General features: G+C 34.7%; 1 protein-coding gene, 1 non-coding gene and 1 pseudogene across 2 annotated transcripts; 1 reads left to right on the top strand and 2 right to left on the bottom strand.

Annotated features, from left to right (window-relative positions):
* The first annotated feature begins 46,929 nt into the window (after window positions 1-46,929).
* On the top strand, window positions 46,930-57,256 carry LOC139865911 (caffeoylshikimate esterase-like). Its single transcript, XM_071854013.1, has 8 exons — window positions 46,930-47,107; window positions 47,224-47,256; window positions 47,365-47,491; window positions 47,780-47,926; window positions 54,640-54,770; window positions 56,343-56,480; window positions 56,581-56,679; window positions 56,820-57,256. The coding sequence occupies exons 1-8, from the start codon at window positions 47,105-47,107 to the stop codon at window positions 57,105-57,107; spliced, it is 966 nt and encodes a 321-aa protein (XP_071710114.1). The 5' UTR covers window positions 46,930-47,104; the 3' UTR covers window positions 57,108-57,256.
* A 1,542-nt stretch (window positions 57,257-58,798) lies between these two features.
* On the bottom strand, window positions 58,799-131,822 carry LOC139869218 (sulfate transporter 4.1, chloroplastic-like; annotated as a pseudogene).
* On the bottom strand, window positions 71,400-71,506 carry LOC139869850 (small nucleolar RNA R71). Its single transcript, XR_011766424.1, has one exon. It is a non-coding gene; the product is annotated as a small nucleolar RNA R71 (small nucleolar RNA).
* Window positions 131,823-144,179: the final 12,357 nt, after the last annotated feature.

Below are 144,179 nucleotides of genomic sequence, written 5' to 3'. Positions count from 1 at the left end.
GCAAATTATCCACTCAACCCACCTTATGAACCCACCAGTTCATACTGAGAATACCACCATATCTACAACCTTAGATTCTATAGCACTTGTGAATTCACCTCAAAAATTCACTAGGAAAAGTGTTGCACGTACTATTCCACCACCTCTGCTAGAGGTTGGTGAGAAGAGTGCTTTAACCCAGCCTGAACCTGGTAGGTTAGTTAGCTTGGATACCCACACTACAGTCGCTGAGAAAACCCACTCAGTTGACTTACATGAAGAAGTCCCAATTCTGGACTCAAATAAACAAATCCAACAACCTACTACAATGACCAAGCCAACTGCTACCCCAGACTTAAGTCTGCCACTACTCACTTCAAATATTCCATCCTTACACTTACTTGCACAGGCTGCCAATATCACACTTATGTCACAGGGTGAGATACAGGCCTCAAAATCTTCTATGTCTAAGGATCAGCTTTCTTTACAACAGGAGGGCTGTGAGGACATACCAACCCTACCCTTATCTTCTGGCACTACTTCTCAGACTGAGGCACCAGTCACCATGGTTGGCCTACATCAGGCTTTGACCAAGTTGACTAAGGAGTTTGATGACAAGCTCTCTGGTGTGCAGTCTAAGATTAATAATCTTAACTTTAATAATAATTTTGTCCCAAAAGATGAGCTGTTGGAGGTAAGGAGGTTGGTTGGGGATATGCAGGGGTTGTCTAGTGTAGATGGTTCAGGGTCTGTTGCAGAAATTAATCACAGGTTGGCTGAGCTGGAGAAGAGGATGGTTGGTATTGATGAACTGAGACAATGCTTTACTGGGTTTGCTTCTGATATTTGTTCCCTAAAAAATCAACAAACTGAAATCTGGAAGGTCATGTCTTCTCTGCCTTTAGATGATGTCAAAAAGGGAGAGAAAAGAAAGAGGTCAGATGATGCGGGTACAGGTACTGCAGATGCAGGTTTTGCAAGTGTTGAGGGGGAGCAATCAAAGAGAGCTTAACTTGAGGGAGAACATCAGGCTGAGGGGGAGAATATTGCTGATAGAGGTGTTGGTGATACTCAAATGGTGGTTGGTGTTGATACTTAGGTGGTTGTTCCTGGTGATACTCAAATACGTGGTGTTGGTGATGTTCAGGAGAATACTGTTATGGTTGCTGCTAGGCAAGGTGATCTAAGGGTCCAGATGAACAAAAGATTTAGGTTCAGAAGATATGAAGGTGATGTTGTCAAGGTTGAGGTTGATAAATCTGAATTTGAAGGTGTAACTCTACTGCTAACAATGACACACTTACCAGATAGGAGATTAAGAGTTAAAATAAATCAAATTGTTCGTTTGAGTTTTTGTGAGTGGAAAGGCATAGCTGTGTGTATCCAGGAGTATACAGATGATCAAGTTATTGTGCAAGAAGTGTTGAAGAGAGTTTATATGCTGGTACATTTAGTATTTGAAGAAGGGTTTATAAGTTTTAAGGATTATGAGGTATTTTGTGGAATATTTATGAAGGAGAGAAGAGCTAAGGGACATGTTGAAAGGTATGCTGTTCCTGAACATTTAGAGTTTGTTGATGATAAGTATGTTGAGTATTTGGATGCTTTGATGATCAAGACAAATGAAAATCAAAGGATGTTAATTATGTGTGATCAGTTTAAAGGGGCTAGTATTGATATGTTGATCAGTTTACTGTCCAGATGTAAAACACAGCAGACAACTCCTTTCAGGGTGCAGTTTTTAAAACACTTGCATAGCAAGCTGAGCATGTTGAAGAAAATTTCTCATATGAAGGGCAAGTGCAAGCTAATTGAAAGAGAGTATGCAAAGATGTTTGTTTAGGAGTACAGGTTGTTTTGACATCATCAGATAGGGGGAGATTGTTGGGAAAAATAGAAATAATAATCTGATGAGTCAAAAGTGTTTTGCAGATTTTAGAGTCTGAAGGTTTAGAGTCTGAAGTTGCAGACTCTGGAATTGCTGGAGTAAACGTTTGAAGATTTCTTGAAGCAAAAGCCATAGAATATTCTGGAGATATGCTTGTTATTTAAGAAGATTTGTTTTGAAGATTTGATTTTATCTCCAGAATTGACTTCCTAGTTAATAGCAAATTTGGTTTGTTTTTAAGTTTATCTTTTCCATATTTATAGCTAAGTAGTTTTGGAAACCAAATCTCCAGATTTGGTTTTTATCTGTATAAATAGGGACGTATGGTTCATTTGAAAGATGTACTTTTTCACGATTAATATCATTTGTCTTCTATTCTATAATCGCGTTCTCCCATTCTCTGTATTATTAATTCTTATTTATTGTTTGAGTGAGAGTCTGGTGTTCATAGATCAAATAGTGTGAACTAATACATATGTTTTACTTATTTGTTAATGTAATTATCATGTTAACTTTTATCATTTATATTATGACCTTACAATCGCAAATCTCTACACATAAACTAGTATTATTATACGAGTTAATGACTACGTTAAACACATTAAAAAACTATTAGAAAATTTGGTTAAATTAAGTGTGTTTAACCAATTTTGGACACAAATAAATATATAATAGAATATTATATATGAACGACTATTTAGTGGGTTTTGTAGTCCCTAACGAGGACTTTATAACGAACTAATACGTGTCCAAAACGGATAAATGGTTAATGAGATGTCGAGTTTCAAAGTTGTGTGTTTGACGCAAAAATATGAAAAAACTAAAGGGAATGCAACTTGTCCCACATAAGAGCGAAAATGAACTTATGAGTGGTATATAAGTTTTTATACTCCAACCAATGTCAAGTTGTTATGTTAGGGTTTACTCCAAGACCTATGTGCGCAGCGGGGGTGCAGAAAAGTGGATTTGGGCTTGGGATTTCTTTAATCTAATGTGTGCCCGCACGACCTGCGGACAAGAATGCAGCTCCAAAATTCAGGCAAGTGCGAGCCAAGTTTTGCAATCTGTTTTTTTGATCAAAAACGTGGTTTACCTTGTCAAACAAGAAAAACGATTTTCTTGCCCACCAAGATCAAACCATTTCCTATTTTGTTTGATTTTGTAAATCGTTTACGTTTTTAGTTGATTGCGTATGCACCATAAATACCAAGGCTTTGGTATTAGACAACACACACACACAAAAAACTCGTAACCCTCTCACCTCACCTACGAATTTGAGATACTCAAATTTGGTTTTCTTTTTCCAGCTTCTACTTCTCGGCACTATTTCGATCTCCCCGCTTACGGTCTCTCTTTTCAGGCAAGTGTTCAGGTCCGGCAGTTCGCTGCTTCGAACCGGTGTACCCTGGGAACAGACGTCGAATTTGTTTATGAGAATTGTATCAAACACAAGTCCGGTTCAACCCTTAAATACGATTTTATCATTTTACTCTTTACATAATATACTTGTTTATATCATTTATTATTTATATGAATATTATGTTATGTTCAATACTTCAATCTGTTACAATTTGTTTACATGTTCTACAAACACAAGCACAATATCATTGACTTTATAAGTTAAATTGCCGACATTTTAAGGCCCAAGCGTACATTCCACTCGCTTGGAAGTCTTCAACACCTTCACGTATAAACTCTCGTGTTGACCAATAACGCAATATCCACTTTGACCACTTGCGTTTTTCTTTTCCTTCCATTTATTCATTTACTAAACTTTTATATATTCTTTAGCAGGAAAAACGTGATTTTCAGTTACTTGATTGCCTTTCTTTTTGGGCATCGATTCATAGATCAACCATTTTTTTAATCATACACAAACAAACATGTTTCATGAAATTGTACAATAAAACACACTAAAACATATTTAATTGTGTACGACTAAAACTTAATTGTGTACGGAGTATCACCCTTTCTTTTTTGGTTGTAGCTTCTTAGTGTTGTATGGTTGCTTGAGTTTTTTATTTTTTTTTGTTTTCTTTTTCAGGTGTATGTCTGTTTAGAAGTTTTGCTTGTCTTGGTTAGTTTTATTCAGCTTTTCTCAGTCTAGTTAGGTCAGTTTGTAGTACTTTTGTACATTGTGATTCAGTTATAGTGCTCTTATTTTCTTTATTAGTTTAGTAGGTTGGTCGGAATTTTAGGTCCGTCTGTTTGACGATCTTATCCTTCATTGAAAGGCCCTTTAATTGTTCTTATGAAAATAATACTTTGTAGCATTTTTACTTTTTTTTTATGAGTTGAGGGCACATTTGAAGTCTTGTCATTAGAATTCTTTATGAGTTGAGTTATTAGATCAATCGCAATCAACGTACACTTTTAATGGTTAAACGATCATATCAACGTTACGTCTACATTAACATAAGTGAAAAAAGTGAACATTTGTCATACATGACATATTGACATACTTCATTTAAAGATTAAAACCCACTAAATTATTTATTTTAACTGAATGCACAAATGTTACTGCATGAATAAATAATATAGTGGATTTATGCTAGAAGGACTAAAAAGCACGCTATTACGGAATGTCTAAATGATCCAAAGCAGAGCTCCAATGATCGCATAAAAGCGGGTTTTTGAAACACTCGAAATTCGAGCTGCATCAAACCATAATGACCACTCTTCTCACGAACGTAAAAACGGGATATTCAAATCTACCCATCTTTGAACTTTACTCCATAAATCCAGTCTAAATACTATGTGACTGATATTTATATATGGAATACAAATAATTCAAAAATTAAATTAACGATAATTACATGTAACTATAAGTATTATATTGACATTTATGAGATGGTGATCTATTGCAAGTTGACTAATGATCTAAAGAGTAACGTTGTTCATAAATCGCCTATTAAAACAAGATGGATGCATGAATGATAAATTTGTGAAGTAGTTGATTTTTTCCCCGTTTTTAGTAAAATAAACAAAACTACAACCATGGTTACAGCTCGACTCTTTTAATACAATTTACAAATACAGCTTTAAGACGTCAAATATCAATGATACTAGTGAAATGGCCCGTGAAATCACGGGTTTGTTTAAACGGAACGGTTTAATATTATGTTTTAGGTTAAAGTCATTTAGTTTAATGACCCGTGAAACAATGAGTCCGACTAAGAAACTTGTCGATGTTTTTACAAATATATTGATGTACTTAACTTGGTCAGAATAAGTGAACTACCTTGATGTACTTAACTTTGTCATAAAAGCCTACATTACAACCTTTTATTGAGATATTTATTTCGCATACATATGTAACGTAATTAATCTCGCAAAAAGCACTCATATTTGAATAATAATAATAATATAATAACTATAACTATAATTATAATTTTATAATAAATAATAATAAAGTTTTTATAAAAATTGAGTATTTAAATTTTTAATAATAATTATTAGTACTAACAAATGCTTCTTGATAAATTTTTAAAAATAAAATTACAATTATTAGATAATTCTTATTTATGATATCAGTAAATAAATTTAATTAAATTGTAAAAATAATCCTATTTATGACATCACCTACATGCCCTCATAATTTTTATTTTTTCTTTTTGATTTTTTTATAAAAGAGAAAATGGTAATTATTACATCATCATTTTAGCATTTTAATAGAACTTATAGATTATTGTACTTCGAATTGTAATTGCTGTTATGTAGATCACATAATTGACGTTAATGTAAAACGATATCAACATTAATTATTGATCAAGAATCTTAATGTGTATGGGATCATCCGGACATTAATAACGGAGTAGGTCACTAAACGAGTCGAATATAGACACTGCTTTCTTCATATTCAGTTTTTTTTTCTTTCTATACCTTAATTGCACTTTTTAAAAACTTATAATATATGGGGCTTTGCCTCATTGGTACCCATGCTTCATGGGTTCGAGAGATACCCGGGTTCGAGTATTGGCATGGGGTTTTCTGTGGATTTTCATCCGCCTGCCCCGTATGGGAGGGTTTAAGGGTGGGGCCACGGTTTCCTCCTGGTGCGAATATGTGAGACTAACCACTAACATTGCCGTTCAAAAAAAAAAAATATTAATAAAACTCAAAAAAGAGGGAGAAAAGCTCTAGACTAGAGTTACAAATAAAAGGTGTTAAAGAAAGAAAAAAAATACCTAATCGTATACAACTTGAACGCAAGCTAACCAATACCGAGCTAGCGCACGCTTAACTTGTTCATGCTTACACATTTAAAGCATGAAAAATTGATAAAGACAACTTTAAGAATTATTTGTATTCATACCATACTAAATTCTTAAACCCGGGAATTTTGATTTAATTCATAAATATCATTGAAATACAACCAATTTATGCACGTTATTAATAGTTTGAACCGCGTACTCTTACTCGGTAGACTTATTTCCCTCTTCAGAGTTTACATAAATCATCTAATCTATTTTGTTATTGAGGTTTCAACCTATTGAGACCTCGAGCGAAGTTGGAGGACTTTTGTTTCTAGTTAATACTCGTCGGGTCTTTCTAAAATTTTGGTTTCAGCTTTCTCTATGTATTCGGTGTCGGGTATTTCTCTCCTAAAAAAGAGAACTAAAAAATATTCCATTCACTCAGTAAAACTTTCGATCGGCTTCGCGTAATTTCAATCAGTTATCGGTGGGGGTTCGGTCCGTTAGCTGGTATTTGTCATCACAACCTCTCTTTTCATAACGCTATGAATGCTTAACGCCACTTCTCTGATGTGACAACCCGGAAATTTCCGACCAAATTTAAACTTAATCTTTACACGTTTCCGACACAATAAGCAAAGCCTATTAAACTAAGTCTCAAAATGTTGGAACTGTATTCATGTATACAATTTGACCTTTGACTATTCCCGACGATTCACGAACAATTGGGTGTATATATATATATATATATATATATATATATATATATATATATATATATATATACAAATATAAATATAAGTATATATATATATATATATATATATATATATATATATATATATATTTATATAACAAATTAGAAATAATATATAATTAATTGCACGAGCTAAATTGTAAAATAATAAATGATATAATAATAATTAAGTTGTTATTAATCTATAAATATAACCTATGACTTTTGTACATATTTATTGTTAGGGTATGTTAAGAATATAAAAGTTATACTATTAACCTTACTTCCATTATAAATATTAATATTAATATCTGTATTATTAATATTATTAATTTTAAAATATTGTAATATTGTAATATAAGTAATTTGTAAATAATATATATGTATATAGAAATTTATAATATTTCATTCCATGTAAATAATTATGTGGTAATATTTGTAACGACCCTGGATTTTTCCAACGTTTAATTATTAATATTTATTATTAATACTTGTGATTTAATGAATGTATTGTTTATATACATTTACTTGTTACCGCGATTGACTATTAATTGCCCGACACGTCTTTGTGACACACGAACTTTACACAAATAATATTTCGGATATTATTTACATTCATGATTAAGTTTTATTAATCATTTTTAATTAACTAAGGTTACTAGTTAATTACTTGGGCTTTGTTGGATTTATTTGTTAATCACTTGAACTTGGGCTTTTATTAATGTTAATGGACTTAGAAGCCCACTCTACTTATCTTAATGGACTAATTAGCCCATCTTTCATGTAAGTATTACTTTAAGGCTTAACTAGTTTGATTAATACATATGGAATCTAGTTACTACATACTTGCACCTTGTTCCCATGCAAACACACCTTATTACCAATCTAGTTACTACATACTTGCACCTTGTTCCCATGCAAACACACCTTATTACCATCTTTTTGAGCCAAATACATGAAGACACTAGTGGACTGTAACATCCCGCCTTTTTCCATTTACTTTTCCGTTTAACTATTTAAGTTCCGTTATATGTTTATAACACATCCCGTTATATGCGTTGAATTATTTCGTTTAGGTAATTCCCGCACCCGGTTTAAAGTTGAGGGACCAAACTTGCCAAAGGTTGAAACATTTGACTAGGTCAAAGAGTCAACCCTTATTCTCATCCATTCTTTCATCTCTTTCATTTTTACTACTTCACCTTTTCTCTCAAAACCCTCAAACCTTCAATCATCATCCAAATTCGTTCAAGAAGGATTCGATCAAAACAAATTGCATATTTGAACTCCTCGTGATCTCCTCTTCGTTTCCATACCGATTTCATCAATTATGGGTAACTTTCTAAAATCACTAATTCTTGTGTTCTTGAGATTTTTAAGTTATAAGGTTGTTAATTAGTGTCTATGGCTCGAGTCTAGTTTGTTTATGTGATTTGTATGCTCGTTTTTGATATTTTGATGTAACTAGTTCATATTGAAAGATGACATGCTTAATCTTGAAATTTGAGTGTTCATATGTTGTTTGATGCTAAGAGCTCATGTTTTAATTGTGTTTCTAGTGTTACTAGCTTCATTATGATGTATAGTTTGATTAATGAAACCTCCTAAACTTGATTATGAAATTTGGTGAATTTAGGTTAAGGTTTCATGAACTTAAAATGGACTTTTAATGATTTGAATGACATGGAATGTTAGTTGTAAGTGTTAGGTTGTGTTGTATGCTTAATTACCTTCGAAACGGCATATTGTTCATGTAATTTGGTTACCGAATCATTAAATCGCATTTATGACTTGTATGCATTGAATGAGGAACATTGATGGCGGTTTTTGGTAGATGTAAGTGGAAATTTTGATTAATGAAAAGTGCTTAGTTATGTTCCTTGTCAAATTACCTTTCCGATGATATAAGATACATATCTTGATTGTTTGCGGGTCATGAAATGTGTTGGTTTGTGTTTTGGTTCGTGCACTTAGGAAATACAGCAAACAGGGCCTGGAAACCGACCGGGACGCCGTCTAGCTTCTCAGGACGCCGTCCCACCTTTTGAACCGGGACGCCGTCTAGCTTCTCAGGACGCCGTCCCACCCTTAAAACCTGGACGCCGTCCAGCTATATGGGACGCCGTCCCGTTTGCCTAAAACTGGCTGTTTGCTTGACCTTTTGACGAAAAATGTTTGGCATGTTCTAGACCTCCAATTTACATGTAACTTGTTTTAAAATGCTTATATATGAATAACTAGCATAGAAAATTTGTCCGAGACCCGACCCGAACGTGTTGACTTTTTGTTGACTTTGACCGACCAAAGTTTGACTTTTTGTCAAACTTAACCAAATGATTATGCAACCCTCCTAACTTGTTTATATACTTGTACCTTGCATGAAACTTGACAATTTGATTTCACATGCTACATAATCGAGTCGTAACGAGCCATAGGACTAATTGAACATCTTTGACCCTTCGTGACTATCGTTATTGATACAACCTATTTGTTTAGGTCAAGACTAGCATTGTTCTTTGCACACGTTACTTGTCGAAGTACTTTTTGGTTCGTGCATACAAGGTGAGATCATAGTCCCACTTTTACTCTTTTAAACTTACTTTTGGGATGAGAAAACATAAACGATTCTTTTGAACTAAGTGAACACAAGAACGGGAAAACAAACATTCTACATACGAGTTTAGAACGAAAATCCTCAATCCGATTATCATTAGTTACATCAGATGGTGTAAGCGAGAACTTATGTTATATGGCCATATGGGTTGACAACCCTCATCTTTGACGGTTCGCTACCGTCTACGGATGAAATATATTTTCGGGAAACAGTGTTGTTCTAGCACTAATTTATGAGGTATTCAACGGACGGAATGTTAAGCTTTGATAATTGGGTGCTCGTGAATATTAACTTTTAGAATGTACTATGACTTTATCAATATTGCAACTCTTGTGGTTCAGCTTGTTTTTACTCATTTACTTATTTAAACCTATGATTTCACCAACGTTTTCGTTGACAGATTCTCTATGTTTTTCTCAGGTCCTTGAACTTAGGTGATACATGCTTCCGCACATACTTTTTGATACTTGCATTGGATGTCGAGTATACTTGCATACGTGGAGCGTCTTTTTGGCTATTTTAAACTATGTTGCACGTGTTTCATATGAACAATAACTTTTGTTATGTACTTGTCTTGGGAATTACTTTTGTAAACATTGAAACATCCTTTATGAAATGTATGCGACATATTTTCGGTCAAACTTTGTTATAAATACTTATAACCATGTAATGGGACCATACGTAGACGACGCCGTCACTTGACGATTTGTCGGGGTCGCTATAAGTGGTATCAGAGCCTTGGTTGTAGGGATTTAGAGTTCATTGGTGTCAACCCCGAGTCATAGGGTACATTGGTGAGTCTAGACTACAACCGGCATATAGACTTGACATAGGAATTACCTGACTACTTGTGCATTTATACTCGAACTCTCTTACTCATATCTACTCTTATTCTATCTTACTCTTGCGTTGTATGATTTAATTGACACGCCACCTTGACTATATGTAGTAATGTCGAATGCACATATGAATTAGGGTAATATAATTTCCGGGATTTTATTACGGTGACTCATATGAACATACCGACATTATGACATAAAGAATTTAAGGCGGGTCAAGGATAATTTTCTCTCTATCTTTATTCCATATCACGGTTAGTATTATTTAGAATACTAACCAACGGTATTCTTTTGTTTTGAAGGAACAATGGCTCCTCGTCGTGTACGCCGCAATGAAACTCCCGAACAAGCTCTCGAACGGATGATAGCTACCGCCGTAGATGCGGCCATGGCCGGTCACTCGTCTAACAACAACAATAACACCAACCACAACAACAATAACCAAGGAGCCGGTAACTCTAGCGAAGGGTGCTCCTACAAAGTTTTCATGGGGTGCAAACCTCACACTTATGATGGAACCGGGGGACCGGTTGTGCTTACTCGTTGGTTTGAACAAACCGAGGCCGTCTTTAGCATAAGCGGTTGTCGGGATCAAGACAAGGTCAAATACTCCACCCACACTTTCTCCGGAATTGCTCTAACATGGTGGAACACCTATGTTCAATCGGTGGGTACCGATGAAGCTCATGCCCTCTCTTGGGCCGATCTAAAGGAAAAGATGATTGTTGAATATTTTCCGCGCGAAGAAACCCGAAAGCTTGAGGAAGAACTAAGAGCTTTGAAAGCGGTCGGAAACGATCTTAAAGCTTATAATCAACATTTCGCCGAACTATCCTTGATGTGTCCTAATCTTGTTAACCCCGAATCTCAAAGGATTGAGCTCTACATGCTCGGTCTTCCAAAAAGCATCAAACAAGGGGTGATGTCATCCAAACCCACTACTCATCAAGCCGCTATGAACATGGCTCGCCAACTAATTGAAACGGTTGACGAAGTCGTAGTGCCGGCTCCTAAGGTCGAGGACAAGTCGGGTGGCAACAAAAGGAAATGGGAAGCCACTCCATCAACCAACTACAACAACACCTTCACCAAAAAGCCCTTCAACAACGACGGCAAGAAGGGTTATGTCGAAAACTTACCTTTTTGCAACAAATGCCACAAGCATCATCACGGCGAATGTAACAAACTAGTTTGTCACCGTTGCCAAGGTGTTGGTCATAGGGCCAACAATTGCACAAGCGCCGCCCCCGTTGCTCGAAAGGGGCCCAATCCTCCAAAAACGGTCACTTGTTACGAATGTGGCCAAACGGGCCATTATAAGAACGAATGCCCGAAAAAGAAAGCCAACCCCAACAACCGAGGTCGAGCCTTTAACATCAACACCGAGGAAGCCCGAGATGACAACGAACTAGTCACGGGTACGTTTCTTCTCAACAACACTTATGTTACTTGCTTATTCGATTCGGGTGCCGATAAATGTTTTGTGTCTAAGACTTTGACTCCTACTCTTTGCACTCCACCACACCCTTTAGATACTACTTATTCCATCGAAGTGGCCGATGGAAAACTCTTAAGTGCCGACACATTTTACCGGGGGTGTACTTTGAACATTTTGGGTAAGGAATTTGAAATTGACTTGATACCCATGGAATTAGGGAGTTTTGATGTAATAATCGGTATGAATTGGATGGTCAAAAATAAATCTCACATTCTTTGCGATCTTCACGCAATCCGAATTCCTATCGAAAATGGTGAACCATTGATTGTCTATGGCGACAAAAATTGCACCGGACTCAATCTCGTTTCGTGCCTTAAAGTTCGAAAGCTACTTCGCAAGGGTTGTTTCGCGATTCTTGCTCACGTTAAGAAAGTCGAGGCCGACGAAAAGCGCATCGAAGATGTGCCAATTGTTAGTGACTTTTCCGATGTATTTCCCGACGAATTACCGGGTCTTCCACCTCATCGACCGGTTGAATTTCAAATCGATCTTATTCCAGGAGCCGCACCCGTAGCGCGTGCACCGTATAGACTCGCTCCATCCGAATTACAAGAATTACAAAGTCAAATTCAAGAGTTACTTGACCGTGGTTTCATTCAACCTAGCCACTCACCATGGGGCGCTCCGATTTTGTTCGTTAAGAAGAAAGACGGATCCCTACGAATGTGCATTGATTATCGTGAACTAAACAAATTGACGGTTAAAAACCGATATCCTCTTCCTCGCATCGATGACCTCTTTGATCAACTACAAGGGTCTTGTGTATATTCAAAAATCGATCTCCGTTCGGGTTATCATCAACTAAGGGTTAAGGGGGAAGATGTCTCCAAAACCGCTTTCCGGACTCATTACGGTAGTTATGAATTCCTTGTCATGCCTTTCGGTCTCACTAACGCACCGGCGGTGTTCATGGATCTCATGAACCGCGTGTGCAAACCTTACCTCGACAAATTCGTTATCGTGTTCATCGATGATATTTTGATCTATTCTAAAAACGAAGAGGAACACAAAGAACATCTCCGACTCGTGCTCGAGCTCTTGAGAAAAGAGCAACTATATGCCAAGTTCTCCAAGTGTGAATTTTGGTTAAAGGAAGTTCAATTTCTTGGTCATGTTGTAAGTGATCAAGGCATCAAAGTCGATCCCGCAAAAATCGAAGCCATTAGTAAATGGGAGACTCCTACTACTCCTACTCAAATTCGTCAATTCTTGGGTCTCGCCGGATACTATCGTAAATTCATCAAGGATTTCTCCCTAATCGCTCGTCCTTTAACCGCGTTAACTCACAAGGAACGAAAATTCGTTTGGACATCCGAACAAGAAACCGCTTTTCAAATCTTGAAAACTAAGCTAACCACCGCTCCTATCTTGTCACTTCCCGAAGGCAATGATGATTTTGTTGTATATTGTGACGCCTCGAAAAACGGTTATGGATGCGTATTAATGCAACGAAAGAAAGTCATTGCTTATGCCTCTCGACAACTCAAAGTCCACGAACGAAACTACACGACACATGATCTTGAACTCGGTGCCGTCATCTTTGCACTTAAGTTATGGAGACATCATCTTCTTGGTACCAAGAGTACTATCTTTACCGATCACAAAAGTCTCCAACATATCTTCGATCAAAAGCAACTAAACATGAGACAACGACGGTGGATTGAAACCTTGAACGATTACAATTGTGAACTTCGTTACCACCCCGGAAAGGCAAATGTAGTGGCCGATGCCTTAAGTCGAAAGGAAAGAACGGTACCTCTTCGCGTCCGAGCATTAAACATCACCATCCACTCCAACCTTAATAGCCAAATTCGTGTAGCTCAAGAGGAGGCTCTTAAGGACAACCACATCGGACGTGAACTTTTAAACATCCTCGTCTCTCGATTCGAAGTTAAGGAGAACGGACTTCGATATTACGCCGGAAGGATTTGGGTGCCTAGATATGGCGATTTACGAAACCTCATCTTAGACGAAGCCCACAAATCACGATACTCGATTCATCCCGGCGCCAATAAGATGTACCATGACCTTAAAGAACAGTATTGGTGGCCGAACATCAAAAAGGAGGTTGCTAGATACGTCGCCAATTGTTTGACTTGCGCTAAAGTCAAAGCCGAACACCAAAGACCGTCCGGGTTACTTCAACAACCCGAGATCCCGCAATGGAAGTGGGAAAGGATCACGATGGATTTTATCACCAAACTACCAAAAACATCGGGCGGTTATGATACTATTTGGGTCATTGTCGATCGCCTCACCAAATCCGCGCACTTTCTCGCCATGAAAGAGACCGACAAAATGGAGAAACTTGCACGACTATACATTAAGGAGATTGTAGCCCGACACGGTGTACCTTTATCGATTATCTCCGACAGAGATGGTCGTTTCGTTTCTAGATTTTGGCGTACGTTACAAGAAGCGTTGGGAACACGTTTGGACATGAGCACCGCATATCATCCCCAAACCGATGGGCAAAGTGAACGTACAATACAAACCTTAGAGGATATGTTACGAGCCTGCGTTGTTGATTTTGGAAAAGCTTGGGACAATCACTTACCTCTCGCCGAATTCTCTTACAACAATAGTTATCACGCGAGTATTAAGGCCGCACCTTTTGAAGCGTTATATGGTCGAAAATGTCGCTCTCCTCTTTGTTGGGCCGAAGTGGGTGACGTGCAAATTTTCGGGCCCGAACTCATTCACGAAACGACCGAAAAGATTCTTCAAATCCGAGATAGGCTTCGGACGGCTCGGAGTCGTCAAAAATGCTATACCGACAAAAGACGCAAGGACCTCGAATTTCAAGTCGGTGACCGCGTCATGTTAAAAGTCGCACCTTGGAAAGGTGTCATCCGTTTTGGGAAACGTGGGAAACTAAATCCGCGGTACGTTGGTCCTTTCGAAATCTTAGAGCGTATTGGAACCGTTGCTTATCGTTTAAACCTTCCGCCTCAACTAAGCTCCATCCATCCTACTTTTCATGTATCTAACTTGAAGAAGTGTCTCGCCGAGCCCGATATCGTCGTCCCTCTCGAGGAACTTACTATTAATGACAAACTCCATTTTGTGGAGGAACCGGTTGAAATTGTGGACTACGTCGAGAAGGAATTAAAACAAAGCCGGATCCCGATTGTTAAGGTCCGTTGGAACGCCAAAAGGGGACCCGAGTTTACTTGGGAAAGAGAAGATCAAATGCGAAAGAAACACCCTCATCTATTCCCGGTCCCGGAAACGTCAGATTCCGAGGAAGAAACAACGACTACTACGCCTACCTAAATTTCGGGACGAAATTTCTTTTAAGGTGTAGGTAATGTAACATCCCGCCTTTTTCCGTTTACTTTTCCATTTAACTATTTAAGTTCCGTTATATGTTTATAACACATCCCGTTATATGCGTTGAATTATTTCGTTTAGGTAATTCCCGCACCCGGTTTAAAGTTGAGGGACCAAACTTGCCAAAGGTTGAAACATTTGACTAGGTCAAAGAGTCAACCCTTATTCTCATCCATTCTTTCATCTCTTTCATTTTTACTACTTCACCTTTTCTCTCAAAACCCTCAAACCTTCAATCATCATCCAAATTCGTTCAAGAAGGATTCGATCAAAACAAATTGCATATTTGAACTCCTCGTGATCTCCTCTTCGTTTCCATACCGATTTCATCAATTATGGGTAACTTTCTAAAATCACTAATTCTTGTGTTCTTGAGATTTTTAAGTTATAAGGTTGTTAATTAGTGTCTATGGCTCGAGTCTAGTTTGTTTATGTGATTTGTATGCTCGTTTTTGATATTTTGATGTAACTAGTTCATATTGAAAGATGACATGCTTAATCTTGAAATTTGAGTGTTCATATGTTGTTTGATGCTAAGAGCTCATGTTTTAATTGTGTTTCTAGTGTTACTAGCTTCATTATGATGTATAGTTTGATTAATGAAACCTCCTAAACTTGATTATGAAATTTGGTGAATTTAGGTTAAGGTTTCATGAACTTAAAATGGACTTTTAATGATTTGAATGACATGGAATGTTAGTTGTAAGTGTTAGGTTGTGTTGTATGCTTAATTACCTTCGAAACGGCATATTGTTCATGTAATTTGGTTACCGAATCATTAAATCGCATTTATGACTTGTATGCATTGAATGAGGAACATTGATGGCGGTTTTTGGTAGATGTAAGTGGAAATTTTGATTAATGAAAAGTGCTTAGTTATGTTCCTTGTCAAATTACCTTTCCGATGATATAAGATACATATCTTGATTGTTTGCGGGTCATGAAATGTGTTGGTTTGTGTTTTGGTTCGTGCACTTAGGAAATACAGCAAACAGGGCCTGGAAACCGACCGGGACGCCGTCTAGCTTCTCAGGACGCCGTCCCACCTTTTGAACCGGGACGCCGTCTAGCTTCTCAGGACGCCGTCCCACCCTTAAAACCTGGACGCCGTCCAGCTATATGGGACGCCGTCCCGTTTGCCTAAAACTGGCTGTTTGCTTGACCTTTTGACGAAAAATGTTTGGCATGTTCTAGACCTCCAATTTACATGTAACTTGTTTTAAAATGCTTATATATGAATAACTAGCATAGAAAATTTGTCCGAGACCCGACCCGAACGTGTTGACTTTTTGTTGACTTTGACCGACCAAAGTTTGACTTTTTGTCAAACTTAACCAAATGATTATGCAACCCTCCTAACTTGTTTATATACTTGTACCTTGCATGAAACTTGACAATTTGATTTCACATGCTACATAATCGAGTCGTAACGAGCCATAGGACTAATTGAACATCTTTGACCCTTCGTGACTATCGTTATTGATACAACCTATTTGTTTAGGTCAAGACTAGCATTGTTCTTTGCACACGTTACTTGTCGAAGTACTTTTTGGTTCGTGCATACAAGGTGAGATCATAGTCCCACTTTTACTCTTTTAAACTTACTTTTGGGATGAGAAAACATAAACGATTCTTTTGAACTAAGTGAACACAAGAACGGGAAAACAAACATTCTACATACGAGTTTAGAACGAAAATCCTCAATCCGATTATCATTAGTTACATCAGATGGTGTAAGCGAGAACTTATGTTATATGGCCATATGGGTTGACAACCCTCATCTTTGACGGTTCGCTACCGTCTACGGATGAAATATATTTTCGGGAAACAGTGTTGTTCTAGCACTAATTTATGAGGTATTCAACGGACGGAATGTTAAGCTTTGATAATTGGGTGCTCGTGAATATTAACTTTTAGAATGTACTATGACTTTATCAATATTGCAACTCTTGTGGTTCAGCTTGTTTTTACTCATTTACTTATTTAAACCTATGATTTCACCAACGTTTTCGTTGACAGATTCTCTATGTTTTTCTCAGGTCCTTGAACTTAGGTGATACATGCTTCCGCACATACTTTTTGATACTTGCATTGGATGTCGAGTATACTTGCATACGTGGAGCGTCTTTTTGGCTATTTTAAACTATGTCGCACGTGTTTCATATGAACAATAACTTTTGTTATGTACTTGTCTTGGGAATTACTTTTGTAAACATTGAAACATCCTTTATGAAATGTATGCGACATATTTTCGGTCAAACTTTGTTATAAATACTTATAACCATGTAATGGGACCATACGTAGACGACGCCGTCACTTGACGATTTGTCGGGGTCGCTATATGGACACTTCCCTTCCCCTTCTCCTTGAGTAAACCGTCGGTTTAGGTAGGGTGTGGGGAGAGTTTTGTTTTCAAATTTTGTTCACTTAGTTACTAGTATTCTCTCATTTCACTTCCTCACTTTTACACACACAAACTTACTTGCATTCTTTTCTCTCCTTTTCTCTCAAAGATTGTAAGTAATATGAACAATTTTCTCTCTTCTTTTCCCTTGCAAAAACCGTAACATATACTCCCATATCATCATCATTTGCTTGTTTGTTTACTTGTTCATTGTTGTTGTTTTGATACTTATCTTTGTTAGTTGTTTACTTACTAGTACAAGGATCAAACTTTCTAGTTTAATTCTTCATATTATCTTGTATTTACAAGAACACACAAGAACCTAAACTTACTAGTTTATGATTCTACACTTAATGCTTTAAAAGATTGAAAGTTCTTGAGTTAAAATCATACTTGTAGTTCATGTTGTAAACTTAAAGTTTACTTTCTTAAAGATCAAAGCCCTGGCTTGAATCTTTAAAGTATGAACAGCTATGAACTTGTTACTTGTTTATTTAGTTTACTTCTTCATTTTATGTACTTTAAAGTTGTAATTTGGTCAAGTATTACTAGTTAATCTTGATCTCATATTTCTTGAACTAAAGTTAACTTTATAATTTCAAGAACATGGAAGTATAACTATCTAGTTATAACTTCACATACATATGAAAGATCTAAGTTTCTATAGCTTATGGTCTACTTATTTTGTCATAAACAAAAGCTTGAAAGCTTACATATACTTTACAAGATGAAAATCTAAGTTTTATAGCTTATGGTTTCATTAAAGTAAAGATTCAAGTGTTATAACTTAGGATCTAACTTAATAACTTTATATCTAGACTTTTGGGTCTAGGATCTTCAAGATCTAACTAATAACTATGTTCTACAACTTAAGATCTTGATTAGTCAGTTTACTTTCAAGTTTGTAGTTCAATATTACTTTTATAGTTCATGTAAGTGTCGGATCTAAGATCTTGATGTAACTTTGGTTCATCAAACTACCTGCAACACTTAATTGAGTTGTGCTACTTATCTTAGACTTACACTTGTGTTATGATGGTCAAAACTTGGTAAAGATGATGTAAACACATCAACGAGTTGTACACTTGAAGCTATATGCATCAAGGATGAGAACCGTGATGAACATCAAGCACCAAGAACCCACCAGAACACACTGTTTACTGTTTTCTGGAATTGATCAGAATACCTGGGCTACTGTAAAGCTAATTTTAAGTTATCTCTGTTCGATTAGATAATTTTTCGTTTAAGACTCGTCTTAATCCGAGTTACGGTTTAGGATCTATGGCCCTCCGAACGTCACTATGTCCTTTTAACGTTGTGCTGAAAATTCTGACCTACTCGCACTTAAACAGTCTCCATGGTCAAACGAAGATGATTTTGGTTCTGTAATTTTTACAGCAACTAATGTACTTATATACGGAGCCATGGCCACTGGTCTCACCTCAATTCAGTTTGTATAGAGGCCGTGGCGACTGACCGAAGTCAGCCTTTGTTTTAAACTCTTTTCTAGAACGAAACTTACTTTATACTTTTTGTTTGATGATGAATGATGATGACCTTTAAGACATAATTTACATACTTTTAAACCTATTGGGTTGATTTAATGACTTAGTAATTTTTGACTTAGGTTGAGGACTTTCCGGACCTACATACTTGCTTACTTTTCCCGAGTCAACTTTACTACTACTTTACCACTGTGAGTTATAGCATCCCTTTTTACTTTAACTATTTTGGGAACTGAGAATACATGCGCATTTTACGTTTTACATACTAGGCACGAGTACTTAAACTTATTATATGTGTGGGTTATACAACGGCATAAACTTTCCCCTTAGCTCGGTAATGTTTAGTCATTGGTTTTTGAACCGTGAACGCGAATCTTAGATATGGATCCATAGGGTTTGACATCCCCACTCGGGCTAGTAGCGCTAGCATTTAACGGGTATTTAATACTTCGTAAACATACGCACTCGCCAAGTGTACATTCAGGGGGTTATAAACGTTAAGTTAGTTACCAAGTACCCACAGTTAAACATAAACTTTATCATACTGTTTTGAAACGCTCTTTGTAGCACTGAAATCTTGTGGCCTACCTTACATTACTGTTATACTTAAACTATAGCTCACCAACCTTTGTGTTGACGTTTTTAAGCATGTTTTTCTCAGGTGCTTAAGGTTGCTTGCTTCCGCTGTTGTACTAGTCATGCCTTGTAGACTTCCGCTGCCTTTGATAGAGTTGTCACCGCATGAAACGTTATCTTGCATTCATAAACTTTATTACTTTTGGAACTATGATTTGTAACGACCTAAGGGTCACGTACTATTAACTTTGCTTCTATTCATAGAAGCATACTTTTGGATGTAAAACATTTGACGTTGATTATGATGTCACCTTTTATCATGAATGCAACTTGTTTTGAAAACACATATAGTGTTTGACCTTGTAATGATCCTGTTGTTGATGGTCCGTACATGTTGATTTAGTACGGGGCATCACATTTGGTATCAGAGCATTGGTTGTAGGGAATTAGGTTGCATTAGTGAGTCTGGACCGACCCGAGTAGGATTCACTAATATGACTAATCTACAACCTGCTAGTTTACTTGTTTCCGCTGAACTTACTACATGCTGCTGTTTACTTTTACTGCGATATGCCGTATGCTACTTGTTTTCACTACTGCATGCTATTACTTGCATTCGATTGCATGCTACTTCTGTACGATTCGTTATTATTGCCATGGTATTTACTGCTATACATGATTTAGACTGTCGTAGTTACTTTGCCTAATACGTGCTTGCTTTATGACTTACTGACATGGAAAATTTATTTTTCCTTGTTCAGATGTCGGGTATTCCACCTGTCATCATTTTGGACAGTGACTCAGACTCGTCCGCCACTTCACTGACCGTTGTTGTCGATTCCCAGATGCCGTCGTCGACACCCACCAGTGACTCTGGCGCTTCATCCTCTGGTGCCAGTAGTCATGCACCTGCCCCAGTGGTTACCTCTGACAGAGCCGAGGACCTCCAGGAGATTTCAGCTCCACTTGCCCCCGGACCCTCGGAGCCACAGCACCATCCCGGTGGTGCTGTGATTCCCGCGGATCTTGGGGAAGGTCCAGTCCGTAATAAGCATAACCATTGGTGCCGACGCGCTCCTGATGGACGTCTTGTGCCGATCGGACCCGCCAGATACCGACAGATGATGGCCGCCCGAGGAGAGCCAGTACAGCCACCCGTGCAGCCACCTTCACATGATTCAGATGACCCGTCATCCGACGACTCATCTACAGACGACTCTAGTGACGATGACTCTGACGAGGAGGACCCTGATGATGCACCTGTACAGCCACCCTCCACCCCGCCGAAGAAGCGGTACCGTTTCGATGGTACCGTCATTCCAGGGATTAACGGAGGTCGAGTATTCACTGACGCATATGGTCGGCGTCGTAGGGTTACCGCCCGTAAGCGGCTTGTGCCGTATCCTGCTGATCCCTTCATCCGTAAGCCTTACCGTTTTGCAGCCTCTACTTCTGGAGCCGGACCGTCTGCACCACCAGCTCCACCAGCACCACCCGTGCCGACTGCACCGCCTGCCCCACCATCTCCCTCTGTCGAGGAACTGATGAGGGAGGTGGAGATCCTCTGTGCTCGGGTAACTGAGCTTGAGGACCAGATGTCTCACGTATTAGACATCCTACACCCACCTTCACCATAGGACCATTGTAGTAGATTTCATTATGTAATCTAGTTGTAGTTTCATGTTTCACTTATGTATTGTACGAACTTATGCCAATGTATGCAACTTATTATTATTAATGAATGGAACCTTGCGTTATTTAATTCTTGCACAGTGTTCTATTTACGTTACTGTATGATGATTCTGTGGTATTTGTACCTAGTTGTATTACTTAATAAACAAGTGATGTGTTGATTCCATGTTGGTTACCATATACTGTATTATTACTATTTGAATACTGGATTTTGACTTGAGTCAAAATTTTTGTTTAGAACATCATGGCCAACGGAAGATCAACACCGACCACAGCCCAAATCGAGGAAATGATTGCCGAAAGGGTAGCCGCAGCCATTGCGGAAATGCAACCCCAAGCCCCGCCACCACCGGTTATTCAGCCCATTCGTAATGGGTGCACGTACAAAGAGTTCCAAAGCTGCAAGCCCCATAACTTTAGTGAAACGGAGGGGCCAGTTGGTCTCACTAGGTGGTTTGAAAAACTAGAATCTGTATTCCGAGTTAGCAACTGCTCAGAGGCAAACAAGAAAAAATATGCCTCTTGTACACTGACGGATGGCGCCCTCACTTGGTGGAACACAATTGTAACAACTCGGAATTTTCCAACGTTTGTTATTAATATTTATTATTAATACTTGTGCTTTAATAAATGTATTTATATACATTTACTTGTTATCGTATTTGAATCTCCATGGCCCGACTTGTCTTTGTGACGTGCGTACTTTTCACGAATAATATTTTTGAATATTATTTACATTCATGATTATTTATTATTAATCATTTTTAATTAACTAAGGTTAGTAGTTAATTACTTGGGCTTATTTATTTAATTGTTGCATACTTGGGCTTGGACCTTTTATTAATGGATTTGAACTAGTAAGCCCACCCTACACTTTTAATGGGCTAGTGAGCCCATGTTCCACACTAGTATTACATTAAGAATAAGCAAGATTAATTAAGGTTAATTTAGAGACAAAATACTTCAAGCATGCATGCATCCTTTTCCATACTTTTAACCTTATTACCCTTTCAAGCTTCCACCATTATCCCACACCTTAAAGTGAGCTTTTGACTTCCCATTTTAGCTTGAGAAAATCGTCCACTTTTATGTGGCAAAGGAGTTCTTTTTTTTTTTTCAAACCTTGTTACATATTACATACATTTCACTTCATTTTTTTCACACACTTACTTGTACTTACTTTTCTCTCTAGCATTTTCTCTCAAAACTAGTAAGTAACAACAAAATTCTTCTTCTTTCTTTCTTCTAAAAACCGAATACTAGCAAGAGTTCATCATCATTTATTTGTTTAATTACATGTTGTTGTTTGTTGGTTATTATTCAAGATCAAACTTCCTAGTTTGCATCTTCATGGATCTTGGTTACTTTCACTCTTTTGTTGATGAAGAACCAAGAACAAGAACTCAAACTTGTTAGTTTGAAGTTCTATACTTAAGTGTTTTTAAGATCTAGAGTTCATAAACTTGATGATCTTCTTTGTTTTCATGTTTGTAGACTTAAACCCTAAGATTCAAACTTTGATTTGAATCTTCCTAAGTATGAAACAAACATGAATATAATACTTGTAGATTTAGTTTATTTCTTCATTTCATTTATTTAAAGTTGTAATGTTGTTAATTTGGTCAAGTATTACTAGTTAATCTTGATCTCATATTTCTTGAAACTACTTTGTAAGTTCAAGAACATGTAAGTAAACTTTTTGATTATAACTTTGTACACTTATGTTAGATCTAGACTTTTGGGTCTAGGATCTTCAAGATCTAACTAAGAACTATGTTCTACAACTTAAGATCTTGATTATATAAGTTTACTTTCAAGTTTGTAGCTTAATATTACATGTATAACTTTTTTATGTGTTGGATCTAAGATCTTGATGTAACTTTGGTTCATCAAATTTCATACAACTCTTAAGTGAGTTGTGCTACATATCTTACACTTACACTAGTGTCATGATAGTCAAACTTGGTTAATATTACTTTTAGAGTTCATGTATGTGTCGGATCTAAGATCTTGATGCAACTTTGGTGCATCAAACTTCATGCAACCCTTAATTGTGTTGTGCTACATATCTTAGACTTGCACTTGTGTTATGATGGTCAAAACTTGGTAAAGATGATGCAAACACATCAACAAGTTGTACATTTGAAGCTATATGCATCAAGAATGAGAACCGTGATGAGCATCGAGCACCAAGAACCCACCGGAACACTAAACCTACTATTTTTCGGGTCTGATCAGAATACCCGGGCTACTGTAAAGTTTATTTTTAGTTAGCTCAGTTCTAGTAGATAATTTTCCGTTTAGACCTCGTCTTAATCTGAGTTACGGTTTAGGATCTATGGCCTTCGAAAGTCCCTACACCCTATTAACGTTGTGCTGAAATTTCTGACCTACTTGCACTTAAACCGTCATCACGGTCAAACGAAGATGAGTTTTGTTCTGGAAATTGGTCAGTACCTAGGGGACTCATATACGGAGCCATTGCCACTAGTCTTACCTCATTTCAGTTTGTATAGAGGTAGTGGCGACTGAACAAAGTCAGACTTTGTTTTAAACCCTAGTCTTTACTTGAAACTTACTATACACTTTTTGTTAAATGATGAATGATGATGATACTTAAGACCTAATTTACATACTTATAAACCTATTGGGACGATTTACTGACTTAGTACCTTTTGACTTAGGTTGAGGACTTTCGAACCAACCACTTTGCTTACTTTACCGCATACCGACTTTTACTACTTTATCACTGTGAGTTATAGCATCCTTTTTTACTTTAACTATTTTGGGAACTGAGAATACATGCACATTTTATGTTTTACATACTAGGCACGAGTACTTAAACTTTATATATGTGTGGGTTATACAACGGCATAAACTTTCCCCTTAGCTCGGTAACGTTTAGTCATTGGTCTTTGAACCGGTGAAAGCGAATATTAGATATGGATCCATAGGGTTTGACATCCCCACTTGGGCTAGTAGCGCTAGCATTTAACGGGTGTTTAATACTGCGTAAACATACGCACTCGCCAAGTGTACTTTTAGGGGGTGATAAACGTTAAGTTAGTTACCAAGTGCCCACGGTGAAACATATACTTTTCATACTATTTTGAAACGCTGTCGAAGCACTGAAATCTCGTGGCCTACCTTACATTACTGTTATACTTAAACTATAGCTCACCAACCTTTGTGTTGACGTTTTTAAGCATGTTTTTCTCAGGTGCTTAAGGTTGCTTGCTTCCGCTGTTGTACTAGTCCTGCTGATTAGCCACCTGCTGCCTTATTAGAGATGTTACCGCATGAAACATTTTATCTTGCATTCAAACTTTAATACTTTTGAACAATGATTTCTAACGAGCTAAGAGTCACGTACTATTATTACTTGCTTCCGTTCATAGAAGCATACTTTTAGTTGTAAAACATTTGACGTTGGTTATGACGTCACCTTTTATCATGAATGCAAACTTGTCTTGAAAATGCATATAGTGTTTGACCTTGTAATGATCCTGTTGTTGATGGTCCGTACATGTTGATGTAGTACAGGGCGTCACATTTGGTATCAGAGCATTGGTTGTAGGGAATTAGGTTACATTAGTGAGTCTGGACCCGACCGAGTAGGATTCACTAATAGGACTAATCTACAACTTGCTAGTTTACTTGTTTCTGCGGGACTTACTGCATGCTGCTGCTTACTTTTGCTGCTATATGCCGTATACTGCTACATGTTTACTCTACTGCATGCTACTATACGCTTCGATTGCATGATACTTGTCGTTATTGCCGTGCTACTTACTGATATACATGATTTAGACTGTCGTAGTTAATTTGCCTAATACGTGTTGGCTTTATGACTTACTGACATGGAAAAAGTTATTTTTCCTTGTTCAGATGTCAGATATTCTACCTGCTATCATTTTGGAGAGCAGTTCAGACTCGTCGGCCACCTCACCTACCGTTGTTGCTGACTCGATCCCATCATCTACACCTTCCAGCGACTCCGGCGCTTCGTCCTCCGGAGCTAGTAGTCACGCACCCGGCACAGTGATTTCCTCAGACGGAGCCGAGGACCCCCCGGAGATTCCAGCTCCATTTGCCCCAGGACCTCCGGAGCCACAGCACCATCCCGGTGGTGCTGTGATTCCCGCGGATCTTGGGGAAGGTCCGTTCCGTAACGAGCATAACCATTGGTGCCGACGCACTCCTGATGGACGTCTCGTGCCGATCGGGCCCGCCAGATACCGACAGATGATGGCCGCCCGAGGAGAGCCACCCGTGTCGCCACCCCAGTCGATCTAGATGACCCATCATCCGCCGATTCTTCCTCCGACGACTCATCCTCTGACGACTCTAGTGACGAGGATTCAGATGAAGACCCTGATGATGCACCTGTACAGCCACCCTCCACCCCGCCGAAGAAGCGGTACCGTTTCGATGGTACCGTCATTCCAGGGATTAATGGAGGTCGACCATTCGTTGACGCTTATGGTCGGCGTCATAAGGTTACCGCCCAAAAGCGGCTTGTGTCGTACCCTGCTGATCCTTTTGTGCGTAAGCCTTACCTCTTTGCAGCCTCTACTACTGGAGCCGGACCGTCTGCACCCCCGGCACCACCCGCACCACCAGCACTGCCTACCCCACCATCTCCCACTGTCGAGGAACTGACAAGGGAGGTGGAGATCCTCCGTGCTCGGGTAGCTGAGCTCGAGGACCAGATGTCCCACGTAATGGACATCCTTCACCCGCCATCACCATAGGGCTTTTGTAGTAGATTTCATTATGTAATCTAGTTGTAGTTTCATGTTTCACTTATGTATTGTACGAACCTATGCGGATGTATGCAACTTATTATTAATGAATGGAACTTTGCGTTATTTAATTTTTGCACAGTGTTCTATTTACGTTACTGTGTGATGACTTTGTGGTATCTGAATCTATTTACGTTACTTGATTAGCATTGGTTGTGTTGATTCCAGGCTGGTTACCATATACTGTATTATTACTATTTGAATACTAGATTTTGACTTGAGTCAAAATTTTTGTTTAGAACATCAATGGCAAACGGAAGATCAACGCTAACCACAGCACAGATCGAGGAAATGATCAATGAACGAGTCACCGAAGCTTTAGTGGAAATGAACCCCCAAGCTCCACTGCCACCGGTTATCCAGCCCATTCGTAATGGGTGCACATACAAAGAGTTTCAAAGCTGCAAGCCCCACAACTTTAGTGGAACTCGGGGGCCAGTTGGTCTCACTAGATGGTTCGAGAAATTAGAATCTGTGTTTCGAGTTAGTAACTGCTAAGAGGCGAACAAGACCAAGTATACCTCATGTACGCTGTCTAACGGCGTACTAACTTGGTGGAACACTTTGGCTCAAGCAAAGGGTATTGATAAGGTGTTTGCTATCCCATGGGAGGAATTCAAAGGGGCCCTGATTGAGGAATATTGCCCTAGGACAGAGATCCAGAAAATGGAGATGGAGTTTATGCAGTTGAAGGTTGTGGAAAACTATCTCGATGGTTACAACCGTAGGTATCTAGAATTAGCCTTGATGTGTCCTACCATGGTTACCCCGGAGTTTAAGCGTATGGAAAGGTACTTGTGGGGACTTCCTAAGTCCATTAAGGGAAATGTCACCTCGTCTAAGCCACCTAATGTCCCTGAAGCAATGCGCATGGCACACACTTTAATGAACCAAATCATCATCAATGAACCGGAAAAGGTAAAATCCGAAGCGGGTAGTAGTGAAAAGCGCAAGTGGGACAACAACAACAAAGGGAGAGCCTATGATCAAACCCCCGCTAAGAGGCAAAACAACGGTGGGAATCCCAACCCGAACACCAACTCGAACCCCAACTACAAGGGTACCCTACCGTAATGCAAGAGGTGCTACAAGCACCATACCGGGTACTATAACGTTGTTTGTGAAAAGTGCAAAAAGACCGGGCATATTGGCAGAGACTGCAGGATCACCACCATGACTGGGAAGCCGAACCCCAATGGACCGAGAAAGTGTTATGAATGCGGGAAAATGGGCCACTTCAAAAATGAGTGTCCCAACAAGCGAAAGGACGGTGGACCACCGCGTGGTAGAGCTTTCAACGTTAATGCAAGGGACGCCCGTGAGAACCCCGACTTGGTGACAGGTATATTCACTATCAACAAACCATTAGCTTCTGTCTTATTTGATACTGGTGCCGATAGGAGTTATGTATGTAGACACTTATGCGATAAGATAAATTGGTCGTTAGTTCCTTTAAATGAGAGTATGCTTGTAGAGGTAGCCAATGAGAAACTTGAGAGAGTTGACCAAATTAGCCGAGGAGCTATTATAAACATAGCTGGTGTGGATTTCGAGATTGACTTGATACCCATTAAGTTGGAGAGCTTTGATGTTATTGTCGATATGGACTGGCTAACCAAGATAAGGGCCGACATTATCTGTGGAGATAAAGCTCTTCATATACCACACGAAGACGGTGAGCCACTGATCATTTACGGAGAGAGATGTACCTCGAACCTGAACCTCATTAGTTGCGTGAAAGCGCAAAAGATCATGAAGAAAGGACGTCTTGCTACGCTAGCACATGTGAAAACATTAGAAACCGAGGTGAAGAGTGTGAACGATGTTCGTATTGTGAACGAGTTATTTGATGTCTTTCCGGAAGAATTGCCTGGATTACCGCCACCAAGAGCAGTAGAGTTTCAGATTGATTTAGTGCCAGGAGCTGCACCCGTAGCTCGTACACGTTATCGACTCGCACCTTCAGAAATGCAAGAGTTGCAGAGCCAACTACAAGAACTGTTAGACCGTGGATTTATCCAACCAAGTTTCTCGCCTTGGGGTGCACCTGTTCTATTTGTAAAGAAGAAGGACGGATCATTCTGCATGTGTATCGACTACCGTGAACTCAATAAATTGACGATCAAAAATCGGTATCCTCTTCCCCGAATTGACGATCTTTTCGATCAGCTGCAAGGATCAAGCGTTTACTCTAAGATCGACTTGCGATACGGTTATCACCAGATGCGGGTGAATTAAAGTGATGTGATAAAAACTGCGTTCAGAACTCGTTATGGTCATTATGAGTTTCTCGTGATGCCATTCGGATTAACCAATGCCCCTGCCGTGTTCATGGACCTCATGAATCGTGTCTGCAAACCATATTTGGATAAGTTCATTATCGTCTTCATAGATGATATCCTCATCTACTCCAAGAGCGAAGAAGAGCATGAGCAACATCTTCGATTAGTGCTTGAACTCTTGAGACAAGAGCAACTTTATGCAAAATTCTACAAGTGTGAATTTTGGTTGAAGGAAGTCCAATTTATGGGTCATGTTGTGAGCGACCAGGGTATCAAAGTTGATCCCGCGAAGATTGAAGCTATCAGCAAGTGGGAGACCCCCACTACTCCAACTCACATCCGCCAATTTCTAGGTCTCGCCGGTTACTACCGAAGGTTTATTGAAGGTTTCTCTCTGATCACGCATCCTTTGACCACGCTAACTCACAAGGGGAAGAAGTTCATTTGGGAACTCGCACACGAATCAGCATTTCAAACCTTGAAGCAGAAGTTAACCACCGCACCTATCTTATCTCTTCCTGAAGGCAGTGATGATTTCGTTGTATATTGTGATGCCTCGAAAAGTGGTTTTGGCTATGTATTGATGCAAAGATCGAAGGTTATTGCCTATGCTTCTCGTCAACTTAAGATTCACGAGCAAAACTACACTACTCATGATCTCGAGCTTGGAGCCGTTGTATTTGCATTAAAGCTGTGGAGACACTATCTTTATGGAACCAAGAGTACTATTTTCACCGATCATAAAAGCCTCTAACACATCTTTGATCAGAAGCAACTGAATATGAGATAGCGTCGGTGGATCGAGACGCTGAACGACTATGATTGTGAACTTCGTTATCACTCTGGCAAGGCCAATGTTGTAGCTGACGCTTTGAGCCGAAAGGAGAGGATGGCACCTCTTCGTGTTCGGGCCTTGAACATCACCATACATTCAAATCTCAACAGCCAGATCCGAGTAGCCCAAGATGAGGCTCTCAAGGAGGAGAATTTATCTCATGAACATTTGAACATACTCGTCTCTCAATTCGAGGTTAAGGAGACTGGACTTCGATATTTTGCCGGAAGGATTTGGGTACCTCTTTATGGAGATCTACGGAACCTTATACTAGATGAAGCCCACAAGTCGAGATATTCGATTCATCCCGGAGCGGGTAAAATGTACCATGATCTTAAAGAACAGTATTGGTGGCCGAATCTTAAGAAGGACGTTGCAACTTATGTTGGAAAGTGTTTGACTTGCTCGAAAGTTAAGGCCGAACATCAGAGGCCTTATGGATTACTTCAACAACCGGAAATCCCGCAATGGAAGTGGGAGAGGATAACGATGGACTTCATTACTAAGCTACCTAAGACGGTGGGCGAATACGATACCATCTGGGTTATCGTTGACCGTCTCACTAAATCTACACACTTCTTAGCCATGAAGGAGACGGATACGATGGAGAGACTTGCTCAACTATACATCAAAGAGGTCGTATCTCGTCATGGTGTACCTTTATCGATCATCTCAGATCGCGATCCCCATTTTGCTTTGAGATTTTGGCGTTCTTTACAAGAAGCCATAGGAACTCGTCTCGACATGAGTACTGCATACCACCCATAGACCAACGGGCAAAGTGAACGCACGATTCAGACCTTGGAGGACATGTTGCGTGCATGTGTTATCGATTTCGGAAAGGCCTGGGAAAGGCATTTTCCGCTAGCCGAATTCTCGTACAACAACAGTTATCACTCGAGCATTAATGCCGCACCTTTTGAAGCGTTGTATGGCCGCAAGTGCTGATCTCCTATTTGTTGGGCCGAAGTAGGCGAAAAGAAAATCACTGGACCCGAGGTAGTCTATGAAACAATGGAGAAGATTGCTCAGATTCAAGCGAGACTTAAGACGGCCCGTGATCGTCAAAAGAGTTATGCCGACCTCAAACGTAAAGACTTTGAATTTAACGTCGGTGACCGTGTAATGTTGAAGGTTGCACCTTGGAAAGGTGTGATTCGTTTTGGAAAATGTGGAAAGTTAAACCCATGATACATTGGTCCTTACGAAATCTTGGAACGTGTTGGACCCGTTGCTTACCGTTTGGATCTCCCAACTTAATTGAGCTCAGTTCATCCTACCTTCCACGTATCAAATTTGAAGAAGTGTCTTGCTGTCCCAGAACTTGTCATACCACTGGAAGAACTTACAATTGATGACAAACTCCGCTTCGTGGAAGAACTTGTTGAAATTATAGACCGTGAGGTCAAAACCTTGAAATGCAACAAGATTCTGATCGTCCGAGTACGATGGAATGCCAAGCGAGGACCTGAGTTTACCTGGGAGCGAGAGGATCAAATGATGCAGGAGTATCCTCACCTTTCCCAACTCCTCCAACTACCTCAGCTTAAAATTTCGGGACGAAATTTTCTTTAACAGGTGAGTAATGTAACAACCCGGAATTTTCCAACGTTTATTATTAATATTTATTATTAATACTTGTGCTTTAATAAATGTATTTATATACATTTACTTGTTATCGTATTTGAATCTCCATGGCCCGACTTGTCTTTGTGACGTGCGTACTTTTCACGAATAATATTTTTGAATATTATTTACATTCATGATTATTTATTATTAATCATTTTTAATTAACTAAGGTTAGTAGTTAATTACTTGGGCTTATTTATTTAATTGTTGCATACTTGGGCTTGGACCTTTTATTAATGGATTTGAACTAGTAAGCCCACCCTACACTTTTAATGGGCTAGTGAGCCCATGTTCCACACTAGTATTACATTAAGAATAAGCAAGGTTAATTAAGGTTAATTTAGAGACAAAATACTTCAAGCATGCATGCATCATTTTCCATACTTTTAACCTTATTACCCTTTCAAGCTTCCACCATTATCCCACACCTTAAAGTGAGCTTTTGACTTCCCATTTTAGCTTGAGAAAACCGTCCACTTTCATGTGGAAAAGGAGTTCTTTTTTTTTCAAACCTTGTTACATATTACATACATTTCACTTCATTTTTTTCACACACTTACTTGTACTTACTTTTCTATCTAGCATTTTCTCTCAAAACTAGTAAGTAACAACAAAATTCTTCTTCTTTCTTTCTTCTAAAAACCGAATACTAGCAAGAGTTCATCATCATTTATTTGTTTAATTACATGTTGTTGTTTGTTGGTTATTATTCAAGATCAAACTTCCTAGTTTGCATCTTCATGGATCTTGGTTACTTTCACTCTTTTGTTAATGAAGAACTAAGAACAAGAACTCAAACTTGTTAGTTTGAAGTTCTATACTTAAGTGTTTTTAAGATCTAGAGTTCATAAACTTGATGATCTTCTTTGTTTTCATGTTTGTAGACTTAAACCCTAAGATTCAAACTTTGATTTGAATCTTCCTAAGTATGAAACAAACATGAATATAATACTTGTAGATTTAGTTTATTTCTTCATTTCATTTATTTAAAGTTGTAATGTTGTTAATTTGGTCAAGTATTACTAGTTAATCTTGATCTCATATTTCTTGAAACTACTTTGTAAGTTCAAGAACATGTAAGTAAACTTTTTGATTATAACTTTGTACACTTATGTTAGATCTAGACTTTTGGGTCTAGGATCTTCAAGATCTAACTAAGAACTATGTTCTACAACTTAAGATCTTGATTATATAAGTTTACTTTCAAGTTTGTAGCTTAATATTACATGTATAACTTTTGTATGTGTTGGATCTAAGATCTTGATGTAACTTGGGTTCATAAAACTTCATACAACTCTTAAGTGAGTTGTGCTACATATCTTAGACTTACACTAGTGTCATGATAGTCAAACTTGGTTAATATTACTTTTAGAGTTCATGTATGTGTCGGATCTAAGATCTTGATGCAACTTTGGTGCATCAAACTTCATGCAACCCTTAATTGTGTTGTGCTACATATCTTAGACTTGCACTTATGTTATGATGGTCAAAAATTGGTAAATATGATGCAAACACATCAACGAGTTGTACACTTGAAGCTATATGCATCAAGGATGAGAACCGTGATGAGCATCGAGCACCAAGAACCCACCGGAACACTAAACCTACTATTTTTCGGGTCTGATCATAATACCTGGGCTACTGTAAAGTTGATTTTCAGTTAGCTCTGTTCGAGTAGATGATTTTCCGTTTAGACCTCATCTTAATCCGAGTTACGGTTTAGGATCTATGGCCTCCGAAAGTCCCTACACCCTATTAACGTTGTGGTGAAATTTCTGACCTACTCGCACTTAAACCGTCACCACGGTCAAACGAAGACGATTTTGGTTCTGGAAATTTGTCAGTACCTAGGGGACTCATATATGGAGCCATGGCCACTGGTCTCACCTCATTTCAGTTTGTATAGAGGTCGTGGCAACTGAACGAAATCAGCCTTTGTTTCAAACCCTAGTCTTTACTTGAAATTACTATACACTTTTTGTTAAATGATGAATGATGATGATACTTAAGACCTAATTTACATACTTATAAACCTATTGGGATGATTTACTGACTTAGTACCTTTTGACTTAGGTTGAGGACTTTCGGACCAACCACTTTGCTTACTTTACCGCATACCGACTTTTACTATTTTATCACTGTGAGTTATAGCATCCTTTTTTACTTTAACTATTTTGGGAAGTGAGAATACATGCGCATTTTACGTTTTACATACTAGGCACGAGTACTTAAACTTTATATATGTGTGGGTTATACAACGGCATAAACTTTCCCCTTAGCCCGGTAACGTTTAGTCATTGGTCTTTGAACCGGTGAACGATTATCTTAGATATGGATCCATAGGGTTTGACATCCCCACTCGAGCTAGTAGCGCTAGCATTTAACGGGTGTTTAATACTTCGTAAACATACGCACTCACCAAGTGTACTTTTAGGGGGTGATAAATGTTAAGTTAGTTACCAAGTGCCTACGGTTAAACATACACTTTTCATACTGTTTTGAAACGCTGTCGAAGCACTGAAATCTCGTGGCATACCTTACATTACTGTTATACTTAAACTATAGCTCACCAACCTTTGTGTTGACATTTTTAAGCATGTTTTTCTCAGGTGCTTAAGGTTGCTTGCTTCCGCTGTTGTACTAGTCCTGTTGATTAGCCACCCGCTGCCTTATTAGAGATGTTACCGCATGAAACATTATATCTTGCATTCAAACTTTAATACTTTTGAACAATGATTTGTAACGAGCTAAGGGTCACGTACTATTATTACTTGCTTCCGTTTATAGAAGCATACTTTTGGTTGTAAAACATTTGACGTTGGTTATGACGTCACCCTTTATCATGAATGCAAACTTGTCTTGAAAACGCATATAGTGTTTGACCTTGTAATGATCCTGTTATTGATGGTCCGTACATGTTGATTTAGTACGGGGCGTCACAACAATGGCTCAAGCCAAGGGTATTGATGAGGCGTATGTCACGCCATGGGAAGAATTCAAAGCGGCCATGATTGAAGAGTATTGTCCGAGAACTGAGATACAGAAGATGGAGATTGAGTTTATGCAGTTGAAGGTTGTGGGGAACGATCTCGATGGGTACAATCGTAGGTATTTGGAACTAGCCCTGATGTGTCCTACCATGGTCACCCCGGAATTCAAGCGTATGGAGAGATACTTGTGGGGACTTCCTAAGTCTATTAAGGGAAATGTCACCTCGTCTAAGCCACCTAATGTCCCGGAGGCAATGCGCATGGCGCATACTTTAATGAACCAAATCATCATCGATGAACCGAAAAAGACTAAGTCCGAAGCGGGTAGTAGTGATAAGCGAAAGTGGGATAACAACAAGGGCAGAGCCTATGATCAAAACCTGGCGAAGCGACATGAGGGTTTCAAAGGAAACAACAACGGTGGGAATCCCAATTCGAACACCAACTCGAACCCCAAATACAAAGGTACTCTACCACAGTACAAGAGGTGCTACAAGCACCATACCGGGTACTGTAATGTTGTTTGTGAAAAATGCAAAAAGACCGAGCATATTGGCAGGGACTGCAAGATCACCACCATGACTGGGAAGCTGAACCCCACTGGACCGAGAAAGTGTTATGAATGCGGACAGATGGGCCACTTCAGAAATGAGTGTCCCAACAAGTGAAAGGACGGCGGACCACCGCGTGGATGAGCTTTCAATGTAAATACAAGGGATGCTCGTGAGAACCCCGACTTGGTCACAGGTATATTCAGTATCAACAATCTATTAGCTTCTGTCCTATTTGATACTGGTGCCGATAGAAGTTATGTATGTAGACACTTTTGCGATAAGATAAATTGGTCGTTAGTTCCTTTAAAGGAGAGTATGCTTGTAGATATAGCCAATGGAAAACTTGAGAAAGTTGACCATATTAGTCGAGGAGCCATTATCAACATAGCTGGTGTGGATTTCGAGATTTACCTGATACCCATTAAGTTGGGAAGCTTTGATGTTATTGTCGGTATGGACTGGTCGACCAAGATAAAGGCCGACATTATCTGTGGAGATTAAGCTCTTCATATACCACACAGAGACGACGAGCCACTGATCATTTACGGAGAGAGATGTACCTCGAAGCTGAACCTCATTAGTTGCGTGAAAGCGCAAAAGATCATGAAGAAAGGACGTCTTGTTGTGCTAGCACATGTGAAAACATTAGAAACCGAGGTGAAGAGTGTGAACGATGTTCGAATTGTGAACGATTTTTCCAATGTCTTTCCGGAGGAATTGCCTGGATTACCGCCACCGAGAGCAGTAGAGTTTTAGATTGATTTAGTGCCAGGAGCTGCACCTGTAGCTCGCGCACCTTATCGACTCGCACCTTCTGAAATGAAAGAGTTGCAGAGCCAATTACAAGAACTGTTAGACCGTGGATTTATCCAACCAAGTTTCTCGCCTTGGGGCGACCTGTATTGTTTGTGAAGAAGAAGGATATATCCTTCCGTATGTGTATCGACTTCCGTGAACTCAACAAATTGACGATCAATAATCGGTATCCCCTTCCCCGTATTGACCATATTTTTGACCAACTACAAGGATCGAGCGTTTATTCCAAGATCGATTTACGATCCGGTTATCACCAGTTGAGGGTGAAAGAAAGCGATGTGATGAAGACTGCATTCAGAACTCGTTATGGTCATTATGAGTTTCTCGTGATGCCATTCGGATTAACCAATGCACCTGCCGTATTTATGGACCTTATGAACCGTGTCTGCAAGCCATACTTGGATAAGTTCGTTATCATCTTCATAGACGATATCCTCATCTACTCTAAGAGCGAAGAAAAACATGAACAACATCTTCGTTTAGTGCTTGAACTCTTGAGACAAGAGCAACTTTATGCGAAATTCTCCAAGTGTGAATTTTGGTTGAAAGAAGTCCAATTTCTGGGTCATGTTGTGAGCGACCAGGGTATCAAAGTTGATCCCGCCAAGATTGAAGCTATCAGCAAGTGGGAGACCCTCACTACTCCGACTCACATTCGTCAATTTCTAGGTCTCGCCGGTTACTACCGAAGATTTATTGAAGGTTTTTCTCTGATTGCGCGTCCTTTGACTGCGCTGACTCACAAAGGGAAGAAGGACATTTGGGAACCCGAACAGGAATCAACATTTCAAACATTGAAAAAGAAGTTAACCACCGCACCTATCTTATCACTTCCTGAAGGCAGTGACGATTTCGTTGTTTATTGCGATGCTTCGAAAAGTGGTTTTGGTTGTGTACTGATGCAACGCACAAAGGTTATCGCTTATGCTTCCCGTCAATTGAAGATTCACGAGCGGAACTATACTACTCACGATCTCGAGCTTGGAGCCGTTATTTTCGCATTAAAACTATCGAGACACTATCTTTATGGAACAAAGAGCACTATTTTCACCGATCATAAAAGCCTCCAACACATCTTCGATCAGAAGCAACTAAACATGAGACCGCGTCGATGGATCGAGACGTTGAACGACTACGAATGTGAACTTCGTTATCATACTGGCAGGGCCAATGTTGTAGCTGACGCTTTGAGCCGAAAGGAGAGGATGGCACCTCTCCGTGTACGGGCTCTGAACATCACCATCCATTCAAATCTCAACAGCCAGATCCGAGTAGCCCAAGATGAGGCTCTCAAGGAGGAGAATATATCTCATGAACATTTGAACATTCTTGTTTCTCGATTCGAGGTTAGGGATACTGGACTCCGATCTTATGCCGAAAGAATTTGGGTACCTTGTTATGTAGATCTACGAAACCTTATACTTGATGAACCCACAAGTTGAGATATTCGATTCACCCCGGATCGGGCAAAATGTACCACGATCTTAAGGAACAGTATTGGTGGCCTAATCTTAAGAAGGACGTTGCAACTTATGTTGGTAAGTGTCTGACTTTCTCGAAAGTTAAGGCCGAGCATCAGAGGCCCTCTGGATTACTTTAACAACTGGAAATCCCACAATGGAAGTGAGAAAGGATAACAATGGATTTTATCACCAAGCTACCAAAGACGGTGGGCGTATACGATACCATCTGGGTTATCGTTGACCGTCTTACCAAATCTGCACACTTCTTAGCGATGAAGGAAATGGATACGATGGAGAGACTTGCTCAACTATACATCAAAGAGGTTGTATCTCGTCATGGTGTACCTCTATCGATCATCTCAGATCGCGATCCCCGTTTTGCTTCTAGATTTTGACGTTCTTTGCAAGAAGCCTTGGGAACTCGTCTCGACATGAGTACTGCTTATCACCCACAGAGCGATGGTCAGAGCGAACGGACGATTCATACTTTGGAGGACATGTTGCGTGCATGTGTCATTGATTTTGGAAAGGCTTGGGAAAGGCATTTGTCGCTAGCCGAATTCTCGTACAACAACAGTTATCACTCGAGTATTAATGCCGCACCTTTTGAAGCATTGTATGGCCGCAAGTGCCGATCTCCTATTTGTTGGTCCGAGATAGGCGAAAAGCAAATCACCGGACCCGAGGTTGTCCATGAAACAACGGAGAAGATTGCTCAATTTCAAGCGAGACTTAAGACGGCCCGTGATTGCCAAAAGAGTTATGCAGACCTTAAACGTAAAGACTTTGAATTCAACGTGGGGCGACCGTGTAATGTTGAAGGTTGCACCTTGGAAAGGTGTGATTCGTTTTGGAAAGCGCGGAAAGTTAAACCCGAGATACATTGGTCCTTTTGAAATTTTGGAACGTGTTGGACCCGTTGCTTACCGTTTGGATCTTCCAACACAATTGAGCTCAGTTCATCCTACCTTCCACGTGTCAAACTTGAAGAAGTGTCTTGCTGCACCCGAACTCATCATACCACTGGAAGAACTTACGATTGACGATAAACTCCACTTCGTGGAAGAGCCTATTGAAATTATGGACCGTGAGCTCAAAACTTTGAAACGCAACAAGATTCCGATCATCCGAGTATGATGGAATGCCAAACGAGGACCTGAGTTTACCTGGGAACGAGAGGATCAAATGATGCAGAAGTGTCCTCACCTTTTCCCGACTCCTCCATCTACCTCAGCTTAAAATTTCGGGACGAAATTTTTTTTAACAGGTGGGTAATGTAACGACCCTAGATTTTTCCAACGTTTAATTATTAATATTTATTATTAATACTTGTGATTTAATGAATGTATTATTTATATACATTTACTTGTTACCGCGATTGACTATTAATTGCCCGACATGTCTTTGTGACACACGAACTTTACACGAATAATATTTCAGATATTATTTACATTCATGATTAAGTTTTATTAATCATTTTTAATTAACTAAGGTTACTAGTTAATTACTTGGGCTTTGTTGGATTTATTTGTTAATCACTTGAACTTGGGCTTTTATTAATGTTAATGGACTTAGAAGCCCACCCTACTTATCTTAATGGACTAATTAGCCCATCTTTCATGTAAGTATTACTTTAAGGCTTAACTAGTTTGATTAATACATATGGAATCTAGTTACTACATACTTCCACCTTGTTCCCATGCAAACACACCTTATTACCATCTTTTTGAGCCAAATACATGAAGAGACTAGTGGACACTTCCCTTCCCCTTCTCCTTGAGTAAACCGTCAGTTTAGGTAGGGTGTGGGGAGAGTTTTGTTTTCAAATTTTGTTCACTTAATTACTAGTATTCTCTCATTTCACTTCCTCACTTTTACACACACAAACTTACTTGCATTCTTTTCTCTCTTTTTCTCTCAAAGATTGTAAGTAATATGAACAATTTTCTCTCTTCTTTTCCCTTGCAAAAATCGTAACATATACTCCCATATCATCATCATTTGCTTGTTTGTTTACTTGTTCATTGTTGTTGTTTTGATACTTGTCTTTGTTAGTTGTTTACTTACTAATACAAGGATCAAACTTTCTAGTTTAATTCTTCATATTATCTTGTATTTACAAGAACACACAAGAACCTAAACTTACTAGTTTATGGTTCTACACTTAATGCTTTAAAAGATTGAAAGTTCATGAGTTAAAATCATACTTGTAGTTCATGTTGTAAACTTAAAGTTTACTTTTTTAAAGATCAAAGCCTTGGCTTGAATCTTTAAATTATGAACAACTATGAACTTATTACTTGTTTATTTAGTTTACTTCTTCATTTTATGTACTATAAAGTTGTAATTTGGTCAAGTATTACTAGTTAATCTTGATCTCATATTTCTTGAACTAAAGTTAACTTTATAATTTCAAGAACATTGAAGTATAACTATCTAGTTATAACTTCACATACATATGAAAGATCTAAGTTTCTATAGCTTATGGTCTACTTATTTTGTCATAAACAAAAGCTTGAAAGCTTACATATATTTTACAAGATGAAAATCTAAGTTTTATAGCTTATGGTTTCATTAAAGTAAAGATTCAAGTGTTATAACTTAGGATCTAACTTAATAACTTTATATCTAGACTTTTGGGTCTAGGATCTTCAAGATCTAACTAAGAACTAAGTTCTACAACTTAAGATCTTGATTAGTTAGTTTACTTTCAAGTTTGCAGTTCAATATTACTTTTATAGTTCATGTAAGTGTCGGATCTAAGATCTTGATGTAACTTTGGTTCATCAAACTACTTGGAACACTTAATTGAGTTGTTGTGATGACCCGGAAATTTCTGACTAAATTTAAACTTAATCTTTGTATGATTAACATTTCTGACACGATAAGCAAAGTCTGTAAAACTGAATCTCAAAATTTTTGAACTATTCAAATACCTTTCGGTTGTTCTCGACGATTCGCGAACAATTATATGTATATAGATACATATATATATATATATACTATAACTTGAAAACGTAACAATGTATTAATTGTTTAATACCGTACATTAAACTTATTGGTTTAAATATTTATTTGAATATATATGATAAGTTGGAATATTAATTGTATGAATAACTTGCGACGTATATTTAAAACGTGTTTATGAATGTTGAAAATATATATTAACTTGGTCATAAAACGATTTGTTATTATATATATATCAACAAATAGCGAGACAATGATTTATAAAAGTAAATGACCAAAACACTCGAAAGTTTAAGATACACTTAGAATGATATAGTTTATTGATAATTTAAGACTATATTTTGACAAATGTACGAGTCAAAAAACGTAAATTGCGAGTTTTCTAAGCGTACGAAAATGCGTTCGAGAAACCGAAACCGGGACATAAGTCGAGTGACACCGTACGAGTCATCGGAATGAAAATTACAAGTCAACTATGCACATGAATTTAATATAATATATAATTAATTATTTAAATTATATATATTATATATATTATATTTAATTATGTCGACAAACAAGAAAACAAAAAATATGTGAGCTGGATCTGACGGCCATGCGATCGCATGGGAAATAGGCATAAAACCCATGCGAGTGCATGAGCTCATGCAAGTGCATGAGATTTGCACTAAAATCCCATGCACTCGCATGGGCATCAGAATCAGGAATTATGGCTATAAATACCAGGTTTCTGCTCGAGTTTTTTTACACTTATATTACTCCCTAAGTATTTATTAATTATAATTATAATTATAATTATTATTATTATTATTATTATTATTATTATTATTATTATTATTATTATTATTATTATTATATTATTGTTAAGATTATTATTATTATTAATCTTAATATTTTTAGTAATATTATACATAAAATATTACGACGAGGTCATGAGCGTGTTACTTTCAAAACAAGCTTCAAACGGGATAGAACTAAGGAAATTATGGGTTATAGCTATGGAGGTTATGGGTAATGTTCATGGGTATTGTTCGCAAGTCAAACCTAGTATTTATCATCTCTGTTGCGTCTACGTACTTTCCTGCAATATTGAATCACAATATTGATACGTGAGCATTCATATCTTATCTTTTATATATTAATAGTGTATACATGTCTAGTGCTCGAGTATATATTTATACATGCTTGTATGCTAAATTTCGTCGTTAAACAGCTTATAATGAATCACGAATTAAATACATATATTACTGGTAAAAGGTATATGATATACATGTTTTCGGAAAGCTGGCGAAAAATCAATAACTTTTCATTTAGAAATCGCGTAATTTCGATGAACGAATCAAAAGATATGGACAACTGAATTATAATTGACGTTAATTGGAATTGCTTTTGAATCTGCAATTAATATTTAAACAACCTGTTTATGAGATTGATAAAATACTACTAGCTAAGTAAATGAATCCTTATATAAGGCACGTCTCGTTTTGTTGAACAATTGTCAAAATTGACTTTTTGAAATGACTTTTGATAACTTTTGTTTGTCGATCTCGAGCATTAGGATTGTGATACACTATAACCCAACCTAGTTTATTAGACATGTATTGACCAACATATGTTCTCTAGGTTGAGATCTACGGTTAATCTTGCATTCCGAGTTACGGTCACTTTTTGATGAATGACCTTATGTGCTGCTAAGGTGAGTTTCATTGATCCCTTTTTAATTGCTTTTGCAATATATTTTTGGGCTGAGAATACATGCAATTTATTCTAAACGCAATGGACACAAGTACATACTAAATTCTACACCGAGTTTGAACCGAAAATCCCTCAACAATAAGGTGGACTGCAATTGACGCGATTGCGATTTTCTCTTTTGTGGACGCACCTATGACCAGGGACGAGAAGAGAAAGACGTTTTTTATTCAAGTTCCGTGTTGTTCACAAATCCTCGAGGCCAAGGACTGGTTCGAACCGTCATTCCAGGATTTGCAGGGATTCACGGGCAGTGAAGCCAACCAGGTGTGGGAGTTTGGCCGGATTTGTGGGTTTAGGTCTACTTTCCATTTTTCATGAGATTGTCACACGTTTACGCAATCAAATGTAAGTCGGCGATTAACTTTCTGATGAGTCTTTTCGGCTCTTGATGTGTAAAGAGTCGTGTTTTGTTGTTTAATTGGTTTTCAGTGTTTATTTTTAGTTTGTTCAATGTCGTTGGGGTCTTTTTTCAATAGTTATTTCAAATAGATGGTTGTCTTGTTAATCTGACATGTGAAGGGCTGAATCCATTTGTAACTAAGGGTGCATTTGTTTGCCTCTTAATAAAATGATTCAACACTGAATGCTGAACCATTCAGCATTCAGTGCGTTTGTTTCTGGCATCTGAAAAACATATGGTGCTGAATGGTTCAGAATTCAATGCTGAACCATTCAGAGCTAAAATACTTTCTTAACTATTAAGAGCCTAAATTTTTAGTGATATTTTTCACAAATGATAGCCAAAACACTTAACCACGAATATTGAATTTTTTATTTATGTAACACGTTATTAAGGTAATTTTTGTCAATTAAAATTGTTAATTCAAAATGATTATCAAACAGCTTATTTTCATTCATAACAAACTTTATTCAGAAGCTTTGGATAATTCAGATTATGAACCAGAACCACATCGCTAAATTATTCAATTTATCAAACGCACCCTCTTACATTCTTATATTTTTTTTTAATTTAAATTCGATTTTTTCGAATAAAAAGGACAAAAGATTACTATATGTCTTGTAAAATATTTATTAAATTTAAGGAGTTGTCTAAATATAGTCTTTAAGACTGTGATACATTAAGGCATTAGTGAGGTGGTTAGTAGGTGATTACAATAGAAGTACAAATCAAAAATGCATGTCATGAAGGTTTAAGAATGGTCTTTAGAGCAAATTTCTAAATTCATAAAAGCTCAAAAAATAAATATCTAGCAAAATGAATAATATATGTAGATAATTGATATTGATTGACACTTTTTAGTCGAGAGGATTGTTATTTTAAATTTTATTGACCACGAGAATTCAACAATGAACTACTACTTTTGATTAAACAATATTTGATGCTAGTATTATTGATATCAATAAATTATTTGCGCATGCTTTCCACCACTACATTTGAATTAAATCGAGTTTTTTATTATTTAGTGAACCGATCATATAATATCACATCATCATGATCGTGTAAAACTCGATCAATTTGGTGGAGACCGAGACCGTGTTTATAATTGATTAATTTGACCGAAATGAATTGGAAATTCATTCAGTTAAGTGAATACTAATCCAATATCAGATTTAAATGATTATTAATTTGTCAACTAAACTAGAGATACCAACTAGATAATACATACTATACATGTTCAAAAACATATAGAACACTTTCATCATTTATTTATTTTACATTTACATCAATATCACTTGGCCTGCCTCCTTTAGGGAGGTCGAAGGTTCGACCCCCGTTGACTACATATTAAAAACACAATTTCATCTCTGTCATGAAGTATCCACTCATGACACATTTCTCATATCATTTGAGGGTAAAGAGGGGGGGGGGGGGGGGGGGGGGGTTACTTGGCCGTGCCCTTAGATCGGTTTCAAAGTTTCCTCCCGGGCAGCGATGAGGGCGGGGTTATTATCGCTGCATCGGCATAGTCGAAACGGAAGATGATCGCAACGGGTGGTTTAGTCCCCCTCGAGTGATCTCAATCGCTGTTAAAAAAAAACACTTGTAACGTAGTATTTCTAATCAGTGTGCACAATATATTTTTTTAACCACAAGGCCACAACCACTTAAAATACTCGTTAAGACTCGATTGTCCACTTCTAATAAACGAGATTGTGCCAATTCCAATTTTAAACTACCGCATACTTGTTACATAGTTTTCAACTTAGCGGTATATGCAAAACTATATATTATATGGGATATAGAATTTGACTACTAGATAAATGTAACATTTACTTCAACCAAACAACATTTTTTTTTTTAGAACGACATTATAATAAAAAACTAGCAAGACGCTAGAAAGATTACAAAGAGTTCAAAGGGAATTGAAGCCAAACATTCCAATCAATCTTAGCTACCTTAGCTCTAGAAAATAACCAATCAAAAGAAGAAACCACAATACGATCTAAAATGTGACTTTTCTTGAACAATCCGAAGTTGAAGACAACATCGTTTCTAAACCTCCAAATCGACCAAAGAGCTGCTAAACAAATGCAATGAAGAATAAGAGAGGATTTCGGCTTTGGCGAGGCCGAGGCTAGCCAATTCCTAAGCTCCAAACCATTATACCATCTAGGCATCAAAATACCCGTCCACGAAGTAATAAAGTTCCAAACTTGAACCGCCGTCGGACAAGTAAAGAAAATATGAGGTCCTCCAAAACATACCCACAATCGGAGCAAGAAAAATTTGTGCAGTTAACGTTGCGATCTTTAAGATTCTTTTTGTCTGGGAGACGGTTAAGTAACAAACGCCAAAAGAAAATGAGGACTTTAGACGGAATCACCTTATTCCAATAGGTGCATCGAGAAACATCCATCGATGTATCCAAGAAATGACGCAAGGAGCTAACAGAAAAGGTGAGATCAGATGTAAGGGACCAGCACCACTTATCAATCTCCTCCGAGCAAGAAACCTGAGATAATAAGTTAATAAAAGAAGAAAATTGATCGGCTTCAACTCCACCTCGTATAGGTCTACGCCAAAGCCAATACCAAGAGTTATTTTGCCATTTGTCCGCAACTGAGCAGAACTTATTCACCTCTAGTGAAAATAGACGAGGAAAAAGCTCGCAAAGAATATAGCCGTGGCACCATCTATCAGTCCAAAATTTGGTGAGACACCCATTGCCAACTTTGATATACATGATGGAAGAATTAAGAATGTGAGCAGCATGCATGGTAACCAAGCAACTATTAATTTTACCCCAACAACTTAAAGGAGAGCATTTGATAGCTGGGAAAAGACCATCAGTTTGTACACCATGAGTAACATGAAGAATTTTAACCCAAGTTTGATCCTTATTATGCACATACCTCCATCTCCATTTATAAAGGAGAGCTTTGTTAAGAGAATCCATGCTAATTACTCCAAGACCACCTTTATCTCTAGACTTCAAGATGTTCTCCCACTTGACCCAATGAATCTTTCTATCACCCAAATTGCCACCCAAAAAAAAATTCGCTCGAATGGATTCAAGACGATTAATAACACATTTGGGAGCTTTAAAGATGGAAAAAAAGAAAGTACCAATGGCGCCAAGCAAAGACTTCACCAAAGTGAGCCTACCACCAAAAGAAAGTAGATTAGCCTTCCAAGAAGCAAGCCTTTTTTCAGCCTTATCGAGAATAGGAGACCAATTAACAATACGATTCATATTGGCACCCACTGGAAGGCCTAGATATTTAAAAGGAAGAGAGGCATGGGCACATTTATCAACCAAACAACATTTGATGTGTACCTTAATAGAATTTGACTTGTAATATAAATTGAACCACGATAAGCATATTATACTCACGATAAGCGTACTATACACGAAAATATGGATAAAAGATAAAGATAATGAGCAACATTTGTGGAGGAAGAAGAGTTGAAATATTGGTAACGAATTAAAACATTCCGTAAATCACGTACTTAGTCGTTCATATTTGTGGCGATTGTAGATAACGTGTGTTAGATTCTTTTTTTTTTTGTATTTTTTTCCGAGAAAGTCCACTATAAACGAGCTCATTGGTTCTCCCATAGCAGGTACACCTCGGACATCGAAAACCGAGACGTCACCCCGATGTCGGGTAAAACACCTTCAACTGAAAATCCCTAATTAGGTTCAACGGAATGTCTTGGGCGTTTTTAGGTGCCAAGAATCGAACCTGAGACCTCCAGCTTCACAAGAAGTCTTGGTGGCGACTCGAAGAATCCCGAATGATTATATTTCTTGTTCTTTTAAAAAAATAAAATAAATAAATAAATAAATACAACTAGGTGAAGTTTACTTTATTGGCCCATTTTTAATATAAATAAATTTAATCCTCCTTTCAACATTATTTGAGTAAATGATAAAAATTATGCGGCAAAGTATATTAAGAAAAGAATATCATATGAAGAAACAAAAAAAAAAAAACATACGTTCTTCATAGTCGGACAACCAGTGCGAGCTAACACGACCACACAACCAAAAAAACGGATCAAAGATAATTACATAGAATTAAGTTTATCTTCCAAGTTTTTGCCCTAAAAACTTCAAGTTTTGCCTAAAAACCTTCATAATTTACCTAAAAACCTCAATTTTTTGCTCAAAACCTCGATATTTTGTTCAAAAAAATTACTACGTTTTAATTTTTTTGCCCCGGTGAAAAAATAACTAGTTCCGCCACTGTCAACACCCCTTTCATTAGTATGGAGAATTGATTTTAGACTTGCTCCACCCTCTAAAGAAGTATCACAACAAAAGAAGGATTTATCCTCCTGTTTTGTCGGGTATCCAAAAGAGTGAAAGTGAGGTTCACACCGTTCACTTGTGGCTCTTATCCGTTCATTGCTTGAGACCCCTCTTTCCTTTGAATATACCCTTGAAGCTCCTCATTCACCACAGAGTAAGAGGTAGACATAACACACCTCATAATCTAGTGAACCATAATCGAATAAAAATCATAATGTTGAAGTATAATTTGAAGGAGAATGTCCATTTTACCTTGTCATAAGCTTTGTGAATATCGATCTTAAAAGCATACCGAGTCTTTTCACGCCCGAGAATGATAATTATGCATATGCTGTTATGTCAATATGATATTACATGAGATGCGTCATCGACGCCACATACTGAACGCTGGTTGATTAATATTCATAATGTCATCCAAACATTCCTTTATGCGATTAGTAATGATTTTACTAATGCACTCACAAAAGACATTGCAACGTTATAGTGGGCGATAAGCGATGATCACCGTAATTGATCTCTGAAACTCGCTTAGCATTGATGAACTAATCCATAATTATTATTTTATAAATTACATTATATTAACTAAAAATAAAATAATAATAATATTATTTGTACAATAATTATTCATGTAAGTTTTGATGTTTAACATGGATAGTAGTAGATTTTTCTGTTATTGCGAACACATTAGTTTATTAGTTTATACAGTTAAGCAAATTATTAATAATATTAATAATATCTTTTTGAAAGTAACTATAACAAAAAAATAATTAGCCACTTGCTAAATTCAAGAGATTAAACACTGTAGACATACAACTCCGCAATATAAGTAGAGATCACGTCTCATACTCCACACACACATCATCTTTTCAAGTTCTCAAATTCTTAGCACGTCCTATCCAAAGTTTTTTGTTTTATTCAAATTTATCGCAACAAACCTTTTATTCTACCATATTTCAATTTCCAAAATCTAAGGAACAACACAAATATTGTGATTTTAACGAAGATTTGAACAACAATACTCTGTTTCATCATGGTATGCCCCTGTTCTTACCACTCATGTTATATTAATAATTCACAGTTAAAGTTCTTAACTTTATGGATTATTTAAGTTTTTATTTTATCGTTCTTTTATATTTTTGTTATATATAGGCATCTGAAGCTTCAAACTTCAACTATGAAGAGGTATGAATATTTATGTTTATTAAGGTTTTTAGATAGTGCTCTGTTTTGGTATAAATTTGCATGAAATTACTTGTGGCTTATTATAAATTTCCTGTGAATTTTTTTCAGGAATTCATTGTGAATTCGAAAGGATTAGAGCTGTTTACGTGTCGATGGCTACCTGTAGATACGGAACCAAGAGCTTTAATCTTTCTTAACCATGGTTATGGCATGGAATGCAGTGTCTCCATGAAAGGTCAGTTGACTTTCGAAGGTCAAACTATCTCCTTAAATAGTCATTAACAAAAAGGATTATTTGGTTCATGATTAAAAGTTGATAAATATGATATCACTTTTAAGAATGTTTGAAGTACAAAAATTGGATTTCCATAATCAAGGGTGTTATGGATAAACATTGAATTTGAATATTACTATGTTTGACTTGCTATGTTTTGGATATTAATTAGATTAGATTATAACTTATAACTAAAATTTTTAGTAGCAAATTATAACTTGCAATCAATAATTAATGAAATGTAAACAGGAGTTGCATTAAGACTTGTGAAGGCAGGATATGCAGTTTATGGAATTGATAATCAAGGTCATGGGAAGTCTTCTGGGATTCAGGGTTATATCCCCTCTTTTGATGATTGTGTTGATGATTGTTCAGATTTTTTCACTAGTATATGTGGTAAGTTCTTATTTATTTTTAAGAATTTAAATATAGATAGATTTGAGTTTGTTAAATTCAACTCAAAATGTTATACTTTTCAAATTTGACCAAGTCAATTAGGACTTAGTTAAATAAAGGTTTTGATTGGCTTTCTTGTTTTATAGGATGACTATGAAAACATGTATACAATTCATTTATTAGTTTAATAAACATCAAAGTTAAAGAATTTAGTAAAAAATATTTATGTGTTATAAAATATCTAGATTGTGTTATAAAATATCTAGATTGGATGTTAATTTTATTATTATTATATTTATTGTATAGTAATATTTTATACTATAAATAGACATGTATGGTAACCATTTAAGGTGTACCATTTCTCTTGAAATATCAATATCAATATTTCTTCTCTCCTTCTTCTCTCTTTTTCTCTCTTTGTTCTTATAACCATTAAAGGTAGTTATAAGCCTACTGAATTATAACACGTTATCAGCACGAAAAGTTTAGTGTAATTAAAAGATATCTCAAACGATCACGAATCACTAATCAAGGTATGAAATTATTAATAATTTTCAGACTCGAATATATCAAATTTTGGACTACTAACATTTATATTTATGTTATTTAAGTTATATATGGTCGGTTATACCACCTGAATTATATTTCTGTAATCTAACTTTTACTAACTTCACTAACATTTATATTTATGTTATTTAAGTTATATATGGTCGGTTATACCACCTGAATTATATTTCTGTAATCTAACTTTTACTAACTTCACTAACATTTATATTTATGTTATTTAAGTTATATATGGTCGGTTATACCACCTGAATTATATTTTCTGTAATCTAACTCTTATTAACTTCACTAACATTTATATTTATGTTAATAAGACCTCATGATTGTACGCAACACGTCATTTGACAACACGGTACTTTATGTACGCAACACGTCATTTGACAACACGGTACCATGGGTCGAGATTAATTCCGATCAATACGAATACGACGGGGTCTTTATATGTTATCTAACATTTATGATTACTTATGCAATTAATCATTATTTATTTCATGCATACTAATGTTTATTCTTAAATTTATAATTTTAAAAGTTAAAATAAAAAATAGTTTGTATTTTTATTAAAAGTAAATCTTAAAAGTTAAAATAAGAAAAAGTAGTTTGTACTTTTATTAAAAGTAAATCTTAAAAGTTAAAATACAAAAAGTATTTTGTATTTTTATTAAAAGTAAATCTTAAAAGTTAAAATAAGAAAAAGTAGTTTGTATTTTTATTAAAAGTATATCTTAAAAGTTAAAGTAAGAAAAAAAAAGGGATGGTAAAATGGAATAGTTTTTTGTCAAAAATGAAGTATTGAAAATGAAGTGGTCTCCTTCTATAACTAAAAAAAATATATACTTTTATCAAATGAATTTTTTTGTGGCCGACAATTTCAAACACGAGTCCGTGTTTAGTTTATCAAGAATATCTCTTGCTTTGGTGAAAGGTCACGATCACGATATCAGGTGTTGTGAAAGAATTAAAAAATTGGTCAAGTGGCCTTTTAAAAACTAGAAAAAAAATTTAAACAAAAAGTTTTTTTTTTATATATTTATAATTTACGGGTAACGTAAAAAAAAGGAAGTTTTTTTTAAAAAAAAAAAACAAAGAAAGTGTTTAAATGAGTTTTACAGAAAGGGGGAAAGCAAAGTAAAAAAAAACTTTTTTCCAAACAAAGGTAAATGAAAGTAAGACTTAATACAAGAAAAAAGTAAACATCTCCTAGACGTGATAAAATCTATCAATGATAAGTATTAGACTTGATGAGCTAAATGTGACAAAAATGTTTCAACATGTCTTATGTTAATTTTCTAAAATAAGTTATTATTATTCCGAGTTTAACACATATACATATGTTAATTAAAAACAACCTTTTTGTTCTTATGTAGTGTTGGGTTGCAATTTTGGTTGTATGCCATAATTCCATCCAGTAGAGTGACAATAGAAAACTTTTGATGATAATCAATAAAAAACTTTTTTCCAAACTTGTCAAATGTTTTGTTAAAAACGTGACCGTTGAAAAAAGGAGGTTGAATAATAAAACTTAAAAAACAAATTATTTTTTTAAGAGTGTGCATCAAAATGGCCCGTTTAATAATGGGGAGTAAAAATATAGTCAAATTGTTTCAACGAACAAGGGTTCAATTGGATGTCTCTTAAAAAAAATCCGCGGGTACGGGTGATGGATCCAATGGATCCGCATCCACGACCCGCGGGTGCTATCCCTAATTGTGACAAGTACAAATCAACTAAAAGTCTAAAAAATAAATGCTCTTATAGGGACCAAATGTTCACAATAATTGCCTAAGCTAGATATGAAACAAATAGTTCATAAAAAAAAAAAAGGTCGTTGTGCGTTTTCGGGATGATAGCCGAAATACACTTACAAAAGTAGGTCAGCCGTCAATTCTTTATGGCCATATCAACGTAGATCAATAAAATCATTTATGGTTTTGATAAAAGATTAATTAAAAATTAATTGTTTTTTGGTCTTGGATTCTCGTTAACAAAAGCAAAGGTTGTTTTTGGTTGCCACAACAAACAAGACAGAGGTTGTTGACTTTTGTTGTTAAACATGGCACAAGTGAACAATAACAATAGATTATTGTTTTTGAAAAGAATAATGATGCGTTAATTTTATTGTATAAAATAAAATTAAAGAAAATGATTTTCATTGATGACTATGAACAAACGCAAACAAAGTGTTTGTGGTATTTGGTGATTAAAAAAAAAAGTGCATCTAAAGCTTCTACTGAAAATAATATGCATCTAAAGCTTCTACTGAAAATTAATGTGCAAGGTACAACGTATAACTATATGGTCAAATTCATTTGAGCCTTCGGAGTCACAAGTATATGATGTATATATATATATTACTCAATTAACAAAATAGTAAATCTAAATTAATTCATATGAATAGTAAAACGAAATTAATTAATTTACTATTCACATAAAAAAACGCATATGATAAAAAGCGCATCGCATATGATAAGCGCATATGATAAAAAGCGAATATGATGAAAAGCACAACGCATATGATGAAAATCGCATATGATTAAAAGCGCATATGGTGAAAAACACAGCGCATATGATTAAAAGCGTATATGGTGAAAAGGATATATGATAAAAAAAAAACACATATGGTGATTTATAAAAAAAAAAAAAAAACACATATGGTGATTAATGGAAAGCACATATGGTGATTAATGAAAAGTATATTGTGAAAAAGAATCACAAATGTTTCTTGAAAGAATTCAAGGTAAGATATATGAACCAATTCATCCATCATGTGAACCATTTTGATATTTCATGGTTCTAATAGACGCATCTAGCGGATGGTCTCATATTTGTATGTTATCAAGCCGTAATATGGCATTTGCAAAGTTTCTTGCACAAATTATTAAATTGAGAACACATTATTCTGATTACACCATTAAAAGGATGAGACTTGATAATGCTGGTGAGTTAACATCTCAAGCATTTAATGATCATTATATATCTACAGGGATTGTTGTTGAATATCCAGTTGCTCATGTGCATACACAAAATTGGTTTAGCTGAATCAATAGATAAACGCTTACAGCTAATAACTAGACAATTGATAATGAGTACAAATCTCTCAATATTTATATGTGGACATGTAAATTTACATGCTGCGACATTAATTCGCATTATACCATGTGGAAGTCGTAAATATTTTCACTTAATACTTGATTTTGGCCAAGAGCCAAATATTTTCTACCTTAAAACATTGGTTGTGCAGTGTATGTTCCAATTGTATCACCACAACACAATAAAATGGTTCTTCAAAGAAAGATGATAATATATTTTGGATATAAAACATCTTCAATCATAAGATATATTGAACCCATGATGGGTGATGTTTTTACAGCACGTTTTACTGATTGTCATTTTAATAAAACATTGTTCCCTAGATTAGGGGGAGAAATAAAAATAAAAAAATAAAATGATGCTTCATGATGTGAACATCAATTAAGGTATATTGAACTCGCACAAAAGAATGTGAAACGAAAGTTCAAAAATAATGCATATGCAAGAACTTGCAAATTAATTACTTTATGCATTTACAGATATAAAAAAGTGACTAAATCATATATACCAGCGATAAATGCTCCAGCTCGAACTGAAATTCCAAAAGCTGGCAATAATGTCACTGTTGAGTCTTTGCCACGCATCAAACGTGGAAGATCAATTGGTTCCGAAGATAAAAATCCTCGAAAAAGAAAATCAGCTGATAATGAGGTAAGAGAAAGTGTTCAAGAAGAACCACAAATCAATATTCCTTCTGCAGAGGATATTGATAAATGTAAATACTAAAATTGCGATAAATTATGCAATATTATGGAACCGAAATGAAACTAAAATCTCTATGAGATATTTTCATATAATGTTACAATGACATCATGAATAAAGATGATGATCTGGAACTAAAATCTGTCATTGAATATACAAAATGGACATGATTGAGCTCAATGGAAAGGAGCAATAAGAGCTGAATTAGAATCGCTCGATAAAAGAAAAGTTTTCGGATCAATCGTTATCACTTTTAAAGATGTGAAACGTATGGGATACAAATGAATTTTTATCCGAAAAGAAATGTGCAAATGAAGTTACAAGGCAAAACTAGACTTGTAACTCAATATTTCCCACAAAGACCAGAAATGAATTAGGAGGAAAAATTATCCTCCTGTAATGGATACAATTACTTATTAGATACTTAATCAACCTGGTAGTTATTTAAATGCATCTCATGAATGTTGTTACTACTTATCTGTATGGATCACTTAATAGTGATATATATATGAATATACCTAAAGGGTTAAGGTATCATAAGCATCTAATGTAAAACCCAAGGGAATATATTCCATTAAATCACAAAGATTTCTAAGTGAGTTTATACAAACGGGACGTATGTGGTATAACCGATTAAATGACTACTTGATAAAAAAAAAGGGTATAAATATAAACTTATTTTGCACGTATGTTTTATAAAAATAATGTTCGGATATGAGATCGTAGTTGTTTATGTCAATGTTCTTAACATCATATGAACAAATAAAGAGATCTATGAAATCATTCAACTTCTAAAGAATTATTTTGAAATGAAAGATCTTGAAAAAACCAAGTATTACCTTGGATTGCAAATTGAGCATATGCCTAATGGTTTACTTGTACATCAGACAACTTATACCGAAAAGATTTTAAAACATTTTTTTTAAAGACAAACTCATTGTTGTTAGATCACTCAATATTGACACTGATCTATTTCATCCCTGCGAAGATCATGAAAATTTTAACAGATCGGAAGTTCTATATTTTAGTGCAATTGAGGTTCTTATGTATCTTATAGATTATACAAGATCTGACATTTCTTTTGCAGTTAATTTATTGACAAGGTTCAGCTCAGCCCCTACCAAAAGACATTGGAATGGGATCAAACAAATAGTTTGATACCTTCGGGGAACTACTGATTTATAATTATTTTATTCTAACAACTCGAAACAAGATTTGTTTGGTTATACAGATGCAGATTATTTATCCGATCTACATAAAGCTAAATCTCAAACTGGATATGTATTCCTAAATGGAGGCACCGCAATATCATGACGTTCTCAAAACAAACACTTGTTGCAACATCATCAAATCATGCCGAAGTGATTGCATTACATGAAGCTACTCTGGAATGATTTTAGTTAAGATCAATGATACAAATCATTATTGATTCTTGTGGACTAGAACGCTATAAAAGCGTAACAACTATCTATGAAGATAATACAGCTTACATAATACAAATGAAAGAAGAGTATCAAAAATGACAGAACAAAACATAAATGCTGACGAGGCGCTAAAGCTATAAACGGTCTTAACGGTCATAAGTTTGATGGAAAAGAATGGTATATTGGTAAGGCTCAGAAAAAGACTGAAAGGGAATAGGAACTGAAACAACGGTTTGAACAAACCATGAAGGAGACTGTAGACAAATCACGAGGGCCAAACTTGTACATAAAAGATTTAGATGATACAGTTTCAGATGAAAACCTCAGATTTTTCTCATATACTCAAGATATCGTAAAAGACAACCAGATTAAAATGAGATACGTTCAATCAACAACTCTGCTGATCTTTATACCAAAGCACTGCTAACTGCTATTTTCAGAACACACGTTCATAATATTGGCATGAGGCATGTTCAGAAGATGTAACAACTCAGGCGTTGCCTACTTGAGGGGGAGTCAACTTTATGCTGCACTCTTTTTCCCTTAGCTAAAGTTTTATCCCAATGAGTTTTCTTTAGCAAGGTTTTTAACGAGGCAGTACTAGTTATTCTCTAATAAAATTGTCATCCAAGGGGGAGTGTTATAAAATATCTAGATTGTGTTATAAAATATCTAGATTGGATGTTAATTTTATTATTATTATATTTATTGTATAGTAATATTTTATACTATAAATAGACATGTATGGTAACCATTTAAGGTGTACCATTTCTCTTGAAATATCAATATCAATATTTCTTCTCTCCTTCTTCTCTCGTTTTCTCTCTTTGTTCTTATAACCATTAAAGGTAGTTATAAGCCTACTGAATTATAACATTATGGGTATTTTAAAAGTTTACATTTTTATTAATGGGTAATGTTTATTATTATCAGAAAAGAAAGAAAACAAAAGAAAAATGAGGATCTTGTTGGGAGAGTCAATGGGAGGAGCCATGGTTCTCCGGCTACATAGGAAGAAGCCAGAATATTGGGATGGTGGGGTCTTGGTGGCACCCATGTGCAAGGTGTGTATAATCCTTTTATTCCTCTCCTTTCTAACCCATTCAATAATGGCAACAAATATATACCATGTGTGCAAAATAATATATAGGGAGTAATATTAATATTTATATAAGTTAAATTTAGCTACATGTCCATGCATCTATGTTGACAACATAAACATTGATATATCACAAGATTTATGATAAAATAATTTAATTTATTGTTACAAAATGTGTTGTACATTTATCTTCAATATGGAATGGATTATATATATATTTGTATACCAAAATATTCTAAAAATGATTGTCACCGAAGATAATATAATGTGTACAGAAAAATACTACCAACCAGCAATACGTGGCCTATGTTTTAACATGTGTCTTTATTATCACATAATGAAAAGGAATGAAACAAGGAAGGATAAATAGTAGAAATTTTAGATAAAAGAATTTATATAAAATTACGATGGTTTAACGATGTATATGTATCCAAGATAGCTACATGGATTTGAATATATTAAACAGAAGTTATATGAAAATATTGATCTTTTTTTGAAAGTGTTGCAACGTAGTTCATGACTAGTATCTTTGCCTACTATAGACGTTAATGCAAAATATACACTTTTTGCTAGTTATCTTGCATGATTGTCAAGCATCATAATATTTTTCTTTATATCAAGCATCATCAATATTTATTCTCTTTTTGTCAAGCTGATAATAATGTAAACCTTGAAAAATCGCCTAGTGGTATGAAATGAAGAAAATCTTTAGTCAACCAAAATATATACGACTATCAAAAGTCAAAAGGTTGTCAAGTTGTCATTTTCTAAATTAGTTATCGACTACCTCCAATTATTACATAAAGTGGCTTTCATGACTTTTCACGGATACTTATGGATTCCACTAAACACCTAAATGAAATATATATTATATATATATATATATATATATATATATATATATATATATATATATATATATATATATATATATATATATATATATATATTTAATAAAAATGGGAGAAATGACCTTTTTCTATATAGGCTATTCGATAAGTGGAGGTATTTTTATTACGTGATAAATAAAATTGGATTATTTCGTTACTGTTTCCAACTCTTTCATTGATCATATCAATATATGCTACTATTTAGGTTTGAACCTGAAACTTTTTATTAGGATATAAGGACTAGGTTATCGATAATTCAAAGAAAAAAAATAGGAGTCTTTCTATTATTAAATAAGTTTTCTAGAATAATAAGGAGTATTGTTTATGTTGAATCTATTTGCTAAAATGTCAATGCCATTACCAAAAAAATAAATGATCAGCCAACAAGAATGACAATAACATGAATACCTAACATCCCAAATTTGTATTTCCAAATATAAATTTGTAGGTTTGATAATGCTTAGCAGAATATTTTATTTTATTATAAATAATATCTCATCTATAATATATTTAATTGTTGCGCATTGTAAATCTCTAGACATAGACTATGTTTAAGAATTCAAGATTGTAAATAATATATAAAATATACGAAGCCTTATATATATATACTTATTTGCTAAGTGAATTTTTTGTATCTATTTATTCAGATAGCAGATGACATGAAGCCACCTCAATTTGTGATTAGTGTGTTGACAAAACTTACAAAAATAATTCCAACATGGAAAATTGTCCCGGGTCAAGATATTGTTGATGTTGCTTTTAGAGATCCGGAAATCAGAAATGAGGTACAAATTTTCTTTTTATCTATCAATGTAATTATTTATCTTATAACAAAATTGTTATAATCGTTGTGATTAAATGCTCATTCGGTTATTTGTGTGATAGGTTCGTAATAACCCGTTGTGCTATAAAGGTCGATTACGTCTACAAACTGCTAATCAACTGCTAACCGTTAGTCTAGACCTTGAAAAGAGGTTACATGAGGTACATTTGTTACATTTCGTTTTCTTTGGAATATAATTATAAGGAAAAAGAACTTGTTACATACTGTATATATTTATCGTAAGATTTTTCTATACTAATAGAAAAGAGTTTGTTAACGCGGCAATTTTTTATTTGTTTAGGTAACATTTCCGTTTTTTGTGGGCCATGGAGAAGCGGACAAGGTGACCGATCCGTCGGTGAGTAAGCTTTTATATGAAAATGCTTCAAGTTATGACAAGACGATCAAGTTGTATCCTGAAATGTGGCATTCTCTTTCGTACGGAGAGTTTAAAGAGAACATAGATATTGTTTTTGCGGACATTATTAACTGGATCGAAGGAAGAATATCTAGTGGAAACTCGAGATTGGAAAGAGAACAAAAGAACGCAAACGATGAGATTTCAAACAAAACAAAGTTGATAGATTGAACACAAAGATGATTAGATGAATACCTGAATACGTTGTAATCAATATAATTGAATTGCGAATTCGCAGATATTAAAGAGAAGTGTTATACAAGTATAATGTAAACAAGAAATTGGCTTTTATTTGTTATGAATACAAAAGTTAAGTTATTCTTTAATTGGTTTTGAAATACCAATATCATGAGTAACACAGGTTACTTAATTTAATTTGAATTATTAACAAATCAAGTTGTAGTAATAGTAAATCAAGTTGTAAAGTTTGAAGGGGATCGAGATCCTCGAGATGCCTTTAATTATATTATAATTTATAATAAATAAATAAATAAAAACTATTTTTTTTAACGGCAAGATTGTATCAGTGTATCATTTATTTCAACGACACTCATTATTTATCCATATTTCAGGCAGATTAATTAATAGGATGGGCAGAGCGAGGCTCGAAACCATGACCGAACCCTAGCCCCAACACACAAGGTGAAGGGGATGCCGTTGAAGCAATGCTTCATTGGCATAAAAACTATTAGAAAACAGCAATATCAAGATAAGCTCAAATTATTTAAGAGTAAAACGAAATGATTAAACAAATTCACCACAAAACTGTCATATATATAATTTTTATTTCCCTTGAAATTATCCGCTCATTTCATAGGCTCGGAGGTCTCGAACATCTTGTATTGAATCTTCACCAGAGGAGGTTTTAGTACATGCGTTGCCTGAACGGATTCACCTTGAGGGTTTCTTCCTGAGAGACGATAAGACTGTAATGTTCACTGCATAAAATAATTGGGTAGATGGATTCCAACATCCGTTTGGTTCCCCATCAGCCCTTCTTCTGCCTTTTACTCTATCTTGCCCTTTAGGGAATTTCGAAGTGAATGACTCATCAGTGAGACAGTGACTCCAAATCTCACTCTAAATGCCGTCCAGAAGTGAAATTCTTATTGGTGACAAAACAAACTTAACGGAAAAATGACCTCGATAGTCAATAGCTTCATTGTCATGTCATGTCATGTCATGAAACTAACCGCCTTAAATGCACAACATAAGCTCAAAAGAACTAAGCCACTTATTAGATATGTCCAATACTAAATGTGACAATTTAAGCCCATTTACTTACAAATTAGGTATTGATTAAGTTTTGAAGCCTACAAATTCAAGTCTGGGAGAATTTATCAATAAATAAAAGATACAAATTATTGACTGCCTAAACACTACATAATCAACAATTAATGGGCACTTGTTACATTGATTAAACTTCTAGACGAATTTGGGGAATTGGTGAATATCAACCACACAAACATCAAGTATCCATACAAAGATCACTCTAAACCCACTAATGAAATGTTTTGAAGCATGATCACAATTCGCAACATGTCAAGTACTTGTAGCGAAACTAGTGACATCTTGATACTCAAAATGTACCAAACGGATTTTGATTTTCGTTGCATGCATACATTTCATCAAAATCAATGTTTAATTACAAAAACCACATTATAAGTAAGTAGACCAGTGTTCATCCTTTCAATAATGGGATGAAAACTGTGAACATTCACAGCAGGAATACACGCAAGAGCATACATAACAAAATAACTTACAGAAGGTAAGAAAACTAAAAAGAATCATAAGTGTTGCGTTCAAAAGAATATAGTCTATACAAATGAATTAAAATATGATTTTCAAATGCATATGCAATCTCATTGATGAGATGTCCTCGATAGTAAGGGTTCCAGTTGAGGATCACATTCTTTACAAATCACTGAGCTTTTTTCACCCGACTCCAATTCAGATGTTGATAAATCCTCCTTTCTTTTCATTCCTAATCGTTCCAAAAACCTGGAACTTTTGTCACGAGATGATTCGGGCAGTTTGGGTGAGTTGTCTGGATTAGGAACGTGTTGAAGGCAAACTTGAACAGCGTCATGCACTCTCACAAAGCACCACTTTTTACCAACTTGCTCAATGAATCCAGATTTTGCTAGTGTCAATAATACTTCTTTGTTCGGGTTGGCAATAGCTATCTGCATCATGCAATATAAAATTATGATGGAGTATCCGGTTGGGTAACGAGTGAAAACGGGTATTCGTTTGTATGGGTCGAGGGTGTTATGTTGGGTTGACTCAGAAACACATCTTTGTCCGTTTTAATTTACTTAATACGGAAGTAATTTTTTTAATCAGCTTTACATGAAAGGTGTATGTACAACAACTATATTACTAATGTCATAATATAAGTTTTTAATAAGACAAATAGAAAGTTGTATGCTTTCAAAATATGCTCCGGGTTTATTTTTTTAACGATATTTGTGGTACCTGGATGTCTCTTGAATTGTATTCAAGATACAACTCTTTCAGTGCTTGAACTGCACTAGAGTCGACATAAATAACCGCTGAAAAATACACGAGATTATTTAAATCTTCACTTAGTATGAAATCCAAGTGAAAAACTGAAGATATAACATGGAAATACATATATATAGGCTACAAATTAGAAAAAAACGCAATTGATCTAAAAAATAAATATAGTCAAACATATTTAATGAGAAAGAGAACTTACGTCCCATATCTAAGATTACAAAATATATCCTTTGAACTTCTGGTCCTTGTTTGGTGGATTGATCAACCACAATTTCATACTCCCGAAGCCTGATGTTATATGAAAACATATTTGAAAGTAATTTATCGGGGGAAAAAAAAAAAAAATGATACCAACATTCAAGTAATTTACTTATAACTATTATCCTGGAACTATAAAAGTTATTCACCTGTCTTTAATATAGCTTGTGTTGGCAAAATAAATAGGTGCATCAATACGAACAATAACAATGCCATTGTATGTATATTATTAGTTCACATTAATTGAACTATGAACACCAGACTCTCAATTAAACAATAAATAAGAATTATTAGTGCAAGAATTGAGAGAACACGATAATGAAATATGAAATTGATAATGTTGATCGTGCAAAAAAAAAAGATACAAGTTCAAAGCAAATCATACGACCCTATTTATACAGATAAACACCAAATCTAAAGATTTGGTTTCCAAAACAACTTAGCTATAAATAAGGTAAAGATAAACTTAAAAACTAAACTAATATGCAAATAACTCTAAAGTTAATCTTCTGGAGATAAAACCGAATCAAAACAAATCTTCTTAAACTTTAAACATATCTCCAGAATATTCCTTAGCTTAGGCATCAAGAAATCTCAAACCGTTGACTTCAGTAAACATCAGAGTCTGCAACTTCAGAATCTAAATCTCCAGACTCTAGCATGCTTTTGACTCATCAGATTTTCATTTTCCCAACAATCTCCCCCTATCTGATGATGTCAAAACAATCTGTACACCTAATTAACCACCTTAGCATACTCCTTTTCGATAAGCTTACACTTGTTTTTCATGTGAGGAATTTCCTTCAACATGGTTAGCTTGCTATACAAGTGATTCAACAATTGAACCCTAAAAGGAAAAGTTTGCTCTGTCTCACATCTGGATAATAAACTGATCAACATCTCAATACTAGCCCCTTCAAACTGATCAACCCTAATCAACATCCTTTGATTTTCATTTGTCTTAAACATCAAACCATCCAAATACTCAACATACTTATCATCAACAAACTCTAAATGTTCAGGGACAGCATACATTTCAACATGTCCCTTAGCTCTTCTTTCTTTCATCTCTAGATCAAACATTTCACAAAACACCTCATAATCCTTAAAACTTATAAACCCTTCTTCAAACACCAAATGTACCAGCATATAAACTCTCTTCAACACTTCTTTCAAAACAACTTGATCTCCTGCATACTCCTTGATACACACAGCTATGCCTTTCCACTCACAAAAACCCAAACAAACAATTTGATTTATTTTAACTCTTAACCTCCTATCTGGTAAGTGTGTCATTGTTAGCAGTAGAGTTACACCTTCAAATTCAGATTTATCAACCTCAACCTTGACAACATCACCTTCATATCTTCTGAATCTAAATCTCTTGTTCATCTGAGCCCTTAGATCACCCTCTGTCCTTTGCATAGCAGCAACCACAACAGCACTAGAACTCCCCTGAATATCACCAACCATTTGAGTATCACCAACACCCCTATCAGTTATATTCTCCCCCTCAACCTGATGCTCCTCCTCAATTTAAGTCCTCTTAGATTGCTCCCCCTCAACACTTGCAAAACCTGCATCTGCAGTACCTGCATCATCTGACCTCTTTCTTTTCTCCCCCTTTTTGACATCATCTAAATGCAGAGAAGATATGAACTTCTAAATTTCAGTCTGTTGATTTTTGAGGGAACAAATATCATAAGCAAATCCAGTAAAGCATTGTCTCAGTTCATCAACACCAACCATTCTTTTCTCCAGCTCAGCCAACCTGTGATTAATTTCTGTAACAGACCCTGAACCACCTGTACTAGTCAACCCCTGCATATCCCCAACAACCTCCTTACCTCCATCAGCTCATCTTTTGAAACAAAATTATTATTAAAGTTAAGATTATTAATCGTAGACTGCACACCAGAGAGCTTGTCATCAAACTCCTTAGTCAGCTTGGTCAAAGCCTGATGCAGGCCAACTATGGTGACTGGTGCCTCAGTCTGAGAAGTAGTGCTAGAAGATAAGGGTACGGTTGGTATGTCCTCACAGCCTTCCTGTTGTAAAGAAAGCTGATCTTTGGACATAGAAGATTTTGAGGCCTGTATCTCACCCTGTGACATGAGTGTGATATTGGCAGCCTGTGCAAGAAGGTGTAAGGATGGAATATTTTGGGTGGGTAGTGGCAAACTTAAGTCAGGGGTAGCAGTTGGCTTGGCCATTTCAGTAGGTTGTTGAATTTGGTTATTTGAGTCCAGAATTGGGACTTCTTCATGTAAGTCAACTGAGTGGGTTTTCTCAGTAACTGTAATGTGGGTATCCAATTTAACTAACCTACCAGGTTCAGGTGTGGTCAAAGCACTCCTCTCACCAACCTCTAGCAGAGATGGTGGAGCAGTACGTGCATCACTCTTTCTAGTGAATTTTTGAGGTGAATCCACAAGTGCTGTAGTATCTAAGGTTTTAGATATGGTGGTATTCTCCGTATAAACTGGTGGGTTCATAAGGTGGGTTAAGTGGATAATTTGCTCAGCAGCAGTGGGTGAAGATGGGTTAGAGTGAGGTGGGATATCCTCACCCATGTCTTCAGCCTGCTCTGTTTGTGAAACAACATGGGGTGGAGTTTGTGTGGGGGTAGAATCTGATTGCTCAGATTCTAAAGATGGTTGACCATTGTTGTGATCTCCTGCAGACCCTGATTGCTCAAATTCTGAAGAAGATGCCCCTGCAGACCCTGATTGCTCAGAATCTGTAGGTTGGTCTGCACGGCCAAGATTGACCCAATGCAACATAGCAGGAGTAAGAGCTACCTCTTGATCATTCACAATGTGGCTGTGAAATATTCTGACACTACATTCTGGAATAAAAGTATACTCATACACACGAAACACTTTAAGCCCATCATACAAAGCAGGTGTCATAGCTTGTTCAAACATTAGACTTAAAAACCTGATAAAAGGCACATTATGATCTCTTGGAGTTTTTTCAGTGAGAACCAAGAGCTCATTGAAGATTAAACGTGCAAAATCAATATTCCTTCCTGTGACTATTGCATGAAACAGATGTGCCTCGTAATCATTAACCTCAGTCAGACTACCACATTTAAAGCTCAAACTTCTATTGACATTCGATAATAAAAACATCCACCTTGGAGAGAACATACTAATCTTAACAGAAGAATTAGTTACAGGCTGACCAACCATAGAAAAACAAGATCTCACAGCAGACCTTGACACAGTTCTAACAAAGTTATCCTGTACAGGAAGATTCAAAGCAATTCTTAAATGATTTTCTGTAATAGTTAAAGAATTGTTACCATCTCGATAAGTACCAGTGATAGATCTAGCTTCTCTGTTTTCAACATAGGTATACCAAAATTTGCCTAACATCTCTGGAAACATGATAGTTGTCTTGAAGAAAGCCTCCTTTAAAGGATGATTTCGCATGAACAATACCAAATCCTCATACCCTTCATTAGCAAAATTCGCAGGAATAGTAGCACAAGCAACCCTATTGTTAGCTGAAACCTGCACATCCTTCTCTCCTCTGATTTCTTTTGCCCTAATCATGTTATCGGTTGGAACAAGAACAAAAGGAATGAACTTCGTATTTGCCATTAGCTTCAATCAAAAACTTGCAAGAACACGAGTGAATTATGAAAATCGAGAGAGGTTTTGAAGAAGATGATGATCGAATGAGAGGGATTAGGGTTTATATTTGAAGATTAATTTGAAGAAGATTTTGAAGAAAGAAAATTAGGGGAAATATAAATACCTCTGACACAAAAATTTCAAAAAGTTACCATTAACCCCCTTCAAAATTTAACTTTTTACTTTATAAACCCGAATAAAGAAAACCTTTATTGACCAAAGAAGAAAACAAATTTACAGTAAAAATACACAAACAGAGTAAACCTTTCCAGACTCTAAATAACATGGTGTCATCCAGACTCTGAATATGACGTAATCCAGACTCTAATTTTTTTTTTTTTTTTACAACAACAGTTTAGAGAGTATCATCACTGGACAATATTTCAATTGATGGATTTAACATTCCAAGTTGTCCAAGAAGATAAAAATGTCTTTCCTCAGGAAGTGCTTTAGTGAAAATATCTGCCAATTGATCCTTAGTGCCAATATGCTTTAAAAACATTTTGCCCTTTTCAACACAATCCCTTATAAAATGATGTCTGATTTCAATATGCTTGGTTCTGGAGTGAAACACTGGATTCTCAGTAATAGTAATTGCACTTTCATTGTCACACATTATTGGAGTTTTGGTCAATATTAACCCAAAATTCAAAAGTTGATGTTGCATCCAAAGTAACTGAGCACAACAACTTCCTGCTTCTACATATTTAGCTTCTGCTGTGGAAGTGGCCACTGAATTTTGCTTTTTACTGGACCAGCTAACCAACTTTTCACCTAATAATTGACATACACCAGAAGTGCTTTTTCTGTCTAATTTGCAACCTGCATAGTCTGCATCTGTGTAACCAATTAGATCAAACCCTGAGTCTTTAGAATACCAAAGACCCAGGTTAGGGGTACCTTTTAAGTACCTAAAAATTCTTTTCACAGCTTTATAATAAGACTCCCTAGGATCTGATTGGTAACGTGCACAAAGACATGTAGCAAACATTATATCAGGTCTACTAGCAGTTAAGTATAGCAAAGATCCAATCATACCTCTATAGGTTGATTGACAAGTGAGTTTCCCAGATTCATCTTTATCAAGCTTTTCAGAAACACTCATTGGAGTTTTTAAAGTAGAACAATTTTTAAAACCATATTTAGTTAACATATCAGAAATGTAGTTACTTTGGTTAATAAAAATGCCTTCAGAACTCTGTTTTATTTGCAACCCAAGAAAATAGTTTAAAGTACACAAATTACTCATTCTATACTCTTCAGACATAATGTCAGAAAACCATTTTCTTAAGTGTGGATTAGTAGACCCAAAAATAATGTCATCAACATAAATTTGAACAAGTAACATATCACCTTTGTCCTTTTTGATAAATAAAGTCTTGTCAATGGCTCCTCTGAAAAAGTTCTTTTCTAGAAGAAATGTTGACAAGGTATCATACCAGGCTCTGGGAGCTTGCTTCAGACCATACAATGCTTTCTTCAATCTGTAAACATGCTTAGGAAATTTCTTACTTACAAAACCAGGAGGTTGTTTCACATACACCTCTTCTTGCAATTTACCATTCAGGAAAGCACTCTTCACATCCATTTGAAACACCTTGAAATCTTTGTGAGTAGCATATGCCAGAAATAGTCTAATAGCTTCAATTCTAGCAACAGGAGCAAAAGTCTCATCATAGTCTATTCCTTCTTTTTGTCTGTACCCTTGAGCAACCAACCTTGCTTTATTTCTGATTACAATACCATCTTTATCAACCTTGTTTCTAAAAATCCATTTTGTGCCTATTGCAGTTTTATCAGCAGGCTTTGGAACCAATTCCCAAACATCATTCCTTTCAAATTCTGTCAATTCTTCAGTCATAGCCTTAACCCAATCATTGTCAGCCAATGCTTCATATACTTCTTTGGGCTCAATTAGTGAAAGAAAACAAGAAAAGAAGCAGTAATTTGCTATAGCAAAGTCAGACACAGGTGTCTGAGCAGAAGAACTAGGTTTAGGCAAACCAGTAGGATCCACAACATAATCCTCAAGATGCTTTGGAGGGACTATATTTCTAGATGATTTTCTAGTAGGAACAACATGATCCACGGTGGTATTTGATGACTGATTACTTTCTTGAATAACAACAGGCTCATCTTCTTGTGGAACTTCTTCTGTGTGAGTATTATCTGCAGATTCATTTCTTAACCTAGACAAGTTAGGTTCATCTGACTCAGACTCTGAATCCAGAGTCTGAACACTGTTTCCAGAAATTAAATTTGACAATTCACCAAGTGCAGATTGCTCAGTTCTGGATATCTGATCCATTTCTATAGAACTTTCATCAAAGGAAACATTAATGGATTCTTCAATCTTCATTCTCCTCTGATTATACACTCTATAAGCTTTAGATACAGAAGAATATCTCATAAATATACCTTCATCAGATTTTGGCCTCATCTTATCAAGCTGATCTCTTTGATTTAAAATATAGCACTTACACCCAAATACATGGAGGTAATGAATAGTATGCACCTTTTTATGGTATAACTCATAGGGAGTTTTGCCATGTTTCTTCACAATCAAGGATCTATTTTGAGTATAACAAGCTGTATTAACCGCCTCTGCCCAGAACCTTAGAGCAACATTTGATTAACATAACATGGTTCTGGCTGCTTCAATAAGGGTTTTATTTCTTCTTTCAGCAACTCCATTTTGTTGTGGAGTTCTAACAGCAGAGAAATTTTGACCAATTCCAGACTCTTCACAAAAATCAATTAATGTAACATTTTTGAACTCAGTACCATGATCACTTCTCAATTGTTTAACAAAAACACCTTTTTGAACCTGCTCTCTCTTGATCAAATTGATGATTTCTTCAGGAGCATCACTTTTTGCAGCTAAGAAAATAACCCATGTAAATCTAGAATACTCATCAACAATTACCAGAGTATATCTTTTCCCACCCAGACTACTAGTGTTCATTGGACCAAACAAATCCATGTGAAGCATGTGAAGTGGATCACTAATAGTAGCTAGGGTTTTAGAGAGAAACTTTGTTTTGGTTTGTTTACCCATAATACAAGCAGAACAAGGTTTATCTTTCTTAAAAAGTTGTTGAGGCAGACCTCTTACAAGCTTCTTTTTGGAAAGCTCATTAATGTTTTTAAAATTAAGATGAGAAAGACTTTTATGCCAAAGCCAATTAAGTTCAGGGACAGTATGAGAGTACAGACATGTTTCAATTCCAACATCAATAGAATCTAGATCCAGCATATACACATTTTGAAATCTCCAGGCTACAAGTGTTGGCCTTTCTTTTGGATCATAAATAATACCAGTTTTCTTTCTTATTCTGATTTCACAGTCTTCATCAGCAATTTGGCTCACACTTAGCAGATTATGCTTCAACCCTTCAACTAAAGCAACTTTCTTAAATGAAACACTTCCAGCTATAACAGTACCATAACCAATAGTCTTTGCAACAGAGTTATCACCATATCTAACAGAAGGACCTTTTTCTTCAACAAACCCTACAAGATGCTCTTTGCACCCAGTCATGTGTCTTGAGCAACCACTATCCAAATACCACATGTTACCCTATTATACAAGACACAAACAAAAGAGAATGGTTAGTTTTTAAGGGGAACCCACTTTTCAGTGGGTTCAATTGGAGTACCCTTCACTCTCCAGACAAAAGCTTTGTTTCCAATCCAGATCAACTTATCCTTAACTATTTTCAAAACACCTTTATTTTCACAAATTTAGGTTTCCATACCTTCTTAAGTTTCTCAGGAAAGCAAGATGTTCTTTTAACTGAAGATTTTTCTTGACTCTTTATTTTTTCATTGAGTTTTGAAATTTCCTTTTTGAGTTTTTGAATTGTCTTAACTTGTTTTGACTTTGACCTTCTTTTAGTTGACCTATTTGGATCTGGACACGTGTCAGTGTCAGAGGATGATAATGCTAAAAACAAACATATATTTCATAGCATTATCCCTCAAGAAAGACAAGCTTTTAGTTGCAATTGTTCTATTTACAAGTGATATTCGTTTAAATAATAAAAGGTGAAGACAAAAGACAGATTCGACGAATTGAAGACGCAAACGACCAAAAAGCTTAAAAAGTACAAAGTACAATCAAAGAGGTTCCAATTATTGATAAGAAACGTCTCAGAATTACAAGAGTACAAGATTCAAAACGCAAAGTACAAGATATTAAATTGTACGCAAGGACGTTCGAAAATTCGGAATCGGGACCAGAGTCAACTCTCAACGCTCGACGCAATGGACTAAAAATTACAAGTCAACGGAGTATAAGAATATAATATAATATATATATATATATATAATTTAATTTAATTATATAAATTATATTATATAATAAATAAATAAGCAGCCCACGTTTTTAAAAGACTTTTGAGCCTCCCCAGCTGGCCATGCGATCGCATGGCCTTGAAGGGTAAAGCTCATGCGATCGCATGAGCTCCTTTTTCAGCCCACATGCCTATAAAAATTCGCAGTCTGGTGAACATCATATATCATATATCAATCTCTCTATCTAAACGTATTATATATATATTTATATTTTAATTTTAATTTTAATTTATAATAATAAGGGTATGTTAGCAAATGTTGTAAGGGTGTAAGTCGAAATTCTGTCCGTGTAACGCTACGCTATTTTTAATCATTGTAAGTTATGTTCAACCTTTTTTATTTAATGTCTCATAGCTAAATTATTATTATGCTTATTTAAGCCGAAGTAATCATGATGTTGGGCTAAAAATACTAAAATTGGATAATTGGGCTTTGTACCATAATTATGGTTTGGACAAAAGAACGACACTTGTGGAAATTAGACTATGGACTATTAATGGGCTTTATATTTATTTAACTAAATGATAGTTTGTTAATTTTAATATAAAGATTTACAATTGGGCATACCTATAAATAACCATATACACTCGATCGGACACGATGGGCGGGATATTTATATGTACGAATAATCGTTCATTTAACTGGACACGATAATGGATTAATAGTCTATGGAATTATCAAAACAAGGGTGAAATTATGTACAAGGACACTTGGCATAATTGATAACAAAGTATTAAAACCTTGGGTTACACGCAGTCGATATCCTGGTGTAATTATTAAATAAAGTAACAAAACCTTGTTACAGTTTAAGTCCCCAATTAGTTGGAATATTTGACTTCGGGTATAAGGATAATTTGACGAGGATACTCGCACTTTATATTTATGACTGATGGACTGTTATGGACAAAAACTAGACGGATATATTGAATAATCCAGGACAAAGGACAATTAACCCATGGGCATAAAACTAAAATCAACGCGTCAAACATCATGATTACGGAAGTTTAAATAAGCATAATTCCTTTATTTTCATATTTAATTGCACTTCTAATTATCGCACTTTTATTTATTGTCATTGTATTTAATTGCACTTTTAATTACCGACTCTTTAATTATCGCAAGTTTATTTTATCGCACTTTTATTTATCGCAATTTCATTATCGTTATTTATTTTACGCTTTAAATTAAGTCTTTTATTTATTTAATATTTTACATTAGGTTTTAACTGCGACTAGAGTTTTAAAATCGATAAACCGGTCATTAAACGGTAAAAAAAACCCCTTTTATAATAATAATATTACTTATATATATATATTTGTATTTTTATAAAATAAAACTAATATAGCGTTAAGCTTTGTTTAAAGATTTCCCTGTGGAACGAACCGGACTTACTAAAAACTACACTACTGTACGATTAGGTACACTGCCTATAAGTGTTGTAGCAAGGTTTAGGTATATCCATTCTATAAATAAATAAATATCTTGTGTAAATTGTATCGTATTTAATAGTTTTTCCTAGTAAAATATAAGCTATTTCATATACACCTTTACGCACATCAAGTATTTTTGGCGCCGCTGCCGGGGAGCAAATCTAGCTTAAAAGCCGGAAGAGCAACGCTATATATATAAAAAAAGAGTTTTATTTTTAAGTTTACTTTTATAAAAAAATACGCTTTTGTAAAAATACGTTTTAAATATTCTAAAATATAAAAAGAAAAAGAAAAATATAAATATTTTTAAGAGTTTGTTAAATATTTAAGTTCTATAAAAGTTTCTTTATCTTTATTTTATAAAAATATAAGTTTTATTTAAATTATATAAATATATTATATATTATATAATTGTATAAAACAGAAAAAAAAAATATAAATAAATTCGAGTCCAGTACTGTAGCAGCCCAGTCACTGGCCCGAAAACCTAGCCCATGCGATCGCATGGCCGGGTAACTTAGGACTCATGCGATCGCATGAGCCCTGCTGACACGCCACAGTTGACATCGTACTGCATTAATTAAGGGGTATTATTTATTATTATTATACTTTAACCCTAATTAGTGTTATACTTTTAATATTAATTAATTTTAGTTTTTAATTTGTTTTATTTTAGTTTAATTAGTTTTAAAATTAATAGTTTTATAAAATAAATAATATAAAAATAATATTTTTATAAAAATTGTACTTTTTACAACTTTTTAGTATATTTTTATATTTTGTCTCTTTTTAATTATTTTAGCGTAATTTTTGTATTTTTCGCTCGTATTTAGTTTTAATCCATAGTTTTTGCCATAGTTATTTTTATTTCTAGATTTTTAGGCTTTGCCGTAAAATACCTAAAGTGTTTTTTCTTTAGACTAAGATTTAGGTGCTCTAGAATTTTGCGACACCGTTCTAAGTTTTTAGTACCTTTTTAAGATATTGTCATTTGGGATATAGTTTTACTTGTAAGCTTTAATATTTTTAGACGCAACTTTTAATTCTTAGTTTTTAGTTCCTTTTTAAGTTTCGACGCGCTACTTTCTTATTTTTATTTTTTGACGCCTTTTACCTATGTATCAATTATCACTCTAATTAGTAATCTCAATTTGCAATTTTAATTTTAAGTTAGTGATAATAATAATGTTGGGTTAGTCGAGTGTTTTAAAGTTTTATAAGTCACTCTTTTTCTTTCTTATTTCTCGCCATTCTAGTTTTTAGGACATAGAATTTTCTACTTCTTATCTAAATTTCTTTAAATTACGAAAAATTATTTTAAGCGGTTAAATTGATAGACATCAAAATTTTCTGGTTCGTAGTAATAGTTGGATTTATACGTGGACCGGGTTATTGGAGCCAAACAGTACTCAATTATATTGAGACCAAACGAATCCTGCCCCTCTGCTGCATCTTTTGGCTATTCGAAACGTGGGCAAAATCAGAAAAGTTTATTAATTTTGATAACTTATATAATTTTTCTTTCTTTTTAAAAACTAATAGGATATTCAGTGAATGCACCAAGCAAAACGTTCACCACCTTTTGTACGTTCACCACCTGTAACTCGATCAAGACATCTAGCAAATATTGTCGCCGTTGATTTTTCTTTAGAATCGTCATCCAGTCGACCAAGTACTCCAATTCAAATTTTCGATAATCCTTTTTTTGAACCCGACCTCACAATTGAGAATCCGGAGAATATTCAGGGACGATTCATAGATCCTGAACCACTAATCTTTCCTCCGAAATCACCAATCATTCAAACAGAGATTGTTGAGGAATCAACCATTAAATCAGAATCCTCTAGTGATTCAGATTCAACAAATTCAATCATGGAGAATCTGGAACCTTTAAGTATGGAAGACCGAATGAGAGCTAAACGCACTGGCCAAGGTCACGCAATTACTCAACCTGACATTAATGCGCCAGATTATGAAATCAAAGGACAAATTCTACACATGGTGACTAATCAATGCCAATTTAGTGGTGCGCCGAAGGAAGATCCAAATGAACATCTTCGTACCTTTAATAGGATCTGCACTCTATTTAAAATCCGAGAAGTGGAGGATGAACAGATATATCTCATGTTATTTCCCTGGACTTTAAAGTGAGAAGCCAAAGATTGGTTGGAATCGTTACCTGAAGGGCGATTGATACATGGGACGTTTTAGTTGAAAAATTTCTTAAACAATTCTTTCCGGCATCTAAAGCCGTAAGACTTCAAGGAGAAATTGTTACATTCACACAGAAGCCAAATGAAACTCTATATGAGGCATGGACCAGATTTGAAAAATTATTGAGAGGATGTCCGCAACATGGTTTAGACACCTGTCAAATAGTACAAATATTCTACCAAGGATGCGACATCACTACAAGAAAAGACATAGACATAGCAGCTGGTGGTTCCATTATGAAGAAAACAGAAACTGACGCTTATAAAATTATTGATAACACTGCTTCCCACTCACATGAGTGGCACCAAGAAAAAGATATCGTTAGATCATCTAAAGCAGCTAGAGCCGATTCTAGCCATGACTTAGATTCCATTTCAGCAAAGATAGATGCTGTCGAGAGACGAATGGAAAAGATGACTAAAGATATTCACTCAATACGAATTAGTTGTGAGCAGTGTGGAGGACCACATTTGACAAAAGATTATCTCAGTATTGAACTAACAATGGAACAAAGAGAGAATGTTTCATACATAAACCAAAGGCCTGGAAATAATTATCAGAATAATTATCAACCGCCAAGAACAATTTACAACCAAAACCAGAATTATAATCGAAATGTTCCATACAACAATCAACAAGGTCCTAGTAATCAACAAGTATCCAATAATACTTACAATCAGCAAAGACCTAATTTTCAAAACAAACCACCACAAACCGATGATAAAAAGCCAAATTTAGAAGATATGATGACGAAGCTAGTTGAATCTCAAACACAGTTTTTCACATCTCAGAAACAAACCAATTAACAAAATGCTCAAGCATTTAGAAATCAACAAGCTTTTATTCAAAATCTGGAACAAGAAGTGAGTAACCTAGCAATGTTAATAGGTGAAAGAAAACCGGGAAGTTTACCTAGTGATACAAATGCTAACCCCCGGAATGAAACAGCTAAAGCCATTACCACAAGAAGTGGTATTACACTTAAACCACCTGAAATACCTGTAATTTCTGATGAAGTTGTTCCTATTCCACAAGAACCACAACCTGAACAAGATAAGGAAAAAGAACCGGTAGTTGAAAAGGTTAATAAAGATAACACAGTTAAGGCTAAACCCTATGTTAAACCATACCAACCACCACTTCCTTACCCGAGTAAAATGAGAAAAGAGAGACTTGAAGCCGAGCAATCCAAATTCTTGAATATGTTTAAACAGATAAATGTAAATCTTCCTTTCATTGATGTACTTTCAGGAATGCCTAGATATGCTAAATTTCTGAAAGATCTAATCTCAAATAGAAAGAAAATGGAAGAACTCTCGGCTGTTACTATGAATGCTAATTGTTCAGAAGTGCTGTTGAATAAGATACCAGAAAAACTATCTGATCCAGGAAGTTTCAAAATTCCATGTTTTCTGGGTAGTCTTAGTTCAATAGAAGCATTGGCAGACTTAGGTGCTAGTATAAATTTAATGCTGTATTCACTATACACTAAACTAGACCTTGGAGAATTGAAACCAACAAGAATAAGCATACAACTAGCCGATAGATCAATAAAATATCCTAGAGGGATAATGGAAAACATGCTAGTTAAAGTTGGTACTTTAGTATTTCCAGTAGATTTTGTTATTCTGGACATGGAAGAAGATTCTCAAGTTCCTCTCATATTAGGAAAACCATTCTTAAACACGGCTAAAGCAATGATAGACGTGTTTGGTAAGAAACTAACCCTAAGTATAGCGGAAGAGAGAGTTACCTTTTCAGTTGATAGATCAATGCAACAACCGCAATCTGCAGATGATACATGCTATTATATTCAAACTATAGAATCACATACAGAATTGTTAGAAGAATTTCCAGAATTACAAGGAACAGGAGAATGTTCTTTAGGAGAAGGTACTGAACCAATTGATGAAACTGAAATGTTAGCTACACTTATGGATAATGGATATGAACCAACAACAGAAGAAATTTAAATGCTAAAAGAAGAAGACAGATATCGATATAAATCATCGATAGAAGAACCACCGACATTAGAGTTAAAGCCACTTCCAAACCATTTAGAATATGCTTATTTACATGGTGAATCTGAATTACCTGTAATAATATCGTCTTCTCTTACTGAAAATGAGAAATCACAACTCATTTCTGTGTTAAAAGCTCATAAACCAGCCATTGCATGGAAGATTCATGATATTAAAGGAATAAGTCCTTCGTATTGCACACATAAAATCCTTATGGAAGAAGGTCATAAAACGTATGTGCAACGCCAACGAAGACTAAATCCTAATATGCAAGATGTTGTTAAAAAAGAAATTATTAAACTGCTTGATGCAGGTTTAATTTATCCAATCTCTGATAGTCCATGGGTAAGCCCAGTTCAATGCGTGCCTAAGAAAGGTGGCATGATTGTTATCACAAATGAGAAAAATGAGCTTATTCCTACTAGAACTGTAACAGGATGGCATGTATGTATTGATTATAGAAAATTAAATGACGCCACCAGAAAAGATCACTTTCCCTTACCTTTTATTGATCAAATGTTGGAAAGATTAGCCGGAAATAGTTACTATTGTTTTCTTGATGGTTTTTCCAGATATTTTCAAATTCCAATAGCACCCGAGGACCAAGAGAAAACCACGTTCATGTGCCCTTATGGTACTTTTGCTTACAAACGCATGCCATTTGGACTTTGCAACGCCCCTGCAACCTTTCAAAGGTGCATGATGGCGATTTTTCACGACATGATAGAAGAATGCATGGAAGTTTTCACGGATGACTTTTTAGTCTTCGGTGATACATTTGAATCATGTCTAGTTAATCTTGAACGAATGCTTATTAGATGCGAACAATCAAATCTAGTACTTAATTGGGAGAAATGCCATTTCATGGTTAAAGAAGGCATCGTTCTTGGTCATAAAATTTCAAAGGAAGGAATTGAAGTGGATAGAGCTAAAGTAGATGTAATTGCTAAACTTCCACATCCCACCAATGTTAGAGGAGTTAGGATTTTTTTAGGGCATGCCGGTTTTTACCGACGTTTCATAAAAGATTTTTCTAAAATTGCCACTCCTATGAATAAACTCCTAGAAAAGGATGCTCCATTCATCTTTTCAGATGAATGTATCAAATCTTTTAATATTCTTAAAGAGAAACTCACTAATGCGCCGATTATGATAACTCCAAATTGGAATCTACCGTTTGAACTTATGTGCGATGCAAGTGATTTTGCAATGGGAGTCGTTTTAGGACAAAGGATTGAAAAATGATTTCAACCTATATATTATGCTAGTAAGACGTTACAAGGAGCACAAACAAATTACACAACTACTGAAAAAGAACTCCTTGCTATTGTCTTTGCTTTTGACAAATTTCGTTCATATCTCGTTCTAGCTAAAACGGTGGTCTATACCGACCATTCTGCTCTTAGATACCTATTTTCGAAACAAGATGCCAAACCAAGATTAATCCATTGGATCTTACTCTTACAAGAGTTTGATATTGAAATCCGAGATAAAAAGGGAGCAGAAAATCTCGCCGCTGATCATCTTTCTCGTCTTGAAAATCCCGAATTAGAAGTTCTAAATGAATCGGCCATACAAGACAACTTTCCTGATGAATATCTATTGAAGATAGATTATAATGAAATTTCATGGTTTGCAGACTATGCAAACTACTTAGTATGTGGATTCCTTGAAAAAGGATTGTCGTACCAAAAACGAAAGAAATTCTTTAGTGATATAAAACACTATTTCTGGGAAGATCCACATTTGTTTAAAAGTTGTCCCGATGGAATAATACGCCGATGTGTATTCGGGGATGAAGCCAGTCAAATCTTAAACCATTGTCACACTGGACCAACAGGAGGGCATTATGGGCCTCAACTAACAGCAAGAAAAGTTTATGATGCTGGATTTTATTGGCCTACAATTTACAAAGACGCACACCTTCTTTGCAAATCCTGTGATGCATGTCAAAGGGCCGGAAAAATAAGTCAACGTGATGAAATGCCACAAAATGTCATTCAAGTATGTGAAGTATTTGACATTTGGGGTATTGACTTTATGGGTCCATTTCCAAAATCTCATAATAATCTCTATATTCTCGTAGCCATTGATTATGTATCTAAATGGGCTGAAGCACAAGCTCTCCCAACTAACGATGCACGAGTTGTAGTCAACTTTTTAAAACGTCTTTTTGCTAGGTTTGGAACACCGAAAGCTTTAATAAGTGATCGGGGAACTCATTTCTGTAATAATCAACTTGAGAAAGTTCTCAAAAGATATGGAGTAACTCATAAAATCTCCACTGCTTATCATCCACAGACAAGTGGACAAGTTGAAAATACCAACCGAGCTTTAAAACGTATTCTAGAGAAAACCGTAGGATCAAATCCGAAGGAATGGTCCATTAAATTGGAGGATGCACTCTGGGCTTTTAGAACAGCCTACAAAACTCCAATTGGTACCACACCTTTTAAACTCGTTTACGGAAAAGCATGTCATCTTCCAGTAGAAATTGAACACAAAGCATTTTGGGCTTTGAAGACATGTAATCTTGATTTACATGAAGCTGGACGTCTACAGTTAAGTCAACTAAACGAATTAGAAGAATTAAGACATGAAGCATACGAAAATTCATTAATCTATAAAGAAAGAACGAAGAAATGACATGACAAAAGAATCAGAAGTTCAAAAGAATTCAAAGAAGGAGACAGAGTTCTTCTTTTCAATTCACGATTCAAGCTATTTTGTGTTAAATTAAAATCAAGATGGTCTGGACCATTCATAGTCAAAAGAGTTTTCCCGTACAGAACGATAGAATTAATAAATTCAAATGGGATTGAATTTAAGGTTAATGGTCACAGAGTTAAACATTACATAGATAGTCCGATGGAAGTTGACAACGAAGTTAATCACAATTTCGACACCACAGCTAACTAAGTGTGGGGAGAATCAAGTCTTTTAAAGGATATTATGTATTTATGTTAGAGTTAGATTTTCTGTTTTCGTGTAGTCCTCGAAAATGGAACCCGAATGGTCTTTCCCTAGCAGACCCTAAAGAACTAGTCTTCTCTCCCCATTCTGAATTTTTATTTTTTTTTTAGGTTTTTCGAAATGAAGACTTCCTGTGAATTAAATCATGGTCTAATGCTACACGCTTTGATCACTAAATGTAATAATGACACACTTCCGAGTGAACTGGTATCAGTAATCAGAGAAAAATTGGACGGAGTAAGTGATAAGGCTAAAAAAGAACATATATTTCATAGCATTATTCCCCAATAAATACAAGATTTTAGTTGCAAATGTTCCATTTTCAAGTAATATTCGTTTATATTAAATAAGTGCGAAGACAAAAGGCGAAAATGACGAATTGAAGACACAAAGGTCCAAAAAGCTCAAAAGTACAACATACAATTAAAAAGGTTCAAATTATTGATGAAGAACGTCTAAAAATGACAAGAGTACAAGTTACAAAACACAAAGTACACGATATAAAATTGTACGAAAGGACGTTCGAAAATCCAGAACCGGGACATGAGTCAACTCTCAACGCTCGACGCAACGGTGTAAAAATTATGAGTCAACTATGCACAAGAATAAAATATAATATTTAAATAATTCATAATAAGAATAATATTAAATAATAAAAAGTTGTTAATTGAGCATAGTTCAGGGGTCATAAGTGAAAATTCAATTTATAAATTCGCCTATAAAAGGCTATGTAATCGTAATATTGAAGCATACCTTTTTCTATCATATTTCTATCTATATATCGATCCATCTATCTATTATCAATATCAATTATCAATATCTATATTCTATATCTCTATCATAATGTTAACTTAATAAGATATAACAATAATCTTAATTTTAATTTTAAATTATGATAATAATAAGATTTATGATAGAGATCGTTTGAGTGTGTAAGTCGAAATTCTGTCCGTGTAACGCTACGCTATTTTTTATCATTGTAAGTTATGTTCAACCTTTTTACATTAATGTCTCGTAGCTAAGTTATTATTATGCTTATTTAAAACGAAGTAATCATGATGTTGGGCTAATTACTAAAATTGGGTAATTGGGCTTTGTACCATAATTGGGGTTTGGACAAAAGAACGACACTTGTGGAAATTAGACTATGGGCTATTAATGGGCTTTATATTTGTTTAACTAAATGATAGTTTGTTAATGTTAATATAAAGATTTACAATTGGGCGTCCCTATAAATTACCATATACACTCAATCGGACACGATGGGCGGGGTATTTATATGTACGAATAATCGTTCATTTAACCGGACACGGGAATGGATTAATAGCCACTAGAATAATTAAAACAGGGGTGAAATTATGTACAAGGACACTTGGTATAATTGATAACAAAATATTAAAACCTTGGGTTACACTCAGTCGACATCCTGGTGTAATTATTAAACAAAGTATTAAAATTTTGTTACAGTTTAAGTCCCCAATTAGTTGGAATATTTAACTTCGGGTATAAGAATAATTTGATGAGGACACTCGCACTTTATATTTATGACTGATGGACTGTTATGGACAAAAACCAAACGGACATATTAAATAATTCAGGACAAAGGACAATTAACCCATGGGCATAAAATTAAAATCAACACGTCAAACATCATGATTACGGAAGTTTAAATAAGCATAATTCCTTTATTTTATCTCTTTTTCGCATTTTTAATTATCGCACTTTTATTTTATGTCATTTAATTTATCGCACTTTATTTATTGTTATTTACTTTACTCTTTAAATTAAGTTATTTTTATATTTTACATTAGGTTTTAATTGTGACTTAAGTTTTAAAAATCGACAAACCGGTCATTAAACGGTAAAAAAAACCCCCCTTTTATAATAATAATACTACTAGTACATATATATTTTTTTTGTATTTTTTACAAATATTGTGTGTAAAAATATAGCGTTAAACTTCACTAACTCCCTGTGGAACGAACCGGACTTACTAAAAACTACACTACTCTACGATTAGGTACACTGCCTATAAGTGTTGTAGCAAGGTTTAAGTATATCCACTCGATAAATAAATAAATAACTTGTGTAAAATTGTAGCATATTTAATTGTATTTCGTAACAAAAATAAAACTATTTCGTATACACCCCCTACGACATCAAGTATTTTTGGCGCCACTGCCGGGGAGCGCCGAAGCGAAACGCTATATAAAAAAAAGGAATCTAGACAACTAGTTACCTTATTTTAAGATATATTCGGAAAAAAAAAATTTAAAAAAGAAAAAAAAATCTCGTTTTTAAAAAAAAAAAAAAAAACAAAAAATCTCCAATTATTTTCAAAATTCTTCAATGATTGTTGTAAATCTTGGGACCCACCCATGTGGGGTTGTCACGGTTTAAAAATTAAAAAAAAAATAAAAATCACATGCATATCTTTGAATTATCAACACAATCTAACTGTTTATGTCTTTCGTTTACCAATACAACAAAAGTCGTTGCTTTACTTATTCAAGTGGGCCGATTGATTTTATTGGATGTATAATTCCAATTTTTATTTCTGCATAAACACATGCATGTATCAAAACATGCACCTCCCCACATGAACATATACAATCAAAAGTCTATATAATTCAAAAAAAAAAAAAAAAAGACATCTTCTTTTATTGGTTTTTAAATCATCACCAACCCACTTTAATTTGTCGCATTGGCAATTTGCACTCCATTTTTAAATATTGGTGATGAATTATTGGTGATAATTAAATCAAGTAAGATGCATATATATTTTACACAAATTTTTAACTAGTAAATAGAGTTAAAAATCTTTACCTTGAAAATCGAGTCCCATACTTGATTACATCTTCTTTTATCCCATATTTTTAAATCATCACCAATACTTGATTATATATTTTACACAAATTTCTCGCATTCGCAACCTGCACTTGTAACTCGTGACCGCGAGATGCCTAGAATCAACATTTAAGATTTACGGGAATACGTGTGTCAAATATAGATTTTGTTAAGATTTTAGCAACTGGTAAATTTTAATTGCTATCAATTCAATTATTTCTCTTTTTGAAACAATATAAGTAAAGTTTAAAATTAAAACTAAGTAGATTGATTTTTTTTTCTTGCATCTGTCGTAACCCACCAACAATTACACAAGTAGTCCAACTTTTGTTTCTTGCTTTTGTGACTAGCACTGTACACCCTTGTTTCTTGTTTTAAAAAAAATTAAAAAAAAAAAAAAATTCACTAAGAGTAGTTTTCCTTACTAGTATTTGCCATAGTTATTTTTATTTTTAGATTTTTAGGCTTTGCTGTAAAATCCCTTAAGTGCTTATTCCTTAGACTAAGTATTAGGTGCTTTAGAATTTTGCGACGCCATTTTTCGCGCTATTTTCTTATTTTTATTTTTCGACGCGTTTACCTATGTATCAATTACAATTCCAATTAGTGATCTCTATTTGTAGTTTTAATTTTAAGATAGTGATAGTTATAAGGTTGGATTAACCGCGTGTTTACAAACCACTCTTCGTCTTTTTCATTTTTCGACACTTTTCGACGCGCACTCTTTTTCTCTCTTATTTCTCGCCATTCTAGTTTTTAGGACTTAGAATTTTTTCTACTTCTTCTCTAAATTTCTTAAAATTACGAAAATTTATTTTAAGTGGTTAAATTGATAGACATCAAAATTTTCTGGTTCGTAGTAATAGTTGGATTTGTACGTGGACCGGGTTATTGGAGCCAAACAGTACTCAATTATATTGAGACCAAACGAATCCTGCCCCTCTGCTGCATCTTTTGGCTATTCGAAATGTGGGCAAAATCAGAAAAGTCTATTGATTGGATAACTTATATAATTTTTCTTTCCTTTTTAAAAACTAATAGGATATTCAGTGAATGCACCGAGCAAGACGTTCACCACCTTTTGTACGTTCACCACCTGTAACTCGATCAAGACATCTAGCAAATATTGTCGCCGTTGATTTTTCTTTAGAATCGTCATCCAGTCGACCAAGTACTCCAATTCAAATTTTCGATAATCCATTTTTTGAAACCGACCTCACAATTGAGAATTCGGAGAATATTCAGGGACAATTCGTAGATCCTGAACCATTAAATTTTCCTCCGGAATCACCGATCATTCAAACAGAGATTGTTGAGGAACGAACCATTAAATCAGAATCCTCTAGTGATTCAGATTCAACAAATTCAATTATGGAAAATCTGGAACCTTTAAGTATGGAAGACCGAATGAGAGCTAAACGTACTGGCCAAGGTCATGCAATTACTCATCCAGGCATTAATGCGCCAGATTATGAAATCAAAGGACAAATTCTACACATGGTGACTAATCAATGCCAATTTAGTGGTGCGCCGAAGGAAGATCCAAATGAACATCTACGTACCTTTAATAGGATCTGCACACTATTTAAAATCCGAGAAGTGGAGGATGAACAGATATATATCATGTTATTTCCCTGGACTTTAAAGGGAGAAGCCAAAGATTGGTTGGAATCGTTACCTGAAGGGGCGATTGATACATGGGATGTTTTAGTTGACAAATTTCTTAAACAATTCTTTCCTGCATCTAAAGCCGTAAGACTTCAAGCAGAAATTGTTACGTTTACACAGAAGCCAAATGAAACTCTATATGAGGCGTGGACAAGATATGGAAAGTTGTTAAGAGGATGTCCGCAACATGGTTTAGACACCTGTCAAATAGTACAAATATTCTACCAAGGATGCGACATCACTACAAGGAAAGACATAGATATAGCAGCTGGTGGTTCTATTATGAAGAAAACCGAAAATGATGCTTACAAAATTATTGATAACACTGCTTCCCACTCACATGAGTGGCACCAAGAAAAAGATATCATTAGATCATCTAAAGCAGCTAGAGCCGATTCTAGCCATGACTTAGATTCCATTTCCGCAAAGATAGATGCTGTGGAGAGACGAATGGAAAAGATGACTAAAGATATTCACTCAATACGAATTAGTTGTGAGCAGTGTGGAGGACCACATTTGACAAAAGATTGTCTCAGTATTGAATTAACAATGGAACAAAGAGAGAATATTTCATACATAAACCAGAGGCCTGGAAATAATTATCAGAATAATTATCAACCGCCAAGACCTATTTACAATCAAAATCAGAACTATAACCGAAATATTCCATACAACAACCAACAAGGTCCTAGCAATCAACAAGTATCCAACAATACTTACAATCAGCAAAGACCTAATTTTCAAAACAAACCACCACAACAAACCGATGATAAAAAGCCAAATTTAGAAGATATGATGACAAAGCTAGTTGAAACTCAAACGCAGTTTTTCACATCTCAAAAACAAACCAATGAACAAAATGCTCAAGCATTTAGAAATCAACAAGCTTCTATTCAAAATCTGGAACAAGAAGTAAGTAACCTAGCAAGATTAATAGGTGAAAGAAAACCGGGAAGTCTACCTAGTAATACAAATGCTAATCTCCGAAATGAAACAGCTAAAGCCATTACCACAAGAAGTGGTACAACACTTAAACCACCTGAAATACCTGTAACTTCTGATGAAGCTATTCCTACTCCACAAGAACCACAACCTGATCAAGATAAGGAAAAAGAACCGGTAGTTGAGAAGGTTAATGAAGATAACAAAGTTAAGGATAAACCTTATGTTAAACCATACCAACCACCACTTCCTTACCCGAGTAAAATGAAGAAAGAGAAACTTGAAGCCGAGCAATCCAAATTCTTGGATATGTTTAAACAGATAAATGTAAATCTTCCTTTCATTGATGTGATTTCAGGAATGCCTAGATATGCTAAATTCTTGAAAGATCTGATCACGAATAGAAAGAAAATGGAAGAACTCTCGGCTGTTACTATGAATGCTAATTGTTCAGCAATACTGTTGAATAAGATACCAGTAAAACTATCTGATCCAGGAAGTTTCACAATTCCATGTTTTCTGGGTAGTCTTAGTTCAATAGAAGCATTGGCAGACTTAGGTGCTAGTATAAATCTAATGCCGTATTCACTATACACTAAACTAGACCTTGGAGAATTGAAACCAACAAGAATAAGCATACAACTAGCCGATAGATCAATAAAATATCCTAGAGGGATAATGGAGAACATGCTAGTTAAAGTTGGTACTTTAGTATTTCCAGTAGATTTTGTTGTTCTGGACATGGAAGAAGATTCTCAAGTTCCTCTAATATTAGGAAGACCATTCTTAAACACGGCTAAAGCAATGATAGACGTGTTCGGTAAGAAACTGACCCTAAGTATAGAGGATGAGAGTGTTACCTTTTCAGTTGATAGAGCAATGCAACAACCACAATCTGCAGATGATACATGTTATTATATTCAAACTATAGATGCACATGCAGAATTATTAGAAGAATTTCCAGAATTACAAGGAACAGGAGAATGTTCTTTAGGAGAAGGTAATGAACTAATTGATGAAGCTGAAATGTTAGCTACACTTATAGCTAATGGATATGAACCAACAACAGAAGAAATTCAAATGCTAAAAGAAGAAGACAGATATCGATACAAATCATCGATAGAAGAACCTCCGAAATTAGAGTTAAAGCCAATTCCAAACCATTTGGAATACGCTTATTTACATGGTGAATCTGAATTACCTGTAATAATATCGTCTTCTCTTACCGAAAATGAGAAATCACAACTCATTTCTGTGTTGAAAGCTCATAAACCAGCCATTGCATGGAAGATTCATGATATTAAAGGAATAAGTCCTTCGTATTGCACACATAAAATCCTTATGGAAGAAGGTCATAAAACGTATGTGCAACGCCAACGAAGACTAAATCCTAATATGCAAGATGTAGTTAAGAAAGAGATTATTAAACTGCTAGATGCAGGTTTGATATATCCAATTTCTGATAGTCCATGGGTAAGCCCAGTTCAATGCGTGCCTAAGAAGGGTGGCATGACTGTCATTACAAATGAGAAAAATGAGCTTATTCCTACTAGGACTGTAACAGGATGGCGTGTGTGTATTGATTATAGAAAATTAAATGACGCCACCAGAAAAGATCACTTTTCCTTACCTTTCATAGATCAAATGTTGGAAAGATTAGCCGGAAATAGTTACTATTGTTTTCTAGATGGATTTTCCGGATATTTTCAAATTCCAATAGCACCCGAGGACCAAGAGAAAACCACATTCACTTGCCCTTATGGTACTTTTGCTTACAAACGCATGCCATTTGGACTTTGCAACGCCCCTGCAACCTTTCAAAGGTGTATGATGGCAATTTTTCACGACATGATAGAAGAATGCATGGAAGTATTCATGGATGACTTTTCAGTCTTCGGTGATACATTTAAATCATGTCTAGTTAATCTGGAACGAATTCTAATTAGATGCGAACAATCAAATCTAGTTCTTAATTGGGAGAAATGCCATTTCATGGTTAAAGAAGGCATCGTTCTTGGACATAAAATTTCAAAAGAAGGAATTGAAGTGGATAGAGCTAAAGTAGATGTAATTGTTAAACTTCCACATCCCACCAATGTTAGAGGAGTTAGGAGTTTTCTAGGGCATGCCGGTTTTTACCGACGTTTTATAAAAGATTTTTCTAAAATTGCCACTCCTTTGAATAAACTCCTAGAGAAGGATGCTCCATTCATCTTTTCGGATGAATGCATCAAATCTTTTAATATTCTTAAAGAGAAACTCACCAATGCGCCGATCATGATAACGCCAAATTGGAATCTACCATTTGAACTCATGTGCGATGCAAGTGATTTTGCAATGGGAGCCGTTTTAGGACAAAGGATTGAAAAACGATTTCAACCTATATATTATGCTAGTAAGACATTACAAGGAGCACAAACAAACTATACAACTACTGAAAAAGAACTCCTTGCTATTGTCTTTGCTTTTGACAAATTTCGATCATATCTCGTTCTAGCAAAAACGGTGGTCTATACCGACCATTCTGCTCTTAGATACCTATTTTCAAAACAAGATGCTAAACCAAGATTAATCCGTTGGATCTTACTCTTACAAGAATTTGATATTGAAATCCGAGATAAAAGAGGAGCAGAAAATCTCGCCGCTGATCATCTTTCTCGTCTTGAAAATCCCGAATTAGAAGTTCTAAATGAATCAGCCATACAAGACAACTTTCCTGATGAACATCTATTGAAGATAGATTATAAAGAAATCCCATGGTTTGCAGACTATGCAAATTATTTAGTATGTGGATTCCTTGAAAAAGGATTATCGTACCAAAGACGAAAGAAATTCTTCAGTGATATAAAACACTATTTTTGGGAAGATCCACATCTGTTTAAAAGTTGTCCCGATGGAATAATACGCCGATGTGTATTTGGAGATGAAGCTAGTAAAATATTAAACCATTGTCACACAGGACCAACAGGAGGGCATTATGGACCTCAACTAACAGCTAGAAAAGTTTATGAAGCTGGATTCTATTAGCCTACAATTTACAAAGACGCACACCTTCTTTGCAAATCCTGTGATGCTTGTCAAAGGGCCGGAAAAATAAGTCAACGTGATGAAATGCCACAAAATGTCATCCAAGTATGTGAAGTATTTGACAATTGGGGTATTGACTTTATGGGTCCATTTCCAAAATCTCATAATAATCTATATATACTCGTAGCCATTGATTATGTATCTAAATGGGCGGAAGCACAAGCTCTCCCAACTAACGATGCACGAGTTGTAGTCAACTTTTTAAAACGTCTTTTTGCAAGGTTTGGAACACCGAACGCTTTAATAAGTGATCGGGGTACTCATTTCTGTAATAATCACCTTGAGAAAGTTCTTAAAAGATATGGAGTAACTCATAAAATCTCCACCGCATATCATCCACAAACAAGTGGACAAGTTGAAAATACCAACCGAGCCTTAAAACGTATTCTAGAGAAAACCGTAGGATCAAATCCGAAGGAATGGTCCATTAAATTGGAGGATGCACTCTGGGCTTTTAGAACAGCCTACAAAACTCCAATTGGAACCACACCTTTTAGACTTGTTTATGGAAAAGCATGTCATCTTCCAGTAGAAATTGAACACAAAGCATTTTGGGCTTTGAAAACATGTAATCTTGATTTACATGAAGCTGGATGTCTACGATTAAGTCAACTAAATGAATTAGAAGAATTAAGACATGAAGCATACGAAAATTCGTTAATCTATAAGGAAAGAACGAAGAAATGGCATGATAAAAGAATCAGAAGTTCAAAAGAATTTGAAAAAGGAGACAGAGTTCTTCTTTTCAATTCACGATTCAAGCTATTTCCTGGAAAATTGAAATCAAGATGGTCTGGACCATTCATAGTCAAAAGAGTTTTCCCATACGGAACGATAGAATTAATAAATTCAAATGGGATTGAATTTAAAGTTAATGGTCACAGAGTTAAACATTACATACATGGTCTGATGGAAGTCGACAACGAAGTTAATCACAATTTCGACACCACAGCTAACTAAGTGTGAGGAGAATCAAGTCTTTAAAGGATAATTTGTATTTCTGTTAGAGTTAGATTGTCTGTTTTCGTGTAGTTCTCGAAAATGGAACCCGAATGGTCTTTTCCTAGCAGACCCTAAAGAACCAGTCTTCTCCCCCCATTCTGAATTTTTATTTTTTTTTAGGTTTTTACAAAATGAAGACTGCCTGTGAACTAAACCATGGTCTAATGCTACACGCTTTGATCACTAAACGTAATAATGACATACTACCGAGTGAATTAGTATCAGTAATCAGAGAAAGAATGGACGGAGTTAGAAAAGAATCCAGATGCGAAGATAATAAATTACAATTTGGTAAAGGAAAATCAAAATCCGCAGCGAAAAGAAGAGCACGACACCTAGAAAGATGTCACAAATGCGGAAAATGGTCACATGGAGGTAAATGTTCAAATAATCAAACCTATTCAAATACCGAATTTGTTACTTTATGCAGAGACGGACCGTTCATATGTTTAGAAGAAAAGACACTGAATGCTCGAGGTTACGCCTATGTAGCCATGGAAAACCAATTAAACCGACTATCTTATTAATGGGATAGATCATATAACTAAGAAATCTATTTCACAGGTATGTCTGTACAGTTTTTATTTTTATTTTTATTTTTAACCTTTTGATAATAAACGCTAATTTGTTCGCTAAAAAGTATTAAATTGGTATTGAATAAAATTAGGTTTGGCGACCGAAATTATTGATATCATTCAAAAATTTATTACATCACTGCGAAATTTAACGTTTATTCTTAAGGTATAAATATCTTTAATCAATCAACCCAAAATATTTAAAAAATTCGTCATGAGTTAAATTAGGTCTTGGAACCGAAATTACTTTACCGAAAAAAGGGGCGCATATTTTTGATAATATTTGATTGATTAAAGTGGGATAAAAAGTCAAAAAGATTTTTAATTTTATTTTTACCATGTTTTTAAAATTAATATTTAAATCTTAAATTAATATTGTAAACTTTGTAAAAACAATATTTTTAAAATTGTAAATATTTGAAAAATTAATATAAGTTTGGTGTGAATTTATAATATGAATTTTTAAAATTAAGTTTGGTGTGAATTTTTAATTTTTAAAATATGAATTTTTTTTAATTTTATGTATTTTAAATTTAAGTTGTGTGAATTTAAAATCAAAAATTTACTTTTTCTCTTTAAGTTAAAAATAAGATTTTTAAAATTCGTCGTGAGTTGAAGACTAGACCGTTGAGTCGAAATTGCTTTACCCGAGGGCGGGACGAGAATTTTTATTATCATTATTTTTAATCTTATTGATTTAAAGTATGCCAAAAAAATTAAAAAATCCAAAAATCTAAGCTTTTAAAACAATTGCTTGAAAATGACAAATTTTAAAATTTTGCCGAGGGACGGACTAAGGCATCGTTCCGAAACGCCCTCATTCTTAAAAGAAACAAATTTTTAAAATTAATTAATATTTGTTTTATAAGTTAAAGGTTTTATAAATAAAAAAAAATAGTATGTATATATTTGTTTGTAGTTTATCTTACAAGACAGGGTAAAACAACGCGTTTTCAAAGACTGGCATTAAGTTCAGCAAAAGCAAGTAATTTTGACGACAAGATGCAAAATATGTGTGAAATAACAAACAAGACGGAATAAACAAATGACGTGCACCATTTATCATTCAACAAACAAACAATAATATGTTTGAAACTTTGGTAAAATTTAATCACTTTTCTACGCTTATCACCCTCAATAATTTAAATTGTTACTGATTTCTTGCAAATGAGGGCATTGCAAGATCTTAAGTGTGGGAAGGGGTTAAATTTTTTCGGATTTTAAATTTTTTTATTTTAAACACTTAGTTACCATTAAAAATACTAGTAACGCAGTAGTTGTATTAGAATCTAGTGCTCTCCGATAACAAGGAACAGCCCTAGTCTTATATACTGACTACCCACTTCTAGTAAATTTTTCAAAATTTTCAACAAAATGAATTCAAAATCATGTTTATACATATTTATGAACCATGAAAACTAGGTCATTGAGCCGAAATTATCGTTACCTCGGAAAGGACATAAATTGAGAAACAACCAAAATGTTAGAATTCATTTAAGAATGGAATAGAGGAGAAAAAGGCAAAGAAAAACATAAATAAAAGCCAAGTGTGGGAAAACTTTACCAAATTATTCACAAAATATACCACATATTTTTGTACAAATTTTTAAAAATACTTTTGTTTTGGACGATAATCAACTGTTTTACCCACTGAAACTATTGAAGAAGAGATGGATCTACACGATGAATCAATTCCATCATTTAAAGGAAGTAAATTCTTCCGAAAAAAAGACACGCGCTTCTTGATTTAGGTCATAAAGTTGTCGTCCAGACCAGCTGTAGGTTGACGAAAAATCTAGAAAAGTCATCTCTAAAATCAGCAGGAAATCCACGGACCTCAGCATCAAACAGGGTCGCCAAGTGGTCAGATTTATCCTAACCATGAGAAGGATTTATCTCGTACAATGGGAGGGCACCGTGCAAATTAGCTTGATAAGACTAATGAATCAGATCCCCAGAAAAGGATAATCTCCTTAAAGATAAAAAATCAGCTTTTAAGACTGATATTACTCAATCCTTGAGATTGACCTTAAAGATTGAGAATTCAAACTCATGGAATTCGATGATATCTAAACTCGAGCTTGAACGAGAAAATATTTTGATCAAAAATTACAAACCGATTTGTTTTCTGAAAATCCATTTTCAATGCGTTCATTATCATTGAACGTAAAATCCTAGGAATTCACCTGGAATTCATTAGGTCACCTGAACCAAATCGGGTGTCAACCGTAAGAACGGTGGTTGCATAGCATGGTCGGAGACAGGACCTTGTGCCAGACCAAAAAATTATAGGATGATCTTTACTATTGCTCCTACCAAGGATAGTACTAGCATCCGACACGTTAATAAGACCATAATCATCTGCATGTCACGGGACATTGCCTTAACAGTTTCTTATTCATCGCTTTCCTTTACAACCGGACGGTAGTTTACCGAAAGGTAATATACGGAACAAGTAAACTGGATGTGTGCTTTCCGATACCGGGATAGCAGTGGATTACACGAACCTAAAAGTTTTTAGCCAAAATATTGATCCACAAATATATTTTTCAACACCGATGATGGATCAAATCAGAAAACTTGTCTAGGGTAAAATCTAGCTTGAATTTTCAAAAGATCAAATGTTTTCATAAAGATCCAATTTCTAAGGGATCTAAATTTTTATAGTCATGTGGGACTGTAAACCGCCTTTCAAATGTGCACTTTGCTTTGGAAACCGAAAGTAAATCGGCTATTTGATTGAAAGTGTCGTTGACCTAAACCCGAGTCAACTATAAAGGACACACCCACCTTTAACCATATCGTTACTATCATTGTTTATACCGCCGTATTGAAGTCACTAATGTACAAAGCGTGAAGAATAAAGAAGTGATTCAAGTGTTTTTCAAGACTATATTGCTTGAGGACAAGCAACGCTCAAGTGTGGGGATATTGATAAGGCTAAAAAGGAACATATATTTCATAGCATTATTCCCCAATAAATACAAGATTTTAGTTGCAAATGTTCCATTTTCAAGTAATATTCGTTTATATTAAATAAGTGCGAAGACAAAAGGCGAAAACGACGAATTGAAGACACAAAGGTCCAAAAAGCTCAAAAGTACAACATACAATTAAAAAGGTTCAAATTATTGATGAAGAACGTCTAAAAATGACAAGAGTACAAGTTACAAAACACAAAGTACACGATATAAAATTGTACGAAAGGACGTTCGAAAATCCGGAACCGGGACATGAGTCAACTCTCAACGCTCGACGCAACGGTGTAAAAATTATGAGTCAACTATGCACAAGAATAAAATATAATATTTAAATAATTCATAATAAGAATAATATTAAATAATAAAAAGTTGTTAATTGAGCATAGTTCAGGGGTCATAAGTGAAAATTCAATTTATAAATTCGCCTATAAAAGGCTATGTAATCGTAATGTTGAAGCATACCTTTTTCTATCATATTTCTATCTATATATCGATCCATCTATCTATTATCAATATCAATTATCAATATCTATATTCTATATCTCTATCATAATGTTAACTTAATAAGATATAACAATAATCTTAATTTTAATTTTAAATTATGATAATAATAAGATTTATGATAGAGATCGTTTGAGTGTGTAAGTCGAAATTCTGTCCGTGTAACGCTACGCTATTTTTTATCATTGTAAGTTATGTTCAACCTTTTTACATTAATGTCTCGTAGCTAAGTTATTATTATGCTTATTTAAAACGAAGTAATCATGATGTTGGGCTAATTACTAAAATTGGGTAATTGGGCTTTGTACCATAATTGGGGTTTGGACAAAAGAACGACACTTGTGGAAATTAGACTATGGGCTATTAATGGGCTTTATATTTGTTTAACTAAATGATAGTTTGTTAATGTTAATATAAAGATTTACAATTGGGCGTCCCTATAAATTACCATATACACTCAATCGGACACGATGGGCGGGGTATTTATATGTACGAATAATCGTTCATTTAACCGGACACGGGAATGGATTAATAGCCACTAGAATAATTAAAACAGGGGTGAAATTATGTACAAGGACACTTGGTATAATTGATAACAAAATATTAAAACCTTGGGTTACACTCAGTCGACATCCTGGTGTAATTATTAAACAAAGTATTAAAATCTTGTTACAGTTTAAGTCCCCAATTAGTTGGAATATTTAACTTCGGGTATAAGAATAATTTGATGAGGACACTCGCACTTTATATTTATGACTGATGGACTGTTATGGACAAAAACCAAACGGACATATTAAATAATTCAGGACAAAGGACAATTAACCCATGGGCATAAAATTAAAATCAACACGTCAAACATCATGATTACGGAAGTTTAAATAAGCATAATTCCTTTATTTTATCTCTTTTTCGCATTTTTAATTATCGCACTTTTATTTTATGTCATTTAATTTATCGCACTTTATTTATTGTTATTTACTTTACTCTTTAAATTAAGTTATTTTTATATTTTACATTAGGTTTTAATTGTGACTTAAGTCTTAAAAATCGACAAACCGGTCATTAAACGGTAAAAAAAAACCCCTTTTATAATAATAATACTACTAGTACATATATATTTTTTTGTATTTTTTACAAATATTGTGTGTAAAAATATAGCGTTAAACTTCACTAGCTCCCTGTGGAACGAACCGGACTTACTAAAAACTACACTACTCTACGATTAGGTACACTGCCTATAAGTGTTGTAGCAAGGTTTAAGTATATCCACTCGATAAATAAATAAATAACTTGTGTAAAATTGTAGCATATTTAATAGTATTTCGTAACAAAAATAAAACTATTTCGTATACACCCCCTACGACATCAGTAAGAAAAGAATCCAGATGCGAAGATAATAAGTTACAATTTGGTAAAGGAAAATCAAAATCCGCAGCGAAAAGAAGAGCACGACACCTTGAAAAATGTCACAAATGCGGAAAATGGTCACACGAAGGTAAATGTTCAAATAATCAAACTTATTCAAACACCGAATTTGTTACTTTATGCAGAGACGGACCGTTCATATGTTTAGAAGAAAAAATATTAAATGCTCGAGGTTACGCCTATGTAGCCATGGAAAATCAATTAATCTGACTATCTTATGAGTGGGCTAGAGCATATCACTAAGAAATATATTTCACAGGTAAGTTTGTACAGTTTTTATTTTTATTTTTATTTTTTTACCTTTTGATAATAAACGCTAATTTGTTCGCTATAAAGTATTAAATTGGTATTCAATAAAATTAGTTCTTGCGACCGAAATTATTAATATCATACAAAAATTTATTACATCACTGCGAAATTTACCGTTTATTCTTAAGGTATAAATATCTTTAATCAATCAAACCAAAATATTTCAAAAATTCGTCATGAGTTAAATTAGGTCATGGAACCGAAATTACTTTACCGAAAAGAGGGGCGTATATTTTTGATAATATTTGATTGATTAAAGTGGGATAAAAGACCAAAAAGATTTTTAATTTTATTTTTACCTTATTTTTAAAATTAATATATAAATATTAAATTAATATTGTAAACTTCTTTAAAATTGTAAATATTTAAAAAATTAATATTTTTAATATAAGTTTGTATGTATAAAAACAAAAATTAAATTTAAGTTTGGTGTGGATTTTTAATATGAATTTTTTAATTTTATGCATTTTAAATTTAAGTTTGGTGTGAATTTAAAAAAAAAAATTTACTTTATTTCGCTAAGTTAAAAATATGATTTTTAAAATTCGTCGTGAGTTGAAGACTAGGTCTTTGAACCGAAATTGCTTTACCCGAGGGAGGGACGAGAACTTTTATTATCATTATTTTTAATCTTATTGAATTAAAGTATGCCAAAAATAAAAAAACAAAAAACAAAAAACAAAAAACCCAAAAATCTTTACTTTTAAAATCGCGCTTTGAATTGACAAATTTTAAAATTTTGTCGAGGGACGGACTAGGACATCGATCCGAAAAGCCCTCATCCTAAAAAGAAACAAATTTTTAAAATTTTATTAATTATATGATTTATAAAGTATAAGGTTGTTATATATAAAAAAAAACCCAAAAATCTTTACTTTTAAAATCGCGCTTTGAATTGACAAATTTTAAAATTTTGTCGAGGGACGGACTAGGACATCGATCCGAAAAGCCCTCATCCTAAAAAGAAACAAATTTTTAAAATTTTATTAATTATATGATTTATAAAGTATAAGGTTGTTATATAAAAAAAAAAAAAAAAACCTGGAAACACTGTAGCCGGCACCCCATGCGATCGCATGGGGTTTACACTTCAACCTCATGCGATCGCATGAGGCTGAAAATCAGGTCAGACTCAAATAGCTCAGCGAGCTGTTCTTCAACACACAAAACACACAACACATACGAAAACACACTCAAATTCTCTCCAAATTTCACCAAAATTCACCGTAATTCATCATTTTTCTTGCTCTAATCATGCCAAGATTCTCATTCTTCAGCAAAAAGGTAAAAATTACACCCCTAAACTCTATAAATTCCTAGTTTTTGTGATAATTACCAATATTTTACCTAATGCAATTTTGTTAATTTCTAGTGTAATTAGTGTTAAATTGTTAGTATTTTATGCATGTATAACCTAGATTGATGCTATTTAACATGATTTGAAGCCAAAAACTTCAAAAATTTTAGAAATCTAGGGTTTGTGTTCTTGAGCAATTTGGGGCTTTTTGATATAAACAGGTTATGGCCGATTTTTGTCATAAATTATTGCTAAATTGAGTAGTGTAACATGTTTAGGTAGTTAAATGATCCAAACATTGATCCTAAACATGATTTTTAAAGATTAAAGTGGACTTTTTAGGCGAAAATTCATGAACTTGATTAATTTGATATAATTGCCAACTGAGACTTGTTTAATTATTAGTAATGACTATTTTGACATGTTATTTGAGTTAAATGCTTATGAACTTTGTATACATTTTCATATGTGCTTATTTGGAAAAGTGTAGAATTGTGAAAAATTGTGAAAATGTGTATAAGTTTAATTTTGATTTAACATGTTATTGTGATTGTTTTAAGTTGTTATTTTGCTAACACTAATGCATATTTAGATGCACAAATTTTGTGTTTAATGTGTTTTGCAGAAAGCCGATACTGGAGGTTCAGGAGCATCATCATCTAGACGACCTGCTCCAGCACCAGAACCAGAACCAGAAATGCAACACGAGCCAGAACCCGAACAAGAACCACAACAGAAACCACAACAACAGCCTGATCAACACGTACCTTATTATGATCCGGTACAGTTTGTTAATGAATTCCTAGTATTCCCGATGAGGCCGCCAGTAGAATACCCAACGATTCCTGAGCACACTTTGCATCCTAATCTGAGATTTGATAGAAGATGGGGGGATTATGAGACATATCAAAGGAACAAATTCAGATTGGTAACTAAAAATGTAGAGGTGCCAAGGGTAATCGATTGTAATCCTTTGGAAAGAGTTCAGCTAGCTAATAGAGTCAGACTGCTACTGATTCAGAGGTACGGGAACTCTTCTTTTACAGATTGGGAACGTCTTTTCACCATTCATAGACCTGTATATAAGGAATGGTGTGTTGAGCTCATGAGTACTGTATCACTTGATACAAATATAGTTAGAATAGATGATAGAAGATTTCTTAGGTTTATCCTTGGCGGTAGGATGTACAGAATATCCATGCTAGACATGGCCAGGGCTTTACAGATATATACTCCTGGTGAGTTGCTACTACCCGATTGTACAAATTTGATTCATTATGGTGAAAGGGTAGATAGCAACTTTGACGCTGACGCCATTTGGAGGCGTATGTCACATTTTGATGTTTTTACACGAGCGGGAGGACACTCCTATACACATATTGACAGAGCCGAGCTTCGTATCATTCATAGATTTTTGGCTAACTTGATTACACAAAGAGGTAACAATAAAGAAAAAATAACCTTACATGATTTATTCTACCTAAAGTGTATTCGGGATCCTAGAAGCTTTGTCAATATCCCTTACTGTGTTGGTTTTTATTTATCTAAAATGGTAGAAGGAATGCAGGATGGGAGTATAATAGGAGGAGGTATTTTTGTTACTCTCATTGGAGAGTATTTAGGTGTTGATAGGAACCAAGGGGGTCCATTACAGCTTTGTAGAGAACAGGTTGAGCCTTTAGGATTGAAAGTTTATGTGGGTGCTAAGGTATTGAAAAGTAGACGCAACCAAGCAGTACCCTATGAGGGCCCTCATCCTCAGGTAGAGAGAGGCTCAGACGAGGAAATGGAGGAAGCGGAAGACATTAGGGATGTCTTTCGAGATGCTATTCTTGACATCCACGTTCGTATAGATGAGGAAGCAATGACGAGTGCGGCCAGACATAGTATGTACGAGCAGTGGAACTCCGAGCGAGTATACGAGGATTATAGGCGACGCCAACACGATAGCTGGTTAGTTCATCAGCACCAAATCATGAGCCAGCTATCATATCAGGTACCAAATAACTACGTACCTACTCGACCTACTCATTTTCCGCCACACAGCCCCGACATCCGACCACCCTTTAACCGGTATGACTATAACCAAGCCTATCAGGATACCTATAACCAACAATGGAACCCACCTGACGAGATGAACTGGAACCCCTATCCAGACTGATTTAGTTCCATTGGTTATTTTTATGATTTTTATATTTTTATCTTTTTAATTATTCATGTTTAAACTTATGTTATTGGATATATTTATGTAATTTTTATCATTTTTATTATTATTGTGTACTAATATTTCACATTTAGGATTTGAAAGTGGGATATTAAGTCCCATTTCAAATTGCCATGCATGTTAATATTTGTATGTATGTATATTGTCGATTGTACAAAACAGGGTAAAACAGCGCATTTTCAAAGACTGGCATTAAGTTCAGCAAAAGCTAGTACTTTTGACTACAAAATGAAATACAAATGTGATGTAACAACAAGACAGAATGAACAAATGATGTGCACCATTTATCATTCAGCAAACAAACGTCAATATGTTTGAAAACTTTGGTAAAATTTAATCATTTTTCTACGCTAATCACCCTCAATAATTTAAATTGTTACTGATTTCTTGCAAATGAGGGCATTGCAAGATCTTAAGTGTGGGAAGGGGTTAAATTCTTTCGGATTTTTAAAATTTTTAACTTAAACACTTGGTTACCATTAAAAATACTAGTAACGTAGTAGTTGTATTAGAATCTAGTGCTCTCTGATAACAAAGAACAGCCATAGTCTTATATACTGACTACCCACTTCTAGTAAAATTTTTCAAAATTTTCAATTAAATGAACTCAAAATCATGTTTATACATATTTATGAACGATAAAACTAGGTGTTAACACCGAAATTATTGTTACCTCGGAAAGGACATAAATTGAGAAACAAACCAAAATGTTAGAATTCATTTAAAATGGAATAGAGGACAATAAAAAGGAAAATAAAAGCCAAGTGTGGGAAAAATTACCAAGTTATCTTAAACAAATGTCACATATTTCTGTAACAAATAATTGAAGATACTTTTGCTTTGGACTAAACTAAAACGTTTTACCCGATTTACTGTAAGAAAGATGGATCTACACGATGAATCAATTTCATCATTAAAAGGAAGTAAAGTCTTTCGAAAAAGAAACGCGCTTCTTGATTTAGGTAATGAAGTTGTCGTCCAGACCAGCTGTAGGTTGACGAAAAATCTAGAAAAGTCATCTCTAAAATCAGCTGGAAATCCACGGACCTCAGCATCAAACAGGGTCGCCAAGTGGTCAGACTTATCCTAATCATGAGAGGATCTGTCTCGTAAAATGGGGAGGGCGCCGTGCAAATTAGCTTGATAAGACTAATGAATCAGACCCCCAGAAAGGATAATCTCCTTAAAGATCAAAAATCAGCATTTAAGCCTGATATTACTCAATCCTTGAGATTGACCTTAAAGATTGAGAATTATAAACTCATGGAATTCAATGATATCTAAACTCGAGCTTGAACGAGAAAATATTTTGATCAAATTAAAACCGATTTGTTTTCTGAAAATCCATTTTCAATGCGTTCATTACCATTGAACGTAAAATCCTAGGAATTCACCTGGAATTCATTAGGTCACCTGAACCAAAGAGGTTCCAATTATTGATAAGAAACGTCTCAGAATTACAAGAGTACAAGATTCAAAACGCAAAGTACAAGATATTAAATTGTACGCAAAGACGTTCAAAAATCCGGAATCGGGACCAGAGTCAACTCTCAACGCTCGACGCAATGGACTAAAAATTACAAGTCAACGGAGTACAAGAATATAATATAATATATATATAATTAAATTTAATTATATATATTATATTATATAATAAATAAATAAGCAGCCAATGTTTTTAAAAGACTTTTGAGCCTCCCCAGCTGGCAATGCGATCGCATGGCCTTGAAGGGTTAAGCTCATGCGATCGCATGAGCTCCTTTTCCAGCCCACATGCCTATAAAAATTCGCAGTCTGGTGAACATCATATATCATATATCAATCTCTCTATCTAAACGTATTATATATATATATATATATATATATATATATATATATATATATATATATATATATATATATATATATATATATATATATATATATATATATATATATATATATATATATATATATATTATTTTAATTTTAATTTCTAATAATAAGGGTATGTTAGCAAATGTTGTAAGAGTGTAAGTCGAAATTCTGTCCGTGTAACGCTACGCTATTTTTAATCATTGTAAGTTATGTTCAACCTTTTTTTTTAATGTCTCATAGCTAAATTATTATTATGCTTATTTAAGCCGAAGTAATCATGATGTTGGGCTAAAAATACTAAAATTGGGTAATTGGGCTTTGTACCATAATTGGGGTTTGGACAAAAGAACGACACTTGTGGAAATTAGACTATGGAGTATTAATGGGCTTTATATTTGTTTAACTAAATGATAGTTAGTTAATTTTAATATAAAGATTTACAATTGGGCATACCTATAAATAACCATATATACTCGATCGGACACGATGGGCGGGATATTTATATGTACGAATAATCGTTCATTTAACCGGACACGGGAATGGATTAATAGTCTATGGAATTATTAAAACAAGGGTGAAATTATGTACAAGGACACTTGGCATAATTGATAACAAAGTATTAAAACCTTGGGTTACACGCAGTCGATATCCTGGTGTAATTATTAAACAAAGTAATAAAACCTTGTTACAGTTTAAGTCCCCAATTAGTTGGAATATTTGACTTCGGGTATAAGGATAATTTGACGAGGATACTCGCACTTTATATTTATGACTGATGGACTGTTATGGACAAAAACTAGACGGACATATTGAATAATCCAGGACAAAGGACAATTAATCCATGGGCATAAAACTAAAATCAACGCGTCAAACATCGTGATTACGGAAGTTTAAATAAGCATAATTCCTTTATTTTCATATTTAATTGCACTTCTAATTATCGCACTTTTATTTATTGTCATTGTATTTAATTTCACTTTTAATTATCGTACTCTTTAATTATCGCAAGTTTATTTTATCGCACTTTTATTTATCGCAATTTCATTATCGTTATTTATTTTACGCTTTAAATTAAGTCTTTTATTTATTTAATATTTTACATTAGGTTTTAACTGCGACTAAAGTTTTAAAATCGACAAACCGGTCATTAAACGGTAAAAAACCCCTTTTTATAATAATAATATTACTTATATATATATTTGTATTTTTATAAAATAAAACTAATATAGCGTTAAGCTTTGTTTAAAGATTTTCCTGTGGAACGAACCGGACTTACTAAAAACTACACTACTGTACGATTAGGTACACTGCCTATAAGTGTTGTAGCAAGATTTACGTATATCCATTCTATAAATAAATAAATATCTTGTGTAAAATTGTATCGTATTTAATAGTTTTTCCTAGTAAAATATAAGCTATTTCATATACACCTCTACGCACATCAGAGGATAATTCAGAATTGTTCTTGCAACTTGACTCTTGGGTATCAGACTCTAGGTCAGAACATACACTATTGCTATTAGAGACTAAACTGGTAGAGTCTGAAGGTTTCAAAAGTTTAGATTCTAGTGGATTCCTGCTTTCAAGTATTATAGTCTCAGAAGGCTCAACAGGATCTAAAGATCTTACAAAAGCATTGGTTAAAATCTTTTTGTCACCGTCAAATTTTACAAAAGTATTTGGTAAAATGTCAGGTTTGAACATACTTGGATCAACTTTCACATTATTATTTAATATGTAGTTTTCACCTAGTATAGCTTTGACATCATTAGGAATTTGTTTGGCAATAGCATCAGAATTCTTTTTGGAAGATACACACCAAGATTTACAAATTGTTTTATAGTGTTTTGACCTTTTCATTGACCTTCCTAATTTAGTATTTAACTTTTTTAGTTTCTTCTGTGTATGCTATTTTATAGGTGTCAAGTTCAGCCTCACATTTTTTTAAGTCTTTAATTTCAACATCTTTGTTTTTGATGGCATTTTTAAGATCAAAAATTGATAATGCTAAAAACGAACATATATTTCATAGCATTATTCCTCAAGAAAGACAAGCTTTTAGTTGCAATTGTTCTATTTACAAGTGATATTCGTTTAAATATTAAAAGGTGAAGACAAAAGACAGATTCGACGAATTGAAGACGCAAACGACCAAAAAGCTCAAAAGTACAAAATACAATCAAAGAGGTTCCAATTATTGATAAGAAACGTCTCGAAATTACAAGAGTACAAGATTCAAAACGCAAAGTACAAGATATTAAATTGTACGCAAGGAAGTTCGAAAATCCGGAACCTGGACCAGAGTCAACTCTCAACGCTCGACGCAACGGACTAAAAATTACAAGTCAACTATGCACATAAATATAATATAATATTTAAATAATTCTTATAATTATTTATATATTATATAAATAAAAAAATCCGTCGGCAAGAAAGACTCCAAAGTTGGTGAGCTGGAATTTCAAACTCCGCGACTCGCGGAGTTTGAAGGCAGAAAAGGCCACAAGTCGCGGAGCCCCAAAAACTAAAACTCCCTATAAAAGCAAACGAATTCTGATCGCAAAAGATAACATATATATCCATAATCTATCTTGTAACAACCCAAACCGTAACCGACCAAACACGACGAAATTTCAAACAAAAAAAAAAATTTTGCTGGAAGACTGTTTGCGCGCCGCGCGCCCCAGCTTGCGCGCCGCGCAAAAGCTGGCTGTTGCCGGTTGCCTTTTATGCGAAAAAGATGAGCGACTTCCCGACACATTTAGCCAAAACGCTTTTAACCTTACATTAATATATGTAAAACTAGCACATAACTAAGGTTTGAGCGAGTTTTACAAAGTGGGGCCCACACGTGTCCAAATTACCCTTTAAGTATCAAAATACAAATTTTAGACCATAAGACTCTTAATACAAAACAAAGCCGAGCATGGCGATTGGGGATACACTACCCAATCCTAATAAATCCAAAAGCAAGCCTTCTACGCAACTATGCAAGTCCTCTAATCTTCGCGCTTACCCGAGCCACCATCCGCATGCAATCTATAAAAAGAGTCAACAACGAGAGGGTAAGCTAACGCTTAGTGAATGATAATATACTACATACATATATATGCATAAAATGGACACGCCACATAAATAAACAAATACCGCATACCGGAGCGTCCAAGCCTAAAGGCAAGCTAATCTAAGTATACCGTACGATCACTAAGCAACAAGCTAATAATACCATCAATAAGGTAAGTTCACCAACGTCAATGTGAACAACGCCAATAACTACACCCGGAGGGTTAACTACATCACGACAATACAACATTAATCACGAATTAGCAATTCGACAATCATGCAACATATCGTGCATATACCAATAACCGCAATTCCACATTAGCTAGCAATACCAATAGCATATAGTTCATAATTAAATATGCCAATACATAATTCATACAACCATGGTTAACCAATTCGAACAAGGGAAAACGGTACATACAAGACCGTTGGAGTTCATAACATCCGTTAGTGCTACTTAATCAACGCGTAGTCACTAATCCCCCGGGTGATGTCTTAAACAACGCGACTCACTCACCCTTTCCAATGTGGCGTCTTAAACAACGCGACGATTCCACATGCCATTCAATACGATGGGTGGTGTCTTAAACAACGCGACATCCACTCCAATACATTGTGGTGTCTTAAACAACGCGACATCCACTTCTTTACCATGTGGTGTCTTAAACAACGCGACATCCACTTCTTTACAATGTGGTGTCTTAAACAACGCGACAATGCCACATTCATACGACACAAATAAATACATTATATACACATACGCATAATTATTCCACTCACAACCACGTGTGATAACATACACCCAAAAAGTGTACTTTGCCAAAGGTAGTCAACCAAAACGCACAACCGTGCCAATTGGACCTATGCACAAGTCCATCAAATCCACCTACATGTGAAGTGAGCTCTATAGATGAGAATCACTTCACCCGATCCGCACCCATCCTACACATACATATGCATATAGGATATTAACACTCACCTTGAAGTCTTGAAGAAAGCTTCCAAGTAAACCGCAACTCGCCAATGGAAAATACCTATTCCATTATCACAATTACAACAATACACTTAGAGTGGATTCACAAGTCAACCAAATTCGACACTTAGTGCAATTTGACCCAAATGCACTACCAAGTACAAACCGCGCCCAAACTAACCAATAATCACTCACACAAGTGAGAATGGTCCTATTATGCCAATTAAACCCGAACTCAAGTGTCAAACACGTGTCATACCCATTTTGATACTTAAACCCTAATTTTGACCCATAAAGGCCAAAATCTCATCCTTTACAAGTTTTGACACCAAAACACATTTAACTCGGTTCTATACTTCAACTTAATCCATTTTAAGTTTATAACCTCATTAAATCGCCAATCGGGTCATAATCTCCACCAAACCCTAATTTGACCCAAAGTCAAAGTTAGTCAACCAAACAACCTCAAATGGGTTCCAATACTTCCATAATCGCTAACTAAAGTGATTAAACTAAATTTCAAGTTCTAAACATGGCCAATTTGTTCACCAACCCAAAATCCTCCAACAATTTACAATAAACCCGATTACTAGCATCACTAAACCCATTTCATCACCTAAAAGGGTATTACAACAAATTAACTCAAAACCCTAACTTGAATATCAAATTAAATAGATGAAATTCGGAGTTTGAGCTTACCAATACTATCACCGCGTAGCCGAGAACGAAAGGAACAACTTTAAAACCCGAGACTTTGATCGATTCGAGCTTCTTCTTCCCCAAAACCTCAAATCTCTCTCTAGACTTCTCTCTCTCTCTAAGAATGGATGAGGAAGATGAATGGATGTGAAATGATCCAAAGTTGGATCTAAACCAACTGAAAATGCCCACAAATCCGGCCCCATGTGAAATTACCCAATTGCCCCTCATTAAAACAATTAAAATAAAGAGTGTTCTGTCAGCGCCTATTTGCGCGGCGCGCGGCCTCATTGCGCGGCGCGCAGAATGCCAGCATCAGATCCTTTTGCTTTTTAATTAAATATAACGAAACCTCATTCCCAAAATGTCATTAATACACAATTACGCGAGATAAATATTCGGGTCTTACAACTCTCCCCCACTTAAACTCGATCACGTCCTAGTGATCCTCATCACTTAATCAAAAGGACCTCACTCAACGGTACTCATCATAAGTCCCAAATCCGACTTCCCTAGGCAATTCTTCCCAACGAATCGCCTTCAACAACTAAATCGTCACCCGTGATTTATCCAAATCACCATCCGAGCACTAAAACCATGCTCATTCCCTAACATCGGGGAAACTCAACCAAATCTCGTATCGAGGTATAAATCCCTTAGCGTACTATTACCGAGTACAACGCTAAAGCGACCAAGTCTCAACTTGAAGTCAACAATCCGAACGTTGAAGATCGCACCACATGAATCCTTACGGGTTACACTTACCACTAAACATCCTTTGTAGCGTGCAATATAACAAATATGCCACTATCCTAACATCATAAGCAGCGGCTAAAACCAAAAGCGCCCAAAACGACTAAGGCAACGCTAAACCTAAGGTATACAAAATCGACTATTGTCACCCTCGTAACAACATGTGAGCGAAACACGGCTATCACATCACTAATCACACAACATGGTCCTCACGATCCCACCATCGGCGTATAAACAACCGATAGTTCACTCAACACCGGATGAAGTCAGCGGACCCTGTCAACGGTCATGCTTCATCAATATATCACTACTCTCATGATGAAGTCAGCGGACCCCGAAGGTCATGCTCCACCAATATAACAATACCTCATGATGAAGTCAGCGGACTCCGAAAGTCATGCTTCACCACTATAACAAATCCTAACGGATACCACTAACCATCCACACTATCGAGCAAGAACCACCTATATCAAACATAGGCACAAAACAATTTTTCTCTAGAAGAGAATCCGACACGCACATCCCTTAACCGAGGGATTTCACCTTGCTCGCCAAACACGCCCATTATCTCTCAACGAGATTTACCACGTTACCACCTCGGTGATAATTTAAATCCAAACCATAAGTACAACTTAACCGTAATTGTATTCTACCACAAATCGACCAAGACTAGGTCCCAACACAAGTTTTGGACCTGCCAAAAACGTCATCCGAAATCTCACCCTAAGGTCTCCTCGTGCGGGAGTGTAACTTCCCTACTTGGAACTACGTTCCATAACCACGTCATGTACAACCGTACAATGCTACCAAAGGTAGACTTTACCAACAATTGGGTTCACACGACCCATTACCATACCCTGCTTCAAACCTTGAGCATACTAAGGATCTTAACCTATCCTTAAACACTTTGAACGAAAAGTGTACCACAGATTACACGAACTATACACTCGCAATTATCAAATTGCTTTAGTTTGTCGAATTTCAACCTAGTCACTCATGTACTTAAGGGTTTCTCCCGGTACCCTACGTACAATGTAACTACAACACAATCGGAGTCGACATCACGCTAGTAGGTATAAAAGAGGCACCTAATGTCGCGTTATGAAGACTCCATTACCAACATACATCGAGATTTTAAACACTCGGTCTCAAGGGTTCCAATCACCCGACGAACCTCATGGTTCATCACTTCACATAAAAGCGAACACGCGCTTAACAACCGAAAACCAAAACCCATTTCCATGGCTTGGTAGAAACATTTTCCAAATACTAAGGAATGCTTGGTTGCACCAAGACTTACGCCCTTCGCCCGTCAATCAAACATCAACATAGGGTACTTCCATTAGGAACGTCACCCGTAACCACAATATGCATAACACATGGCATTTAACAACTCAAACTCAAACGACATCGAACATTCCCAAGACTTGTGACCCCTCATGCCACCATTGTAACATCTAGACGCGCTAGAATTCGATATACTCGTCCGCGTACCACCCGTGCTCACACTCGGACCCTTAGTCCTCTTACTCGGAGCACCATAAGAAACAACCCTTCTCTCCCTTGAAGGCTCACCCTTCTTCGATCGTGTATGCGACTCAAAACCCCTAGCCGAGTCGAATAATTCCGAAAACGATTTCGCTTGACCATTACTAATTTTACTTTTCAAGTCATCATTCAAAGTCCGATAGAAATCCCCCATTAACAAACGATCATTCCCCAAATATTTCGGACAAAAACGAGCCTTCGCCATAAAGGTCGTCTTGAGAGTACTTAAATACATAGATCCTTGTCGCAAATTTCGCAACTCATTACGCAATTCCCACAAGTCGGCCGAAATCCGGAACTCCTCAAAGAATTCCTCCTTAAATTCGTCCCACGTTAAGGCCATAAACGGTTCGCCACAACTCTAGCGTTAAACTCCGCGTCATTCGCCTCGATCTCGTTTCGCGTCGTCAATCTCAAAATGCAAAACGATTAGTCCTCGAACGTATAAAATCGCACGCACAGCACCGCCCCATCTTGCTAAACACTCGTCGTACATCACTCGATAGACACGATTTGCACCCGTAATAAGGTTTGCAAGTCCTTATTACGCACACACGCCGCATCGACTCGTTAGTACAACGACCGCCTCACTCGATGATATATGCAACCACAACATAAACAAAGCACAACGCAAGAATCAATATCACAACACAATAGCATATTTATATTATCCGCATTACTAATATAAACGTTAGTCAACCTATAACAAGGCACTAACTAAACCTATTCCGACCCGTAATCCTACAAGTCCCGCAACAAATTAAGCACATACAAAAGTCTAAGTCTAGGCACCTATCTCAAGTCACCTAAATCCCTTAGACCATGCTCTGATACCACTTGTAACAACCCAAACCGTAACCGACCAAACACGACGAAATTTCAAACAAAAAAAAAATTTTGCTGGAAGACTGTTTGCGCGCCGCGCGCCCCAGCTTGCGCGCCGCGCAAAAGCTGGCTGTTGCCGGTTGCCTTTTATGCGAAAAAGATGAGCGACTTCCCGACACATTTAGCCAAAACGCTTTTAACCTTACATTAATATATGTAAAACTAGCACATAACTAAGGTTTGAGCGAGTTTTACAAAGTGGGGCCCACACGTGCCCAAATTACCCTTTAAGTATCAAAATACAAATTTTAGACCATAAGACTCTTAATACAAAACAAAGCCGAGCATGGCGATTGGGGATACACTACCCAATCCTAATAAATCCAAAAGCAAGCCTTCTACGCAACTATGCAAGTCCTCTAATCTTCGCGCTTACCCGAGCCACCATCCGCATGCAATCTATAAAAAGAGTCAACAACGAGAGGGTAAGCTAACGCTTAGTGAATGATAATATACTACATACATATATATGCATAAAATGGACACGCCACATAAATAAACAAATACCGCATACCGGAGCGTCCAAGCCTAAAGGCAAGCTAATCTAAGTATACCGTACGATCACTAAGCAACAAGCTAATAATACCATCAATAAGGTAAGTTCACCAACGTCAATGTGAACAACGCCAATAACTACACCCGGAGGGTTAACTACATCACGACAATACAACATTAATCACGAATTAGCAATTCGACAATCATGCAACATATCGTGCATATACCAATAACCGCAATTCCACATTAGCTAGCAATACCAATAGCATATAGTTCATAATTAAATATGCCAATACATAATTCATACAACCATGGTTAACCAATTCGAACAAGGGAAAACGGTACATACAAGACCGTTGGAGTTCATAACATCCGTTAGTGCTACTTAATCAACGCGTAGTCACTAATCCCCCGGGTGATGTCTTAAACAACGCGACTCACTCACCCTTTCCAATGTGGCGTCTTAAACAACGCGACGATTCCACATGCCATTCAATACGATGGGTGGTGTCTTAAACAACGCGACATCCACTCCAATACATTGTGGTGTCTTAAACAACGCGACATCCACTTCTTTACCATGTGGTGTCTTAAACAACGCGACATCCACTTCTTTACAATGTGGTGTCTTAAACAACGCGACAATGCCACATTCATACGACACAAATAAATACATTATATACACATACGCATAATTATTCCACTCACAACCACGTGTGATAACATACACCCAAAAAGTGTACTTTGCCAAAGGTAGTCAACCAAAACGCACAACCGTGCCAATTGGACCTATGCACAAGTCCATCAAATCCACCTACATGTGAAGTGAGCTCTATAGATGAGAATCACTTCACCCGATCCGCACCCATCCTACACATACATATGCATATAGGATATTAACACTCACCTTGAAGTCTTGAAGAAAGCTTCCAAGTAAACCGCAACTCGCCAATGGAAAATACCTATTCCATTATCACAATTACAACAATACACTTAGAGTGGATTCACAAGTCAACCAAATTCGACACTTAGTGCAATTTGACCCAAATGCACTACCAAGTACAAACCGCGCCCAAACTAACCAATAATCACTCACACAAGTGAGAATGGTCCTATTATGCCAATTAAACCCGAACTCAAGTGTCAAACACGTGTCATACCCATTTTGATACTTAAACCCTAATTTTGACCCATAAAGGCCAAAATCTCATCCTTTACAAGTTTTGACACCAAAACACATTTAACTCGGTTCTATACTTCAACTTAATCCATTTTAAGTTTATAACCTCATTAAATCGCCAATCGGGTCATAATCACCACCAAACCCTAATTTGACCCAAAGTCAAAGTTAGTCAACCAAACAACCTCAAATGGGTTCCAATACTTCCATAATCGCTAACTAAAGTGATTAAACTAAATTTCAAGTTCTAAACATGGCCAATTTGTTCACCAACCCAAAATCCTCCAACAATTTACAATAAACCCGATTACTAGCATCACTAAACCCATTTCATCACCTAAAAGGGTATTACAACAAATTAACTCAAAACTCTAACTTGAATATCAAATTAAATAGATGAAATTCGGAGTTTGAGCTTACCAATACTATCACCGCGTAGCCGAGAACGAAAGGAACAACTTTAAAACCCGAGACTTTGATCGATTCGAGCTTCTTCTTCCCCAAAACCTCAAATCTCTCTCTAGACTTCTCTCTCTCTCTAAGAATGGATGAGGAAGATGAATGGATGTGAAATGATCCAAAGTTGGATCTAAACCAACTGAAAATGCCCACAAATCCGGCCCCATGTGAAATTACCCAATTGCCCCTCATTAAAACAATTAAAATAAAGAGTGTTCTGTCAGCGCCTATTTGCGCGGCGCGCGGCCTCATTGCGCGGCGCGCAGAATGCCAGCATCAGATCCTTTTGCTTTTTAATTAAATATAACGAAACCTCATTCCCAAAATGTCATTAATACACAATTACGCGATATAAATATTCGGGTCTTACATATCTCTCTCTCAATATATACGTAATATTTATATTTATAATTTATATTTTAATTTTAATTTTAATTTTAATCCTAATAATAAGGGTATGTTAGCAAATGTGGTAAGGGTGTAAGTCGAAATTCTATCCGTGTAACGCTACGCTATTTTTAATCATTGTAAGTTATGTTCAACCTTTTTAATTTAATGTCTCGTAGCTAAGTTATTATTATGCTTATTTAATCCGAAGTAATCATGATGTTGGGCTAATTACTAAAATTGGGTAATTGGGCTTTGTACCATAATTGGGGTTTGGACAAAAGAACGACACTTGTGGAAATTAGACTATGGGCTATTAATGGGCTTTATATTTATTTAACTAAATGATAGTTTGTTAATGTTAATATAAAGATTTACAATTGGGCGTCCCTATAAATTACCATATACACTCGATCAGACACGATGGGCGGGGTATTTATATGTACGAATAATCGTTCATTTAACCGGACACGGGAATGGATTAATAGCCACTAGAATAATTAAAACAGGGGTGAAATTATGTACAAGGACACTTGGTATAATTGATAACAAAATATTAAAACCTTGGGTTACACTCAGTCGACATCCTGGTGTAATTATTAAACAAAGTATTAAAATCTTGTTACAGTTTAAGTCCCCAGTTAGTTGGAATATTTAACTTCGGGTATAAGGATAATTTGACGAGGACACTCGCACTTTATATTTATGACTGATGGACTGTTATGGACAAAAACCAGACGGACATATTAAATAATCCAGGACAAAGGACAATTAACCCATGGACATAAAACTAAAATCAACACGTCAAACATCATGGTTACGGAAGTTTAAATAAGCATAATTCTTTTATTTCATATTTAATTTCTTTTATTTTATATTTAATTGCACTTCTAATTATCGCATTTTTATTGTTATTGTATTTAATTGCACTTTTAATTATCGTACTTTTTAATTATCGCAAGTTTATTTTATCGCATTTTTATTATTCGAAATTTCATTATCGTTATTTACTTTACGCTTTAAATTAAGTCTTGTATTTATTTATTATTTTACATTTGGTTTTAACTGCGACTAAAGTTTTAAAATCGACAAACCGGTCATTAAATGGTAAAAACCCCCCTTTATAATAATAATATTACTTATATATATATTTGTATTTTTATAAAAGTAAACTAATATAGCGTTAAGCTTTGTTTAAAGATTTTCCCTGTGGAACGAACCGGACTTACTAAAAACTACACTACTGTACGATTAGGTACACTGCCTATAAGTGTTGTAGCAAGGTTTAAGTATATCCATTCTCTAAATAAATAAATATCTTGTGTAAAATTGTATCGTATTTAGTAGTATTTTCTTGTAAAATTTAATAGTATTTTATACCCCTTAGCTTTGACATCAAGTATTTTTGGCGCCGCTGCCGGGGAACAATCTAGCTTAAAAGCTGGAAGCGCAACGCTAATTAAAAAAAAAAAAAGATTTTTAGTTTACTTTTATTAAAATTCGTTTTTATAAAAATACGTTTTAAATATTCGAAAATATAAAAAGAAAAACAAAAATATAAGTATTTTTAAGATTCTGTTAAATATTTAAGTTTTATAAAGTTTCTTTATTTTTATATAAGTTTTATTTAAGTATTTTGTTTTTATTTAAAACATAAAAAAAACCGGAAAAAAATATATATATATATATAAATCTAGTTTTAAGATTTTTATTTATAAAATTATAAAGTAGTTCTATTTTTATTCTAGTTTTTAAAATATAAGTTTTTATTATATAAATATTTTAGATTTTAAAACAGAAAATATAAAACAGAAAATATAAAATAAAAAAATATAAAAGAAAAACGCGTCGAATTTCAAAACTGTACCTGAGTTGAATTTTGAAACCCCGCGACTCGCGGAGTTTGAAGCATCGAATACCGCGACTCGCGGAGCAGACCTGACACGGGTACACAGGAACCCTAATTCGCATTAATTACGGGTTTTATTAATTTTAATTAATTTTAAACCCTAATTAGTTTATTTATATTATATTGTTTAGTTTAGTTTTTATTTATTTGTTTTATTTAGTTAAATTAGTTTAATTAAAATATAAAATTAATAGTTTTATAAAATAATTAATATAAAAATAATATTTTTATAAAAATTTGTGACTTTTTACAACTTTTTGTATATTTTTATATTTTGTCCCTTTTTAATTGTTTTAGCGTAATATTTGTATTTTTCGCTCATATTTAGTTTTAAACTTAGTTTTTGCCATAGTTATTTTTACTTCTAGATATTTAGGCTTTGCCGTAGAATTCCTTAAGTGTTTTTCTTTAGACTAAGATTTAGATACTTTAGAATTTTGCGACGCCTTTTTAAGTTTTAGTTTCTTTTTAAGTTATTTCCATTTGGGATATAGTTTTTCCTGTAAGCTTTAATATTTTTAGACGACTTTTACCTATGTATCAATTATCATTCCAATTAGTAATCTCAATTTGCGATTATAATTTTAAGTTAGTTGTAGTAATAAGGTTAGGTTAGTCAAGCGTTTTTAAGTGTTATAAGTTTCTTTTATTTTTTCCCGTCACCTTTTATTTTTCAACCATTTTTCTTTTTCGACCTTTTTCGACGAACTCTTTTTCTTTCTTATTTCTCGCTATTCTAGTTTTAGGACATAGATTTTTATTCTACTTCTTATCTAAATTTCTTAAAATTACAAAAATTTATTTTAAGTGGTTAAATTGATAGACATCAAAATTTTCTGGTTCGAAGTAATAGTTGGATTTGTACGTGGACCGGGTTATTGGAGCCAAACAGTCCTCAATTATATTGAGACCAAACGAATCCTGCCCCTCTGCTGCATCTTTTGGTTATTCGAAACGTGGGCAAAATCAGAAAAGTCTATTGATTGGATAACTTATTATAATTTTTCTTTCCTTGATGGCGTAGGGTTTATTAATTAGGGCTTAAGATTGACTTAGTCCACAAGTCATCTAAACCCTAATTCCCATCTATAAATATGGGGGAAAACCTACATCAAGTTCACACGCCCCTCCACCGCAACGCATTCGGCATCCATCGCATACGGCTCTCCGCATCTCACGCTAAATGCCTCTTTACGGCAACTACACGATCTCTCACTATCTAGGGTTTTTACCTACGGATATTGTAGGGTTTTTCTCCCTCTTGTCGTCATTAGGTTCCGACTATCGACCGGCGGGCAATTCGTTAGCCACCCTCCCGAGATCATCATCTCGGGTACGGGTTATCACGGTAACCGGACCGGAGGTTAACGACGATAACGCCTAAAAAAACCCATCTCATATTGTTGTTTGTGGATGTATTTTCCCTCGGAAAATATATGCATGATCAAGTGGTGCTTTCATTGAGAGACGCAACATGACGTCTCATACTCTCGCAATCACGCGGGTATCAAAGGTTTATCTATCTTATTGAGCTTTTAATTCGTTATGTGCGGTTTTAAGTACATGTATCTTTCGTGCAGATGTTCGTGCGCCTGCGTAACTGTTCGCGCGCTTTGCGCACAGTGTCCGCAGCTTTAGACGCAATTTTCATGCGGTTTTACGCATGGTGGTTCACGCGGTTTCCCCGCGCACTCTGCATGCGGTTTTACGCGCATCTGTTCGCGGGTTTACGCACAGTTGTTTGCGCAGGATCATGTGAACTTATTTTCCGCAGCATAATGAGAAGTTCGATACGATACTTGGCAAAAATATCATACCGAACTTGGGGGACTTGATGGCGTAGGGTTTATTAATTAGGGCTTAATATTGACTTAGTCCACAAGTCATCTAAACCCTAATTCCCATCTATAAATATGGGGGAAAACCTACATCAAGTTCACACGCCCCTCCACCGCAACGCATTCGGCATCCATCGCATACGGCTCTCCGCATCTCACGCTAAATACCTCTTTATGGCGACTACACGATCTCTCACTATCTAGGGTTTTTACCTACGGATCTTGTAGGGTTTTTCTCCCTCTTGTCGTCATTAGGTTCCGACTATCGACCGGCGGGCAATTCGTTAGCCACCCTCCCGAGATCATCATATCGGGTACGGGTTATTCACGGTAGCCGGACCGGAGAGCCACGTTCTAAGATCCTTAAACCCCTCCTTATGTATTGAGCAGGCATATTAAACCCCACGGTTAAAATATGCATGATCAAGTGATAGGATATTCAGTGAATGCACCGAGCAAGACGTTCACCACCTTTTGTACGTTCACCACCTGTAACTAGATCAAGACATTTAGCAAATATTACCGCCGTTGATTTTTCTTTAGAATCGTCATCCAGTCGACCAAGTACTCCAGTTCAAATTTCTGATAATCCATTTTTTGAACCCGATCTCACAATTGAGAATCCGGAGAATATTCAGGGACGATTCGTAGATCCTGAACCATTAAATTTTCCTCCGGAACCACCAATCATTCAAACAGAGATTGTTGAGGAACGAACCATTAAATCAGAATCCTCTAGTGATTCCGATTCAACGAATTCAATTATGGAGAATCTGGAACCTTTAAGTATGGAAGACCGAATGAGAGCTAAACGCACTGGCCAAGGTCACGCAATTACTCATCCAGACATTAATGCGCCAGATTATGAAATCAAAGGACAAATTCTACACATGGTGACTAATCAATGCCAATTTAGTGGTGCGCCAAAGGAAGATCCAAATGAACATCTACGTACCTTTAATAGGATCTGCACACTATTTAAAATCCGAGAAGTAGAGGATGAACAGATATATCTCATGTTATTTCCCTGGACTTTAAAGGGAGAAGCCAAAGATTGGTTGGAATCGTTACCTGAAGGGGCGATTGATACATGGGACGTTTTAGTTGAAAATTTTCTTAAACAATTATTTCCTGCATCTAAAGCCGTAAGACTTCAAGGAGAAATTGTTACATTCACACAAAAGCCGAATGAAACTCTATATGAGGCGTGGACTCGATTTGGAAAGTTGTTAAGAGGATGTCTGCAACATGGTTTAGACACCTGTCAAATAGTACAAATATTCTACCAAGGATGCGACATCACTACAAGGAAAGACATAGATATAGCAGCTGGTGGTTCTATTATGAAGAAAACCGAAACTGATGCTTACAAAATTATTGATAACACTGCTTCCCACTCACATGAGTGGCACCAAGAAAAAGATATCGTTAGATCATCTAAAGCAGCTAGAGCCGATTCTAGCCATGACTTAGATTCCATTTCCGCAAAGATAGATGCTGTCGAGAGACGAATGGAAGAGATGACTAAAGATATTCACTCAATACGAATTAGTTGTGAGCAGTGTGGAGGACCACATTTGACAAAAGATTGTCTCAGTATTGAATTAACAATGGAACAAAGAGAGAATATTTCATACATAAACCAAAGGCCTGGAAATAATTATCAGAATAATTATCAACCGCCAAGACCAATTTACAATCAAAACCAGAATTATAACAGAAATATTCCATACAACAACCAACAAGGTCCTAGCAATCAACAATTATCCAATAATAATTACAATCAGCAAAGACCTAATTTTCAAAACAAACCACCACAACAAACCGATGATAAAAAGCCGAATTTAGAAGATATGATGACGAAGCTAGTTGAAACTCAAACGCAGTTTTTCACATCTCAGAAACAAACTAATGAACAAAATGCTCAAGCATTTAGAAATCAACAAGCTTCTATTCAAAATCTGGAACAAGAAGTAAGTAACCTAGCAAGGTTAATAGGTGAAAGAAAACCGGGAAGTCTACCTAGTGATACAAATGCTAACCCCCGTAATGAAACAGCTAAAGCCGTTACCACAAGAAGTGGTACAACACTTAAACCACCTGAAATACCTGTAACTTCTGATGAAGCTATTCCTACTCTACAAGAACCACAACCTGATCAAGATAAGGAAAAAGAACCAGTAGTTGAGAAGGTTAATGAAGATAACAAAGTTAAGGCTAAACCTTATGTTAAACCATACCAACCACCACTTCCTTACCCGAGTAAAATGAAAAAAGAGAAACTTGAAGCCGAGCAATCCAAATTCTTGGATATGTTTAAACAGATAAATGTAAATCTTCCTTTCATTGATGTGATTTCAGGAATGCCTAGATATGCTAAATTCTTGAAAGATCTAATTTCAAATAGAAAGAAAATGGAAGAACTCTCGGCTGTTACCATGAATGCTAATTGTTCAGCAGTGCTGTTGAATAAGATACCAGAAAAACTATCTGATCCAGAAAGTTTCACAATTCCATGTTTTTTGGGTAGTCTTAGTTCAATAGAAGCATTGGCAGACTTAGGTGCTAGTATAAATCTAATGCCATATTCACTATACGCTAAACTAGACCTTGGAGAATTGAAACCAACAAGAATAAGCATACAACTAGCCGATAGATCAATTAAATATCCTAGAGGGATAATGGAGAACATGCTAGTTAAAGTTGGTACTTTAGTATTTCCAGTAGATTTTGTTGTTCTGGACATGGAAGAAGATTCTCAAGTTCCTCTCATATTAGGAAGACCATTCTTAAATACGGCTAAAGCAATGATAGACGTGTTCGGTAAGAAATTGACCCTAAGTATAGAGGACGAGAGTGTTACCTTTTCAGTTGATAGAGCAATGCAACAACCACAATCTGCAGATGATACATGTTATTATATTCAAACTATAGATGCACATGCAGAATTATTAGAAGAATTTCCAGAATTACAAGGAACAGGAGAATGTTCTTTAGGAGAAGGTAATGAACCAATTGACGAAGCTGAAATGTTAGCTACACTTATAGCTAATGGATATGAACCAACAACAGAAGAAATTCAAATACTAAAAGAAGAAGACAGATATCGATACAAATCATCGATAGAAGAACCTCCGAAATTAGAGTTAAAGCCACTTCCAAACCATTTGGAATACGCTTATTTACATGCTGAATCTGAATTACCTGTAATAATATCGTCTTCTCTTACTGAAAATGAGAAATCATAACTCATTTCTGTGTTGAAAGCTCATAAACCAGCCATTGCATGGAAGATTCATGATATTAAAGGAATAAGTCCTTCGTATTGCACACATAAAATCCTTATGGAAGAAGGTCATAAAACGTATGTGCAACGCCAACGAAGACTAAATCCTAATATGCAAGATGTAGTTAAGAAAGAGATTATTAAACTGCTAGATGCAGGTCTAATTTATCCAATCTCTGATAGTCCATGGGTAAGCCCAGTTCAATGCGTGCCTAAGAAGGGTGGCATGACTGTCATTACAAATGAAAAAAATGAGCTTATTCCTACTAGGACTGTAACAGGATGGCGTGTATGTATTGATTATAGAAAATTAAATGACGCAACCAGAAAAGATCACTTTCACTTACCTTTCATTGATCAAATGTTGGAAAGATTAGCCGGAAATAGTTACTATTGTTTTCTAGATGGATTTTCCGGATATTTTCAAATTCCAATAGCACCCGAAGATCAAGAGAAAACCACATTCACGTGCCCTTATGGTACTTTTGCTTACAAACGCATGCCATTTGGACTTTGCAACGCCCATGCAACCTTTCAAAGGTGTATGATGGCGATTTTTCATGACATGATAGAAGAATGCATGGAAGTTTTCATGGATGACTTTTCAGTATTCGGTGATACATTTGAAACATGTCTAGTTAATCTGGAATGAATGCTTATTAGATGCGAACAATCAAATCTAGTTCTTAATTGGGAGAAATGCCATTTTATGGTTAAAGAAGGCATCGTTCTTAGTCATAAAATTTCAAAAGAAGGAATTGAAGTGGATAGAGCTAAAGTAGATGTAATTGCTAAACTTCCACATCCCACCAATGTTAGAGGAGTTAGGAGTTTTCTAGGGCATGCCGGTTTTTACCGACGTTTCATAAAAGATTTTTCTAAAATTGTCACTCCTATGAATAAACTCCTAGAAAAGGATGCTCCATTCATCTTTTCAGATGAATGTATCAAATCTTTTAATATTCTTAAAGAGAAACTCACTAATGCGTCGATCATGATAACACCAAATTGGAATATACCATTTGAACTAATGTGCGATGCAAGTGATTTTGCAATGGGAGCCGTTTTAGGACAAAGGATTGAAAAACGATTTCAACCTATATATTATGCTAGTAAGACGTTACAAGGAGCACAAACGAACTATACAACTACTGAAAAAGAACTCCTTGCTATTGTCTTTGCTTTTGACAAATTTCGATCATATCTCGTTCTAGCAAAAACGGTGGTCTATTCCGACCATTCTGCTCTTAGATACCTATTTTCAAAACAAGATGCTAAACCAAGATTAATCCGTTGGATCTTACTCTTACAAGAGTTTGATATTGAAATCCGAGATAAAAGATGAGCAGAAAATCTCGCCGCTGATCATCTTTCTCGTCTTGAAAATCCCGAATTAGAAGTTCTAAATGAATCGGCCATACAAGACAACTTTCCTGATGAATATCTATTGAAGATAGATTATAAAGAAATTCCATGGTTTGCAGACTATGCAAACTACTTAGTTTGTGGATTCCTTGAAAAAGGATTATCGTACCAAAAACGAAAGAAATTCTTCAGTGATATAAAACACTATTTTTGGGAAGATCCACATTTGTTTAAAAGTTGTCCAGATGGAATAATACGCCGATGTGTATTCGGAGATGAAGCCAGTAAAATATTAAACCATTGTCACACAGGACCAACAGGAGGGCATTATGGGCCTCAACTAACAGCAAGAAAAGTTTATGATGCTGGATTCTATTGGCCTACAATTTACAAAGACTCACACCTTCTTTGCAAATCCTGTGATGCTTGTCAAAGGGCCGGAAAAATAAGTCAACGTGATGAAATGCCACAAAATGTCATACAAGTATGTGAAGTATTTGACATTTGGGGTATTGACTTTATGGGTCCATTTTCAAAATCTCATAATAATCTATATATACTCGTAGCCATTGATTATGTATCTAAATGGGCGGAAGCACAAGCTCTCCCAACTAACGATGCACGAGTTGTAGTTAACTTTTTAAAACATCTTTTTGCAAGGTTTGGAACACCGAAAGCTTTAATAAGTGATCGGGGTACTCATTTCTGTAATAATCAACTTGAGAAAGTTCTTAAAAGATATGGAGTAACTCATAAAATCTCCACCGCATATCATCCACAAACAAGTGGACAAGTTGAAAATACCAACCGAGCTTTAAAACGTATTCTAGAGAAAACTGTAGGATCAAATCCGAAGGAATGGTCCATTAAATTGGAGGATGCACTCTGGGCTTTTAGAACAGCCTACAAAACTCCAATTGGAACCACACCTTTTAGACTTGTTTATGGAAAAGCATGTCATCTTCCAGTAGAAATTGAACACAGAGCATTTTGGGCTTTGAAGACATGTAATCTTGATTTACATGAAGCCGGACGTCTACGATTAAGTCAACTAAACGAATTAGAAGAATTAAGACATGAAGCATATGAAAATTCGTTAATCTATAAAGAAAGAACGAAGAAATGGCATGATAAAAGAATCCGAAGTTCAAAAGAATTTAAAGAAGGAGACAGAGTTCTTCTTTTCAATTCATGATTCAAGCTATTTCCTGGAAAATTGAAATCAAGATGGTCTAGACCATTCATAGTCAAAAGAGTTTTCCCATACGGAACGATAGAATTAATAAATTTAAATGGGATTGAATTTAAAGTTAATGGTCACAGAGTTAAACATTACATACATGGTCCGATGGAAGAAGACAATGAAGTTAATCACAATTTCGATACCACAGCTAACTAAGTATAGGGGGTTTATGTATTTCTGTTAGAGTTAGATTGTCTGTTTTCGTGTAGTTCTCGAAAATGGAACCCGAATGGTCTTTCCCTAGCAGATCCTAAAGAACTAGTCTTCTCCCCCCATTCTGAATTTTTATTTTTTTTAGGAAATGAAGACTGCCTGTGAACTAAACCATGGTCTAATGCTACACGCTTTGATCACTAAACGTAATAATGATACACTTCCGAGTGAAATAGTATCAGTAATCAGAGAAAGATTGGACGGAGTTAGAAAAGAATCCAGATGCGGAAATAATAAGTTACAATTTGGTAAAGGAAAATCAAAATCCGCAGCGAAAAGAAGAGCACGACACCTAGAAAGATGTCACAAATGCGGAAAATGGTCACATGGAGGTAAATGTTCAAATAATCAAACATATTCAAACACCGAATTTGTTACTTTATGCAGAGACGGACCGTTCGTATGTTTAGAAGAAAAAAACACTGAATGCTCGAGGTTACGCCTATGTAGCCATGGAAAACCAATTAAACCGACTATCTTATGAATGGGATAGATCATATAACTAAGAAATCTATTTCACAGGTATGTTTGTACAGTTTTTATTTTTTTATTTTTATTTTTAACCTTTTGATAATAAACGCTAATTTGTTCGCTATAAAGTATTAAATTGGTATTGAATAAAATTAGGTTTGACGACCGAAATTATTGATATCATACAAAAATTTATTACATCACTGCGAAATTTAACGTTTATTCTTAAGGTATAAATATCTTTAATCAATCAACCCAAAATATTTCAAAAATTCGTCATGAGTTAAATTAGGTCTTGGAACCGAAATTACTTTACCGAAAAGAGGGGCGCATATTTTTGATAATATTTGATTGATTAAAGTGGGATAAAAAGCCAAAAAGATTTTTAATTTTATTTTTACCATGTTTTTAAAATTAATATATAAATCTTAAATTAATATTGTAAACTTTGTAAAAACAATATATTTAAAATTGTAAATATTTGAAAAATTAATATAAGTTTGGTGTGAATTTATAATATGAATTTTTAAATTAAGTTTGGTGTAAATTTTTTATTTTTAAAAAATATGAATTTTATTTTTATGCATTTTAAATTGTAAGTTTGGTGTGAATTTTTAATATTAATTTTGAATTTTATATTTAAATTGTGTGAATTTAAAAACAAAAATTTACTTTATCTCATTAAGTTAAAAATATGATTTTTAAAATTCGTCGTAAGTTGAAGACTAGGTCTTTGAACCGAAATTGCTTTACCCAAGGGAGGGACGAGAACTTTTATTATCATTATTTTAATCTTATTGAATTAAAGTATGCCAAAAACATTAAAAAAAACCCCAAAAAAATCTTAGCTTTTAAAACAATCACAACAAAAAGACAAATTTTAAAATTTTGTCGAAGGACGGACTAGGACATCGATCCGAAACGACCTCGTCCTAAATAACAAGGGAAACAAAATTTTAAAATTAATTACTTAATTGTTTTAATTAGTATAAGATGTTAAAAAAAAAAATACAAACTCCGCGACTCGCGGAGTTTGAAAGGGAAAAACACCGCGACTCGCGGAGTTCCAAAAATACAGAAAAAAATAAAAGGGCCAGAACAGATCAGTCCACACTACCACCCACAAATTCTGCGAAAATAAACCCGAAAAAACCCGAAAAAAACCCCCCAAAATCACAATTTTCAACCGTTAATCATCAAATCTTTTACTAAAATCATGTTGAGAAGGATGCTATCAAGGAATTACTCAAGAAAAACGGTAAATTTCTACACCTAAACACCATTTAATCCGAAAATTAGTGTTCTTGAGCAATTTTTTCCCCAATTTGATTTTGATGCTTTTTAGTGTAATTATGCTTAAATTGTTTATGTATTATGCTTGTATAACCTAGATTGATGCCATTTAACATGATTAGAAGCCTTAAACTTCAAATTTTGAGTAATCTAGGGTTTGTATTCTTGAGCAATTTGGGGCTTTTTGATATAAACAGGTTATGGCCGATTTTTGTCATGAATTATTGCTAAATTAAGTAGTGTAACATGTTTAGGTAGTTAAATGATCCAAACTTTGAGCCTAAACATGATTTTGAGAATTAAAGTGGACTTTTTCAAGTCTAAAATTCATGAACTTGATTTTTGAGAGATAATGCCATTTGAAACTTGTTTAATTGCTAGTGATGATTATTTTCACATGTTATTTGAGTTGAATGCTTATGAACTTGGCGAACATTTTCGTATATGCTTATTTGAAAAAGTGTAGATTTGATGAAAATATGAAAATGAGCTTAAGTTTGATATAAATTGATCATGTCATTGTAATTATTTTGATTGATGATTTTGCTGACACTAATGCATATTTGGATGCACAAAAATTGTGTTTGATGTGTTTTGCAGACTGAAAGGGGTGAATCTTCATCCCAAGCTCGCAATGCTCCTGCTGAGAATGCGGAACAATAGGAGGTGGATAACTACTACAAACAAGATATACCTCATCCAGTCATGACATTTTCTTATATGCACTTGGAAGATTTGCACCCGAACCTGAGATTTGACAGACTTTGGATAGATTATCCAAAATACCAAAGGGGTTTGCATACTCTTCATTCTAAAGTTGTTGAGGTACCTAGGGTCATAGAATGGGGACCATTAGAAGTTGTAGAATTGGCCGGGCCAATTAGGGAATTACTTGCACAGAGGTATGGTAATTCTACTTTTAACGACTGGGTACGTTTATTCACCATGCGTAGACCTGTATATAAAGTATGGTGTGAAGAATTGTTGTGTAGTATAGAATTAAATGATCGGGTAGCTAGTTTAACCGATCGATCTTTTATTAGATTTTTGTTAGGAGGTTCGATGCGCCACATGTCTTTACTAGACATGGCTCAGGCTTTAAGTATATATACGCCTGAGAAGTTAGCATCTGCCGATTGTAGAGGGTTGATACTAAATGGTAGAAAGATAGATGAAAATTTTGATACACATGGTGTATGGAGTCAAATGACAAGCCATCACCGATTCAAAGGAGGAAATTACTCTTATTTGGATATAGATAGAGCTGAATTAAGAGTAATTCATAGGTTTTTAGCTAATTCGATTACACAAAGAGGTAAGAACAAGGAAAAGGTAAATGAACAGGATTTGTTTTACCACATGTGTATTCGAGACCCACAAAGCGCTGTAAGTATACCTTATTGTGTGGGTTATTATTTATCAGCTATGGTTAGGGGGATGAGACCGCATAGCATAATAGGAGGTGTATATTTATTACTTTGATTGCTGAATATCTCGGTGTGGATATAAGTCGGGGGGGATTATTAGTCGAAGAACCAGAACCCCGTGATACAATAGGTTTAAATGTATACCATGGTGCGAAAGTTTTGAAGAGGCGAAATAACGCCGCAGTACAATATCATGGTAGACATCCACATGTTGAGAGAAACCAACAGCAAGGTAATTTAGGAGGGGGAAATGAAATGCAAGAAATGCAAAGGTTTATAGCTTCACAGGAGTACGAAAATGCTAGACAGAGAGCATTTGAAAATTGGCAAGTTCATCAAAACCAAATCATAGCTTATTGCCAACATATAGGTAGAAACTATATTCCTACTCCAAAGCCCATATTCCCTCCCTGGTCTATAGAGATTCAACCACCGTATCCTACGTATAACCCAGCCGAAGCATTTTATAGCACCTATGGTTATGCATGGAACCCCTACTGGTATCAGTATCATCCCTAGTCTACTTAGTTTTATTTATTTTGTAATTTGTAATGTTGATACGTTTAATACTTATTTAATATTGTAATAGTTGTTATAATTTTCTAACTTTTATTCTTAGATTTTAATAATTTTTGAATGTGGGGTAATATACCAAACTTCAAAAATATGTATATATGTTTGCAGTTTATCTTATGTACACAACAGGGTAAAACAACGCATTTTCAAAGACTGGCATTAAGTTCAGCAAAAGCAACTAATTTTGATGACAAGATGCAAAATATATGTGAAATAACAACAAGACGGAATGAAAAAATGATATGCACCATTTATCATTCAGCAAGCAAACACAAATATGTTTGGAAACTTTGGTAAAATTTAATCATTTTCACACAAATCACCCTCAATAATTTAAATTGTTACTGATTTCTTGCAAATGAGGGCATTGCAAGATCTTAAGTGTGGGAAGGGGTTAAATTCTTTCGGATTTTTAAAATTTTTATCTTAAACACTTGGTTACCATTAAAAATACTAGTAACGTAGTAGTTGTATTAGAATCTAGTGCTCTCTGATGATAAAGAACAGCCCTAGTCTTATATACTGACTACCCAATTCTAGTAAAAAAAATTTCAAAATTTTCAATTAAATGAACTCAAAATCATGTTTATACATATTTATGAACGATAAAACTAGGTGTTAACACCGAAATTATTGTTACCTCAGAAAGGACATAAATTGAGAAACAAACCAAAATGTTAAAATTCATTTAAAATGGAATAGAGGACAATAAAAAGGAAAATAAAAGCCAAGTGTGAGAAAATTTACCAAGTTATCTTAAACATATGTCACATATTTCTGTAACAAATAACTGAAAATACTTTTGCTTTGGACTAAACTAAACTATTTTACCCGATGAAAGAAAAGAAGAGATGGATCTACACGATGAATCAATTCCATCATTAAAAGGAAGTAAAGTCTTCCGAAAAAGACACGCGCTTCTTGATTTAGGTCAAGAAGTTGTCTTCCAGACCAGCTGTAGGTTGACGAAAAATCTAGAAAAGTCATCTCTAAAATCAGCAGGAAATCCACGGACCTCAGCATTAAACAGGGTCGCCAAGTGGTCAGATTTATCCTAACCATGAGAAGGATTTATCTCGTACAATGGGGGGCACCATGCAAATTAGCTGGATAAGACTAATGAATCAGATCCCCAGAAAGGATAATCTCCTTAAAGATTAAAAATCAGCTTTTAAGCCTGATATTACTCAATCCTAGAGATTGACCTTAAAGATTGAGAATTCAAACTCATGGAATTCAATGATATCTAAACTCGAGCTTGAACGAGAAAATATTTTGATAAAATTACAAGCCGATTTATTTTCTAAAAACCCATTTTATATGCGTTCATTACCATTGAACGTAAAATCCTAGGAATTCACCTGGAATTCATTAGGTCACCTGAACCAAATCGGGTGTCAACCGTAAGAACGGTGGTTGCATAGCATGGTCAAGGACAGGACCTTTTGCCAGACTGAAAAATTATAAGGGTGAGCTTTACTATTGCTCCTACCAAGGATAGTAATTGCGTCCAACACGTTATAGACCATAATTAAAAGCATGTCAGGGGACATTGCCTTAACAGTTGCTTGTTCAACGCTTTCCTTTACAACCGGACGGTAGTTTACCGAAAGGTAATATACGGGACAAGTAAACTGGACGTGTTGCTTTCCTAATACAAGGTTAGCAAGTGGGTGACACAAAACCATAAGTTTTGAGCTAAAATTTTCAAATATGAAACCCACCAAACCCACAAAAATAATTTGCAAACACCGGTAAAGGGTTATTCCGGAAAACTTATCTAGGGTAAAAACTAGATTTAATTTTCAAAAGATCAAATGTTTTCATAAAGATCCAATTTCCTTAATGGATCTAAATTTTTATAGTCATGTGGGACTGTAAACCATGTCGTTACTACCATTGTTTATACCGCCGTATAGAAATCACTGATGTACAAAGTGTGAAGAATAAAGAAGTGATTCTAGTATTTCAAGACGATATTGCTTGAGGACAAGCAACGCTCAAGTGTGGGAATATTTGATAATGCTAAAAACGAACATATATTTCATAGCATTATTCCTCAAGAAAGACAAGCTTTTAGTTGCAATTGTTCTATTTACAAGTGATATTCGTTTAAATATTAAAAGGTGAAGACAAAAGACAGATTCGACAAATTGAAGACGCAAACGACCAAAAAGCTCAAAAGTACAAAATACAATCAAAGAGGTTCCAATTATTGATAAGAAACGTCTCGAAATTACAAGAGTACAAGATTCAAAACGCAAAGTACAAGATATTAAATTGTACGCAAGGACGTTCGAAAATCCGGAACCGGGACCAGAGTCAACTCTCAACGCTCGACGCAACGGACTAAAAATTACAAGTCAACTATGCACATAAATATAAGATAATATTTAAATAATTCTTATAATTATTTATATATTATATAAATAAAAAAATCCGTCGGCAAGAAAGACTCCAAAGTTGGTGAGCTGGAATTTCAAACTCCGCGACTCGCGGAGTTTGAAGGCAGAAAAGGCCGCAAGTCGCGGAGCCCCAAAAACTAAAACTCCCTATAAAAGCAAACGAATTCTGATCGCAAAAGATAACATATATATCCATAATCTATCTCTCTCTCAATATATACGTAATATTTATATTTATAATTTATATTTTAATTTTAATTTTAATTTTAATCCTAATAATAAGGGTATGTTAGCAAATGTGGTAAGGGTGTAAGTCGAAATTCTGTCCGTGTAACGCTACGCTATTTTTAATCATTGTAAGTTATGTTCAACCTTTTTAATTTAATGTCTCGTAGCTAAGTTATTATTATGCTTATTTAATCCGAAGTAATCATGATGTTGGGCTAATTACTAAAATTGGGTAATTGGGCTTTGTACCATAATTGGGGTTTGGACAAAAGAACGACACTTGTGGAAATTAGACTATGGGCTATTAATGGGCTTTATATTTGTTTAACTAAATGATAGTTTGTTAATGTTAATATAAAGATTTACAATTGGGCGTCCCTATAAATTACCATATACACTCGATCGGACACGATGGGCGGGGTATTTATATGTACGAATAATCGTTCATTTAACCGGACACGGGAATTGATTAATAGCCACTAGAATAATTAAAACAGGGGTGAAATTATGTACAAGGACACTTGGTATAATTGATAACAAAATATTAAAACCTTGGGTTACACTCAGTCGACATCCTGGTGTAATTATTAAACAAAGTATTAAAATCTTGTTACAGTTTAAGTCCCCAATTAGTTGGAATATTTAACTTCGGGTATAAGGATAATTTGACGAGGACACTCGCACTTTATATTTATGACTGATGGACTGTTATGGACAAAAACCAGACGGACATATTAAATAATCCAGGACAAAGGACAATTAACCCATGGACATAAAACTAAAATCAACACGTCAAACATCATGGTTACGGAAGTTTAAATAAGCATAATTCTTTTATTTCATATTTAATTTCTTTTATTTTATATTTAATTGCACTTCTAATTATCGCATTTTTATTGTTATTGTATTTAATTGCACTTTTAATTATCGTACTTTTTAATTATTGCAAGTTTATTTTATCGCATTTTTATTATTCGCAATTTCATTATCGTTATTTACTTTACGCTTTAAATTAAGTCTTGTATTTATTTATTATTTTACATTTGGTTTTAACTGCGACTAAAGTTTTAAAATCGACAAACCGGTCATTAAACGGTAAAAACCCCCCTTTATAATAATAATATTACTTATATATATATTTGTATTTTTATAAAAGTAAACTAATATAGCGTTAAACTTTGTTTAAAGATTTTCCCTGTGGAACGAACTGGACTTACTAAAAACTACACTACTGTACGATTAGGTACACTGCCTATAAGTGTTGTAGCAAAGTTTAAGTATATCCATTCTCTAAATAAATAAATATCTTGTGTAAAATTGTATCGTATTTAATAGTATTTTCTTGTAAAATTTAATAGTATTTTATACCCCTTAGCTTTGACATCAAAAATTTGTGTTCTTAACCTATCAATATCTTCTAAGCACCACTTAAAGTCAAGTAACAAGTAATGAAACATTTTCACTTTTTCATTATCAAGATAGTTTACAAAGTTTTGTACCTTATTGGCAGAAACTTTATTACAAGTAGTATCCTTATCCATCTTCTCAACAGCTTTCAGATCTTCCTCAAACTTGCTAGAGCCACCATCCCTTTCAATTATAACCATAAGACGCTTATCCTCTTCCTCATCAGATGATGAGTCTTCATCTTCCCATGCTTCTGTGTACAAAGCCTTTTCTTGTTCTTTGTTCTTTGATTTTTCTGCTTCACTCTTTAACTTCATGTACTTGAGCTTATACTTTCTTGCTTTGTCAATAGACTTGTTGGTATTTGAACCTCCTTCACCCTTAGACCAGCAATCAGCAGCTTTGTGTCCTATCTTGCCACACTTAAAGCATTTAGCCTTCTTTGGATCAAAAGTACTCTTGCTTTTACCCTTCTTGTAACCAAACTTTTTCTGCTCAATCCTTTGAGTCAGAAGAGCCAACTAATCTTCCAGATCTTTAATCTCCTCATCTTCATCAGAATCACTATCATCATCAGAAGTTTCATCACTTTCAGATTCAACCTTGCTAGAGTAACTAGAGAACAATTGCTTATTCTTCTTTGTGGTAGCCACCAATGCAGCTTCTGGATCTTTAGCAGTTTTCTTAGCATTGATCTTGTTCTTTAGTTGTGTTTCCTCAAAGTTTGACAGTATGCCAAACAATTCACTTAACTCATAGTTATCTATCTTTTCACTGATTACCATAGATGTAATCACAGATTCAAAGTTTGAAGGTAACAGTTCAACGAACTTTTGACACAACACTTGTTGTGTTTTCTGTACCCCAACACTTTTAAGATCATTTATCAGAACCTGAAATCTTGAATGAAGATCACTTAAAGATTCTTTAGGCTGAGCAGCAAAATTTTCATAACATCTAATCAGATTCTTTTTCTTCTGAGTCTTAACAACAGTGACTCCTTCATAGTCATTAAGCAACAGATCCCACATAGCTTTAGCAGTCTTGGCATGACTGATCTTTCTTAGAATTGGAACAGTAACAGCATTTCCAATAATACTCCTTATTTTGCTATCAAGTTTGAATTTTATGGCTTCTGCCTCAGACCACCTTTCTCTTGGGGTTTCACGAAAATAAGCAGGTTGTGCAGCAACAGGATCTGTGGCAGGAACAGCATCAACCATTACACCAGGAATAATGGGTCCTGTTGTGAGAACTTGTTCAGCTTCTTCATGAATAGATCCTAAAAACCATAGGACTTTCAACTTCCAAGTTGCAAAATCTGTGCCATCGAATATTGGCACACCTTTTTCAGCCATGACAGGGGTTGAAATGGTACTGGTAGACATTTTGATGAAAATATGGATCGTTTTAAAAGATTACCAAGAATTGGATTTACACATTTCCCGCTCTGATACCAGTTATTAGTTCACAGCAATTGAACTATGAACACCAGACTCTCAATTAAACAATAAATAAGAATTATTAGTGCAAGAATTGAGAGAACACGATAATGAAATATGAAATTGATAATGTTGATCGTGCAAAAAAAAAAAGATACAAGTTCAAAGAAAATCATACGACCCTATTTATACAGATAAACACCAAATCTAAAGATTTGGTTTCCAAAACAACTTAGCTATAAATAAGGTAAAGATAAACTTAAAAACTAAACTAATATGCAAATAACTCTAAAGTTAATCTTCTGGAGATAAAACCGAATCAAAACAAATCTTCTTAAACTTTAAACATATCTCCAGAATATTCCTTAGCTTAGGCATCAAGAAATCTCAAACCGTTGACTTCAGTAAACATCAGAGTCTGCAACTTAAGACTCTAAATCTTCAGACTCTAGCATGCTTTTGACTCATCAGATTTTCATTTTCCCAACATATATGCTTCTGGGTATTTTTGGATGTTCCTATAAACTGTGGTTCCAGGAAGTCTCCCCAACACAGCTGCAATCATATCATATAAATTGATAATCATTAATCAAGCGGAAAAAACATATGCATGCAGTTTTATTTAACATATTTAATTAACATTTAAATTTAACAAGGTTACCAATATGTGGATTTGCTGATTCATGGGTCACGAAAGCAAGAGAAGAACAAACCTACATATCAAAATCCCAAGCAGTGAATAAAGCCTATTTACTTTCCATATACTTTCCCAACACCAATAATGGTTCGGGTGGTTTGTAAGAATTAAAAGATAGAGGTGTAAATTTTGATCCACTTACAGAAGGGTTGATTTGGGTTGCATTTTTATTTCAAAGAGATAAACAAAATACTTGTATTTATTTAAATGGAGCAGGACAGTAGAGTTGCAAGTCACTTAAAATCCATCTTTTATGCATGCAACCTCTAAATGACTTTTAATCAAACAGTTGGATTATTGTTGCAAAAATGTCATTTTTGTAATCATTGTTTATGAGCTATTTATTTATCGATTTTAATCCGTACATACATTTGACCCTTAACCCAACACATCCAACTGACCCATCTAGTCACCTCACTTAAAACATTACTACACAAGCAGCACACAAGGTAATGCTTATGTCCTATAAAATTCTAAAAGCAAGCCTCATGAAGAACTCACCCCGACAAGGACACCGATCTCAATCCCAAAAAACAAGGTTGTTATACCAGTAACTGACCAAAGAAAAAAATCTTTCTTATCTACCCGCCATAAAAATATTGCCTCGTCATAATCCACCTTTGACAAAAACACAATCATGAATCAGGAACTGAGTACGTAAACAAGAGCTAATCAATCTTCAGCTGATCTTAATTATGGAAGGTAATCCAAACACATATAGAAAATACTGACCAGCCCGATTACAGCAGAGATTACAATAGCAGCAAGAGCACACTGAGGTATATACTCAAATAATGGTGTCATAAATAACATAGCACATGCCATAATGATTCCCACGATGATTCCAGATAAACCCGTTTTTGCCCCACTTTCATGATTAACTGCCGACCTTGAGAAGTCACCTATACAAAATAAATTATTCCTTCAAAAGCATATTAACAAATGGAGCAAAGAATAGTGTAACGTGTAAACTTTATCAGCTTCGACTTGCATATAGGTTATAGCTATACACTAATCTCACCTGTTGAAGGGTATGCTGAGAAGAGTGACCCACAAATATTGGACACACCAAGGCCAAATAACTGTCAGACACCAACAGTGTGTTAGTAGTGACTAATAAACTATTTGCTGTTCCTGTAAACAAGATAACTTCACTAAGCCTCTTTTCTTCATTCACCATGGGTATGCATAATCAATCATCAATCAATAAACTTTTTTATAATAGAATAGTCATATAAACTTGAGTAACAGCGTTTCGTTGTTTGTTTCTTTATAAGACACACCTCTTGATTTGAGTCCAGTTCATATCCATTCTTTGCTGCCAGGGATTTGGCGATCCCAACAGATTCCTGCAGTGCGTAAGTTCAGTCATTGCATGCCAAGAATAATAATGATAATAAGATGAGTTTAACTACAATATTTTAATTAATTACAAGAAAATCAAGTGTACCAGTATAGCAACGCCAGTAATGAGAAACGCAGTTGGGATTAAGGACTTGACATGGCTAAAGTCTTTCGGTATGGAGAATGGTGGAAGCCCTTGAGGTATATCTCCCACCTGAAAAAAAGTTTTATAAAAAATATTTTAATCATCAAGAAAGCATAGTAATTTAAGCACTATTATGAATTATAATGAAATATTAGGTAGAGAAAGTAAATAGTTTTCTCATCAATAAGATATATATTTGTGAACTCGTTCATACTCAAGCTAGCCTCAATAAATCAGTTTTTCAACCGATCCGGAAGCTAAGTACCGCCTTTATAAAATGTGAATATATAAGTATTGGGTACCGAACCGTTTGAATATATAAGTACGGGTACGGATGTTCACCCCTAAATTCGGTATATGTAAATTCAAAAATAATTTTGATGATAGCAGCCTTTCAAAAAGATATAAAAAAGAATTAAAATGGAAAAAATAAGAATGAATATGTAAAGAAGTGGGCATTTAAGTCGGTCTACGACTGGAAGCTTATCAGTCACTAATACATAAGAAGGGCAATTATAGAAACCTATATACAGTTATGTGCCCGGCAAGTAAACACAATAATATATAGTAGTACCTCTATAACAAACAAAAGCATCAACAAACTACAACTCTCATTTTCAGGTTCTTGGTCAAAAATCAACAGATTTGTGGTTAGTGGAAATGTCATATAAATGGAAATTGTCATTAGTTTATTTTAGAAGGTCAATTCTGGTAATTCAGAAAAGCTCCTCTCATTGTTCTCACCAAAGAAATGGAAGAGGGATGAAATATTTTCACAAAGGCTATACCCAGAACAATGGCAGTGAGGGGACTACCCGTTCGCAGAAACCGCAAGTTCTTCCGTGTATTTCCCTGTACATGGAAGATGGAACAATAGCAGTGAGGAGATTGCCCATTAGCAGAAACTACGGATGTGATGGATATAATTATTAACTTAATAATAAAAAGTGTGTACCAAATGCTTCATGACCAAAATAATTGCAAGGATTGAAGACCCTGTCACAAATGGAGGCCATTGGAACTACAAGCAAGGAATTTTACTATTGATTACAAAAAAGGTAATACAAGTGATAAGTAATAAGTAGAGAGTAATACATATTAAAAGGCAGAATATGTCATATATTACAAAATATAAGAAAAAATGTCGAAATTGTCATATTTTATTGGTTTACAAGCTAGTGGAACTCGTATGACAGAATCATTCCACCTTCAGCAAGATAATATACCTGATTTGCTCCTGATATTATACTCTTGACCAATGGGATTATTTGGCTACTTCTGTCCACATCATATCCCAGGAAATGTTTAGCTTGTGACAAGGCAATTACAAAAGCTGAAGCAGTTGTAAAGCCCGAAATTACAGTGTGGCTGATAAAGCGGATAAGCCATCCAAGCCTATGAATATTATAGAAACAAATAAATCCATAAATATAAAGTTGCACAGCAGTTGTTTCTAATTAGGGAGCACAAAATTTATATTGTAAAGGAAGTTCAAGTTTATTGAACTTAGCACGACTGTGCTTCATTAGATGGGGATAAATAAAATATCATATAAAAGCTTTATAAGATTAAGTAGCATACAGATTTAATCAAATAATTCAAATTTAAAGAGACTGATTGTAATTTGGGAAGTTGATGATGCAAAAGTACCTTAAAATCCCCATTGTGCATTCTAGTATTCCAACCACGAGTGACAACAATATTGCAAGTTCTGTATATAACTCAATAGATTAATCAACACTGCCCAGGACATTAGAGACCGGTAGAGAAACTAATGCTACTGGACCAACAGCAAGTTGGCGGGATGACCCAAATATTGAATACACGAATACGGGCACTAATCCAGTATCTGAATAGAAAGATTAATCGAAAAAAACAGAAGTTAGAGGGTATACATGATATGGAAAGAAAAGGAACAAGTAGATGATCCATCAATCCAAAGTAACTGACCCTGTTCAGAAATCTTAGATTCACACTAGTTCAATATACGTGATCACTCAAATTCTAACTACAATAGAACTAGTCTATATAGATCAGCATAACAATAACTGTGGGAAAAAGTTTAGAAATAATGTAAGGACCAGATGGTTAACTTACAAAGTCCGTAAATTGGCTTAAGTCCGGCTAGCTTTGCATATGACATAGACTGCTCACAGAAGAACACGATAAGGATAGAAAAAGAGATCAGATATAAATGTTTGCATTACAAATTGACCAGCTGCTACAAAGTAAGTTTAACAGTAAAGTAACTCGCTTATACTATGATAACCAGAATAAGATCCAGATTACGTATTAATAATACACTCATCGAACATATCAAAAGCCTAAGACCACCGGTAAACAATATGAATATAAAAAATTGGCATCGACTTCTTACAATGGAGACAAATCATAATAAATCCACTACATGAGCGGAATTAACAACCACTAACTAATTACGGAAGTTCTTAACAATCTGAAAGTCACAAATTTCATGTTTAGCTTATATCATTCAAACAAAACGGTTATAACTAATATTGACCAACCATTAACAAGAGCATCTGATAATCATCAATGCATCAAATAAAAATTCATTTCAATCACATAGAAAACAAAATGCCATATCATATCTTCTAATCAAACACGCTACTACAGTACAATTAACTACAGTTGCTATTTAACAATAATTATTGATTTCGGTACGTGATTAACTAACGAGCTTCAAATTCAACTGTATACCTGAGGAACTAACATAACTCCGACGATAACACCGGAGATGACGTCAGGCTGTAAATTCTCGCGCCAATTATACGTACGAATCCATCTCGAACAAGGAAGTAGAAAATCGATCCAATCTATTGTTTTCATTCGCTTCACTTTCGTTCTCCATTCGAAAACGGCGTCTTCGACGTCGGAGTAGTATCTCCAGCGTCGTACGGATGTAGGAAAGGAATGACTATAATAGGTAGGGAAGCCACCGGAGTTTTGGACGCCGATGAGTGTGACTATGTCAGGGAGACTAGATGATGCGTAGGTAATCTCCATGCTCATCACCGGAGCACGTTAGTGTGAATCGATAGTGTTACAACTTACAAGTATTATGTTGTAGGCCAGAACCTAATTTTGCACCGTTGACCAAATCAAAAATGAGGTTTGAATGAAAGAAAATGTGAATAATCTCCTTTTTTTCTTTCTTTTTTTTTCAGAAAATAACGAAACCTTATATCAATATGGAAACGTTTTCGAATAGAAAACGTCTTCAACAAATAATATAACGTGAAATCTCAATAAAGCTCGTACCTAGAAAGTGACACTCTAATATTTAGCGGCGTACAAGGGGCTTCACGAGTACTAATAAGATATGCATTAACCAGTACGCTCTCCTTGACCATACTCGTCATCATTTCGTTAAATGCCGCAAAAGCCTCCTTGGACATTTTTTCATTCCAATTTGTCAATGAACCACCTTCTTATCGCATCTGTTGAAACGCCCTTCCTGGCATATATACCTCCAATAAATAAATTTTAACTTGCTTCCCCGTAATCCAAATCTATCTTTAAGTTTATATGAACCCGAGGTGGACGCCTCGTTCTCCTTCTTTCTCAATCTCAAAACAACATCACCAATTAGACTCGGCCTATCTTAGTACGATTCCTTCTTTCGTGTAGCCAACAATTCTTCTTTCTTTCTTTTCTTTTCCTTCTTCAATCGAGCCAATCTTTCCGCGAATGTAAGGTTGTTTTCGTTTGGTTCATAATCCAAAAACTGATCAACAGCTTCAGCAAAAATATGATCATGTGCAGGCCCATCAATCGGCCCAACAGAATTGGAACCAGGTCAGGAAGCCATTTTTTTTTTCTTCCGGGAATTTAATCATATTTTTTATTTATTTATCTAAAATTTTATTACAATAGCTTTATATCATGTTAAAAGAGTTATCATTTAAAACTAACTTCATTTATAACCTTTAAATCATTATAGTTTAAATCATTTATAACATTTATCATTCTAATTTCTATCCAACGTTTTATTTTTATTTTTTTTCTATTTATTGGTGACGACTGACGTGTATTAATATAACTCTTTTATTTCACCTCATCGTCACTTAGTTTTTCAACTGTAATTAAACATGGTTATCTTAACTAAAAACCGATAGCATAGAACTTGAAAATTAAGACCATTTGTTACAATGATGTGAGTGAGTTTATGGTGTTAGGTTTTTTTTTAAAATGTGGCGGTGTGAATTGAAAGTGTTAAAGTTATGGTGGTCTGAGTTGAAGGTATGAGTGGGAAGTGTTGTAATATGTTGTAAAATATAATTCGGGGTAGAGTAAAAAATAATTTTATTAAAAACAAAACAAAAATATGAACAAATTGTTGGGAAGTTATCCCACATCGGTCATGGGACAAAACAAATGTATGCATATAAGTTTAAGGGAAAGTCCTTCTATCACCAATTGGTTTTATAAAAAGATGGACTTTTGAGCTTATATGTTGGACATGTTGTTCTGTGACTACCCAGAAATTTTCGACCAAATTTAAACTTAATCTTAATAAGATTCTGACACGATAAGCAAAGTCTGTAATGTTGAGTCTTAAAATTTTTGAACTATTTAGATGGATCCAGTGACCTTTGATTACTTCCGACGATTCACGAATAATTGTTTGTAAATTAATATGTATATATATGTAAATGTAAGGATGTATAATAATTAGAAGTAATAAAACATAATTTAAATTAAATATGTAAAATAAAATACAATTTAACCATTTGAGTTGAATATGCAAAGTAGTATATAAAATAATGAAGTAACTATTAAAATAAATATCTATATCTATATATATATATATATATATATATATATATATATATATATATATATATATATATATATATATGAATCTATACATAATTAATGTTGTATGTATATTGTAATATATATAAAATATATAAATATTCAATATTCAATATATGTTAACATATAATATTAATAATTTAATTAAGTACAAGTTAAAATATAAAAGTTATATTATTAGCATTACTTCATTATAAATGATAATATTAATATTATTAATATTATTATCTTTAAAATATATAAATATATGAAATTTGATTTATACAAGTATTGTTATTAATATTATTGATATTATAATCATTATTAATTTTGTTATTATTATTATTAATTACATTATTATTAATAAAATTAATATTAAATATTAATGCTTATATAATTAATATTATTATGTTTCTTTATATAACTAAAATGCAAATACAAATATATGTATATAATCGAAATATAATGATATAGATACAGATATACGAATAAATACATATACTTATACGAAATACAAATACACATATATAAATACATATACAGAATATGTATATATACATAAATATAGTTATACATATAAAAATACAAATAATACGTATTCTGTTATCAATCACTATCGACTTTTACAAAAGTTTCTTCATCTCCTACTCACATTTTGTTTCTGTCTGGTGATCATTTATCTCAATCCATAATCCAACCAAATTCAGTTAACAATCGACATTCACCTCTAATTTTTTTTTATTTTTTTAGTACGGGTGATTCTTCTTGTCGAGTGTCTTTACTATATAATAAACGGTTTCCCATTGTTATCGACTAACTCATTTGAAATATCCGCCCTCAATATCAATTATCAATTTTAACAACTTCAGCTTGTCAAATTAAACCACATTTTTGGGAAGAACAGGTCACGACTCTTTTTTGAGTCAATTTTTGAAAACCTTGAATTTGAATCAAATTCGAAAATGTAATAATGCAGTCCTGTTATGAATATCTTAATCAAAAAATCTGTAAGTTTTCAAGTTCCAAATTTCGATATCGAATTCCAATTTTGGAGTCAAAGTTTTAAATTCAAAAGTCAAACAGTATGTTCATCATGAAATTCGAACTCTATTTGATGTTTTAGAATCAATTGAGAATCCAGAAAGTTTCTAATAACGTTTTACTACCTATTTTATGTTATAATTTTGTTCTAAAACGTTCTAAATTTTAAATTTGAATTTTAAGCTTATCGTGTTCTAAACTGTGATTAATATCAACATCAATTCGATTAAATTTTAAAAATCCATTAAAGTAGTTATGTTAAGAGTCATATGGAAGAACTTTCTGTAAAGTTTCAGGTCCCAATTCAATATGTTGAATTTGAATTATCGAGTCAAAGTTTTGATTTGAAAAAAGTCAACAATTACTCTTCAATCAAATTCGCGTGATTTGTTATGTTTCAAGTAAAATTGATAATTTATACAGTTTCCATGAATGATTTATAACATAACTCATGTTATAATCATAAGCTAAAAACATCTAGAATTCGAAATCAATGTTTGAGTTTAAAACCGTGTTCATCAGGCTGATTTTAATTTTTTTTTTCGTTTTCTGTTAATACAAATTAAACCCATTAAAACGTTTTTGTATTAGTTATAGTCTTAGAACTTAATAGGAATAAGTTAATGGATAGAATTGTACCCTGGTCGATCTGTGTTTGTGGAGTAAAAGGAAAAGGGAATTATTTGATAACGGGTTATAAATAATCTGATGGATATAATCTCAGGAAAAAATCAAAACGGACTGGATGGTTTGAGTGATGTTGTAACAACCCAACCCTTTATCCAACCAAAAACGCAAGATAAAAAAAAAATTTCTTTGTTCAGCTATTGGCGCGGCGCGCCAAGACCCCGTGCGGCGCGCAGAAGGGCCTGGACAGGCTGCTGTCTCAAAAAGTCAAAAACGTGAAAATGTTTGACCACTTCCCGACGTATTTGGGCAAAACGCTTTTCACAACACATTTATATATGTAAAACTAACACGTTCTATTAATAAAAAGGATTTTACAACACCGGGCCCACATATGCCCAAATTACCCCTTTAAGTACAAAATACAAGTTTTCGACCACAAGACTTTTAATACAATTAAAGCCGAGCATGGCGATTGGGGATACGCTACCCAATACTAATCAATCCAAAAGCAAGCCTTCTAAAGCAACTACGCAAGTCCACTAGCCCCCCGCTTACCCGAGCCACCGCATCCATGCAAATCTATAAAAAGTCAACAACGAGAGGGTAAGCTAACGCTTAGTGAGTGATAATATACTACATACATATATATGTATAAAATGGACACGCCACACAAATATCAAATATCGCATACCAAAGCATCCATGTATAAGGCAAGCTAGTCTAAGCATACCGTACGATCACTAAGCAACAAGCTAATATGCATCAACAAACATAAGTTCACCAATGACGATGTGAACAACGCCAAGAAGCTGTAGTGACCCGAACTTTTCCATGTTTATATATATTAATTGAGATTGATATTTACATGACTAAATGTTTCCAACGTGTTAAGCAATCAAACTTGTTAAGACTTGATTAAATGAAATAAGTTTCATATAGACAATTGATCACCCAAGTTGACCGGCGATTCACGAACGTTACAAATTTATAAAAACTACATGTTGTGGTATATATAAACATATATATATGGTTGACATGAGATTATGATGAGTAAGTATCTCACTAAGTATATTAACAATGTCTGATATACATAAGAAATGAGATTACTAAGTTAAGAAACTCGAAATGATATATATAACGATTATCGTTATGATAACGTCTACTAAATACATATGTATCATATTAAGATATTGATACACTATATTTAACATGATAAAATGATATTTAAATATATCATTAAGTGTGTTAACAATGAACTACATATGTAAAAACAAGACTACTAACTCAAGAATTACGAAACGAGACTTATATGTAACGATTATCGTTGTAACGATATTTTAATGTATATATCATATTAAGAGATATTCATACATCATAATATCATGATAATATAATAATTTAACATCTCATTTGATATAATAAACATTGGGTTAACAACATTAATTGAGATCGTTAACTTAAAGGTTTCAAAACAACACTTACATGTAACGACTAACGAAGACTTAACGACTCCATTAGAATGTATATACATGTTGTGTTTTGATATGTATTCTTACACTTTTGAAAGACTTCAAGACACATATCAAAGTACTTCTACTTAACAAAAATGCTTACAATTACATCCTCTTTCAGTTTCATCAATAATTCTACTCGTATGCACCCGTATTCGTACTCGTACAATACACAGATTTTAGATGTATGTACTATTGGTATATACACTCCAATGATCAGCTCTTAGCATCCCATGTGAGTCACCTAACACATGTAGGAACCATCATTTGGCAACTATCATGAAATATCTCATAAAATTACAAAAATATGAGTAATCATTCATGACTTATTTACATGAAAACAAAATTACATATCCTTTATATCTAATCCATATACCAACGACAAAAAACACCTACAAACACTTTCATTTTTCAATTTTCTTCATCTAATTGATCTCTCTCAAGTTCTAAGTGTTCTTCATAAATTCCATAAGTATAGTTTCATAAAAATCAAGAATACTTCCAAGTTTGCAAGTCTACTTCCAAGCTTTCTAATCCATTCCAAGTAATCATCTAAGATCAAGGAACCTTTGTTATTTACAGTAGGTTATCTTTCTAATTCAAGGTAATATTCATATTCAAGCTTTGATTCAATTTCTACAACTATAACAATCTTATTTCGAGTGAAAATCTTACTTGAACTGTTTTCGTGTCATGATTCTATTTCAAGAACTTTCAAGCCATCCAAGGATCCTTTGAAGCTAGATCCATTTTTCTCATTTCTAGTAGTTTTATCCAGAAAACTTGAAGTAGTAATGATATTCATAACATCATTCGATTCATACATATAAAGCTATCTTATTCGAAGGTTTAAACTTGTAATCACTAGAACATAGTTTAGTTAATTCTAAACTTGTTCGCAAACAAAAATTAATCCTTCTAACTTGAATTTTAAAATAAACTAAACACATGTTCTATATCTATATGATATTCTAACTTAATAATTTAAAACCTGGAAACACGATGAACACCATAAAATCGGATATACGCCGTCGTAGTGAAACCGGGGGCTGTTTTGGTTTGGATAATTAAAAACTATGATAAAATTTGATTTAAAAGTTGTTCTTCTGGAAAAATGATTTTTCATATGAACATGAAATTATATCCAAAAATCAAGGTTAAACTCAAAGTGGAAGTATATTTTCTAAAATGGTCATCTAGAGTCGTTCTTTCGACTGAAATGACTACCTTTACAAAAATGACTTGTAACTTATATTTTTGACTATAAACCTATACTTTTTCTGTTTAGATTCATAAAATAGAGTTCAATATGAAACCATAGCAATTTGATTCACTCAAAACAGATTTAAAATGAAGAAGTTATGGGTAAAACAAGATTGGATATTTTTGATCTTTTTAGCTACAGGAAATGTTTAACAAATCTATACAAATCATATCCTAGCTAACTTATATTGTATTATACATGTATTCTAATATATTATGTAATCTTGGGATACAATAGACACGTATGCAAATATTTTGACATATCATATCGACCCATGTATATATATTATTTGGAACAACCATAGACACTCTATATGCAGTATTGTTGGAGTTAGCTATACAGGGTTGAGGTTGATTCCAAAAATATATATACTTTGAGTTGTGATCTAGCCTGAGACGTGTATACACTGGGTCGTGGATTGATTCAAGATAATATATATCGATTTATTTCTGTACATCTAACTGTGGACAACTAGTTGTAGGTTACTAACGAGGACAGCTGACTTAATACACTCAAATCTTTAAAACATAATAAAAATGGTTGTAATTATATTTTGATCATACTTTGATATATATGTACATATTTGTATAGGTTCGTGAATCGATCCGTGGCCAAGTCTTATTTCCGAGGAAGGAAATATCTGTGAAAGTGAGTTATAGTCCCACTTTTAAAATCTAATATTTTTGGGATGAGAATACATGCATGTTTTATAAATGATTTACAAAATAGACACAAGTACGTGAAACTACATTCTATGGTTGAATTATCAAAATCGAATATGCCCCTTTTTATTAAGTCTGGTAATCTAAGAATTAGGGAACAGACACCCTAATTGACGCGAATCCTAAAGATAGATCTATTGGGCCTAACAAACCCCATCCAAAGTACCGGATGCTTTAGTACTTCGAAATTTATATCATATCCGAAGGGTGTCCCGGAATGATGGGGATATTCTTATATATGCATCTTGTTAATGTCGGTTACCAGGTGTTCACCATATGAATGATTTTTATCTCTATGTAAGGAATGTGTATTGAAATATGAAATCTTGTGGTCTATTGTTACGATTTGATATATATAGGTTAAACCTATAACTCACCAACATTTTTGTTGACGTTTAAAGCATGTTTATTCTCAGGTGAATACTAAGAGCTTCCGCTGTTACATACTAAAATAAGGACAAGATTTGGAGTCCATGTTTGTATGATATTGTGTAAAAACTGCATTCAAGAAATATATGTCGATGTAATATATTTCTATTGTAAACCATTATGTAACGGTCATGTGCAAACAGTATATTTTAGATTATCATTATTTGATAATCTACGTAATGTTTTTAAAACCTTTATTGATAAAATAAAGGTTATGGTTGTTTTAAAAATGAATGCAGTCTTTGAAAAACGTCTCATATAGAGGTCAAAAGCTCGCAACGAAATCAATTAATATGGAATGTTTATAATCAATATGAACGGGACATTTCAGTTGGTATCCGAGCATTGGTCTTAGAGAACCAGAAAATTTGCATTAGTGTGTCTTATCGAGTTTGTTAGGATGCATTAGTGAGTTGGACTTCGACCGTGTTTTCTTTAAAAATGATTGCTTAACATTTTTGTTGGAAACTATATATTATTAACATGTAAATATTATGTGATATATTAATCTCTTAAAATGTTTGATATTGTGTGATAGATGTCTACCTCTAGCACAAATCCCATTGACTCACCTAATAATAACGAAGAGTTGAATATATATTGGCAAGATTCACAAGTTTCCGAAGAACCGGAAGAAGAGGAAACGGAACCGGAAGAAGAGGAACCGGAAGAAGAGGAACTAGAAGAAGAGGAACCCGAAGAAGAAGAGGTTCCGGAGGGGGGAATAGTAGGAACCACATAAAACCGGTCAAATAAAATAAAATCCTCAACCAATGGACCGAAGTTAATAATGGTCAATGGTGTTTCCGCTAAGGAAGCAAAATATTGGGAAAATTACAAATTTTCCGATGAATCGGATCCTGATGAGGATTCCGATGATGTTATAGAAATTACCCCGACCCAATTTAATGAGGCAAAAGAAAATAATAAGGGAAAAGGCATCAAAATAGATAAATCTGATTCCGACCCCGATGAACTTTATATGTACCGTCAACACCCGTATTTTCAATATCGTGACAATAACCCGGGAACCTCTAAACCACCAGATTTTTCTAAACCAATGTGAAAAATGACAACTCATATTAGAGGAACATCATATATCCCTAGAAGATTAGGAAAAAGAACCAAGTCCGAAGAAGAAGAAACCAGTGATTCAGATTAGAGGGGTGTGAGCATGTTGTGTAATAAATGTATTGTAGTGTGCTTGTACTTTTATGTTCTATGTAAAAATTGCTTGTATTGTTTGTTTTTACGAATCTAATCCTTGTCTATTTTACATTATAAAAACAAAATGGACGTTAAGGGTAGACAACCGAATATTTTAGAAGACCTACCAGAGGATATGATTGAGGAAATCTTGTCTAGAGTCGGTCAGAATTCATCAGCACATTTAGTTATGGCGAAATTAACTTGTCAAACATTTGAAAGACTTTCCATAAATGCCTTAGTTTATAAAAGGCTTTCCTTTGATAGGTGGGGTATATCACATTGGTGAGACTTTAAGTTACGCCGTGTTTTCTTTAAAGCGTTAAATGCGGGGAACCCAAATGCAATTTTACGCTACGGGTTAAGAACCTATTTTGACTCAACATATCCCAACATAGGATTTCGTGAATTAGAAAGAGCTTCTAACATGCAACATAAAGAAGCATGTTATGCTTACGGGTTAGTGATGTTCGCTTCTTACCAAAGTGAGAAAAAGAACATCGGATTGCAGCTTTTAAATAAAACTTTCCCACAAGTGACGGATTCAGTAGTTGGGGTGAGAAACAAGGTTTTTAGATTATTACGGGGCTGTTGGACATTACGAAACCCTCATCCTTTTGACAATATTACAACATGCTGCCTAGCTAATGGTCATAACCGTTATTTTCCACAAGACCAAGGATGGGAAGTCGTCTTAGTAAAACCAGAATGCATGACTTGTTTCTGGACTTATGAATTACGTGTCTTTATTTCCTTTTGATAATGCTAAAAACGAACATATATTTCATAGCATTATTCCTCAAGAAAGACAAGCTTTTAGTTGCAATTGTTCTATTTAAAAGTGATATTCGTTTAAATAATAAAAGGTGAAGACAAAAGACAGATTCGACGAATTGAAGACGCAAACGACCAAAAAGCTCAAAAGTACAAAAGACAATCAAAGAGGTTCCAATTATTGATAAGAAACGTCTCGAAATTACAAGAGTACAAGATTCAAAACGCAAAGTACAAGATATTAAATTGTACGCAAGGACGTTCGAAAATCCGGAACCGGGACCAGAGTCAACTCTCAACGCTCGACGCAACGGACTAAAAATTACAAGTCAACTATGCACATAAATATAATATAATATTTAAATAATTCTTATAATTATTTATATATTATATAAATAATAAAAATTCGTCGGCAAGAAAGACTCCAAAGTTTGTGAGCTGTTTTTTCAAACTCCGCGACTCGCGGAGTTTGAAGGCAAAAAATGCCGCGAGTCGCGGAGCCCCAAATTCTGAAACTCCCTATAAAAGCAAACGAATTCTGATCGCAAAAAAACAACATATATCCATCCTCTCTATATCTATACGTAAATATTTATATTTATATTTTAATTTTAATTTTAATTTTAATTTTAATTTTAATCCTAATAATAAGGGTATGTTAGCGAATGTTGTAAGGGTGTAAGTCAAAATTCTGTCCGTGTAACGCTACGCTATTTTTAATCATTGTAAGTTATGTTCAACCTTTTTAATTTAATGTCTCGTAGCTAAGTTATTATTATGCTTATTTAAAACGAAGTAATCATGATGTTGGGCTAATTACTAAAATTGGGTAATTGGGCTTTGTACCATAATTGGGGTTTGGACAAAGGAACGACACTTGTGGAAATTAGACTATGGGCTATTAATGGGCTTTATATTTGTTTAACTAAATGATAGTTTGTTTATGTTAATATAAAGATTTACAATTGGGCGTCCCTATAAATTACCATATACACTCGATCGGACACGATGGGCTGGGTATTTATATGTACGAATAATCGTTCATTTAACCGGACACGGGAATGGATTAATAGCCACTAGAATAATTAAAACAGGGGTGAAATTATGTACAAGGACACTTGGTATAATTGATAACAAAATATTAAAACCTTGGATTACACTCAGTCGACATCCTAGTGTAATTATTAAACAAAGTATTAAAATCTTGTTATAGTTTAAGTCCCCAATTAGTTGGAATATTTAACTTCGGGTATAAGGATAATTTGACGAGGATACTCGCACTTTATATTTATGACTGATGGACTGTTATGGACAAAAACCAGACGGACATATTAAATAATCCAGGACAAAGGACAATTAACCCATGGGCATAAAACTAAAATCAACACATCAAACATCATGATTACGGAAGTTTAAATAAGCATAATTCTTTTATTTCATATTTAATTTCCTTTATTTTATATTTAATTGCACTTCTAATTATCGCATTTTTATTGTTATTGTATTTAATTGCACTTTTAATTATCGTACTTTTTAATTATCGCAAGTTTATCGCACTTTTATTATTCGCAATTTCATTATCGTTATTTACTTCACGCTTTAAATTAAGTCTTGTATTTATTTATTATTTTACATTTGGTTTTAACTGCGACTAAAGTTTTAAAATCGACAAACCGGTCATTAAACGGTAAAAACCCCCCTTTATAACAATAATATTACTTATATATATTTGTATTTTTATAAAAGTAAACTAATATAGCGTTAAGCTTTGTTTAAAGATTTTCCCTGTGGAACGAACCGGACTTACTAAAAACTACACTACTGTACGATTAGGTACACTGCCTATAAGTGTTGTAGCAAGGTTTAAGTATATCCATTCTATAAATAAATAAATATCTTGTGTAAAATTGTATCGTATTTAATAGTATTTCCTGCTAAAATTTAATAGTATTTTATATACACCTCGCATAAACATCAAGTATTTTTGGCGCCGCTGCCGGGGAACTCAATTTCTTGCTTAAAAATCGGAAGCGCAACGCTATATATATAAAAAAAAAAGATTTTTATTTTTAAGTTTACTTTTATAAAAAAAAATACGCTTTTGTAAAAATACGTTTTAAATATTCTAAAATATAAAAAGAAAAATATAAATATAAATATTTTTAAGAGTTTGTTAAATATTTAAGTTCTATAAAAGTTTCTTTATCTTTATTTTATAAAAATATAAGTTTTATTTAATTTATTTTATAAATATATTTTATAAATATAAAACCAAAAAAAAAAAATTTAATATATATAAATCTATTTTTAAGATATTTTTAAAATTATAAAGTAGTTCTATTTTTATTCTAGTTTTTAAAATATAAGTTTTTATTATATAAAAATTTTAGATTATAAAACAGAAAATAAAAAAAAAAACGTCAAATTTAAAACTGTATCAGAGTCAAATTTTGGAACCCCGCGACTCGCGGGGTTTTCTGCTTGAGATACCGCAACTCGCGGAGCTACCCTGACACCGACAGAAACCCTAATCTGCAATTAATTACGGGTAATTATTAATTATTATTATTATTAACCCTAAATAATTATTATTATTATAATTAGTTTTATTTTAAAGTTTCTTTTTATTTAATTTGTTTTATTTAGTTAAATTAGTTTAATTAAATTGTAAAATTAATAGTTTTAATAAATAAATAATATAAAAATAATATTTTTATAAAATTTGTACTTTTTACAACTTTTTGTATATTTTTATATTTTGTCCCTTTTTAATTGTTTTAGCGTAATATTTGTATTTTTTAGCTCATATTTAGTTTTAAACTTAGTTTTTGCCATAGTTATTTTTACTTCTAGATTTTTAGGCTTTGCCGTAGAATTCCTTAAGTGCTTTTTCTTTAGACTAAGATTTAGGTACTTTAGAATTTTGCGACGCCTTTTTAAGTTTTAGTTTCTTTTTAAGTTATTTCCATTTGGGATTTAGTTTTTCCTG

The sequence above is a fragment of the Rutidosis leptorrhynchoides genome, chromosome 9 (assembly GCF_046630445.1).
Source record: "Rutidosis leptorrhynchoides isolate AG116_Rl617_1_P2 chromosome 9, CSIRO_AGI_Rlap_v1, whole genome shotgun sequence".
Taxonomy (NCBI): Eukaryota; Viridiplantae; Streptophyta; class Magnoliopsida; order Asterales; family Asteraceae; genus Rutidosis; species Rutidosis leptorrhynchoides.
This window is presented reverse-complemented; position numbering and strand designations above follow the sequence as displayed.

Coding starts and splice junctions, on each gene's coding strand:
- LOC139865911 (XM_071854013.1), top strand. Junction 47,257..47,364: donor CAAACTTCAACTATGAAGAG/GTATGAATATTT, acceptor AATTTTTTTCAG/GAATTCATTGTGAATTCGAA. Junction 54,771..56,342: donor TGGTGGCACCCATGTGCAAG/GTGTGTATAATC, acceptor CTATTTATTCAG/ATAGCAGATGACATGAAGCC.